At 39.0% G+C, this 136,349-nt stretch overlaps 5 protein-coding genes across 17 annotated transcripts; 2 read left to right on the top strand and 3 right to left on the bottom strand.

Moving 5' to 3' along the window:
* Window positions 1-42,624: 42,624 nt before the first annotated feature.
* Window positions 42,625-43,560, bottom strand: LOC116598784 (olfactory receptor 149). The gene has a single exon (XM_032358107.1). The coding sequence runs from the start codon at window positions 43,558-43,560 to the stop codon at window positions 42,625-42,627; it is 936 nt and encodes a 311-aa protein (XP_032213998.1).
* Window positions 43,561-58,980: 15,420 nt separating this feature from the next.
* Window positions 58,981-87,984, bottom strand: VWA5A (von Willebrand factor A domain containing 5A). 13 transcript variants are annotated; one of them, XM_032357016.1, is made up of 20 exons: window positions 87,914-87,984; window positions 86,921-86,960; window positions 85,146-85,203; window positions 84,824-85,026; window positions 84,366-84,588; window positions 84,069-84,244; window positions 83,690-83,804; window positions 79,421-79,590; window positions 79,069-79,157; window positions 78,719-78,863; window positions 78,210-78,289; window positions 70,320-70,434; window positions 69,472-69,636; window positions 69,089-69,189; window positions 68,529-68,782; window positions 66,997-67,059; window positions 66,726-66,854; window positions 64,693-64,823; window positions 60,525-60,651; window positions 58,981-59,984 (listed from the first exon to the last, which is right to left on the bottom strand). In XM_032357016.1, the coding sequence occupies exons 3-20, from the start codon at window positions 85,186-85,188 to the stop codon at window positions 59,905-59,907; spliced, it is 2,409 nt and encodes an 802-aa protein (XP_032212907.1). In that variant the 5' UTR covers window positions 85,189-85,203; window positions 86,921-86,960; window positions 87,914-87,984; the 3' UTR covers window positions 58,981-59,904. The 13 variants fall into 13 exon arrangements, with proteins under 13 accessions (XP_032212907.1, XP_032212914.1, XP_032212909.1 ...); XM_032357023.1 differs by having other exon boundaries at window positions 85,146-85,200; XM_032357018.1 differs by having other exon boundaries at window positions 86,901-86,960; window positions 87,914-87,977.
* An 8,200-nt stretch (window positions 87,985-96,184) lies between these two features.
* Window positions 96,185-97,117, top strand: LOC116600348 (olfactory receptor 148-like). The gene has a single exon (XM_032360518.1). It carries the CDS (start codon window positions 96,185-96,187, stop codon window positions 97,115-97,117), a length of 933 nt encoding a protein of 310 aa, XP_032216409.1.
* Window positions 97,118-104,900: 7,783 nt separating this feature from the next.
* Window positions 104,901-105,872, top strand: LOC116598783 (putative olfactory receptor 10D4). Its single transcript, XM_032358106.1, has one exon. The coding sequence runs from the start codon at window positions 104,901-104,903 to the stop codon at window positions 105,870-105,872; it is 972 nt and encodes a 323-aa protein (XP_032213997.1).
* A 25,476-nt stretch (window positions 105,873-131,348) lies between these two features.
* LOC116598782 (putative olfactory receptor 10D4) lies at window positions 131,349-132,286 on the bottom strand. Its single transcript, XM_032358105.1, is given in 2 exon segments — window positions 131,349-132,055; window positions 132,058-132,286. Coding segments are annotated over 2 exon segments (936 nt in total).
* Window positions 132,287-136,349: the final 4,063 nt, after the last annotated feature.

The following is a 136,349-nucleotide window of genomic DNA, read 5'->3' as shown; positions in this document are numbered from 1 at the left end:
TTAAAGATTTCTCAAACTTAAATGACTCAAAGGACCACCTTAATTTAAAAAAAATAAGAGCTTATGATGCAATTTGAAGAGCGTATATCTGGTCAAAAAACATTCTGTTTTACTTTTTAAATAGCAGCACCATCCATTAAAAAAAAACACAGCTATCATCATACTTAATTATGAAAGGTTGATTATTATCCCCTAAGATGAGGAACATGACAAAGATGGCCTACCACTTCTACTCAGCCTTATACTGGAGATTCTATTGACAGCATCCAAGGAAAACAATGGAATAAAAGGCATCCACATTGGAAAGGAAAGGTAAAACTATCTCTATTCACAAATTACATGATGTAACATAGAGAAAATATTAAGGAATTTATTTTTTTTAAACTTAGATATAATTAACCTGTTCAGCAATGTTGAAAAATACATCAATACATAATGCTCAGTTGTAGTTCTACACACTTGCAATAAAGAATCCAGAAAACTCACTTCTCTTGGGGGAAATTGGCGGGGGAGATGAACCATGAGAGACTGTGGACTCTGAGGAACTAACTGAGGGTTTTGGAGGGGAGAGGTGTGGGACGTTGGGTTATCCTGGTGGAGGGTATTAAGGAGGGCACATATTGCATGGAGCACTGGGTATGGTGCATAAACAATGAATTCTGGAACACTGAGAAGAAAGTTAAATAAATAAATAAGAAAGAACCCAGAAAAAAATTCCATTTATAACAGCACCAAAAATAATAAAATACTTGGTAACAAAATAAAAAAAGAAACACAAGACATGTACACTGAAAATTACAAAACATTTTTGAAAGAAATTAAGACCTACATAAATGAAAAGACATCCCATATTAATGAATCAAAAACTTTAGTATTTTTAAGATGGAAATACTCCCCAAATTGATCTACAGATTCAATACAATCTCTATCAACATCTCATCTGTTTTACATATATTAACCACTCTTCCTAGAATTCATGTGGAAATATAAAGGATTCCATAACCAAAATAAACTGGTAAGAGAAGAACAAAGTTTAAGGACTCAGACTTTCTAATCTGAAAGCTTGCTACAAAGCTACATAATTAAGATGACATGTTACTGACATAAAAATGGACATAATGGACATATAGATTGATGGAATTGAAATTAGAATTTAGAAAAGAACACATACATCTATGGTGAATTGATTTTGACAAGGATTCCAAGACAATGCAATAAGGAAAGAACAATATTTTCAACAAATGGTTCTGGAATAACTGGATAGCCACCTGCAGAAGAATGTAGTCAGATTTCTTCCTCACACCATACAAAAAATAATAATAATAATTCAAAATAGGTCTTAGACCTAAACTTAAGAGTTAAACTATAACATTCTTTTTTTTTTTTTAAGTAGGCTCCATATTCAGTGCAGAGTCCAACTCAGGGCTTCAATTCTCTACCCAGTTATTTCTTTTTAATACATACCCTAATTTTACCTTACTTGATAACAAAGGATCTGAGTTGTGGTATCCTTCCATATTTCTGAATCTTTACAATGGCCAACTAACTGTTTCTCCTATACTCCTGGCCCTTCACAAAGTGACCCACTAAGTACTCCAGCTCATCACAGAAGTTCCTTTATATCTTGTCCAATCTTTGTAATTTTCATTGGGGGTGTTGGGCTCTTACTTATTATGTGTGACCAGCTTCCTCTGAAGTCTGACTATGACATATGGTCACAGTTCTCATTGTTTCCTGGTCTGTCCAGGTGACACAATCTGTCTGTTTGAATGCCCATGACTGCTATACCCAGAGAATTCCCAACATTGAATCAGTGGTCTTTTCTTATATTAGTCTAATCTATCTTAGTCATGAGTGCTGCCTGAGAAAAATACCAAATCAGTTTAAGAAAGAAAAAAATGTTGTGGTCTTATAAAAGTAAGATTATAAGTTATAACCAGAATAAAATCATAAGGTAACCCAGATTTTTTCCTTTAGTTTTACTAGGTTAGTAGACTAAAAGAATGTTCTAGTCCTAGATTATCTTGATTTTTAAAAAAACATTTGCTAAATTTCTTGTGATAGTCTATGGACATGATAAAGTTATGTGTGGTAGTTAAAAATATAGAACAAACATCATAGTTCTATGAATTCAACAAATATCTAAAGATTAATCATAAAGTGAGAAAATTTGTTATTATTCCATAGGACTGTATACTTAATCTTGTCTTGAGAACATTTTATCAGTAACTTGGATGATGCTATAGAAGAGATCATGAAACTCAGAGATAATGTTAGCATAGAAAAGAGTAATAAAAACTTGTATGATGATGGGGCGCCTGGGTGGCTCAGTGGGTTAAGCCGCTGCCTTTGGCTCAGGTCATGATCTCAGGGTCCTGGGATCGAGTCCCGCATCGGGCTCTCTGCTCAGCAGGGAGCCTGCTTCCCTCTCTCTCTCTCTCTGCCTGCCTCTCCATCTACTTGTGATTTCTCTCTGTCAAATAAATAAATAAAATCTTTAAAAAAAAAAAACTTGTATGATGATACTCATACAAGGAGAGAATGTTAGACTGTGAATCTAGACAGATATTAAAAGGAAGAAATTAGAAATCTTGCCATTTTTCAATGACATGGATGGAGCTAGAAAGTATTAGGCTAAGTGAAATAAGTCAGTCAAAGAAAGACAAATACCATATGATTTCACTCATCTCTGGTGTGTGTTCACTCATATATGGTGTGGTCTATGTGTGGGGGGGAGAGAGAGAGGCAAACCAAAAAACAGAGTCTTTACTACAGAGAACAAACTGATGGTTAGCCCCAGGGAGGTGAGTGGGGGGATGAGTGAAACAGGTGATGGGGAGTAAGGAGTAAACTTGTGATGAGCTCCTTGTGTCATATAGAAGTGTTGAATGGCTATATTGTACAGCTGAAACTAAGATTGCACTGTTAATTGACTAGAATTTATAAATATAAAATTTGTTGTGAGCACTCAGGATAGAGAGATGAATGAGATAAAATTCCTGCTCATCAAAGTGTAAAGAGGTCCTCCAAATAAACACACACAAAACAGATAATCACGCCAAAAAATGGGCAGAAGATATGAACAGACACTTCTCCAAAGAAGACATACAAATGGCTAACAGACACATGAAAAAATGTTCATCATCATTAGCAATCAGGGAGATTCAAATCAAAAGCAAATAGAGATACCACCTTACACCAGTTAGAATGGCCAAAATTAACAGGACAGTAAACAACATGTGTTGGAAAGGATGTGGAGAAAGGGGAACCCTCTTACACTGTTGGTGGGAATGCAAGTTGGTGCAGCCACTTTGGAAAACAGTATGGAGATTCCTTAAGAAATTAAAAATAGAGGTTCCCTATGATCCTGCAATTGCACAACTGGGTATTTACCCCAAAGATATTGATGTGGTGAAAAGAAAGGTCATCTGTACCCCAATGTTCATAGCAGCAATGGTCACGGTTGCCAAACTGTGAAAAGAACCAAGATGCTCTTCAATTAATGGATAAAAAAAAGATATGGTCCATATATACAATGGAGCATTATGCTTCCATCAGAAAGGATGAATACCCAACTTCTGTATCAATGTGGACAGGACTGGAGGAGATAATGCTGAGTGAAATAAGTCAAGCAGAGAGAGTCAATTATCATACGGTTTCACTTATTTGTGGAGCATAAGGAATAACATGGAGAACATTGGGAGATGGAGAGGAGAAGTGAGTTGGGGAAATTGGAGGGGGAGATGAACCATGAGCAATTGTGGACTCTGAAAAACAAACTGAGGGTTTGGGGGAGGTGGGGGTTGGGGGAGCCTGGTGGTGGGTATTAAGGAGGGCACATATTACATGGAGCACTGGGTGTGGTGCATAAACAATGAATGCTGGACTACTGACAAGAAATAAAATAAAATAAAATAAAATAAAATAAAATAAAATAAAATAAAATGTTACAGTCTAGAAGTGGGGAGGCGGACGAGGTATGAGATAACTACATGATTGCACAAGTTTTAGAGAAACATGGTGAATGTGGTGCTAACCCAGAAGAGGGTCCAGGAAGGCTTCCAAAAGAAACCTGATCTAAAAGGATAAGCAGAAATAAGCCAGATCTGCAAATATTCAAAATTGGGAAGCAGTGGCCTCACAGCTCTCATGTTCAAAAGATCTGGATCAAGAGAAGAAAAAAAAAACACGTAAAGATGCTATTAATTTCATTAAAAGGAACACAGTATCCAAAATGAGCAAACAGTCACACAAGATAAACAGCATCTGGTGAATTGTGTTTAGTTCTGGGGGTAGTATTTTATGGTTGCAATTTACAAACTATAATTATCTACAAAAACTGAAGGTTTGGATCCAAATAATTTATGCCAAGTGTCTGCATGACTAGTAACAGGAACTGGAATTAGATTAATTGTATCTTACCTCAAAGGGGAGAGCTATGGCCGCAGAGCTACCTGTTTCAACATCAAATATCTCTTTAACCATTAAATGTGCCTGAAACCCTGTAATGCATGGAGATTAAAATTTCTAGAATAGGTAGAGTTCAGATACTCACCCTGTACTTGGAAACCTTATTCTGGGTTATATGTGCTATTTAGACCAAGTATCCTCTAAGGGAAATAGCTCCTGAGAAGGAGAGTAGAGGCTGTTCAAAATAGAAATTTCTGGTTACTAGGGGAACCAAGGCAGGTCTCAATTACTGAGAAGTTCACATAGACATTATGTATCAAACACCATGGTTCCCTATTGTAGCCTCTTCCTAATGTTACCATAGCCACTTGCCAAAGTGATTTGTTTTTATCTGGGGTAATATATAAGTTATAGTCTTGAAGATCTATACATGGAAGCTCCCTTGAGACTTCTGTTCACCAGGGATGAGCTATTGGGGCACAGGAGCAATTCAAATTTGCTTTTTTAAAAAAATCCTTTGTTGGTGTTCTCATTAGCTACCATACGTATAATTTGCTCTCTCATTGTAGTGATAATAGATAGTAATTAGTTTAAGAGCTAGAAATTAAAGCTTTGCAGACATTGATCTAGAAAATCTTTATGACAACAGCTTCCTATCTGAATATAATTTCTGAAATATTTGAATCATGATTTTAATTTTTTTCTGTTAATTTAAAATTTGGAGAAATAGTTAAACATGTATGACTAGTAATGGTGGCTACTCTTTATAGTTTTCCAAACACCATATTTTTGTATGCATAAATCATTGTTAATAATGATAATAGCCAGAACTTATTGAACACTTATGTGCCACATATAATTCTAATCTTGTTACATTTACTTATTTATTCAACTGTCACAATAGCACAGTGTGAAACATAATTATTAGGCTGAATCAGGCAGGTAACAATTTCATATGATTCAAACTAACAATATATTTAATAATTTAAAAATAAAGAATCTGAGGCAAGAAAGATCAAGTCATTTGCCCAAGTTTACCAAGATAGTAAATTTGCTCATAATATGGTTACATCTGGTATATTACATATTTCAGAGTATTCAGTCATTTAGTCCTTCAATAGACATGCAATACACCATAGTATGGGTTAGGACTATTGGCACAAAATGAGCAAACCTTTCAGAATTTCTTTAAAAAAAGAGAGAGAGAGGTTTATCTGAGCCCAAGTGAGGACAGCTTCCCAGGATACACAATCTTCACAAAGAAGAGAGTGCTCAGGGCAAAGAATGTTAATATAGGCTTATGTATGTTTTTGTTACATCAAGAGTTACAAATAATTATAAGGAAGGACATTCCAGAAAATTACAAACATTTAGTATGTGCAAGGTTTCAGGGTCCAGAAGTATAGGAATGGAACTTAGGGAGAGTTTTACTCTTATCTTTAGTTTGAAATGTTTCTTTGCGGTTACTTGCTAAGACATAGATGTAAAATGTGTGCTCAGGGCAGAAATAGAGCCCACACTTTGAAGTTTGGTTAAGTCATTCTGACCTTGGTAAAAGTTAAAATGTAGCTTCCCTGGGAGCCCAGGAGGAGGGCGCACAAACATTAAAAGTTGAAAATTTCTTCTATTAGGAAAAAAAACCTTGGAAATGCAAGCTATATATTTTTAAATATATTTATAATTGAACTTACTGCATATATAGTAAACAGTTCAATAGCGTGTATATTGTGTCAAATAGTTTAAGCACTCTCCTGATTCATATTTATGTATTTTTATATATTAGAATTATTGTCATTTCAAGGATGATGAAACTGAAGCCCAGAAGGATTCATAAAGACTTTATAAATAATTGTGCAACAACAACCAACATAAACAAAGATCATGCCTGGTAAACTAAGACATGTGGTTACCCTATACTTAGAAAAAACTGAATTTCTGCTAAGGTCCTGTTGGGTCTGTAATCAAAGGAATGAGACTGATATAAAGCAAAGGTCAAACAAAGCTTTATTTCGTGCCAAGCATTGAGAATCAAAATGACCGGTCAGGGCCATCTCTTACAAAGAGGCGACCCTTCCCCGCCTCACAGACTAACTTCTATCCAGCAAAGGCCATGTGGTTCAGCCTAGCTACACACAAGTGGTCAATGAGATTATAATTTACCCTTAGCATTTATTTAAACTAGCCTATCACCTTGGTCTGAATTGGCGCCCAAAAGGCGGGGCCCACTCTCCCTGGTAGCTAGGGAGACAGTATGCGTGCTCCACTGATTGGATGTCTCCACCTGGCCTGACCTGCCCTTGTATCTGGGCTTTGCAAGTAAGTTCCTCTGGGAGGGGCAGGGTCAGTCTAAGTTTACTGCATAGGGTCAATCTAAGTTTACTGCATAAACAACAAAATGGCTCCCTCTGGCTAAGTAGGCCCTTACAGTCTAAGACTAGCAAAATCATTCATTCATTCATTTGTTTGTTCAAAAATACTTTTCTTGGGCGCCTGGGTGGCTCAGTGGGTTAAGCCGCTGCCTTCGGCTCAGGTCATGATCTCAGGGTCCTGGGATCGAGGCCCGCATCGGACTCTCTGCTCAGCAGGGAGCCTGCTTCCCTCTCTCTCTCTGCCTGCCTCTCTATCTACTTGTGATCTCTCTCTGTCAAATAAATAAATAAATAATCTTTAAAAAAAAAAAAAAAATACTTTTCTTCCTGTTTTGCATAAAGCTTTTTGCTAGATCCTGGGGTTATAATGGTGAGCGAATTAAATATAGTAGGATTGCTGTGTGATGCTTTGCTGTGCTCCCCAGTATGATAATCACTATCCCGGTGCGGTCATTCAGTTTCTCTGGCACATTAGCACATTTTGGGTACTCACTAGCCACATGTCATTAACAGTTACTGGATTTGAAACGGCAGACGTAGAACATTACCATCATTTCCCCAAATTTTATTGGATAGTGCTGCGGGGAGAACCGATGAAATAATCAAATGTAAAATTGTAAAAGTGAAAATTGCTAAGGAAAATAGGTCCATGGTGCTATGATACTCTGCCATTTGTAATCTCAAGCTTCTAAGCATTTGTATACTTAGAGGTGACCACTCATGGTTTTGAACCCTGAAGGTCAGTGCTAGAGTTATGTTGTTATCTATCTTGACAGTGATGTTGAGGAGGCACGCGGGAACTACTGGCACCCACACCTCTCAGTTAAAAAAGTCTCCTTCCACCAAATCTTTCCCGTGTATCATTTCATGGACTATTTCTCAAGCCTTCAACATTCTGGCCCTTTTGGTGGGGCCTGACCTGATCTGTCAATTTCCCTTTAAAAAGAAAGAATTGCCTAGAAATTGTTGCAACATAACATAGGTAGCCTGATGAACAATTCACATTTTACCTCTAAGTTGATGCCTTCAGGCTTTTCCTGACCTTAAGGCCTTCGGTCACAAATATGAATCATTGAGTTTTCTCTAGAATACTTTTCTATCTCGTGGGGGTACCTACAGTACTGATTAAGAACATGAACTTTGGAGAAACATGAATTGTGTTTCAAGCCCTTCCTCTACTTCTTACCATCTGTGTGATGCAGGAAAGGAACTGAATTTAAAAGCAAAAGTCAGTTTCCTAATAGTTAAAGTGCTGCTTATTCACATGGTACTTTTATCATGAATTTATAGCTAGAATTGAATAACACAGTATTGCAAAGACCAAATAACAATGTACTATGACAAATATGCAGAAAAATGTAGTTATTATTCTATTCACACACTTTGGCTAACACAGACTCAAAGGAATTTCCAGGAAAATTATTTTAAACATATCTTTATTTGCTGCAGCTACATTAAGCATTCTAAAATTCACCAACCCTTTCTCGTTTTCAAAGTTTCTACTAAGTCCACTTGCTACAATTTTTCATCTGTTAAATTAGGATTATTTACTCCAGCCACAGCTGTTTTGGTTTGGTTTGGTTTCCATCTGTTCAGTAGAGGTCGGAAGCAGATGATTTCTTGAGGTCTTTTAATGCTAGGAGCTGTGACTGTGAATACATAGAAAACTATGGCTTCTCTGAAGCCCATATTATATATCTGGAATTCTTCTAATTGGCTTTCATTGACATGAGCTATAGAAATAATGCTCAGTGAAGGTGAGTCAAGATAATACTTATAAACATCAAAGGACAACTTGGTAGACTCTAGACATTCTGTTGCTAAAAAGATACAAGTTGACATCTAGAGAGTGAAGCTGATCCATGATTTTCTGTTAATTTCTAGGTGGGCTTACAGTATTATTTGCCTTCCTGTATCGATCTGTGTCCCCTGCTAGAATGAGCTTCCAGAGGACAGAGCCTGCACAGCTGCAGGGAGCCCACAGCAGGATAGGCCCTCAGCCAGCACCAGGGATGGCACAGGTTACCCTACACGGGGCAGGACCGAGCACTTTCCAGAAGGACTTCAGAGGCCCCGTGGCTGTTATCAGCTTGTTGCCATAAAGAAGCACGTGGGATAACGTCTGTGGGAGGGGAAAAAAAGAAATAATGAATAATGTTTTTCTGAAAATAAATAAATTGAAAAAATTAAAAAAAAAAGAATCTCACACGTGTAGTATGAAAAGCTCGATTGTTCAAAAATAATAGATCAATAAGACAAGGTAAATGTTTGCAATGGGAAGTGGTTGGTCTACTGAAAGGCTTGCAAAGCCCGGGATCTAGCCTGGGCAAGTGTAGAGCAAAGCCACTCCCCCTATTGCTCATAAATTTACATAATGACCCTGAGAATAATGAAAAAAAAAAAAAGTCTCAGTCTGGGTTCAGTGTTCTTTATTATATTCTTTATTGCATATTTCTATCAACAAAGAAAAATGAACTAACTATATTAGCTCCAAGTTTCTTTCCATTGTTTTCAAGCTTTAGGAAAAATTGGAACTTACAGAAAAAGGGTTTAAATTATACACTTAAAGACTATCACATAGTGAGCTAGATGACTAACAGAGAATATACATGTCTTCCTTGAAAAGCTTAAAAAGATCGTAGTTAATGATTTAGTTTCAGTAATGGATTGGTTGATGGCTTCTTGATTTTGCGTCTCTAAGCATTTTTCTCACATTTTCGAGTCGGGGTCTTTCCATCTCCCCTGCTCTGTTTTTGCCACATCTGGTCTCAGGTGTGTTATTTTCTTGGATGGAAAATGGACTCTACCCAAAACCCAGAATTCATCCACGAGGCCTGTATTTCAAGCACAGCAGAGCTTTGCTTTGTGCTCTCAGGAGATGAAGAACTATGAGATTAATTAAAGATTGTCCTGTCTCTCTTGAATTCTCAGAGGGTGCTAAAACAGTTAACCATTGAGGGAGATTAATCTGGAGTTTTGTTAGTCATAAACCCTACAGACTTTATTTAATTCTCTCAGGATATGAGTTCAATTCAGGAAAGTGTTATTTAACGTGAACTAAATAATTCTCTATCATTACATAGCAAGATATCTTTATTTTGACTCCTTTTCTGTTCTTGAGACCTAATTTGGTTATTTATTTTTAAAGATTTATTTATTTATTTATTTTAGAGAGATAAAGAGAGAAGAGGGTCGGGGGTAGGGCAGAGGGAGAGGAAGAGAGAGTCTTACGCAGACTCCATGCTGAGTGTAGAGCGTCACATAGGGCTCAATCTCAGGACGCCAAGATCACAGCTTGAGTGGAAACCAAGAGAGGTCATTTAAAGTCAGTTCCATTTGCGGCCATCTAATTTCTGCATTTAGAACAAACATCAGCATATCCATCCATAGCGATAGCAAATTCCCTCTTTCTCGCTGCTGGAGGCACACATTTCCTTGTTGTGCATGGAGAGGGAGACATTTTCATGTTCTGTTACTCTCTGTTTTAGTTGGGTGATTGCCCAGCTGAAGAAACCCGGAGCTGCATTTCCTGTCAGCTTCAGGCCACAGGCTGGCCTCCACCACCCTATACACGTTGACTTAATGTTTTCAGAAATGGGCCTGTCTGTGAAACGAAGGGAGAAAAGTTACTACTGACACCATATGTACTTTCAGGTTCCGAGAAAGTTCTACCTCTCCCAAAAGGCCATACATGTGTGACGGGCTATTTAGCTACTTATTTTCTCTCATTTGTGCAGAATTTGCCATTTGCAAAAACACATTCTCATGCATTACCTAAAACTAGTGAATCCCTGTAAAGGCTTGGAATGAATGGTAAGTTCTGTTCTGTGGATGAAGACAATAAATCTCAGTGAATATTATTCGTAGTCAGGCTTGGAATTACCTTTTGTGGATTTTTTTGGCAAATTTTTTTGAAGATTTTATTTATTTACTTGACATAGACAGAGCACAAGCAGGAGGAGCAGCAGAGGAAGAGGAAGAAGGAGCCACATGTGGGAGTCAGTCCCAGGACCTTGATCATGACATGAGCTGAAGACAGACACTTAAGGGCCAGAGCCACCCAGGCATCCCCTGATTTCTTAATAGATATTCAGATTGACTATCTCTTCATGAGAGAATTTATTTTTAATTTTTAAATTTTTATTTTTTATTTTTTTTATTCTTTTTTTTAAGGTTTTATTTATTTATTTATTTATTATTTTTTATAAACATATATTTTTATCCCCAGGGGTGCAGGTCTGTGAATTGCCAGGTTTACACACTTCACAGCACTCACCAAAGCACAGACCCTCCCCAATGTCCATAAGCCCACCCCCTTCTCCCAACCCCCCTCCCCCGAGCAACCCTCAGTTTGTTTTGTGAGATTAAGAGTCACTTATGGTTTGTCTCCCTCCCAATCCCATCTTGTTTCATTGATTCTTCTCCTACCTACTTAAGCCCCCATGTTGCATCACCACTTCCTCATATCAGGGATATCATATGACAGTTGTCTTTCTCTGCTTGACTTATTTCACTAAGCATGATACGCTCTAGTTCCATCCATGTTGTCACAAATGGCAAGATATCATTTCTTTTGATGGCTGCATAGTATTCCATTGTGTATATATACCACCTCTTCTTGATCCATTCATCTGTTGATGGACATCTAGGTTCTATCCATAGTTTGGCTATTGTGGACATTGCTGCTATAAACATTCGGGTGCACGTTCCCCTTCGGATCACTACGTTTGTATCTTTAGGGTAAATACCCAGTAGTGCAATTGCTGGGTCATAGGGCAGTTCTATTTTCAACATTTTGAGGAACCTCCATGCTGTTTTCCAGAGTGGCTGCACCAGCTTGCATTCCCACCAACAGTGTAGGAGGGTTCCCCTTTCTCCACATCCTTGCCAGCATCTGTCATTTCCTGACTTGTTGATTTTAGCCATTCTGACTGGTGTGAGGTGATATCTCATTGTGGTTTTGATTTGTATTTCCCTGATGCCGAGTGATATGGAGCATCTTCTTGAGCGAATTTTGATAATTTGTAAAATTGGTCTTTTTCCATACAGGTTATTATATTTTTAAGCTTCCTTTTGTAGGTTATGGTACTAATGTCAGTTCAATTCTAGAAGCATCTGTGTTGTTATTTAGATCTGTCCTGCATGTGGGCCACTTCATGCAAGTCTGGGACTTGGAGAGTGTACCTCATACTTCAGTTATCCAGACATTTGTTATGCCTTTTATGGTCATATTCATGCATGGACATCAAAGGGATGAACCCAAAGGATTCATATACACATTTTATTTAATTACCATGTTTTAGTTTTCTACATGCTTAGAGAGCCACCCTTTTAGCTCCAGTTACTCATTTTCCAGCTAGAAAACTGGAACTTTAGTTTTCTGTGATGGCATCTGCCTTTAGGGAAAGTGAAAGGAAGAAAGAAAATGTAACATACACTATTCCCACATCCTTGAAGTTATAGTTTCCCTTCCTCAGAGTTCTGCATCCTTACTGGGCTGCTACTGCCCTGACTGTCACTGCCACCAATTCTGCTGCCTCAGTATCTCATGGGAGCAGAGAGTAGGAAAGAATAGAGAACACACACACCCACACACTCCAGAAATATCCAGGGACTTCCTATTCTCTCTCTGACCCTTGGAATTTCCCTTCCCACTCTTCAGATCAGAAAGTGCTTCTCCAGCAGCTCTTTCTTTCTATAAAAGGGTGTGATTTGGGGTTTCAATCTGCCTTTGAATCCAGGCTAGATGACACTGGGAGTGAGGGGGACATGAAATTCATTGCTATATTGAGTCCCAGTTTCTCTATCCTAGCTTCCTGCTACCATTTACTTTTCACAGTCTCCAGAGAGCAACTCCATGCCTTCATTTTGAGAGATTAGGATTGTGCTTTCTTAATCTTAATCAGAATCCACAAGTGATTTTTAAAAAATCTTTCAAGTGATTCTGATAAGCAGGGATGTTTACCTTTTTTTGTTGTTGTTGAAAGGAGGAGAGAGATAGAAGGAGAGAAAGAGAGAGAATCTTAAGCAGGCTCCACCACTGGCATGGAGTCCACCAGAGGGCTCAATCTCATAACCCTGAGATCATGACCTGAGCCAAAACCAGAGTTGGATGCTTAACCAACTGAGCTACCCAGCAGCCCCTAGAATGTTTAACTTTCTAATTGTCATTTGATTTTTCTAATAAATTTAACAATTTAGACAAAATCTACACATTTCCCAAAAGCCTAACTTTCTAAAACTGACATAGGATAAAATAGAAACTCACATTAGTTCTCTGACCATTAAATGCATTGAATTTGTAATACCAAAAAAAAAAAAAAAAAGCTGCTATAAAGGATCTAAAGGAGGCTCAAGGCTCAGCTAGTTTACTAAAACCTTTAAAAAGTAACGTAAGTCTTAAACACAGTTTTACAAAAGAGAGCCAGAGAAAAAACATATCAATGTATTTTATGAGGCAAGTATAACTCTGACTCCAAAGCCTGAAAAAGACATTACAAAAAATAAAAATTAGGAGGCTTAAGTTTTTAACAATATAGTAACAAGGAAATACCAAAATACACAAGAAAGTAGGATTTTTCCTATCAATATTAGTTTGTCTTAACATGTGAAAATCAATGAAAATGATTCAGTACATTAAGACCATAAAGAGAAAAACTAAATGATCATCTCAATAGATAAAGGATTATAACATAATATTTAATGGTGAAATATTGAATGTTGTTACCCTAAGACTGGGAACAAGCCCAGACTGTTTTCCTTGGCTAATTTTATTCAAGATTGCACCAGAAGTCCTAGCCAGTACAATAAGGCAATGAAAGGGATAGAGGGGTATACAGTTGGAGAGAAGATATAGATAATTCTTTATTTGCAGATGATATGATTTTCTGTATAGCAAACCCTAAAGTATTTGTAAAGCAATTATGATACCTAATACATAAATTTAGAAAAGTTACAGGATATAATCTTGTTATACAAATATCAAGTACATTTCTATATATAATCCTAAAACAATTAAATTATTTCCAATTAAAAAAAATCTTATAAATAATGTGGTAGTGAATATCTTTCTACATAAATATCTATGCAGAGATTGTCATCTCCAAATCACCAAGTAACATATAAAACACATTTCCTCTTCCATCCCTGCCCCTCCAACAGCAAACTCCAGGATGAGTGTTCATCAGGGAGAACCTTTAACTCAGTGCTGATAGGGAAATGTGTCTACATCCAGCTGATGTGTCTACATCCAAAACACAGTTCATTGGTGACAGAACACAGTTTGCAAAATACAAATGTTTATGTAGGGTCCACACTGGAGTAATTTTCTGTCTAGAGTTATCGACTTATGAGACAGCATCACAGACTCAAAATGCTGCCAGAATCCCTGTTATCTGTAAAGCTAACACATGTTGAAAAGGAGAAAGTGACCATATATGCCATCCTCATGCAGGGAATAATCTGGGGGAACAGATCAAAAGATCCAGGGATGACAAAGACTAGAAGAGACTGTATGCTTGATTCTTTTTTTATCATAAGCCCAAAATGCAGAAGAGGAAAAAACTGAGTTACCCATTCTTCCACCTTTCAGAGTTTCAAATAGAGACTGCACCCAGTGACTTGCTTTCGTTTTGATAAAGTAGATTACAAGCAGGGGATCACTGTGACCTTGGGTCTACAACTTGTTGCATTTTGCATTCCATTGACCTTATAAAAACAGACTAAATACAGCCTAGAGGCACACAGCCTAATGCAGCCAACCCTTTGCTCACATTACAGTAACTGGAGACTCAAAGGAAGAAGGGGATTAAATCCTATGACTGACCTATTGGTCAAGGGGAAGTTCCAAGTTCTCCAGTTCCTGAAGCTGCTAAAAATCAAAACCTAAGAAAGCATTCTTACGACCAGGGCTTACAAATTAGCACAAATCTGTCTCACATTCATTATAAATTTAAAATGTACTGTTCACATACCCCATATGTTTATCACTTCTCTTCTACTCAAATACAGAATCGTAGGTAGAACTTTAGGAAAACGTGCGAAGTTGATCATTCCCTAAAATGAGATGTTCAGTGTAGCCAAACTGAATGAAAACACATTTTATTGGTGACAATTGGCTCTATAATTGTCATGACCACTATGTGTCAGTTACCAAAAAAGTCTTTAATTGTTTGGCATCCTAAATATAACTGCCTATGAGAGTTTATGAGTGTACTTCAAACCCTTCTTATAATTTGCTACGACTGAATTTCAACTATTCTACAATAAAGCCTATGAAACTTAAGGTTGTCATTTTTACTTTATAGAATATTGACATAATTTAGCTCCCTTGCTAAAAATGTCTTTAGCGTGTTTCCATTTTCTATTGACTTCAAGGTTGATGTTGAGTTTGACATTCAAAACCTTTTGGGATCTGCTCCTAAACTACATCACCAGTTTTGTTCTTATTTCCCTTTCATACTTGATTTTTCCAGAATCCAAGCTGAACTACTTCATAACTCCCCCAACACAATGTAACAACTTTCTTCAATACAACCCTGATTTAAAATACCCTATTGCTATTGTAGGCTAATTGGTGGACCAGAAGTCCTCCTACTGGAGTAATAGAGCAGGCTTCCTTCTGTTGGAATGCAAGGTCTGTTTCTTCCTGTGGGCTTCTGTAACTGATGAGTGGTAGGAGGTGAGAGTTCCCCCTTCTGGCCTCCTGACTCCACACTAAATGAGTTCCTTCATTCAATTTTATAGCAGTACTGAAAAATTAACTGAAAATGCAAAACTGAAAGCATGATTGAGTAATGTGAATAACTGTTAATTCTTTAAAGAAATATGCACTAGATAATAGTGGTTTAAGAGTTTAAAAATACTGAAATCTGTTGAATGCAGAACAAAGTTGATCACTGCTAATCTGATTTAATTACTTAAGCAGAAAAAAAAAAAAAAACAGAATAAAATCCTAACTGGTCAGACCCTTCTCTAAATCTTGAATTATATCCAAAAGAGAACTTACTTCCATGAATGAAGTATGTGTAAAGATCTCCTCCTCTGAGAATCTCTCTCTGTGTATATAGAGACATATGTGTCATATATTTGTGATAGTCATCATATATTTAAAGATACATGTATGTATATGCTTGAAAACTACACATATATGTTACTCTTTAAGAAAGGTATTTCTTTAATATAAATAAATAATAGATATATTATTTTATTCAATTATCCAGACAATATTGGCTTTCAGAAGCTTTTAGATATTTCATCTCTCAAAAGGATGGCACATGGGAGGGAAAAATGAAACGAGAATAAACCAGAGAGGGAGACAAACTATACGAGACTCTTAACCTCAGGAAACAAACTGGGGTTGCTGGAGGGGAGCAGGGAGGGAAGGATGGGATGGCCGGGGGACGGACACTGGGGAGGGTACATGCTATGGTGAGTGCTGTGAATTGTGTAAGACTGATGATTCACAGACCTGTACCCCTGAAACAAAGAATATATTATATGTTAATAAAAAAAGGATTGGTAAATAATGTGACATCCACCCTATCTTAGAGCTATGTATTTCAATAACCTATGATATGATGAATGTACATCTTAGGATGGGTGTGAGGTCAGCAGCAGCAGTACGTCTTTGGGAAGGGAAATGTAATTCCTCCTTCCAATTTTCTGGTGTTATAAGCATGTCATAAAATCATGGATTTTGATTTTTCACCCTAGTGCTTTCAAGAGTTGAGTATTTGCTATGCTCTTTGAATGCCATTCCAGTGTTTCTTTAACAGGAAAATCATTCTCAGGGTCATTTTTACAGTATATACTGAGCCCAATGCCTAGGGTCACAGTTCATGCATTTATAAGTTCACTTAGAACTGACACTGACGTTTGCAACAAAATCAGAGAGGCTAGTGGAGAATTTGTGATTTAAAGAAGGAACTTTCTATGTATCTGTCTGTCTCCAGGAGGTACCAGTCTATCCAACATTGTGATTTCCTGGGCCTTCATTTATGCTCTCTGTTCTTGGTGCTACACTGACATTAATTTCTGTCACTACAGTTATTGGGGGGCCTAAATACAATGGAAATTTATTTGACTTATATCTTATTTGGAGTCATTTTCCCCATCCTGAATTTAATGAATAAAAGAAATTGGAGACTTAAAAACATTCCAGCTTTTCCACAGGTTTAAGTTACCTTAATTTTGTTCTCCAAAAACAGGAACAAAGTAATATAATTTTGCTACAATGTTATATAATTATAAACTGTACCTGCTCCATAAGTGGGACAAAGCTCTAAACCAGGAAAGCTCTCAGAATGGGATGAGTTAGGGAATGTAGCTGCTTTCCACTGTATTCATTAGTGGCACAAGTAAAAAGGAAAAGGATAGAAATTAAAATTTGTTGATAGAGTTCTTGGACTTCATTCTGAATATTTTTGTTAAAAGAACTTTGGACCTGAGCCTGAAGTATTCAAAACTTCCCACTGAACAAAATTACTCTATTTTTCCCAAATAAAGGCAAGGTACATGGAATTTTGTATTACGTACTTAAATCATTGTAAGCTGTGTTAATCCTATATAGGTGGTACAAATAGATTTGATTAACAGCCTTAGCTTAACCTTCTATATCCTTGATTCCCCTTTGCTGGTAACCTAACATGTTCACAGGGTCCGGGGATTAGGACATGGACATCTTTGGGGAGTATTACTCTGCCTGCCACACAGCTGACAGGTTTCTCCCAATGAAATGTGTAGGGTTTTTATGTATGGGAAATGATGATAGCTTAGGTGACTTTGCCAGCACATGGTAACTGGTTACGTTTTACAGTGGGTTTTTTGGGAAAGTGTACTTTTCTTCTTTAGCAAATGCATGAAGATGTACAGAATTTTTTTCATTAGACTATTGGATTTTGTTTCCTTTGTTTTCTTTTTACTGTTTAATGCTTCATTCATCTGATATTCATTTTGGTACATATTGTGAGTTTAGATGTTTTCCTCAAAAAAATCCATTTTCCACATTTAGAATATGCCTTTTTTCATTGTTTTAAGACAAGCATTTCTTTAAACTTTAGGTTCTAACAAAAAAAATTTGTTTAATTGCTATCATCCTTTTTAAATGATTGGCATGCTTATTTTCAGTCAGTGTATAACTACCCCTGGTTTTAACAAATGATACTTAGGATCGTTTGGACCATGTGGAGGGTGTGATAACTTTTTGTTAAAATTTTTTCTTCATAGAGGGTTGCTGGGGGGAGGGGGGTTGGGAGAGGGGGGTGGGGTTATGGTCAGTGGGGAGGGTATGTGCTATGGTGAGTGCTGTGAAGTGTGTAAACCTGGTGATTCACAGACCTGTACCCCTGGGGGAAAAATATATTATATGTTTATAAAAAATTTTAAAAAAATTAAAAATTAAAAAAAAAATTTTTTTCTTCATAATCTCTGAGATCCAGAACCTCTGAGCACTGAAAGTACACTAGGCTTGTGAGCCTGAGGGACATCTGCTCAAGACCAATTTATTGCCTTATAACTTTGGAGGTTAGAGATCCAAAATAGCTAAAATCAAGGTGCTGACAGGGCTGGGCTCCTTCTCAGCTGCCATTTCTCTATTTCCTTTTCTGCCTCCCTCTTTCACTTGTAAGAAAATTTGTATTTACATTGGGTCTACTACTATCATCTAGGAGAAGCTCCTCATCTAAAAGTCAGCTGATTAACAACCTTAACTTAACCTTCTATATCCTTGATTCCCCTTTGCTGGTAACCTAACATGTTCACAGGGTCCGGGGATTAGGACATGGACATCTTTGCGGAGTATTACTCTGCCTGCCACACAGCTGACATGTTTCTCCCCTGCTGAACATTCAGATTCCAGAATTAGTCCATTCCTCCTGGACAGGAATATTAAAACACTTCTGAGAATCATCAGCAACAGTCTACCCAAACAGGGTTTCTGGATTTCGTAAGTAAACCCCCCTCTCTTTTTATGGCCATCAAGACTGGGTTACCAAAAAATATCATATTGAATAATCATTCACAAATTGAGGGATCTGAAAGGCAATATGTTTCTTCAGCTGCTCAAATATATTAGGTGAGTCTTTCAGGTTACTCCATTTTGTTCCAAAAATTGATGGTCGGGTTGTTGTCAGAGGTAAAGTAGAGGCATGAGAGCATAGAATCTGAGAGTATAAGTCTGACTCTCTTGCTTGTTTTGAATCAGACAAGCATTTCTGTTTTACAAGTAATTGAAATTGTTGCCTGAGCATGTTGCCATGACAATTTGTACATGTTGCTATAACGACAGACACCTTTCAGAAAATGGATTGTGTAAAAACAAAGACACAATACAAAACTGTTCACTCAACTAATCAAAATCAAGAAATTATCTTGACGACCCAGTGACTGGCCCTGCCCCAAGCTATGGGGATAGACTAATTTCAGAAAGACAGCTAAGCTGTTGCTGTTCACATGCAGCTTTGAGCCTGGCAGAAAACCTGATGTACGTCTGCATTAACCATTTTGTTCAAGAGAACAAAAAGCAATAATCTCCAGTAAGACAAGTATGAGTCAAGTCCATGGAGTGAGTTAAAAGTCAGACAGAAGGAAACCTGGGTGGCTCAGTTGTTAAGCGTCTGCCTTCAGCTCAGGTCGTGGTCCCAGGGTCCTTGGATCAAGCCCCTCATCGGGCTTCCTGCTCAGCGGGAAGCCTGCTCTCCCTCTTCCGCTCCTCCTGCTTGTGTTCCCCTCTCTCACTGTGTATGTATCAAATAAATAAATAAAATCTTTAAATAAAATGAAAGTCAGACTGAACTAATAAAACATTAATTGTAAGGGAATTTAAGTACTGATAAACAGAAAAAGGATCAAAAGGCTGGAGCCAGGCAATGACAGAAATGGAATTGGGACCACTGGCAAGTAGAAATGGATTGTTTGCCATGAATAGCATTAAATGTCTGCTGTTTGTCTTAAATAGTTGTTGAATACCCAGTTTCCAAAAGGAGGGAAGGATGTCCTCAGACATCCGAGTGATTCTCTGACATCAGCTGGGTGTTCTACAGTCCAGCTCAGGTCTGGCACTATCCACCTGGAGGTAGCATCAGATCCCATAAGTTAAGATCCCCCACAAATACACACTTTGGATGCTAATTGCAAGTCTGGGTTGTCACATGGGCTTCTGACCAACTGGCTATAAATTGAAGGTTCCCATGACCCATGACCTTGAGTTCACTTAATTTATTAGAGCAGCTCACAGAACTCAGGGAAATATTTTTACTTACTAGATGACCAGTTCATTATAAAAGGATATAACTCAAGAACATCAGATAGAAGAGATAAATAAGGCAAAGTGTAGGGACAGGGCATAGCGTTTCTATGCTATCTCCAGGCATGCCCCTCTCCTCCAGTCTGCATGCATGGAACAACTTGAAACTCTAAACCCTGTCCTTCTGAGTTTTTATGGAGGTTTCATTACATAGTCACAACTGATTATATCACTGGCCAGTGCTGACTGATTCTACCTCCAAGGCCTTTTCCCTCTGTAGAAATCAGAGGGTGGGACTAAAACTTGTAATCTTTCATCCATTGTCAGTTCCCCTGGCAACCAGCCCCCATTCTTGGGTGTTCCCAGAAGTCATCTTATTAACATAAACCCAGGGGTAGTAGAAAGGGACTCGTTATGAGTAACAAGACACCCATTTCACTTTTATGCTCTGAAATGATCTCAGGAACTGTAGACAAGAGACCAAATATTGTAACAAAAAAATGGTCCCATTGCTCTCATCTCTCAGGAAATTACAGGGGTTTGGGACCACTGAGCCAGGAACTGGGGATGTGAATAACCAAATACACATTTCTTATAAATCACAGTAACACAACATGCAAGTCACTTACAGAGTAAATGAGCATATATTTGGATACATTTATTCAATGGAAATCTGCATAAACATCAAAAAAGCAAAAATATTATTAAATAAGAAATTTGAAAACTGTCGAGACGTAGAAAGTACATATAGTGTTATAAGGGTAAAAAATAATTTCAGAGCTCACTAATTATGAAAAAATTCCCATTAAAAGGATATGTGAAGAAATTGGAGTCCTCATGCCCTCTCAGTGGGGTTGTAAAATGGTGCAGGTGCTGTGGAAAATGGTACGGAGGTGTCTCGAAAGATCAAAACGAGAGCTACCATATGACCCAGCAATTCCACTTCTGGGAACGGACCCCAAAGAACTGAAAACAGGGTCTCAAAGAGGTATTTGTACACCGATGTTTGTAACAGCATTATTCACAATATTTAAAATGTGGAAGCAATGCGTGTCTGTAGAACAATGAATGGAAAAGCAAAAAGTGGTACATGCATACAATTGGAGGGACTACAGAATTAAAAAGGAGTAAATTCTGCTGCATTAACATCTACATGGGTAGAAGGTCATATTACTGAATGAAATAAGTCACAAAAAGACAAAGACAGCATGATTCCACTTAAATGAGATACTTAGAATAGTCAAAGTCATAAAGACAGAAAATATAATGGTACTTGCCAGGGTCAGGGGTAGGGGAGGAAAAAAGAGGGATTTTTGTTTACTAGACATGGAGTTTCAGTTTTACATGATAAAAGAGTTGTGGGGGAGGAGGTGATGGCTGCCCAGTGTGAATATATACAATACCACTAAACTGTACACTTAAAGGATACATGAGAATGTTTTCATGGTGATGGAGGAAAAAAGGGGAGTTTTTTCTTCTCTTTGTCTATTTCTCCAGTAATAGAATTATAATGGTTTCTCTTTTTTCCAAAATTGATTTTGTGTTTAAAGAAAATTTTATTGTCTTTTTATGGTTATGAAACTAATGCATGAAATGGGAAATATAAACAAATGTAAAGAAAAAAGTATTTTTTCTGGTATCACATAAGCCATAATTAGTTTCAACATTGTACTTAATGTTCTTTATTTTGAAAATGTGTGTGTACATAATTATTTAATGATTTATTTATTTATTTGAGAGAGAGCACATGTGTGAGCAGGGGGAGGGGCAGAGAGAGAAGAGAGAATCTCAAACTGACTTCTCAATGAGCACAGAACCCAGTGGGGCTCAGTCTCATGATCCTGAGATCGTGACCTGACCTGAAGTCAAGAGTCTGCCCTCAACCGACAGAGCCACCCGGGCACCCCTGTTATATAATTTTTTTTTTTTAACATTCAGAACTAATTCCAGGACATAGGCCAGAGAAGCTTGCTCAGGACCAGTGGGTGAGAAAGAGGTAGATCAGGGGTATTAAGCTACAGGGCTAAATCTTCAAGACTAAGGGCCCTGATGACTAGGTGAAGATAAGGGAATAGGTAGAGGATGCAGAAAAAGCAAATTTCTTTTAAAATGACCACACTAAGAGGAAACAAGATAAGGTAGAGCCCTTCTTTTCCAACTGTGTTATGTGGACAAGGATTAATCCAAGGTGGGCTTGGGGTTCTTGATGCAACAGAATTAATAGGATTTGTCTTTATGGAGTCTGAATGACTTGAAATTTTGAGGATAAAAAAATAGAAATGAAGTTATTTTGGAATAGAATATAAAATATTCATTAATCAGATTTTTAAAGGACATTTAACATAAAATGGAAGCTTAGAAAATTTATTTCAAATTTAACTGTCATTCCCCATCATCCCCTGTTCCCTCCCAACTTCATCCCATTCTGCAGAATTTTTGCTTCCCACCCCTTTAGAGTTGCTTCAGTTCAACATTTTAGGAAACACCAACTAATAGCATAAGAGTAGGACCAAGAATCAGAAGACCTAAATTTAGAAACCAGATGGACCCAAATTATCCCACTACCACGCCTTGGTTTCAGTGTCTTGAGTTTTGTTTTTTTTTTTTTTTTTTTCTCTGTCAGTACAAAAAGGTTAAGAGTGTGGAACTCAGCAATAGGAAAAAGCCAAGCAGCTGTTCCAAGAGTCAACAAAGACTGGTATTTATGACGTCAGAGAATTTCTCACAGTCTAATCATCTGACCTTCAGTTTTGTAGCCTTGAAAACGTAATTTTCTCTACACTTGGAGAAGGAATTTATTTCTCAAGGGGATATTTCACAGTAACCAAGCACATAAAGCTGAGGCATAAAATCAGAATCCTAATTATTAAATCTAGAATACTTAAAATTATTAAGATAAATACTCTGTGAGAGACGCCTGGGTGGCTTAGTTGGTTAGGTGACTGCCTTCGGCTCAGGTCATGATCCTGGAGTCCTGGGATCAAGTTCCCAATCGGGATCCCTGCTCAGCAGTGGTCCGCTTCTCCCTCTGACCCTCCCCCTTCTCATGCTTTCTCTCTCTCTCAAATAAATAAATAAAATCTTAAAAAAAAGAAAAGAAAAGAATACTCTGTTATACATGGGAAGTCTGAATGCCCCAAGTTCAACTTAAAATGTAGATCCTAAATGTCACACTAACTAGCAAAATCTGAAGCCTGCAGTCTCTCTTCAGTAAGATCTTACTAAGAAGCCAAATTAGAAGGAAAAAGGGTGAATTGAATCAAATTGTTGAACAGAATTGGCTTTTCTCAGATTTTAAATTATATTTGTCAGCAAATTAAAAAAGAAAAATATTCAATTAGGGTTACAAAGTAAAGACAAGTAAAGACGTTAAAAATATAACACTAGAACTGCCTTTTTTTTTTTTAAAGAAAAGGAGAGATATATAATTTCAGAAGGAAAAACGCATTCTTCCCAAGGAAAGGAAATGCCAACCTTAAAATTACATTTTTGCCATTGACTGGTGGAAATTTTACTGTACTTTCATGCTATTCCCTAGATCAGAGATAGTAAATCACCAAATTAGATATTTTAAATAGCTGTTGCATTCATCTCTCTGTATAAGTAATTTCCAATGGTCTGGTAACACCTAGAATCTACTGGCTACAACTTCTTTTATCCCTTTCTATCATTCTCAATGGAGAAAAACTGAAAGCTTTTCCGCTAAGGTCAGGAACACGGCAGGGATGTCCATTATCACCACTGCTATTCAACATAGTACTAGAGGTCCTAGCCTCAGCAATCAGACAACAAAAGGAAATTAAAGGCATCCAAATCGGCAAAGAAGAAGTCAAATTATCACTCTTTGCAGATGATATGATACTATATGTGGAAAACCCAAAAGACTCTACTCCAAAACTGCTAGAACTTATACAGGAATTCAGTAAAGTGTCAGGATATAAAATCAATGCACAGAAATCAGTTGCATTTCTCTACACCAACAGCAAGACAGAAGAAAGAGAAATTAAGGAGTCAATCCCATTTACAATTGCACCCAAAACCATAAGATACCTAGGAATAAACCTAACCAAAGAGGCACAGAATCTATACTCAGAAAACTATAAAGTACTCATGAAAGAAATTGAGGAAGACACAAAGAAATGGAAAAATGTTCCATGCTCCTGGATTGGAAGAATAAATATTGTGAAAATGTCTATGCTACCTAAAGCAATCTACACATTTAATGCAATTCCTATCAAAGTACCATCCATCTTTTTCAAAGAAATGGAACAAATAATGCTAAAATTTATATGGAACCAGAAAAGACCTCGAATAGCCAAAGGGATATTGAAAATGAAAGCCAAAGTTGGTGGCATCACAATTCCGGACTTCAAGCTCTATTACAAAGCTGTCATCATCAAGACAGCATGGTACTGGCACAAAAACAGACACATAGATCAATGGAACAGAATAGAGAGCCCCTCAACTCTATGGTCAACTCATCTTCGACAAAGCAGGAAAGAATGTCCAATGGAAAAAAGACAGCCTCTTCAATAAATGGTGCTGGGAAAATTGGACAGCCACATGCAGAAAAATGAAATTGGACCATTTCCTTACACCACACACAAAAATAGACTCAAAATGGATGAAGGACCTCAATGTGAGAAAGGAATCCATCAAAATCCTTGAGGAGAACACGGGCAGCAACCTCTTCGACCTCAGCCGCAGCAACATCTTCCTAGGAACAACGCCAAAGGCAAGGGAAGCAAGGGCAAAAATGAACTACTGGGATTTCATCAACATCAAAAGCTTTTGCACAGCAAAGGAAACCGTTAACAAAATCAAAAGACAACTGACAGAATGGGAGAAGATATTTGCAAACGACATATCAGATAAAGGACTAGTGTCCAGAATCTATAAAGAACTTAGCAAACTCAACACCCACAGAACAAATAATCCAATCAAGAAATGGGCAGAGGACATGAACAGACATTTCTGCAAAGAAGACATCCAGATGGCCAACAGACACATGAAAAAGTGCTCCATATCACTCGGCATCAGGGAAATACAAATCAAAACCACAATGAGATATCACCTCACACCAGTCAGAATGGCTAAAATCAACAAGTCAGAAAATGACAGATGCTGGTGAGGATGCGGAGAAAGGGGAACCCTCCTACACTGTTGGTGGGAATGCAAGCTGGTGTAGCCACTCTGGCAAACAGCATGGAGGTTCCTCAAAATGTTGAAAATAGAACTGCCCTATGACCCAGCAATTACACTATTGGGTATTTACCCTAAAGATACAAACGTAGTGATCCAAAGGGGCACGTGCACCCGAATGTTTATAGCAGCAATGTCCACAATAGCCAAACTATGGAAAGAACCTAGATGTCCATCAACAGATGAATGGATCAAGAAGATGTGGTATATATACACAATGGAATACTATGCAGCCATCAAAAGAAATGAAATCTTGCCATTTGCGACAACATGGATGGAACTAGAGCGTATCATGCTTAGCGAAATAAGTCAAGCAGAGAAAGACAACTATCATATGATCTCCCTGATATGATGAAGTGGTGATGCAATATGGGGGCTTAAGTGGGTAGGAGAAGAATAAATGAAACAAGATGGGATTGGGAGGGAGACAAACCATAAGTGACTCTTAATCTCACAAAACAAACTGAGGGTTGCTCGGGGGAGGGGGTTTGGGAGAAGGGGATGGGATTATGGACATTGGGGAGGGTAAGTGCTTTGGTGAGTGCTGTGAAGTGTGTAAACCTGGTGATTCACAGACCTGTACCCCTGGGGATAAAAATATATGTTTATAAAAAATAAAAAATTATAAAAAAAAAGTCTCCATATACACACACATATACACAAATAGCCACCACAAGTGAAGAATGAAGAAAATGTTATATATATGTGCAATAGACTATTATTCTGCCTTTAAAAAGAAAGAAATTCTGTAACGTTTGAAAACATGGTTGGACCTTGAGGACATCAGGTCATTCACAGGACAAACACTGCATGATTCCTTGTACATCAAGTATCTAAAATAGTCAAATATAAAGAACCAAAGCATGGAATGGTGGTTGCCAAGTAGAAATGGTTTCCAAGATAGAATTGGGGATTTACTCATCAATAGGCATCAAGGTTTGTTTAAGCAAGATGAGTTAAGTTCTGGAGATTTCCTGTACAGCATTTTAACTATAGTCAATACTCTGTATTATACACCTGGAAATCTGTTAAAGAGATAGATCTCATGATAAATCTAGTGTTTTTACCACAATACAATAAATTTAGGAGAAGAAAGTATTTCTAAAAATGAAAGCAAAAGGACCACACAGCGGTACCTGGATAGTTCAGTTAGTTAAGTGTCTGCTTTTGGCTCAGGTCATAATCTTGAAGTCCTGTGACTGAGCCCCACGTTGGGCTCCCTGCTCAGCGAGGAACCTGCTTCCCCCTCTCCCTCTCCTCCTACCAGCTACTCATGGTCTCTCTATCACCCTCTCAAATAAATAAATAAATAATCTTTTTTAAAAAGTATCATACAAAGGGAAAAATTAATGCAAATAATTAAATAAATATGTATAATAATTACAACATTAAAGATATATGTCTATTATAGTTCTAATATGATTAATACTTCCTGTTGGGGTTTTGAGGGAAGTCTTCACAAAGAGTATCCAGGGTATATACTGTAAGAGGCATTATATGAAGAAATAAAATCTTGGATTTTAATCGGTCATGCAAAATCATGAGCTTCATGTTTGAGATAAATGACTTTGATAGCAATGTATAGGGTTTTACAGGGGGAATAGTTCAGAGCTAGAGAGACAAGAATCTGAAGTAACCACCCAGGCAAGGGAGGAAGAAATGATAAATTCACATACACTTACAAAGTGAATTATTGTCTTAGTAAATAACAGAAAGACTAAGGATGCCTGGGTGGCTCAGTGGGTTAAACGTCTGCCTTTGGCTCAGGTCATAATCCCAGGGTCCTGGGATAGATCCCTGCATCTGGCTCCCTGCTCACCAGGAAGTCTGCTTCTCCCTCCCTGTCCCCCTCACACCCTACCCCCACCTCATGTATGCTGTCTCTCAAAAACAAATAAATACAATCTTTAAAGCAAAAATGAAAGACTAGGTGGATGGTAGGCTATTACACCAGATATGGAAGTAAGTGAATCATACAATGAAAATCGGATACTGTCTACAAAGCAGTTGGGTGCATGACTCTGATACTAACAAGAAGCTCAGGGCCAGACATATAACTGAAAAATGGAACATTATTCCTTGAATGTATGAAGTAGAAGAGCACTGAAGATAGAACACAAGATGGAACACAAGAAAAGGGCTGGGAGCATCTGAGAAGTGTGGGAAGTTCTGAGGCCATTTTTCACTCCTTCCCCTCACACTCCCCAGATTATTCTATGGCTTAGTTACACTATTAAAATCAGTGTATTTAAACAAACAAATGAAAATAACACTCATTTAGCACTCACTCAGCTAGAAAGACCCTTTTTAATCTCATGATGATAACGACATGTCTACATTTAAGGAATTGTACTGCAGTTTAGGATTAGCCATTGGAACCTTAAATTTTGGCCTCCTGGATTGTTAAATATCTCTTGGCACAATTGTTCTCATGGATTTGGGTACTTGCTGAAGAGCGCAATTTGAAGTCACTTTCTTAACATACTTACTGTGTACTTGTTTCTGGAGAGTCATTCACAGGACTAGCATTGCTTCATGTGTCATTTTGTGGAATTCATTTCAATGGTATCATACATGAAGTTAACACTCATCTTATAGCCTTTTCTGTGTCCAGTGAAGTGTTTGACTCACCTTGTAAAGCTTAAGCAACACAACTATATAAGGCTTTTTTTTTTTCCCCTCTCCAACATAGAATCTGGCCTGAGCTCTAAAAAACTCAGACATAATCATATCCTAAAATAGACCAAACATAATCATGTGACTCACACTTAGCCCAACACCCCATAAGATCTCTATTTAGAAATTACTGCCTGGGACACCTGGGTGGCTCAGTTGGTTAAGCAGCTGCCTTTGGCTCGGGTCATGATCCCGGCGTCATGGGATCGAGTCCCACGTCCGGCTCCTTGCTCGGCGGGGAGCCTGCTTCTCCCTCTGTCTCTGCTTGCCATTCTGTCTGCCTGTGCTGGCTCTCTCTCCCTCTCTCTCTCTCTGACAAATAACTAAAATCTTAAATTAAAAAAAAAGAAAGAAAAGAAAAGAAATTACTGCCTGGTAATCTTAAAGTAATTTGGCAAATTACTGAATCTTCTATGACTCTGCTTACTTTTCTATAAATCAGAATAATAATAGTATCCACTACAGGTGGTTATTAAGAGGATTAAGTACATTAATGTATACAAAGAGCTTAGAACAATGCCTTTCTTCACTCTGGAAGGAAGCAAAAAGATGATCTCAGTTTGTTCCTCAAGTATTAATTACATGAAGAGGTAAAAATCAAGAAGAATGAGGGGCACCTGGGTGGCTCAGTGGGTTAAAGCCTCTGCCTTCGGCTCAGGTCATGATCCCAGGGTCCTGGGATTGAGCCCCGCATCGGGCTCTCTGCTCAGTGGAGAGCCTGCTTCCTCCTCCCTCTCTCTGCCTGCCTCTCTACCTACTTGTGATCTGTCTGTCAAATAAATAAATAAATAATTTAAAAAAATCAAGAAGAATGTCTATAGATTCAGGATCAGAATTTAGATCCAAAGGTGTGATTCTGAATCAGTCATATCTAATCCCTTGACATCATTTCCAGCATTATCATGAAGAGGGAGATAAACACACACACATTTATCTGGGGAAATGTCCAATAGTATTCTTGTGTTCTTAAAAGAGTTCACAACCATCAAAATGGTAAAGAAACACTATTCAACCTAGAAAGATAATAACATGACATCGTGATTGAACAGGTTAATGTGAAGGTGAAATAGATACATTTTTGTTTACTTATTTTCCCTAAGGAAATAGTGAAAACATTGCAACTAGTTCACTAAGAGTAAAGAAGAAATGTAACAGAAAGGTCAGAGAGAAGAGAGAGCAATGGGAGAAGATAAAATGAGAGAGATCAAAATATGTAATAGAAAAATAGGCTTGGGGAACGTGGGTGGCTCAGTTGGTCAAGCGTCTGATTTTTGGTTTCAGCTCAGGTTCATGAGAATGAGCCCTGTGTTGGTCGCCATGCTCAGCCAGGAGTCTCCTTGGGTTTCTTTCCTCTTTCCTCTCCCTCCCTCTCTGTTCCTCCTCCTGTTCGTGCACTCTTTCTCTAAATAAAAACTAAAAAAAGAAAGAAACATAGGCTTACACCCCAAATGTAAACAGTGTTCTGGTCCAATTTAAATGCAGGCTTATTCTCTTCTGTTTTTCTGGAATCACTTATAAATGCTTTTCTGGGTTGCCTTCGTAAGAAAGGATCCCAGAGGGTGCCTGGGTGGCTTAGTGAAGCTGAAGCCTTTGCCTTCAGCTCAGGTCATGATCTCAGGGTTCCGGGATCAAGCCCCATATTGGGCTCTCTGCTCAGCAGGGAGCCTGCTTCCCCCTCTCTCTCTGCCCGCTGCTCTGCCTACTTGTGATCTCTCTCTCTCTGTCAAATAAATAAATAAAAACTTAAAAAAGAAAGAAAGAAAGAAAGAAAGAGAAAAAGGATTCTAGAGACTGGCTTGGTCCTGGGGTCTTGAGACTTATTTTATGTTTCCATGTTTCTACCCTTGAACTAGTCAATGTCTCTGAAAATAAACTCCCAGTCAGAGGTTTAAACATATTCCCTGGGAGTCTGTGTTGAGTCCCTGAGACTAAGAGGTAACATCATTTTCTCACTAATTAGGTTTGGAGAAACTAATATTTACTATTTTTATATTTTTATTTTAGAATGGAACATAACCAATTAATCCTTGTGCATAGATGATTAAACGTCTTCCAAAGACTACTCTAGAAGGGCTATCAGATAGCTGGAGAACATTGCACTTATTATCTCTGAAAGGCAAAGTGATAGTGCTACTTAAAAAAGTGTTTATTCCTAACTGGTATGGCCAAAATTAGCAAGACAGGAAACAACATGTGTTGGAGAGGATGTGGAGAAAGGGGAACCCTCTTACACTGTTGGTGGGAATGCAAGTTGGTGCAGCCACTTTGGAGAACAGTGTGGAGATTCCTCAAGAAATTAAAAATAGAGCTTCCCTATGACCCTGCAATTGCACTCCTGGGTATTTACCCCAAAGATAAAGATGTAGTGAAAAGAAGGGCCATCTGTCCCCCAATGTTTATAGCAGCAATTGCTATGGTCGCCAAACTGTGGAAAGAACCAAGATGCCCTTCAACGGATGAATGGATAAGGAAGATGTGGTCCATATACACTATGGAGTATTATGCCTCCATCAGAAAGGATGAATACCCAACTTTTGTAGCAACATGGATGGGACTAGAAGAGATTATGCTGAGTGAAATAAGTCAAGCAGATAGAGTCAATTATCACATGGTTTCACTTATTTGTGGAGTATAACAAATAGCATGGAGGACAAGGGGAGTTAGAGAGGAGAAGGGAGTTGAGGGAAATTGGAAGGGGAGGTGAACCATGAGAGACTATGGACTCTGAAAAACAATCTGAGGGGTTTGAAGGGGTGGGGGCTTGAAGGTTGGGGGTACCAGGTGGTGGGTATTAGAGAGGGCACAGATTGCATGGAGCACTGGTTTGGTACAAAAACAATGAATACTGTTACGCTGAAAAGAAATCCATAAAAAAAAAAGTGTTTATTCCTAACGCTTTAATAGAATTATCAATGATTGTTTCTTCCCCAAACCAACTATGGGTTCATGATTGCTCTGTGAAAACCATAATATTTTGAATTTAAGTTCTGAGTTCAAATCCCAGCCAAGCAATGACTGATACATGTGAATGAACAAGTTACTTAAACCATCTGATGTTCACCAAATTTCTTTATCTGTAAAAATGAGATGATAATACCTCTCACATTATATATATGTATATATTTACAATTCTTTTAAAGACTTATTTATTTATTTATTTATTTATTTATTTATTGGAGAAAGAGAGAGAAAGAGCAAGCACATGGGAGTTGGGTGGGGAGAGGCAGAGGGAGAGAATCTTCAAGCAGACTCCCTACTGAGCACAGAGCCCGAAAGGGAGCTAGAGCTCATGACCCATGAGATCATGACCTGAGCTGAAACCAAGAGTAGGACACCCAACTGACTGAGCTACATTGGCATCCTGCCATTATATTTTGGCATCCTCACATTACATTTTTATCAATTTCAAATGAGATACTGTGTGTGCAAAGCAGTTTTTCAAATGTAAATCTCAGTAAATATGAAGAACTAACACTACTTCCATTATTTTTCATTTAATAAGTACTATTAGAAATGGCTGGTGTAATGTCTTGAAGATATCTAGACTACTGGCATTTTTAATAACAGGTATACTAAGATATAATTAGTATACCATAAAATTCATCCTTTTAAAGTACACAATTTGACGATTTTAATAAATTTAGAGAATTTTGCAACCAATATCACAATCCAACTGTAGAACAATTCCGGGTCTTCAGAAAGTTCCCTCATGTCCATTTGTAGCCAGTGCTCATGTTCTCATCCCTAGCTTCATGAATCTACTGATGTATTCTTTTAATCTTTTGGACTTATCTTTTCTGGACAGTTCATGTAAACAAAATCATACATTATGTCATCCTTTGTGTCTGACTTCTTTCCTCTAGTGTAATGTTTTCAAGGTTCACCCACCTAACGTACTTTGTTCCTCTTTATGACCAAATAATAGTCCACTGTATGGATATACCACATTTTGTTGACCCATTCATGGGTACATGGGTTGTTTCCACTTTCAATTATTATAGTAATGCTGCTATGAAAATTTATGCACAAGTTTCTGGGTGGACATATGTTTTCAGATCTTTTGAGGCTATACTCAGTGCTAGATCTAGATGACTGGTATTTCAACTTGAATTACATACAGAAGGGAAAATGTTCATGTTGACTTATACATTTCTTCTGAGTTACATTATCCCAACTATAAAATGATATGAACTCTTGCTTAGAACCTTTCTGCAGCAATAAAACCAATATGAACTAAATGTTAAAAAAAAAAAAAGGGGGGGGTTGGCTCAGTGGGTTAAGCCTCTGCCTTCAGCTCAGGTCATGGTGTCAGGGTCCTGGGATCAAGCCCTGCATCTGGCTCTCTGCTCAGCGGGGAGCCTGTTTCCCCCTTTCTCTGCCTGCCTCTGCCTACTTGTGATCTCTCTCTCTCTCTCTCTCTCTCTGTGAAATAAATAAATAAAATCTTAAAGAAAAAAAAAGCCCATAGAACTGATACAGTTCTAATGGCAATCATTTGTTCCAATGGGTTATGGGGTTTTTTCCTTCTTGAAACTTGATAATTGATACCAAATTTAATTAAAGAAAAATATTAGATTTGTGTATCTTAAATGCTTTATTTGTCAGCTTGATTGTATTACTCAAGGTATATTCAAACATCATTTGAATTATTCTTCTTACCCTTTGTTGTAATTTTACTTCTTTTTAACATGACCTTTTAAAAATTATCAGTGTGTTATGTTTACTGGTTAGTTAGTTAAATTTTAAAGTAACTATGGCATTTAAATTTCAAAGAAAAGTCATCAATCCAAAGCAGTGTCTGTATTGGATGTCAGTGTGGAGGCTGGTGGGGAACAAGATGGGCAAGCTCCAAACTGCCCCACCAACGTGATGGGCCGCTGTGGCTCTGCGCTCTGGCATCTCACCCCTACCCACAGAGGCACTGGCATTGTCTCAGCTCCTGCACCCAGAAAGCCAAATGATGGCCTTTATTAATGACTGCTGCACTCTCCCCTAAGGGCAGCTCGGCCTAGGCCACTTCTGATGTCATTTTCCAGACCTACAGCTATCTTACCCCGACCTCTGAAGACTGTGTCCACCCAGATTCCCTATCAGGAATTCACGGACGATCTTGTAAAGACCTACACCGGAGTCTGGTGCAGAGGACCAGGCTCCAGCAACGGTCACCACATAGCTTTATACGAACATACAGACATTAAATAAGTAAATGAAGTGAATTAAAGCCTGTTAAAAATCCATAACAGGAATGGGTCAATCCCACTACAGAGCATTGTGCATATCAGAAGAGGCCAAGAGAAGGTGTATCAAAGTGGAAGAGTGGACCTTCCTACCCACCAGTGCTATAGTGTTAAGTAAGTCTCAGAGTTTAGAATCCGTTCCAGGGAAATAAGGGTGAGGGGCAGAAGGTTTAAAATAGACTGGGTTTCTTAAATTCCATACATGCGTGGAATCATATGGTATTTGTCTTTCTCTGACTATTTTGCTCAGTGTAAAACCCTCTAGCTCTATCCACGTCATTGCAAATGGGAAACAAAACAGATGAACATAGGGGAAGGGAAGGAAAAATAAAATAAGATGAAAATAGAGAGGGAGACAAACCGTAAGAAACTCTTAACTACAGGGAACAAACTGAGGGTTCCTGGAAGGGAGGTACCTGGGCATAACTGAGTGATGGGTGTTAGGACACCGACGGAATGAGCACTGGGTGTTCTATGCAACTGATGAATCACTAAACTCTATCCTGAAATTAAGAATACACTATATGTTAACTAAACTGAATTTAAATAAAAATTTAAGGAAAGAAAGAAAAAAAGAAGGAAGGAAGGAAGGTTTGTAGCATATGAACTGCAGTTTACCCTCCATATGTCCCCTCAGTTGTTCGAAATCATCCTCTCAGTATGTTTGAAATCATCAGTGTGTTTGAAACTGTGGCTCCCCAGGAGACACACAGTGACATCAGATATATATAGAGAGAGAGTCAATCAAAGGCCTAAGAGTACAATGGCTAAGAGGAGATTTACAAGAAAGATAATAGGCCTAATTACGTTTAATGGACTTTGGAAATTGTCTGACCAGCCTGTTATTTTACTTGCAATATTTTCACTGACCTTAAAGCTTACACCTCATTTCAGAGGATTTAGCAAACCGGCTTTGGTTGGTTGCTGACTCACAGTGTCCTTGCTATAAGGTCTCCATGGAAACCGAAGGCGGGAAGGAGCGCAGAGAGAGGTAGTCTAATTAGTTTTAAGCCTGCTGTTTCTTTTTCCTTAGATTCTGACAATAGAGCCAATGCTTTTGGCATGATGAACATAAATGAACATAATGAACATAAATATATTGTATTTTAATGAACATAAATATATTATATATTATATAACACTATGCCATAAATATTTTAATACTATAAAAATACTATATTTAGCATGAAATAAAATAATGTATCACATTATATGCATACACATATATTGTATCTACATAAATCTCATATATAATAATAATTCACATTATTTTGTAATAATAAGATAATGTATTATAAATATATATTATTATATGCTAATGATTTTCTTAGCTAAAGAAAAAAAGTGACATCTTTCTTATTTCCTTGACATTTGTTTATCTTAGCCTCTCCTAAATTTTCCTCCAATGGTTACCCTATGCCCCAATTTTTAAATACTGTCAGCCAATAAGACCCAGTTTATATGCTGTTCTTCCTTTAGGCTTCCCCTGTTATTTCCAGATCAAATTAACCTCTCATTTGAACCTACTTAGTATTTTAACTATAGTTCTCTTGGCAGGTAATATATAACTTGTTTTATAGTTAATTATATGAAGATCTCTGTCTCATTCTCTCTCTTGTTCTCCATAGCATGAAGCTGAGTGACTTAATAGATCCTCAAACAATGTTTGCTGAATTAATACTTCATTTAATTAAAATAGGAGAAAACATATTTAGGCTTCAGATGCCTGGATGGAGGACAGAACTCCCAATGTAGTACATTCATTTCCATTCCATCATTTAGCTATATAGGCCTCTTTCCTCATTTTGGGGAGAGGTATTTCTATAAGGGATCTTTGAGGTCCCTTCCAGCACAAAGGTTCTATTTAATAATCACGACATAAAAAGGAAAACATAATGAAACTGGCAGAGGACTGAGGTTCACACTACACGAGGATATCATTTACAGGACAATATCCAATTGCGTATCAGAAATCCTGGGAGTCTTTCAACTGTACTCAGGCCTGTACTGAACCACAGCAGGGGGAAGAAAATGATAGGAGGTACAAGATCTATGGGGCATACAGGACGTATTCTCAGAGAACCAGCAATTTATGAGGTGGATGAGACAAATACAAAGAACACTGTAAAAACTTATTCTAAGAGAGGTAAAATCAGCCAAAGATTCAAATCCTAGATTATATTCCATTCCTGTAAGTAAAATAACTCTGAATAGCAGAGCATCTCGTTTTGTTCTCTCTTGTTCTGGGTTATTTTATGTACATTGTTGGGTTTCCCTGGTCCTGTTGTTTCTTCATATATAAAATGAGATAATTCCTTCAGGTGATATTTAAGGTCTCATCCATCTCTATCCTCTTAAAGGGACATAAGAATTCATATCTTTATTTTGATAGTGACAGTTTGTTTAGTGGAGGTTTTGATGGTATTTAGTTAAAAACAAGAGATTTCAGTATCAGTATTTTATCAAGATTATTATTATTCCCATTGATTATGTTATATGTATGTGCAGGTGTGTGTTTCTTTGTGTGTATGTTCAGGTAATTAAATATTCCTTAGTGGCTCAATTAGTTAAGTGTCTGCCTTTGGCTCAGGTCATGATCTCAGGGTCCTGGGATTGATCCCATGTCGGGCTCCCTGCTCAGTAGGGAGTCTACTTCTCCCTCTCTCTGCCCCTCCACCTACTTGTGTGCTCTCTCTCTCTCTCAAGTAAATAAAATCTTTTTTTTTTTAATTCCTCAGTGCCCTAAAAATAACTAAGAATGTAAAGCACCCCTAAATCTTGGATTTCAGAATTGGCAGGGTGGTGACATAAGGCATGAAAAACTTTCACAGCATGCCTGATGGAAACAATCATCAAGTATTCCGTTCATTTAAGCCATGAGAACTGTCATGGTTGTTAAATTGAGCCTCTTACATTTCCGCTTGAAATTCACCCTGAGTCTCAAATTGCTTACTCTGGCCCTGATGTTCAGTCTAACCGCCTTGTTTTAATTCATGCTTTTTGCCATGTGCTGGGCAAAGTCTGAGCCCTGAAGTGTGATTGACAGTTTCCCCTGAGGCTTCTTGGAGAAAAAAGATTCTACACTTAGAATATGCAGCCATTTAAAACCTTCACGTTAAAAATTCCCTGTTTTCACTATTCCGTGAACACTATCTAACTGCATCCTAAGTAGCAAATGGCATTTTTATCACTAAGTCTCACAAGGAAGAGAATGTCATACTCTCTCAATGCAGTGATTTAAGAAGAGTCAGCCTCATGTTGGAAATGCTAGAAAAACCGATGTGAATGAACTGTGCACGAGCCTGTGCCTAGCAAGAAGGCTGTAAGTTATATATGTGTTACATGCATGTTACATGTGTGGCTCTCAGGCTTGGTTTTTTCTTGGAATAATAACTGTGGAGAGAACTGCAGACTGTAAACATTTTAACAAGGCTTTTGCACTTCCTGAGCCAATTTCCGGTCTCATTAACTCACTTTGCCCTATTACACTGCTCACAAGTGGGGAACAAAAATAAAGGGCAAAAAAAAAAAAAAAAAAAAAAAAGCCAAAGTCATAATGAGCATGAGAAGCATCTCATAGGACTGGGTCCCTTTGAGATTAATTAGGTAAAAAGTTCTCTTCTCAGTGACTCCCTTGGAGAAATCTTGTAGCTTGAGTGTCAGAAAAAGTTTTGTAAATGTGTTTCTTTCCTGGAACTTTCCATTACCTACTTTGAGAAACAAGGACCATTTTTCTGAGTTTCAAATAATGATGTTAATAGGCAAGAACACAAAAACTGTTAAAATCAGTCACACAGATAATAAACTGTGCAGGAGGGGCATGAGAGCAGAGTTGGGCTTGGAAGTGTATTAGTTGCCCCAGCGCTATTGGTCACAAAATACCACAGACTGGGTGGCTTAAACAACAGACATTTATTTTCTCAGAGTTTCGGAGGCTAGAAACCTAAGATCAAGGTGTTGGAAAGGTTGGCTTCCACTGAGGGGACTGAGAGGGATCTGCTTCAGCCTGTGTCCTTGGCTTCTAGATTGCCATCCTCCTGCTCTCTGTTCCTATAGTCATTCCTCTGCACGTGCGTCTTTGGAGTCTCTGTGTCTCCAGCTTTTTTGTTTGTTTGTTTGTTTATTTATTTTCAGCATAACAGTATCATTATTTTTTCACCACACCCAGTGCTCCATGCAATCCATGCCCTCTATAATACCCACCACCTGGTACCCCGACCTCCCACCACCACCACCCCCCCCCCGCCACTTCAAACCCCTCAGATTGTTTTTCAGAGTCTCCAGCTTTTCTTATCTCATAAGGACACTGGTCACCTTGGATTAGGGCCCACCTCCAACAGCCTCATTAAATTGAATCGCCTCTACAAAAGTCCTATCTCCCAACATATGATACTGGGGAGAAGACAATGCAGCCCATAACAGAGAGGAGACACACTTAGATCTGAATGCTAGCTGGAGAACACACACACTACACGTGCAATTTTGACCAGGTTGCTCAAGCTTTCAATCTCATATTTTTGAACTATGAAATCAGGAAAATAAGAAGCACTTCCTTTTTAGGTTACTATAATATGTTAGCTATCGCTAAAGCCCAAAGAGATGATAGGTTGAGTTAAACTGTGTAATTTCAATATTAATTCCATTATTTCAGTGACTTCAAGTGAACAAAAAGTAATTGTGAGCACTGTAATAGGAAACAGAGCCTCATCAATTTTGCCTCATCCATAATATTACATAACTATAAATTAACATATAAAATGAATGTATTAAATTAAAATGTCATATTATACAAAGTGTTGGCTATTACCATGTACTTATTCTATGCTAAGCCCTCACTAAGCCCCTTTGCATGGATAACACCATTTGACCTTCACAGTGACCCTATGAATTGGGTACTTACCACATCCTTCTCCAAATACATGTGAAGAGAGCTTGCCTAATGCCACACAAATGACAAGTGGCCAGGAGGAGACTTAAACTCCAATCTGTCTGGCTACAAAGCCCAGGACACTCCCAAACACTGTTCTTAAACGCCACTCCCTGCCACTAAGAGTCTTGAAAAATCGTTTCCAGAGAAAAATCCTGTGAACTGAACACTGTTCAGTTCTTTGTCTATTTTTTACTTAAAGAAATGCATTTTTTAAAGAAACAAAGAGGGGAAGGTAACATATTTAACATGTTCAAGATACAGTGTTAGGTGATTTAAGAAAACATCCAAGTCAGTGCTTACAATTCAATGAGGTCGGCTTAAATTTTGACATTTACCAATTAAAGTATAGCACTTTAAGTTATTTAAGTAACTTGTTAAAAGTCAGAAAGTGCATACATGTTAAGGTAAAATTTAAACCACATTTGTTTGATTTTGTTACTTCTGTCAGCATAAACTAGTACTATTTTTCTCAAAGGGGAGCATGAGTCTGTTCCTAGTAGATGCTTAATAACATCTAACAATGTATATAGACTGAGGTCCCAGCCAAAAACAAAATATCATCTAGAGGGGCTCCTGGGTGGCTTAGTCTGGTTAGGCGGCCAGCTCTGGATTTCAGCTCAGGTCATGATCCCAGGGTTGTCAGATGGAGCCCCACATCAGGCTACACAGTCAGCACGGAGTCTGCTTGAGATTCTTTCTCCCCCTCTCCCTCTGCCCCTCCACCCAGTCACGTGAGTGTGCACATGCTCGCTTGCTCTCCAGTAAAATAAACAATCTTTTAAAAGACTTATTTATTTACTCAACAGAGAGAGACAGAGATAGTGGGAGAGTATATGATTGGGGAGGAGAGGGAGGAGCCTGTCAGCGCGGAGTCTGCTTGAGATTCTCTCTCTCCCTCTGCCCCTCCCCCCAGTTACTGTTCACTTTCTCTCTCCTCAATAAAATAAATAAATGTTTTTAAAAAGATCTTATTTATTTACTTGAGGGAGAGACACAGAAATAGTGAGAGAGCACATGATCAGGGAGGAGAGGGAGAAACAGGCTCCCTGCTGATCAGGAAGGCCCTTGCAGGGCTCAATCCCAGGACCCAGGATCGTGACCTGAGGAAAAGGCAGATGCTTAACCAACTGAGCCACCCAGGAACCCCCACAAAATAAAGATCTTTAAAAATGTCATCTAGAAGTCACGCTTTGATTTATTAATGCAACAAATGAGGGCTTGTGTAGTTCTGAACTATAAGTACCCTTCTGTCTCCCTTGCTTAAACTCCCTGCTCCTAGTTAGCTGTTACCCTTTAGGGTCACTTTGTCAAAATTTTTCTCACGTGATGAATTGTTACTTTGTCATAATACAAAATTGAAACAGAGAAATAAGAACTTGTGTCTGAGATAAAGAGATTTCACAAAAAAATAATTGTTCAGCTTGGGTTTTAAAGGATGAGTAGAAGTTTTTCTAATAGAGGAATCAAGGAAGAGAATCCCAAGAGGAGAAAATATATTTATAAAGGCACAAAATTATGAACGAGTATACTTGAAATGTTTTTTGGAACCATCTTCAACATCTTTATAGGATTAATCATTTCTGCTTTCATTTTACTAGTCTATTTTATATTTTTCATTCAATATTTATTATATTTTACTTATTTTTTATATTTTTATTTAAATTCTAGTTAGTTTACATACAATGCAGTATTGGTTTCAGGAGTAGAATTCAGTGTTGATTACTTACATACAATACCCTGTGCTCATCATAGTGAATGTTCTCCTTAACCTTCAACCCTCAATTTGTTCTCTATCATTAAGAGGCTCTTATAGTTTTTTCCCTCTCTCTTTTTATTATGTTTTACTTTAATCATGTGTATATCCATATCCCATATTTAGCTATAATCTTCTTGAAAAAAAACAGAATATTACTTAGAGATTTTTATGACTTCAGTGTTTAGCATAGCAATTACTCAATACATATGTGTTTGTTAAAACAACAAGACAACAAATAAATAATGTAAAGAGGTATCTTTAAGGAATAGCAAGGGCAGTTTAGCTAGGAAGGAGAGTGTGTGTGAGAGAGACATATGTGTCGCTGGGTGAAAGTTTGGCATTGACGAGACTAAAGAACATTGGATCTGATTGTAAATTTTACAGATCCTTTACTAGTTACTAAGTTATTATAATTCAACCTATAAGCATCAAATGATTGTTGAAAATCCTAAAGAAGCTGAGTAGTATTGTGTGATTTGCATTTTGAAAGATACTAGTTTAGAATTAAAAGAATTATGACCATAACATTTCTTAGGACCTCAGTCCCTTACCCCACTCCAGAAGTCACCTTCAGACAGTGTCCTTAGGTCCCATGGACTCTCCACGTCTTCTACCTGGGAGTGGTCTTTGGCCAAGGAATTTTTTTTGAGTCTACATGTATGGAGCAGTCCAGATACTTGTGATAATTAATGCTCCCAAGAACATCCACCAACCAACAGGGGGCAGGAATTGGTATAAAAATACACCCAGATTCTTTTTCAACCCAGTAGGACAACTTTGAGGTTGTTATACACCATTTTTCAGAAGATCCTTGGTACAGTTGAGCCCCAGTTCCTCACAGTGGTAACCCATTCATTGACACTTGCTTAACTGACTGTTCTTTCCCTGTGTCACTTTCCTTCTTTTTTATCAGGTTTTCTGAGATAATCTTCCCCCCAAAATTGTTTATCCTCAAACCTTTCTCTCAGAGGCTGCTTTTGGGAAAACCCAAATTAAATAAAATTTTCATTTTCTCTTTTTTTTAGAAGGGAGTCTTAAAGAGAGACTGATGATTGTATCCTTGTGTCATATCTATATATATCGAAAAGTAGAAAGAACCCACCAAACATTCTGGCTGTTTAAAATGAAAGGATTCTTATATTGTGGAAATTTTATTTATAAGTAAACAACAGAAAGTTAACATTGATAAATCTGTACAATGGAATTTTCACTTTGGCAGTAATGAACTAATTTCAGACACATGCAAAGACATAAATGTCAAAAGAGTAACATTTAAGTAAAAATAGCAAATTTCAATAGAATTAAATTAATATAAAGTTCAAAAACTTGCAATATGGCATTGAGAAACACAAACATACAGGGTAAAACTTAAAGAAAAATGAGAATAATAAGCACAAAATTCAAGAGAGTAATGAATTCTGGAGGGAAGGAGAGTATGGAATCAGGCTGGGGTCTACTGAGAACATCCAAAGCACTGAGGTCCCTTACCCCAGTGGCAGAAAGCACAGACCCAGAGGCACTAGTCTGGTCTGGCAGGTTCCCTGGCTGCTCCCTCATTCTAAGAAGTACAGAAGAGAAGCCCTTCTTCTTCCATTGCCATCCTCCCTGTGGCCTCTTTCTATATCACTGTGAAAAGAAACATCATAGCAACTGTATTCCCCAACTGGAACATTCTCCTCATTGCATTCAGTCTTAAAAACAATAGTTCGCTGTACTGAAATAGTGCATGTTTTCATTCTTACCATATTTCAGCCAGTAAGTGAAGAAATTAAGTGACGGGGACCAAACTTCAACCCCTTTGTTAAACAGAGACACCAAAGATACAAAACAATGATAGCATGGACCCAACATCACTCCCTTGTGGCAGTGAGCAGTACAAAGCCAAGTCCAAAGAGTATCACAGCACAGTCGCCCCTCCGTGGTTTCCCCCATCTGTCCCTTCCACATTCTCATCCGCACCTGCTTTTAGGTCTGAGCCCAGCTGATAGGGTCTGTAGCTGACCGTACATCAGTCAGAAGCTCTGCTTCACTCAGAGACCCACCTCAGCCCTCAGCTGGAAGACTTCTCTTCGCACAACTTCTTTACGTTTTTGTAGGGTGTCACTTGAAACCTCAGCTATGCACCCCTCCCATTTTCTTTCAACAACTCCTAGACCAGTAAAAGGAGGGCTTCACCAATGCAAGCATTTGAGGAGACAATCACTACAGCCAGGTCAAAGAAATGCCAGGGTGAGGGAGAAAGAAGAGGTGGAGGGGCTATAGTAGGAGGCAGAAAATAAATACTGGGAAGCAGAAGGTCCAGCTTGTTCTGCTTCCTAGGTAGAGCTCCTTCCTTCTTTCATCAGCAGCATGAGATCCTCAAGAGAGAAGAAGTCCCAGAGCCAGAACACCCACCCTAGAGTCTTCATTCTACCATTCCCTCCTCATGTGTCCTCCAGCAAGTCACATTAAGCTCCTAGACTTGTAGTCCCCACATTCTTTTTTTTTTTTTAAGATTTTATTTATTTATTTGACAGAGAGAGATCAAAGTAGGCAGAGAGGCAGACAGAGAGAGGGGGAAGTGGTTCCCCACTGAAGAGAGAGCCCATTGTGGGGCTCGATCCCAGGACCCTGAGACCATGACCTGAGCTGAAGGCAGAGGCTTTAACCCACTGAGCCACGCAGGTGCCCACCCCACTTTCTAAAATGGAGATAACCATAATAATACCTGTGCTTTCCGATTCAAAAGTATTTGTGAGAACCCTATAAAACTGTTAACAGAAGCTACAAAGTGTGGTTGAGCCTTTCCTAGCGTTCTATCCCTACAACGGCTCAGGAAGGAAGCCCAAGTGATGTAGCACCTTCCTCAGAGATGATTTGACCTCCTTGTTCCTGAGGCTGTAGATCAAGGGATTCAGCATGGGGGTGACCAGGTTATTCAGGATCTGGACAGTTGCATCCAGCCAGGGGCTTGGGGTTGGCCTTAGGTAGATGAGGACCACTGGCATGTAGAAAAGCAAGATGGCAGTGAGGTGGGCACTGCAGGTGGAGAAGGCGCGGCGCCGGCCCTCTGCCGAGCGGATCTGCAGGATGGAGCAGACAATGCGACTGTAGGAGGTAAGGATGAGAAGGAAGCAACTGAGGGGCATGAGGCCCACACTGATGAACCCCACCATCTCCAGGGCTGAGGTATCAGCACAAGCCAGCTTCAACATCACCGGGATATCACAGAAGAAATAGTCCACCTCATTGGCGCCACAGTAGGGCAACTGGAAGGTGAGAGTGGTTAGAAAGGTGGCCTGAATGCAGCCAAAAAAGGAGGTCCCCACGGCCAGGCTGGCGCACGCTCTGTGGCTCATGATCACCGTGTAGCGCAGAGGGTAGCAGATGGCGACAAAGCGGTCATAGGCCATCACCGTGTACAGGAAGCACTCAGTACAGCCCAGGAAGTGGTAGAAGAAGAGCTGGGATGCACAGCCTGCATAGGAGATGACCCGGCTGTTCCCTGAGAGATAGAAGAGCATCTTGGGGGAGCTCACAGAAGGGAAAAATATGTCACACACAGAGAGTTGACACAAGAAGAAGTACATGGGGGTGTGGAGCCGAGTGGAGGAGACAATCGCGAGGAGGATGAGCAGGTTCCCCAGAAGAGTGAAGATGTAGAAGCCCAAAAACAAGACAAAGAGCATGCTCTCCAGGTCCTCCGTGTGGGGGATGCCCAGCAGGATAAATTCAGTCACTACTGAGAGATTCCTCATAGCTGTGAGAAAGTCAGACCTCGAGAAGGAAATCAAGACAGCAACGTCCGAACACCAACATCAAATTCTCAAGCGTTTCGCTGATGAGTGCTTTGGCTCTATTTTTAACAATCAAGGCCAACCTTCTTGTTAATGGCAAGATGTATATAAAAACATCAGGTAATAAGAAATGCCAATCTCCATCCCACTCCTGGGAGGAATGTTTTTTAGAGGCTGATGGTTGTCCTCTGTGACTAGATCAGAAGTTTAGAGACAGATTCAAAGTATTCTCATGTTGAGAAATCTTTTTACTGCTGTTCATTCACTCTTTAGTATTTACTGTCTGTAGGCATATTTGTATTTTGAACTCTCATGGTGTCTTTGAGTAACATGCTTCCACGATTCATGTTACTCTAGAAAAATCAGGGGGAAAATTGTGTTGGAAATCAGAGCACTTCATTTGAATCCTGGCTTTGCCGCGTATTGGCTAAACTATTTAAAACCACTTATACATCTTTGATAGATGTGGCTTCATTGTCTACAAAATGAAAATCATAATTATTATAACAACAATATCAACTTTAAAAATATTCTGGTATCTTAGGAAAGTTTATCACATATCTGTGAGAGTGTCTGGCAAAAACATAAATCCCAATTAAAAGTGTTCCTTTATTTTATATAACTTAAACTTACTCCTTTAAGTGCTTCCCTTTAACATTGTCATTTGGCAATTATTTGTCAATAAATTTCTGTTAAACAAATTATTGAATAGGGGTGCCTGGGTGGCTCAGTGGGTTAAAGCCTCTGCCTTCAGCTCAGATCATGATTTCAGGGTTCTGGGATCGAGCCCCACATCAGGATCTTTGCTCAGCAGGGAGCCTGCTTCCCCCCTCTCTCTCTGCCTGCCTCTCTGCCTACTTGTAATCTTTATCAAATAAATAAATAAAATCTTAAGAAAAAAACAAATTATTGAATAGACTTCAATCATATCGTCTTCAGATTACATCCCTCCAGACTTACCCGGTCTAATACCCCATCTCTATCTATCAGGAGATGTTGCCCTGGCTTTTCTGGTGCTTTTAACCTTTTCTAAGTAGACTACAGCAACCCTGAAATATTAAGCAAAAGAAGTAGTAGCAACAGAAAAGCATTAGTTTCATGTTATTATGAGGAAGAAATAGAGTGACCCTGACAGCAAGAAGTCAAACAACCGTTCAAACAATGCGAGAGCAAGGTACGGTGCCTGGAGGACACAGAGGCTTCTTCCTCCCATTTCTCCTTTTATAATACTACTACATAGACACATGCATACATAGGCATACATACATTTAACCAGTATCTCTGTGTTCCAAGGACTGGGCTTAGCACTTTCCAAATGTGATTTTTTTTTTTTTTTAGGTAAACGAAGTAAACGTATAAGAAGCTAGTACTATTATTTCCATCTACAAATCAGGAAACTGAAGCTTGGAAAAATTAAGCAAGTTGCCCAAGGTTACAAAGCTAATAGGTGACAGAACTGAGACCCTGTTTCACTGCATTCAGACTGCTCTGTACTCCTAATCATTAGGAAAACTGTCCTCGGCCTCTGCTTTCTAACCCAGCCTGTTCTGCCACTGGGCAATGACATGCTTCTAGATGGGTTCACATCATTATTTTAAATTAAGGTGGGAAAAGGCTTCTCGTCTTACTTCTTCCTGGTTATTTCCAGTCTTGACTTTACAGCACATGTAGTTAATATCTAAAGTAAGTTTTAAAGATCAGACAACAGGCTTTTTCTATCCCTTTGACACGAGACCTTAATATCAAACCCCGACATAGGAGCTCTCGGTGACAGAGTCACATTCAACATGGGGATTGCAATCATAAACGGTGGCAAGTAACACTGAAAAACATATCAAAGAGAATGACTAAGTCAAAAAAGTCCCTTGTAAACCTCCCTACAATTGGGCAAAGTGGAAGACAGCAAAGAGAAGCAGGGGCGTTCTGGGGGAGATGCTGCAGACAACCTGCTTCTTGTTACTAATTCTAGTCACACCTGCATTGTGTCTCCAAGCAATGCAGATGTTTGTGAGCTCTGATCGCCTGTCCTTGGTCAAAAAAGGTTCTGAGAGGTCTGTGGTCCTTGCCTACAATCAGATATTATATCACTTTGTAACCCTGTTTGATGTAAAAGTCTATTTCTGGGAAAAAGCAGTTCCCAGGAACCAGAAAAGCCCCTGTGTGTGGACCTGCCAGTGTGTGTGAGGCAGAGGTTTACAGTGAGACACAGACAGCAGCCTGGACACACTCACACAGTCCACCTGAGAACACAATCACGTTTTCCAAAGTGTTGTAACAAGACCTCACCTTCACTGTCTCTGTGTGGAGCACAGAGTGCTCCAGCCAAAGGACCTTCGATCCTCCTACTTATAAAGAACTGAGTCTCATAGGGTTTATACAATTAAGACTTGTACACACTCACTCTTCCTGGATTGCTTCCTTGGAAGTTTTCTCAGATTCCCTTAAGCCCTACTTAGGATCCATAGATCCCTCTAAGGAAACAATTAGTTTTCCAACTTTATTTATTATCCAACTATGAAATAATAGCAAAAAGATCATCAGAAAGGGACTTTGTAAAACAGGACATATCTGCTCCTTCAGGATCACTTACATGGTAGCAAGAGTTCTAATTCTATCCCCCCCCTTTTTTTGGTGGATATATACACCCTCAAGTCTTTGCTTATATTATCTGTCAGTTGCTTTTGAAGTTATCTGTACATTCATGTGACTATATAGTTATCTAATAAACATCACTATTCAAGACAGAAATCTAAGCAGTTAGTAATTATTTATTATGCCTCTCCTATTATTATGTGTCCTTCAGGTCTGTACTCCTGAAGAGAAATATTTTTATACCAGACACATCCATAGGAGATGACCAGGAGAGATAAAGGGGCTGGCAATAAACTTTCTCAAAATTACTGACAAAAATTATTGCCTAGCTAACATTCAGTTAATCCATAGTAAGCATTTTACCATGAGCTAATTGCTATGCTAAATTTTAAATTCATTATTACATTTAATCTCAATAGAAACCTTATAAAGTAGGTGGTATTATTTGACAAAGAAACGGAAAAGTAGGGGAGCCTGGATGGCTCAGTCTGTTAAGCATCAGACTCTTGATTTGGACTCAGGTCAGCCAAGTTGTGCTCGGCTCTCAGTGAGGAGTCTGCTTGGGATTCTTTCCCTCTGCCCCTCCCCCAGCTCATGCTCATCTCTCTCTCTCTCTCTCTCTCTCTTTCTCTCAAATAAATAAATAAATGAACAAATAAATAAATTTTTAAAAAAGAAACTGAGAAGTAGATGAAATACCTCAAAAGAGTGAACCGAGACTCTTAATTGCCAAGCCAATGCTTTTAAGCATTACGCTATGATGAATTCCAGAGATAGGAGTTTTGTCCCCAAATAGAAACAGAGATATAATATAATGTGGTCCTCAGGTGCTTGCAGGGCTGGTAGTATTGATATGCACCACTTCATGTGATGACTCAGAAATCATGGACAGATGTGGTATAAAGACAGATTTACTGGGGCGCCTGGGTGGCTCTGCCTTCGGCTCACGTCATGATCCCAGGTTCCTGGGTTGAGTCCTGCATTGGGCTCTCTGCTCAGCGGGAGCCTGCTTCCCCCTCTCTCTGCCTAACTCTCTGCCACCTTGTGTTCTCTCTCTCTTTCTCAAATAAATAAATAAAATCCTTTTAAAAAGGACAGATTTTTTTCAGAGTAGAAAGAGTTTAATTATTAGCAAATGCAAGTAGATGAAACACACAGGGTTAAGAGATTATTAGCCCCTTGTCATTGGAAATATCCAGGGTGTGAAGAGAATCATCTTGTGGGTATGCCATTAAGAATATTCTCAATTTGGGGGCTCCTGGGTGTCTCAATCAGTTAGGCGTCTGCCTTGGACTCGGGTCATGATCTCAGGGTGCTGAGATAAAACCTTGCTTCTCCCTCTCCCTCTGCCACTCCACTGGCTTGTGCTTTCTCTCTCTTTCTGTGTCAAATAAATAAATAACATCTTTTTAAAAAAGAATATTCCCAATTTGAGTGAATAACTTGAATTGATGCTCTTACTAAATCTGAAATTATTTGATTTTATTTATACTGCAAAACTTTTCAATGATACTGACCTGACACAGTAAAAGTAGAACCTTTTATTTAATGATGATAACTCTACTAATCCCTATGCAAGAGAAATTACAGTATGGCCAGTGTCAAAGAGGTGACTGACTATATTCTCCTCTATGATTTTTTTTTTTAATCAGAGAGAAAGAGAGAGAGAGAGAGAGAGAGAGCAAGCACAGGCAGACAGAGTGGCAGGCAGAGGCAGAGGGAGAAGCAGGCTCCCTGCCTATCAAGGAGCCCAATGTGGGACTCGATCCCAGGACGCCGGGATCATGATCTGAGCCAAGCCGCTTAACCAACTGAGCCACCCAGGCATCCCTCCTCTATGATTTTGATAGATTCCTGCCTCATATTGAAGTCTTTTATCCATTTCGAGTTTATCTTTGTGTATGGCGTAAGAGAATGGTCAAGTCATTCTTCTACGTATAGCTGTCCAATTTTCTCAGCACTATTTATTGAAGAGACTGTCTTCTTTCCACTGTATATTTTTTCCTGCTTTGTTGAAGATTATTTGACCATAGAATTGAGGGTCCATATCTGGGCTCTCTACTCTGTTCCACTGGTCTATGTGTCTCTTTTTGTGCCAGTACCATGCTATCTTGGTGATCACAGCTTTGCAGTCAAGCTTGAAATCAGGCAACGTGATGCCCCCAGTTTTGTTTTTCTTTTTCAACATTTTTTTTTAGCAATTCAAAGTCTTTTCTGGTTCCATATAAATTTTAGGATTGTTTGTTCCAGCACTTTGAAAAATGCCAGTGGAATTTCGATGGGGATGGCATTGAAAATATAGATTGCTGTAGACTATATAGACATTTTTTTAAAAAGATTTTATTTATTTATTTGACAGGCAGAGATTACAAGTAGGCAGAAAGGCAGGCAGAAAGAGAGAGGGGGATGCAGGCTCCCTACTGAGGAGAGAGCCCAATGTGGGGCTCAATCCCAGGACCCTGGGATCATGACCTGAGCCGAAGGCAGAGGCTTTAATGCACTGAGCCACCCAGGCACCCCAGGATAGCAAATTTTTTATTTGTTTGTTCGGGTTTTTTTTTTTTTATTTCTTTTCAGCATAACAGAATTCATTGCTTTTGCACCACACCCAGTGCTCCATGAAATGCATACCCCCCTTACTACCCACCACCTGACTCCTCCAACGTCCCACCTCCCTCCCCCCCGCCCCTTCAAAACCCTCAGGTTGTTTTTCAGAGTCCATAGTCTCTCATGGTTCACCTCCCCTTCCAATTTCCCTCAACTCCCATCTCCTCTCCATCTCCCTATGTGCTCCATGTTATTTGTTATGCTCCACACATAAGTGAAACCAAAAGATAGTTGACTCTCTCTGCTTGATTTATTTCACTCAGCATAATCTCTTGCAGTCCCGTCCATGTTGATACAAAAGTTGGGTATTCATCCTTTCTGATGGAGGCATGATACTCCATAGTGTATATGGACCACAACTTCATAATCCATTCATCCGTTGAAGGGCATCTTGATTGTTTCGACAGTTTGGCGACCGTGGCCATTGCTGCTATGAACATTGGGGTACAGATGGTCCTTCTTTTCACTATATCTGTATCTTTGGGGTAAATATCCAGTGGTGCAATTGCAGGGTCATAGGGAAGCTCTATTTTTAATTTCTTAAGGAATCTCTACACTGTTCTCCAAAGTGGCTGCACCAACTTGCATTCCCACCAACAGTGTAAGAGGGGTTCCCCTTTCTCCACATCCTCTCCAACATACATTGTTTCCTATCTTGCTAATTTTGGCCATTCTAACTGGTGTAAGGTGGTATCTCAAGGTGGTTTTAATTTGAATCTCCCCGAGGGCTAGTGATGATGAACATTTCTTCATGTGTCTGATAGCTATTTGTATGTCTTCATTGGAGAAGTATCTGTTCATATCTTCTGCCCATTTTTTTATATGATTGTCTGTTTTGTATGTGTTGAGTTCAGGAGTTCTTTATAGATCCTGGATATTAACCTTTTGTCTCTACTGTCATTTGCAAATATCTTCTCCCATTCTGTGGTTGCCTCTTTGTTTTGTTGACTGTTTCCTTTGCTGTGCAGAAACTTTTGATTTTGGTGAAGTCCCAAAAGTTCATTTTCGCTTTTGTTTCCTTTGCCTTTGGAGACATATCTTGAAAGAAGTTGCTGTGGCTGATATCGAAGAGGTTACTGCCTATGTTCTCCTCCAGGATTCTGATGGATTCCTGTATCACGATGAGGTCTTTTATCCATTTTGACTTTATCTTTGTGTACAGTGTAAGAGAATGCTCGAGTTTCATTCTTCTACATATAGCTGTCCAGTTTTCACACCACCATTTATTGAAGAGACTGTCTTTTTTCCACTGTATATTTTTTCCTGTTTTGTCGAAGATTATTTGACCATAAAGTTGAGGGTCCATATATAGCCTCTCTACTCTGTTCCACAGGTCCATGTGTCTGTTTTTATGCCAGTACCATGCTGTCTTGGTGATCACAGCTTTGTAGTAAAGCTTGAAATCAAGTAACGTGATGACCCTGGTTTTGTTTTTGTTTTTCAACATTTCCTTAGCGATTCGAGGTCCATTATGATTCCATACAAATTTTAAGATTATTTGCTCCAGTTCTTTGAAAAATACTGGTGGGATTTTTATCAGAACGGCATTAAAGGTATAGATTGCTCTAGGCAGTAGAGACATTTTAACAATGTTTATTCTTCCGATCCAAGAGCATGGAATGGTCTTCCATCTTTTTGTATCTTCTTCAATTTCTTTCATGAGTGTTCTGTAGTTCCTCGAGTACAGATCCTTTACCTCTTTGGTTAGGTTTATTCCTAGGTATCTTATGGTTCTTGGTTGTATAATAAATGGAATCGATTCTCTAATTTCCCTTTCTGTATTTTCATTGTTAGTGTATAAGAAAGCCACTGATTTCTGTACCTTGACTTTGTATCCTGCCACATTACTGAATTGCTGTATGAGTTCTAGTTTGGGGGTGGAGTCTTTTAGGTTTTCCATATAAAGAATCATGTCATCTGCAAAGAGAGAGAGTTTGACATCTTCATTACCAATTTGGATACATTTTATTTCTCTCTGTTGTCTGATTGCTGTTGCTAGAAATTCTAATACTATGTTGAACAAGAGTGGTGAGAGTGGGCATCCTTGTCGTGTTCCTGATCTCAGTGGAAAGCCTGTGAGCTTTTTCCCATTGAGGATGATATTTGCTGTGGGTCTTTCATAGATAGATTTGATGAAGTTCAGAAATGTTCCCTCTATCCCTATACTTTGAAGCGTTTTAATCAGACACGGATGCTGGATTTTGTCAAATGCTTTTTCTGCATCAATTGAGAGGACCATGTGGTTTTTCTCTCTTCTCTTATTGATTTGTTCTATCACATTGATTGATTTGCGAATGTTAAATCACCATTGTAACCCAGGGATGAACCCCACCTGGTCATGGTGGATAATCTTTTTAATGTGCTGTTGGATCCTGTTTGCTAGGATCTTGTTGAGAATCTAAGCATCCATATTCATCAGTGATATTTGTCTGAAATTCTCCTTTTTGGTGGGTTCTTTGCCTGGTTTGGGGATCAGGGTAATGCTGGCTTCATAAAAAGAATCTGGAAGTTTTCCTTCTTCTTCAATTTTTTGAAACAGCTTCAGTAGAATAGGTGTTATTTCTTCTTTGAAAGTTTGGTAGAATTCCCCAGGGAATCTGTCAGGTCCTGGGCTCTTGTTTTTTGGGAGGTTTTTGATCACTGCTTTCAATCTCGTTACTAGATATCGGTCTATTCAGGTTGTCAGTTTTTTCCTGGTTCAATTTTGGGATTTTACAGTTTTCAAGGAATGCATCCATTTCATGTAGGTTGCTTAACTTATTGGCATATAACTCCTGATGATTGTTTCTACTTCTTGGTGTTCGTTGTGATCTCTCCCTTTTCATTCATAATTTTATGAATTTGAGCTTTCTCTCTTTTCTTTTGGATTAGTGTGGCCAATGGTTTGTCGATCTTATTGATTCTTTCTAAAAAACAGCTTCTAGTTTCATTGATACGTTCTACTGTATCTCTGGTTTCTACCTCATTCATCTCAGCTCTAATCTTATTTCCCTTCTTATGTGTGGAGTTGGTTTGATTTGTTGTTGATTCTCCAGTTCTTTAAAGTGTAGAGAAAGGTGCTGTGTTCTGGATTTTTCAATTTTTTTGAGGGAGGCTTGGATGGCTATGTATTTCCCCCTTAGGACCGCCTTTGCTGTATCCCATAGGTTTGGGACCGAAGTGTCTTCATTCTCATTGGTTTCCATGAATTGTTTCAGTTCTTCTTTGATCTCCTGGTTGATCCAAGCATTCTTAAGCAAGGTGGCCATTAGATTCCAGGTGTTTGAGTTCCTTCTGAAATTTTCCTTGTGATTGAGCTCCAGTTTCAAAGCATTGTGACCTGAGAATATGCAGGGAATAATCTCAGTCTTTTGGTATTGGTTGAGTCCCAATTTGTGACCCAGTATGTGGTCTATTCTTGAGAAGGTTCCATGTGCACTTGAGAAGAATGAGTATTCTGTTGTTTTAGCGTGGAATGTTCTGTATATATCTATGAGGCCCATCTGGTCCAATGTGTCATTCAATGCTCTTGTTTCTTTATTGATTTTCTGCTTGGATGATCTGTCTATTTCTGAGAGAGGCGTGTTAAGATCTCTTACCATTATTGTATTCATATCAATATGACTCTTTATCTTGATTGCAATATAGACATTTTAACAATGTTTATTCTTCCTATCCAAGAGCATGGAATGCTTTTCCAACTTTTTGTGTCTTCTTCAGTCTCTTTCATGAGTGTGGTGTAGGTCCTCGAGTACAGACCTTTACTTCTTTGGTTAGGTTTATTCCCAGGTATCTTATTGTTCTTGGTGCTATAGTAAATGGAATAGATTCTCTAATTTCACTTTCTGTTTTTTCATTGTAGTGTATAAGAAAGCAACTGATTTCTGTGCATTGGTTTTGTATCCTGCCACATTTTTGTATTGCTGTATGAGTTCTGGTAGTTTAGGGGTGGAGTGTTTTGGGTTTTCCATGTAAAGTATCATGTCATCTGCGAAGAGAGAGAGTTTGACTTCTTCTTTGCCAATTTGAATACCTTTTATTTCTTTTTGTTGTCTGGTTGCTGTTGCTAGAACTTCTAATACTATGTTGAACAAGAGTGGTGTGAGTGGGCATCCTTATGTTCCTGATCTTAAATGGAGGGCTGTCACTTTTTCCCAATTGAGAATGATATTTGCTGTGGGTTTTTCATAGATAGATTTTATGAAGTTGAGGAATATTCCTTCTATCCCTGTATTTTGAAGATTTTAATCAGGAATAGATGCTCTATCTTGTCAAATGATTTTTCTGTAAATGGTCCTCATTTGAGAGGACCATGTGGTTCTTCTCTCTTCTCTTATTGATTTGTCTTATCATATTGATTGACTTGAGAATGTTGAACCACCCTTGCATCCCAGGAATAAATCCCACTTGGTCATGGCGGACCCCATTGTTCATAGCAGCAATGGTCATAGTCGTCAAACTGTGGAAAGAGCCAAGATGCCTTTCAACAGATGAATGGATGAAGAAGATTTGGTCCATATATACAATGGAATATTATGCCTCCATCAGAAAGGATTAATACCCAACTTTTATATCAACATGGACAGGACTGGAGGAGATTATTCTGAGTGAAATAAGTCAAGCAGAGAGAGTCAATTATCATATGGTTTCACTTACTTGTGGAACATAAGGAATAACATAGAGGACATTAGGAGAAGGAAGGGAAAAGTGAATAGGGGGAAATCAGAGAGGGAGAGGAACCATGAGAGACTATGGACTCTAAGAAACAAACTGAGGGTTTTGGATGGGAGGGAGTCGGGGGACAGGTGAGCCTGATGGTGGGTATTAAGGAGGGCACATATTGCATGGAGCACTGGGTGTGGTACATAAACAATGAATCTTGGAACACTGAAAAAATAAAATAAAATTTAAAAAAAGAAAGAAAGAACTATATGACCACGGTGGTTACAGAAGTAACTATTGTAATACCAAGACTGTTGGGAAAACATTTTTAAGAAATGAGAAACATAGGTCATGGAGGGAGTCCAGATGCTGCACAGACAGGGTCTCACAGACAGATGAGAGTGGCCTGTTGAGATGTCTTAGTAAATAGAACAATTTGATTTTATTTTTAGACCACAATTTTAATAAAAGCTAGCATTTCTTGTGCATTTGTTACATGCCAGAACTGTGTTGCATGCCCTACAAGTATTATCTCTTTTAGTTCTCACTAGAAATCCGTTAGGCAGGTAGTATTATTTCCCCCATTTCTAGTAGGAAATTCAACTGCAAAGGAGATAAGCAGTTTAATCGAAGTAATAAAGTTGGTTAATGGTAGAGTTGTATCACAAACCCAGGATAATATAACTCTTCCTTTTGAATTATAAAAATATGTTCATAACTAATTCTGACTTCCAAATACTCATTCATAACTAACATCACCTCACTTTTGTGATTGTTTACCAGGTCACTTTTATGTTGTTTTAATTAATTCTCTCAAGAACACGTTATAAGGTCACCCTGATAAGACACATTTTACAAATCAGGACATTGGAACTCAGAGCAACCATAACTGTCCTAAAGTTACATGGTAGGAGAGCCCAGGCATTCCCAGACTTAGCCCTCTTTCCACTGTATCACTCCTGCTTCCAAAAATGACTCCCTACAAACAGCAGCTGAACTTGCATCAGAGGAGAATTATTAGTAGACTTATTCTAGAGATTTATTTATTTTTTTAAATCTTTTTTAAAATTTTCATTTATTTATTTGACAGAGAGAGATCACAAGTAGACAGAGCAGCAGGCAGGGGTGGGGGGAAAGCAGGCTCCCAGCTGAACAGAGAGCCTGATGCGGGGCTTGACCCCAGGAGCCTGAGATCATGACCCAAGCCAAAGGCAGAGGCTAAACCCACTGAGCAACCCAGGCATCCCTCATTCTAGAGATTTAGAGGAGGCTTATGTATAGCCTTAAAGTCATTACTGTTTTAATCTTGTACAAGATTATGGCCTTACACTATGAGAGGGAGGGAGAGAGCTAGAGAGAGAAGCTCGTTCAGCTCATGTTCTGTTTCATAGGGAATGAGTCCCAGAAGGTTCAGTAGAGATTTCACAAGACAGCTGTCACACTATGGTGTATTTGTAAGGAAATTTGCCTTATATTGAAATCATCCTTGTTTTAATCAGAGAAAACCACCTGCCTTGTTTAACTCCTTTCCCCTCTACTCCAGGAATATAAGTCCAGAAGGTTGTTTTTATTATAAATAATCATAGGGCCAAGTCTAGGCATTCTTGGTCCAGTGACAGGTGCTTCATTGTTTGCTGGTAGAACTGGTGTCTGAGGGGGAATGGTCAAATGAAATTTCCCCTCTTACTGTAAAAACTCTGGGGAAGAATTAGACTATGAATCAAAATGGAAAAGAGCAGGATGATGGCTAGTTAAGGGGTGAAAAATTTCTTAGGCTGCTCATTCATTCTTTCTTTCTTTTTCCCTTCTTTCTTTCCTTTTTTCTTTTTTTCTCTCAGTGGGAAAGTGCTCAATTTCTTTGCTTGATTCTTGACAGTTTAATGGTGTCTATGAAAGAAATGTGATAGGCCTAAATGAGGAGTTAAAGTAATTAATACCAGAACTAACTCATATTTTCTGCATTTTTGGTGGCAGAGAGATGGGAATGATAGAAATACCAGGGACTTGAACCCCTGGAATTTTCTTGAATGATTTGGTGTCCTCAGTCATCAGCCATTCCTGAGTCATTGCTCATACTCCTATCTGGTCCCACTCCCATTAGCAAGGCCTGTAAACTGCCAGGATATGGTTCAGGGATCCCCAGCAGGCTAGGATACTGGAACAGCTCCTGGATCAGAGAGAGCAGACAGGTATTGCAGAGAAATCACTAATCTAGCAGCATCTGAGATATAGCCCCATCTGCCAAGGAAACTACAGTATCCAGTTTCCATGGCTTAAGCTGACAAGTAGGTCAAGATTCAGAAAGAATAAAAGTTTAGCAAGCAACAGATATCCTAGAAGATGCAGTAGAGCATCCTTCCAAAAGGGAAAAAGAAATCCTATAGAGAAAGAAAACCCAAAGATGAAGAGAAAACCTTGAAAAAAAACAGAGTGGGGGAAAACACCTTATCCATTAAAAAAGAAGAGAAAAAGAAAGAGGAGGAAGAAGAAGAAAAAGAAAAAGAGAAGAGGAGGCAGAGGGGAAGGAGGAGCAAGAGGAAGAAAAAAAGAGAAGTATAGCAGATTTCTTGTCAAAAACTATACAAGCAAGAAAAGAGTGGAGTGAAATTATTTAAAGTGTTGAAATGCTTCAAATACAAGATAGAAAATTCTTCCCAAAAAATCTCCCCTCAAAAGTAAAGAATTATAAACTTTCCCAAACAAAAATTGAAGGAACCCATTTCCACCATACCTGTCCTGCAAGAAATGTTCAAAGGGATCCTTCAGGAAGAAGGAAAATGATATAGGTCAGAAATTCATATCAACATAAAAAAGAAAGAGTGTCGGGAAGTAAATAAAGTGAAATAATCCTTTCTCATTCTTAATTGATTTAAAATTGATTTAAAAGATAAATTTTAAAGCAATAATAATAACAAAGCATTGGTAATCATAATGCATGGGTAAGAGAAATGAATGTCAACAATGCCACAGAGGGTGGGAGGGGGGATTAGGAAACCTCTGATATAGTGTGTGCACTACACATAAAGTGGTAATAGTTACTGATGATGGACTTCAAGTTGGTTTCAAATGGCCATTGCAAATTCTAAGGTGGCAATTAAATAAACTAAGAAATATAATCGATAGGTCAAGAGTGGAGATAAAAGGAAATCACACAAAATGCTTAATTCAAACCATAAAAGGCAAAATAAGATGGGGGGAAAAATTAAGAACAAAGGTGACAAATAGAAAATAGTTAAACATGGTAGATATAAATCCAATTACATTAATAATTGCTTTAAATATGAATAAATACATCAATTAAAAGATAGAGATTATCAGAGCAGATAAAAAGAAAAGAGAGACCCATGTATACACTGTCTACAGGAAACCTACTTTGAATATAAAGAGGGACATAGGTTAAACATAAAGGGTTAGAGAAACACATACCGTGCTGATGTTAACCAAAAGAAAGCTGGAGTGGCTATACTCATTTCAGACAAAGCAGATTTCAGAACAAGGAAAACCATCAAAAACACAGGGATTACACAGTGATGAAAGGGTGAATTCTCCAAGAAGATCTAGTAATTTTAAATGTCCACCTAACAAGAGAACATCACAATACATGAGCAGAAAACCAATGAAGCCGAAAGGAGAATCAACGCATGGAGCTAGCTCATTGCATGAGGTTTTTCTTGTTTTTTTTTTTTTTTTTTCTTCCAATCAGTACCTGGGTCAATCAGATACTAGAAACACATGGCCAGTTTTTAAGGAAGCAACGGCTGATCTGGGAGTGGAACAGCACATGCTAATGATCCTCAGTGTGACTGTGCTGGAACTAGGGAAGATCGGCACCAGGCTTCATTAATAAGTGTATGTTCAGGGGCGCCTGGGTGGTTCAATCATTAAGCATCTGCCTTCAGCTCAAGTCATGATCTCAGGATCCTAGGATCGAGTGCCACATACGGCTCCTTGCTCAGCAGGGAAGCCTGCTTCTCCCTTTCTCATTCCCCCGGCTTATGCTCCCTTTCTCACTGTGTCTCTCTGTCAAATAAATAAATTTAAAAAAAAAAGTGTATGTGGAGCAGGGTAGAGGTACTGGGCTCAGTGTGAGTGGGAGAACCTCAAGGCAGTGCTATCTGCCATCCTCCTCGTGGCCAAGTCTCTGCAGCCAGGAAAGAGCTGTGGGGTATGGATGACCAATGGGAGCTGAGCTCAGCTTTTCTCCTGGGCTTCTTGCCCGGAACATCGGTTCCTGAAAGTACAGATGGTGCTTCTTATTTTCCAAAAACATGAGGCACCAGTCTTGACAGTGGGCTTCAATAAATGTGCCAAAACATACTTGTTGATGATGAAGACCGACGCTTGTTTGAATGTGAGGAGTTTACAGTTGGCACAACATTCTATCATGTGAGCCCGAATAGAAATATATAATCATGCTACTTTAAAATGATCCTTGGTTCTGCATTTTAAAGAAGACAAATGGAAAGCTGCTTTTGTTGTTATGGTGTTTTGTTCTAGAAGCCCCAGGACCTAGGCTAGTCTGCAAGCTGAAGGGTACAAAAAAGGGAAGGAACAATAAATGTAATAAAAAATGATCCGTATAGGGCACCTGGGTGACTCAGATGGTTGGGTATCTGCTTTCCATTCAGGTCATGATCCGAGGCCCCTAGGATCAGGACCTGAGTCGGGTTCCCTGATCAGTGGGGAGCCTGCTTCTCCCTCTCCCTCTGCCATCCCCTCCCCTTGTGCTCTCTGGCTCTATTTCTCTGTCAAATAAATAGATAAAGTCTTTAAAAAAAAAATCTGTATGATCAATGTAAAGGGCCTTTGTGAGTCCAAGATAGCTCTAAAAGTTGCACGGTCTTTAGGAAGCTGTTTTTTGTCATAGCACGTATAGGACCTATCCAGAGGGCAGCTGTGGATACAAGCCTAAAGACTAAGCCCTCAAACTTTAATGTGTGCATAAATTACCCAGAGACCTTGTTAAAAGGCAGACTTTGCTACAGAAGTTCTTGGGGTTGCCTAAGACTCTGCATTTCTAGGAAGCTTCCAGGTGATGCCACAGCCCTATTCCCCCAGTCACTCTCAGCCATAAATAGACTCAGAAGAAAGTCCTGGGAAGTCATTTTCCACTATGCAAGTCAGGCCAACCTCCCTAATGTTCACTGAGCAGCTCAAAAGAACTCAAGTCTAGGCCATTCTCCACCTGAGTGAAGAGATATTCAGGTTCTACTCAGAATTCTTGAGTATTCTAGATGAAAGTGATAATGGGAGTTCTAGTGAAGTCCCGCTTTTACAGATAAGGACACTAAGCTCCCAGGGGGTTAAATCATGTATCCATTATTACATAACTATTTAAGTGTGTTGTCAGGATTCTAACAGTGGTTTTCTGGCCAGTGTCCTTTACTTGCCTCATGTAGGACAAAAAATCAGCCTCCAACAGAAGATGCAGGAACAGGACATGGTATGAATGGTGTAGGGGTCAGCAAAATTGGGAGGGAAAATGAGGGATAATAAAACCAATGCAGATTCTAAATGTACAAAAGATCAGATACGAGAAAATGAAGTGTAGATATAATCATTTTAATATTGATACAATAGTATTTTGGGTGACAGCGCATTTCCACTAGGATAGAGTATATGCACAAAGGTCAGAAACAATCATGGGGAGTTCCTTTCCTCCTCATGAGCTCAATGAATCAGGCTCAGGTCTCGGGCAAAACTGCCTTTAAATCCACTTTTCCCTTCATTACAGATCAAAGCCTAACATAGAGGCCTCATGGGTTCAGGCCAGGACTAAAGATCTCATTGTCATCTCCTTACAATTCAGGAGAAACATCTGTCTCCCAACAGGTGTGATTCAATCCAGTCCCTTAGGCAGTGAGAGGGAAGGCACTGTATTGGCTAGCAAAATCCAAGCAGAATCAACCAAGAAGGCCATCACCAGTGCCATCTCTCACAGTGGATCTCCAAAGTCTCTCTTGCTCTGTGATCTCGATCTCGAGGCTATATTGATCCCGATGTTGGCTTTTAACCTCCCCCAGTAGAAAATTGGATAGCTCTCCTGTCTGGTCCTGATAAGTATGTAAGATCAAAAGGCACAGATGATTGTAACGCACAGCATTCCCTTATTCTGCAGCCCTAATATCAGGGCTGTACCCTTCAGTGTGGCATCCACCCCACCTGTTTTCATGTGGTCACTCTGGGAAACCCGGGAGGAATGTTACTGCCGATGAATCCTTTAAATCCCTCCAAGAAAGGAAACAGGTTCTAGGACCACTGACACTAGGCTGACAGTACATGCCAGGGAAAGAAGATCACCCTACCCAAAGGGAACCTGGAGAGGAAAGGTGGGGTGGACATCCCTCGCTTTTATGGCCAGAAACTGATAGGATAGGGGTAAAATACAAAAATACACCACTGCAGGAGAGCATGAAGGAAAGGGCAGCAGCATGAGAGAGGCACTTGTATTTCTGGACAGTCTCCTCAGATGCCAAAGATGGCGGGGTCCACGGATGACTTGATCAAAGCGATAGCAGCTTTCACAAGCTCTTGCATGATGGAAGCTGTTAGGAGGAGAAAACAAGAAGTAGGGCTGAGGAACCACAGCGAGAGTAAACACTCTTCTCCCAGTCTCCCCTATGCCTTTCTGTTTATCTCCCTGACTCCTGCTCCTGTCTTTCTTCCACGCCCCTGACTTCGCTCCTCCTACTGCCCAGATTCCCTTTCATCTTCTCAGGTCCCAGAAATACTCAACAGCAGTGATATAATAAACCCCCAAGGACTGAGAGCTCCTGTCCAGTCCTCTACTCAGTATAGTAGTGAGACAGTGAGGAGAACAAACGCCACCTCGTGCATGTCCTTCTCCCAATCCACACTCCCCATCCACGTCCCTTTCCACACTCACCTCCCCGCCCCCACAATGTAAGATGGCACCCCCATTCTGCCAAGGAGAGGACTATCCGGGAGACCAGAAAAGGTCAGGGGAGGGGACTATGAGAACTCCTCCCCAGTCACCTTCTAGCAGGCCCGGAGGCTCTGTGCAAGGGAAGGAGACTAGCTCCCTAAGGAAGGAAGGAGAGGTGGTTTTAGGACTGCACTCCTACCTGCATGGATGTGAATCCAGTCTCTGGCCTTCTTTTCCAGAAGTTCCCACTCACCCTTCATTTGCATAGCATTGGAATGCAGCCAGACCACTGCCAGGACTGTGGCCCAACTTAAGGAACTGGCATCCTGTACAACAGACAAAGACAAAGTCTTAAATTTTAAATCCAGTGTAACCATCAGGACGGTGCTTAAAACTCCTACGACATCCCCAACAAGGACTACCAAGTTATAAGGAAAGAACCACGTGCCCAACTGCTTTATATTTTATGATGTATTTTTATTCGAATCTTTGCTAAACAAAAAAAAAAAAGAGGAATTATCAATAATGACATTCTTTTTTTTTTAATTTTTTAATTTTTTATAAACATATATTTTTATCCCCAGGGATACAGGTCTGTGAATCGCCAGGTTTACACACTTCACAGCACTCACCCACCCCCCTTCTCCCAACCCCCCTCCCCCCAGCAACCCTCAGTTTGTTTTGTGAGATTAAGAGTCACTTATGGTTTGTCTCCCTCCCAATCCCATCTTGTTTCATTTATTCTTCTCCTACCCACTTAAGCCCCCATGTAGCATCACCACTTCCTCATATCAGGGAGATCATATGATAGTTGTCTTTCTCTGCTTGACTTATTTCACTAAGCATGATACGCTCTAGTTCCATCCATGTTGTCGCAAATGGCAAGATTTCATTTCTTTTGATGGAATACTATGCAGCCATCAAAAGAAATGACATTCTTAAGAGAGAAAACTGGTTCACACAAAAGTGAAATGATTTGCCGAAAGTTAGCTTTCTTGCAAATGACACAGCTGGAACTTGAGGCCCAATATGCTGATTCAAGTCATTCTGCTCATGTCACTCAAGAGAGAGTCTCGGCCACAGAATGGGAAACAGTCTCCTGTGAGTTTTCACCCATGGTCCCAGTTTCAGATTTTAGAGTCAACAGATCAAGAGAAATTGTTCTTTTATATCATGACCCTTAAACCTTGGAAACAGCTATCAAGTCCTCTCTGAGGAGTCCTGTTTCTTTTCTTTCTTTTTTTTTTAAGATTTTATTTATTTATTTGACAGACAGAGATCACAAGTAGGCAGAGAGGAAGGCAGAGAGAGGAGGAAGCAGGCTCCCCGCTGAGCAGAGAGCCTGATGCGGGGCTCGATCCCAGGACCCTAAGATCATAACCCGAGCCGAAGGCAGTGACTTTAACACACTGAGCCACCCAGGCGCCCCGAGGAGTCCTGTTTCAATCAAAATTCTCAATTCCTGGGGCACCTGGATGGCTCAGTCAATTAAGCATCTGCCTCTGGCTCTGGTGAAGATCCCAGGGTCCTGGGATCGAGTCTCTCATCAGGCTCCCGGCTCAGCAGGAAGTCTGCATTTCCCTCTCCCTCTGCCCCACCCCCCCAGCTCAAGCTAGGGTGCGCAAGCACGCACATTCCCTCTGTCTTTAATAAATAAGTAAATAAATAAATATATTTTTTTAATTCTCAATTCCTTTAATTTTTTCTTAAGAGGACTGCTCATGTCAAAGCAGTAAGAATCCTCATGCTTGCTCTAGTCTAGAAACAAGCATGACAGTGGTTTTTAACATATATCTCCTTAAACAGTCATATCTGGAGGTGAGTGTACTCATGAATTTCTATGACTACAGCCCAAAATATGCAACAAGCACAGCTCTTCTGACAAGCCTGCTGTCTTCCACTGATCCTGTAATCACACGGCCTGGTCCTCTGAAGTTTGTAGTCACCTCAAATCCCCATGTGCAACGGTTCTTAAGCCATTTTGCTTCTAATCTCTACTTATATAGAGAGGATTTAGAACCAAAAGCAGTATTTTGATTCCCAGTAAGTTGTGTTGTTTGGGTTTTATTTTTTTCCCCCACAAAATATTGTAAGTCTTTCATTGTTCAAGGCCTTTTGGGATCTCGATTTTCTCAATACTTGATTTCCCAGTTTTGGCAAATCTACAAATGGGAAAGAATGGGATCTGAATATTCACTGAAAATATAAACCTCCAGAGAATTCATAGTCCAGTGGCTCTAAAAATCTGTGTGAGGTTTGAATAAATTCACTACTCAGCGCAATGAATTTTCAACGAGTTTGTTCTCAGTCCATACACTCATCATTTAAGAAAATTCAACTCCTTACTGAAATTCAGGTACACTGGTGTTCCTGACTCTATAGATTTACTGGCCCAGTTGCCATTAACAAAGAAGGAAATGTTAAAAAATAAATTAATTGAAAAAAAAAGAGAAAGAAATATTAGTTTGACCTGTCATTGGTTTCCCAATGAAACCAATTAGAATGTCATGATTCTTGTATCTTCTTCAACTTGATAAATTATCCTTCTAATTATTTGTTCTAGAAAAGTATTTTTCAACAGATATATAATGCTAGACACACATATAATCTAAAATATCCTAGTAGCCACATGTAGAAAAGTAAAAATAACCAGGTACCATTATTTTACTAACATGTTGTTCCTAACCTAATATATTCAAAATATCATTTTAACATGTAATCAATATAAAAATAATGATTGAGAATATTTACATTTACATTCTTTTTTTTTACATTAAGTTTTCACATAAGTGAAATTAGCATGTGTTTCACAATTCATAGCACATTTTAATTCAATTAAGAATTTGGCTCCTCGAAAAGGGAACCCTCCTACACTGTTGGTGGGTGAGCTGTTGCAACACTCTGGAAAACAGCATGGAGGTTCTTCAAAAAGTTGAAAATAGAACTGCCCTATGACCCAGCAATTGCACTACTGGGTATTTACCCTAAAGATACAAACGTAGTGATCCGAAGGGGCACGTGTACCCGAATGTTTATAGCAGCAATGTCCACAATAGCCGAAATATGAAAGAACCTAGATGTCCATCAACAGATGAATGGATAAAGAAGATGTGGTATTATATACAATGGAATACTATGCAGCCATCAAAAGAAATGAAATCTTGCCATTTGCGACAGTGTGGATGAACTAGAGGGTATTATGCTTAGCGAAGTAAGTCCATCAGAGAAAGATAACTATCATATGATCCCCCTGATAAGAGGAAGTGGAGATGCAACGTGGGGAATTTGGGGGGTAGGAAAAGAATAAATGAAACAAGATGGGATCGAGAGGGAGACAAACCATAAAAGACTCTTAATCTCACAAAACAAACTGAGGGGGCCAGGGGGAGGGGTGTTGGGAGAGGGTGGTGGGGTTATGGACATTGAGAAGGGTATGTGCTATGATGAGTGCTGTGAAGTGTGCAAACCTGAATTCACAGACCTGTACCCCTGGGGCTAATAATATATTATATGTTTATTAAAAAATTTAAAAAATTAAAAAAAATTAATTTGGCTCCTCATTTGCATTAGCCATATTTCAAGTGTTCAAGAGTCACAGGACTAGTGGATATTATAGTGGATGAGGCAGTTAAAGGATTTCTGAGGTTTATTTAACCACCTTTCATATTTAAAAAAATTCAGAATGACACCCGTATTTCAGGCTTTTGGCATTCTGTCCATATTTAACAATTTCTCAATTAGAAGATTTGGTCAGTTACCTTGAGACTGTGGAATGTAATCTGTCCTCATCAGCATACTCAAATACATTTGAAATAAACTAGATCATCCCTATTAATCCTCACCTATCCTAACTTCAGTGAAATTTTGCTAATTTGCGGACCAAACCCTTTATTTTGAAGAGAAGCGACATGGGTCTTGAAGACAGTTCTAGTATTGAATCCAGCTCTGCCACTGACTGGCTGGCTAAACCCAGAACCATTGTTATAGTTCTCTATAAACAGCAATGTGAGTAGGATTTGCCTTATTTAATTATGGTAATGAAAAAGTAAGTGGATGTTAAGTGCTTACCACAGTTCTGGCACAGAGTAATGGCTCAAAAAATACTAGACGATTGGCAGGGAATATCAAGTGAAGAGGATGCTTGCCTTCCCTTTGTATCCATCAACTCCCACCAACCAGGTTATTAGTTCCTTGTTCTTTCTGGTCTAACATACCAAGAAAAACCTCCAACCTCTGCTTATTAGAAATCAACTTAGTTTATGTCCTCCTCTATCCTCCTTTCTCAGATGAGCCATGATCCACCCCAAATCTTACTGACCCCAACCCCTCAAAAACATGCGCCCTCCTTTTTCTTCTCTGAATCTTACCTTGACAGGGACTGCAGCCTGTAAGTCTTCCAAACTTTTACCTAGGATCCCAGCCAGATTTTCATCCAGGCACCAGGAACCATCTGCATTCTGGAGGGAGATCAGCTGCACAAGATGATTTTCTCCAAAGACTTTGGGGAAGAAAAGAGAGGATGAGAAATTATGGAGGTACTGAGCCCTTAGCATACCTGAGAAAGACGGATCTGACTTCAGAGACAGGCTATAGCAGTGTGAACCAGATCCTCCTACCTGTTATAGTCCTTCCCCTGTGTTTTCTCTGTGACATCGTCAGCCACCTGAGTGACAGACTAACTCTAAGGGAATGGCACTTAAAAATTTAGCAACAAGGAAATGATAATGCTGCTTAGTTTTATCCAGTCCTATTTAATGGGCCTGAAAACTTGACACATATTTTAAAAATTCCAGACCAATACAGCTGGAATTTTAATTTTAAAAAATTTCAAAAGAAAGCAGATCTAAAGAAGGCAATCAGCAATGTACCTCGAAGAGTAGTCTAGTGTCTAATCCTGTCGATTTGACAATTACTTAGAGACCACATAGAAGGTGTTACACATCTGTGTCTCTATCACATATGATGATGTACTTAGAGCAAGTGAGAAATTAGCAGGCAAGAAAAAACATAACTAGAGAAACAATTCTATTCTAATGGGGGGAAAAAAATCTAAGGGTCTGAATTTCAACAGTCTTCATCTGAATCTCAGTTTGGCTAATGCTCAAAATCCAACAGTATGTAACCAATGGGAATCTCAGCCTTCTCTGGAAATTGGAGCCAATAATGCTCCATGCATAAGGAAGAACTCGAAGTACCTTGAAGGCTCTTTGTCGACTCCCTACAAGAAGCAGTTGCTGTAAGTTCACAAAAACCAGAAGCTTAACACTCCTGGATAATTTTTATCTCTACTTTGGTAACAGGATTCCTAGGAGACGACGGTCAAAGCTGGAATATTCTAAGTGAGGAAGGTCTAGGGAACAATCACAAAGAGAGAAGCTACTCTGTGACTAACATTAAGAATTTTCTCATGACAGCCCTGTGAGGTGAGAAGTTGTGTAGCTGAGGGAGCTAAGGCTCTGGAGAGCGACTTAGTTTACCTAAAACACCACAGTAATTGAGAAGACAGAGATCTGACTCCATGTGAGACCTTGAAGCCCTCTCTCTTTTTTTTTTTTTTTAAGATTTTATTTATTTGAGAGCAAGAAAGAGAGAGTAAGGGACTGCACGAGCAAGAGGGAGGAGCAGAGGGAGAATCAGGCTCCCCGCTCAGCAGAGAGCCCAACGTGGGACCCGATCCCAGGAGACTGGGATCATGACCTGAGCCGAAGGCAGACAGTCAACCAACCAAACCACCCAGGCACCCCGAAGCCCTCTCTTTGACTAGCAACCTAAAGAGAATGAATAAGTAGAGGGTAAGTGGCAAGTAAGATGCTTAAGTGATTAAACAACTATATACCACAAACTCTGGCTACAAAAACTAAAGACTAGAAAGAAGTTGCCTTTAAGCCAATTTTAGTAGAAAGGGTACTTCTTGGTGATAAAATGTCCTTTGACTCAATCTGTCCTGTACACGAGAAGCCCAGCTGTTCAGAACACAAGGTAATGACCAAGGAACACCCTTTGGTGACAGAACCAAAGTCATTAGCCAGCATCAGGAAGATCTCTTTTCAAACCCAACTTGTAAAAGGCTGACCCATGTGGCAGGTGACCCCGACAGGGCAGCAGCAGAGGTCTGCAGGGGAAGGGCCCCGGCCTGCAGGCCAACTGGATGAGCTGAGATGACAACACAGGTGTGTTTAACCAGAGCTTACCCCAGACTCCACTGGCTAGGATGTGGGGTCCTATACTGTAGCCTAACCCAAGGCCGACTCTGGCCAACACAGACAGGACAAATCTCACCCTCTGCCTGACACTTTTCAAACAGATTACCTCCTACCTAAAGAAAGCCAAAGGAAGTAGAACGTGGAAGATAAGCTCTTCAGTACCGCAGCTCCAAGAAGAGAACTGAGGCCCACCTCACCTGTACAGTGAGTTTCCAAGTTGGTACTCTGGATGGGACAACAAGCCCCTTCCATCTGAAGAGAGGGCTCTTCGAGAAACATGCACATCTTCTTTAGTCTATGACCAAAAGCGTGGGCTTTGTCTAGTCCTACACAGGTGACAGACAAACATGGGTGAGAAAAAGTCCCTGGAAAGATGCTTACCTAGAGCACACAGGTCCTTGTTAATCATGGGCCCACAAGGTTTGCAGCCATCCTGCTGATTTGACATACCCTGCTGATTTGACATACCCTTGTAATGATTAGTCCGTGTGGCCAGAGATACACCTCGAAGGCACACAGACCTTGGAGGAGCTGAAAAACACCAATACAGACATAAAGACTGAGACCCTACTGCTCTCTGCTATGGGCAAAGGGCCCTGAAAATGTAGGACACTTGCCCTCCTATCCATGTCTGCCTCAGCCACCATCTTTTCTGGGCATTTTTTTTCTCTTCCTCAAACACCTATCTCAATTAACTACCCCTTTCTCCTCCCCCAAAATGTCAGCCCTCTCTGCTGACACTCTCCTACCGGTGTTACAACATCTTCAAATCTGATTCTGAAATTTTAAAGAGATACATTAAATACCAAAAATCCACTCCAACTCTACAGCTTCTATACTTACCACTTTCTATTCCCCTTTTCAGCTCAATGTTTACCAAAAGTGTCTATACATCCATTTCCCACCTCTCTTTCTCTTGAACATTCTGTAATATGGATTCTTCCCTGATCTAAGCCAATGAAATTGCTCTTGTTCACATTAGCAAGAACTTCTTGAATAGCACACCCAGCATCCCCTTTCAAGTTTTTACTTTGACTTCTCTGCAGTAGCTGATACTCTGATAACTTCCTTTGTTATATCATCGTTTCCTTTATTTTGAATATGCACTCATTTCTTCGCTTCCTACTTCATTCCTTTTTATTATGGTTTGGGGAACCCTCTGCTACCCGCCCCTAGAGGCTGGGTTTTCTTCAGTGTTTCAGTCTCATCCCCCTTCCATCTCGCTCTGTACCTGCCCCATGAATAATCTCATCTATTCTCCTGATTTTATGACTCAGATGTTAAATGTTGCCAGATGTGTATCTTTATCCCTGAGCTCTCCTCTGAACACCAAACCCATCTATTGGTTTTTCTACTGGACATCTTCATGTGCATATTCCATAGGGATCTCAAGTTCAAAATGCTCAAAAATAATTCAACATGCTACCTTCTAAACTTGCTCCTGTACTTTTGTTACTCTAGTTTAAATAAATGATACAATTATACACACAGTTTTCTCAACGAAACTCTGGGGTCACCTTGAAGCCTGCCTCTACAACTCACATCACCCTTTTCCCTCCAGCCACAGAATCCTGCCCAGTGCATTTCTCCACCTGACGCTAACCTTCAAGTCCCTCCCATCTATTCTCAAGCATGCTTGGCTTTGACCTGGGACACCCATTCCCTAACACTCCTAGATCACTACCATCAGCCATCTGTATAATCACTAACCATCAAATTATCAATAAGATCAGCTTCAGATTTAGACAGTTTGAGTACTCAATGTTTATGTGCACTTTCTGTTTCAATTGTCCTTGTTTTTTTTCCCTGCTCTGGGATAATTTAAAATATCCTTGCCTATGGCATATTTTCTAGTTTCCTAGAAAGGCACCGCACCAGCAAGAAATCCTAGATTGGAGGGACAGGCGAAAAATTCAACATCCCAGGCTTTCACTTCAAATGATGTGCTTAGATACCCAGGGCCCCTTAATTGACATGTGTTCCAAGGAGGTAAAACTCACCACCTGAACAGCGTCTTGGCATCACTGAAGCTGCACCCAAAAGAACTGGCCTTGGAATGTCCCTACAAGCCAGAGGCCCCTGAACTGGCTTGTTGGAATTCTTACTGACGGCAACGAAGGCTGTCTGGGAGCTAATGACTCCACAATCAATGCTGATTTTCAGCACATCTTTTTTATCATTAGCTGGGGTATCCCTGAAGCCCATGTCCTTGGCGTGGAGAAAGGACTTGGCAGCAAGGCGATGAATGGTGAAGCTGAAAGAGAAACACTCCCGTGATTTAGGGAAGCGCACTCATGTGCCAGTTACTCAGGGCCCTCGGAAGTTAGCAGAGAGGAAAAAGGCAGATAAAGGGAGAAATAAGACTTGAATGGGTTAGAAAGGTGAAGTGATTATGATTGTAGGGACACAACTGAGCCCCCCAAATTAAAAGAAAGAAAACAACCTTCTCAATGATGGCAGAGATAAAAAAAAAAAAAAGAAAGAAAGAAGAAAGGAGGGAGGGGGAGGAAAGAAGAGAGGGAGAGAGAAAGAAAGTAGCAAAGCAAAACTGAATTCTCACTTGTCATCAGGCTTGGGCTGTAGAGAAAATGTCACCCTATTGTCGAAACTCTTGCCCTGGAATGTATACTTGAGGTAGACTTCTCCTGTTGCCTCTGCTGGCTACAAAGTAGAGACAAGTAGACATGATGGAAGGGAGAGGACATCAAGAGAAGATCACAACTGAGGCCACTCCCCAACGCAATGCATTAAAACATCTGACTAGGAACCAGGCAGCTCAGAGAATCAGAAACCTGAAATTATGAAGCAGGGGGGTAGGCTGGCTCCACCTGGCAAGTACTGTGATCTCTTGATGAGATTCACCAGTTTTAAGAAAATTGTCCAGAGCAGAGTTTAGGGAAGTAGCTACTCTGATGAGAAGAACACACAAGAATAGGAACTCACAGGCATGGTCCCGCTCAAAAGGGCATAGACGATTAACCTCTGGCCCTTATAGAGGACAGTTTGTTCTGGCGAAAGCATTTTAGCAGACAATTTAGCAGGCAATTCCCAGGTCACAGAAACATCCTCTACTGCAGGCTGTAGAGCATATTTCAGGGCCCTGAGAGCCTAGTGGAGGAAAGAGAACAGAATAAGCACAAAAGAACATTAGCAATAATAACAACTGTTAGCTGAATATTTATTATGTACCAGATTCTAGGCAACACAGTATATGCTATGTCTATTCCTTAATACTCTACTAGGACGTGGTAATGAAGGATAAGGCAAAGGATACCACCACCCGAGAAAGAGGAACTTACAAATATAAGCAGAGCTAGAAGATGCCCTCCTTTGTGTATACGAATCGAATGGAGTATCAGTGTACCACCTCTACCCATCTACCAGACATACAACAATTGCTCCTTCTCGTTTTCTTTGTCTCATGTGCATGGAGGATAGGATATGGCCAACCAAAAGGGTTCCTCAAGCACACATCTAGAATCTCAATCACAACGGTCAAAATTCTGTTTCTCTATTTCCGGTCTTAAACACAAAGCTCTAACCTCTTCCAGCATCTTGTCTCTGAGCTTCCAACCAGTCAGCCCAGATGCCATTCCTCCAGAAACTACAGTGGGCCCTTTTTACACAAAGCCCAAATTAGCCCCACTATGTATTATAGCCCAAGGCACTATGGATATAAAAATATGATTCCTGGTGACAAACTGTTGCTTCTGCCCTTATGACAATGTCTCCTGGCCTCTGCTCCACACTCCCTCTGAATCACCTGCTATGACGCAAGGCCTGTCCCTCACCTTGGACTGCATCCTGTCCTTGCCTGTGATAAATTCTGAAGTGCCACCTGCCACTCGGGCAATGCCTTTTATTAGGCTGGTAGAGGCTCCTTCTCCAATTCCAAAAGAGAAACATCTGCAATTATACAAGGGTAAGAGCTTAGAGACAGGCACTAAGGAGTAAAATTATAAAATTAATACACAGAGTCAGTTATCCTTAGTTATCTTTATCTTTTAGTTTCTCTTTAGTTATCTACCTAAAGAGATAGTCTACTTCTTTGACCAAAAGCATAAGGGCTACAAAATGTTGAGCATATTCTATATTTCAGGAGACCAAAGAGTTCTAACTGGAGAGTTCTCTCCCGGCCATAATCCATGTGCACCAAGCTTTTTAATCACAATTTGGCTTCCCAAATAAATACAACTGTCTATAAACAGAATGTGTTGGTAATAGCAATAGAAGCATTTTTAGAAGGCATAACAAGATTTCTCATTGTAAATTAATACACTGGAATTTTTGGGTTATGTAACAGTCTCTTTTGAATTAGGTTAGTATGAGTCATCATCCCCAACTCTAATGACATAAGCATCAGGATTAATATTCTAAATTTGTAGGGCTACGAACTGAACTTCTAATTATGGTAACCTACCTTTGAACGTGCTCCCTAGAGACCACAGCTTGCCAGCATCTTGATATTATCACCTTCAAATTTCCCACCCAATCTTACAACTGAAGTGTATATTCCTTATGGCTTACAAAGGGCATTTATGTGTATGTTAAGTGTCTTATGTATAAAACTAAAGCCAACAATATTTATTGATGGCTAACAATATGCTTAGAACTTACGTGCTTCTTGTGGGTGATAAGAAGAAGAAATATAATAATGGCAAAAATTTACATTATCACATATTTTGTGTCAAGCACAGTTCCCAATGCTTTACTTAGGCATACCTTTGAACCCTCAGAGTAAGTAAACTCATCAGGTAAGTACTGCTATTATGCCCATTTTCAAATGAGGAAACTAAGACTTAGGGAGTTTAGCTGATTTATCCAAACAGCCAGCAAGCAGCACAAGGGAACTTAAATATATGATTTTTGACTTGAAGTAGAATGCCATAGGACATTCTGCTCACAGCAATGCCAAAGCTGTTTCAGCCAGTAGAGAACTGGAAAAGCTGTATAAAATATTCTTAATAATCTTTTTGAACATCAAATGGTTACCAAGACAACAGGAATCTATGGGCCATGACATGGAATAGGAGGGAGGTAAGAGAGATGAGCCTGGCATCTGGTATCCCGTTATCCCTTAAAGCTAGTGCCAAGTACAAAATGGATGGCTCAAGGCCTGAAAAGCCAAGCGGTTTCAGACTTGGACTTTCCAGAGAGAAGGTGCCCTCATAGACACCCCAGGTGTTTTAATAATAAACCCTGTAGAACTAAGCCCAGAGGCAGAGATGAATCTGAAATGAACCAGCCATCAAATGACTGAAGCTTCCTTGACTCTAACTGGACCCAGATTATCTGCTCCTAGTCTAGCAACCCATCAGAAGCAAAGAATACATCCTTGCAGAGGGAAGATAACATCACCTGGAGGCTCAAAGAACTTCTACAACTTTTCACATAAAATATCTGACAACTAATGAAGAATAGAAAAATCCCCAAATATTGGGAAATTATACATGGTACCGCTGAACAACATAGGCTTTAGAAAATCAAAATGGTTAATTAGAAAAATCTTCTTAAATGGATGTCAATGGAAAGTGACAGATCCAGGTTGAAGATTCAGATGTAGATATCCTTAAATCTAGGGATCTAAATTCATATATTAGAAAAGAAAAAGCAGGGCTCTCTGCTCAGCGGGGAGCCTGCTTCCCCCCTCTCTCTGTCAGCCTCTCTGCCTATTTGTGATCTCTGTCAAATAAATAAAATCTTTAAAAAAGAAAAGAAAAGAACAGAAAAAGCAGTCTCGAAATCAACTACCTAAGCATCCATCTCCAGGTGTTAGAAAGAGAACAGCCAATAATCCCAAAGAATTGAAAGGGAAATGAATATATATGAGTGCAAATTTAAAGGGAAATAATAAATATGGGGGCAAGCATTATGATATAAAAAGTTACCATATAATAGATAGGATTTAAAAACCTAAAAGTGCTGATGCTCTGGAAGGATTATTAAAATTGACAAGGATTTAGGACAAGGAAAAAAAACAGGACACAAATAAACAACATTAGGAATGAAAAGGTAATATATCACAGATTCTACAAAATGTAACAACAGCATGAGGCAATACAGCATAAGAGAATTTTATGCAAAGAAATTTGAAAATCTGAAATTTTAGATAAAATTTGAAAATTTAGATAAAATATACAAAGGCCCAAAAAAGACATAAAGAAGTCTGAATAGTTCATTTCTATGAAAGAGATTTAAAAACTTTCCCACAAAAAAACCTCCCATCAACTTCTTTACTAAAAGGTAAACTAGAACATTTAATAAAGAAAATCTTTAAGATAACAGAAAAATACACAACTCTTTTCAACTCATTTTATTATGCTTTTATATATAACACTTATTTCAAAACCTGACAAGAATGTTATAAGAAAAGAAAGGTTCCAGTCGATATTTCTCACAGAAATAGATTTAAAAATCCTAAGCAGGTATTTGCCAACTGAATCCAAAAATACATAGAAAAGGTTAACAGATCACAACAAATTTGGGTCTATTTCAGAAAGGCAAGGTTAGTTAGTCTAATACTTGTCATTATAATTCACCCATTAAAAGAAAAAAAGGATAAAATCGTGCACTTATCTCAATAGATACATAAAATGCATTTGATGTAATTCAAGAGTCACTTATTTTTGTTAAAAAAAAAAAAAAAGGAGCAAAGAACTCTCAAAACAGAAGTGAAATTTCCTTAACCTGACAACTCTGAAAACAGAAGTAAGATTTCCTTAATCTGATAAAAAATATCTATAAAAAACAAAAACAAAAACCTGATAGCCCACAATCACACCTATTTTTTTTTAAAGATTTTATTTATTTTGAGAGAGAGAGAAAAAGTGAGAAAGAGAGCACAAGCAGGGGGAGCAGCAGGCAGAGGGAGGGGGGACTCAGGCTCCTCACTGAGCAGGCAGCCTGATTCAGGGCTTGATCCCAGGACCCTGGGATCATGACCCGAGCCTAAGGCAGCCACTTAGCCAACCGAATGAGCCACCCAGGTGCCCAAAAATCAGTTACTTATGCAGTGTCGAACATGTCCCCTCTGAAGGCCTAAATAAGATAAGAATGCCAGCTATGACCACATCTATTCAGGTTGGTGCTAAACCTCTTTTCTGGGGCAACTGAGAAGGGAAGAAAAATAAAGGTTTAAGGACTGGAAAGGAAAAAAATAAGGCTGATGTTATTTGCAAACATGATTATCCATAGAAAATCTACAAGTATCTACAAATATACTATTAGAATTAATATTTAAATAAGACAAAGTCACTGAATAAAAAAGTCAATGTAAATTTTAAAAACAATTAGAATCAATTTCTACATAGAAATAAATGCCCAGAAAATAAAATGTTTCAAAAATACTATTTAAAATAGAAGAAAAATCACACAGAGGAAAAATCTAATTTAAAAAAGGCATGAAAACATCTACACAGAGAATTAGAAAACATAGAGAGATTTGGTGTGTATTGTTGGATTAAGGAAATGAATATATTTACTAATTTTATGGGAAACCAGATTTTTCATCATGAAGGAAAGAAAACACAAATACGGAATAGAAAAAGAAAGAAATTTTATGTCATTACCTTGGAAGTAGGGGCATCAGTTAAAAAAAAAATTAACATTTGCTGCTTTAGTCTGCCAAAAATGCCTATAATCAGTAAGAGCTCAGTAATGAAGAGTTACACCTAATACTCAAACATTGACTTCTGTTTTTCATTTTCACTAAAATAAGCTTCTTGTATAAATAGCCGGCTACAGAAATGGGAAAGTACAGGTGAATTTGAAATTCTTTTTTAAGAATGAAAGGAAATCTTCAAAAACCAAAGATACACATGAAAAAAGACATAGAAGAAAGTGAAATGCAGCTTCCACAAGCCAAATCTGGAATTTTGAGAATCTAAATGAAAAATGAAAGTAACAAATCTTAAAAAATTGAAAAATAGTGGAAGAATCCAAAAGTATATATTGATACAACAAAGGGAAGGGAGAGAGGGAGGGGAAAGAGAAACTTCTTTATGACAGGATGCCAACTAATCTGGAAAAGTTGACAGAATTTAAAAATCACTGTTTGTAAACACTGACAGAACATCTGGACAATAATCATCAATGAATGCTGAATCTACTAATATTTGTTAAGAACAGAATGTTGACAAAATAGCAAAGTTACCTGTCAGATACCACATCTAACAACGTGGTCAAACTTATCACCAGACCAGATGTCCATAAACAGATGAATGGATCAAGAAGAGGTGGTATATATACACAATGGAATACTATGCAGCCATCCAAAGAAATGAAATCTTGCCATTTGCGACAACATGGATGGAACTAGAGCGTATCATGCTTAGCGAAATAAGTCAAGCAGAGAAAGACAACTATCATATGATCTCCCTGATATGAGGAAGTGGTGATGCAACATGGGGGCTTAAGTGGGTAGAAGAAGAATCAATGAAACAAGATGGAATTGGGAGGGAGACAAACCATAAGTGACTCTTAATCTCACAAAACAAACTGAGGGTTGCTGGGGGGAGGGGGCTTGGGAGAAGGGGGTGGGATTATGGACATTGGGGAGGGTATGTGCTTTGGTGAGTGCTGTGAAGTGTGTAAACCTGGTGATTCACAGACCTGTACCCCTGGGGATAAAAATATATGTTTATAAAAAAATAAAAAATTAAAAAAAAAAACTTATCACCAGACCCAACATTACTTTTGGAATAGTTCTTTAAGAAATATTTAATATTACCCTAAACATGAATTTAAATAGTCAAACAAACATAAACTGAGATTCTACAAAAATAAGTAACTAATACTCTTTTAAAATACCAGTGTCATGAAAGATAATGAAAAGTTGAGGATCTCTCCTAGAGTAAAGAAGATTTAAAAAAATAACAATGAAAATACTTGGTCTTAGATTTCCTCTTGGAACAAAAGCAAAGACAAAAATCTATAAAGGACATTATTAGAAAATTTCTTGGGGCACCTAGGTGGCTCAGTCCATTAAACATCCAGCTCTTGATTTTTGGCTCAGGTCATGATCTCAGGGTCTTGAGACTGAACCCAGGTCAGACTCTGTGCTCAACAGGGAGTCTGGTTTTCTCCTTCTCCCTTGCCTTCTGCCCCTCCCCCCACTCATACACTCTCTCGCTCCCTCTCTCTCTAAAGTAAAGAAGTAAATCTTTTTGAAAAATTTCTTACAAAAAAGAAAACTTGGCAAATATGGCCTATATTTAGATAACAGTATCATCTCAACATTAAATACCCTCCATTTAGTAGTTTTATTGTGGTTATTTATCAGGATGCCCTTATTCTTTGAAGGTGAGTGCATTATTATTTGCATATGAAGAATTACAGTATCAGTGGCTTGCTCTCAAGTATTTCAGAGAAATAAAAAGGTGAAGCAAATGGGGGAAAATGTTGACATCTGGTGGAAGAGTATATTGTTCTATTCTTGCAACTTCTCTACAGTTTAAATTTTTTTTTTAATTTATTTATTTGACAGATCACAAGTGGGCAGAGAGGCAGGCACAGACAGGGGGAAGCAGGGTCCCCGCTGAGCAGAGAGCCTGATGTGGGGCTTGATCCCAGAACCCTGGGATCATGACCTGAGCTGAAGGCAGAGGCTTTAACCCACTGAGCCACCCAGGCGCCCCCATAGTTTAAATTTCTTAAATAAAATATGGGAAGCACATATATAGAAGAATCAAGATAGACCTAAATAAATAGATGGACATACCATGTATATAGATTAGAATACTCAATTTGGTAAATACTAAATTCTCCCAAAACTGACCTATAAAATCAATGCAATTCTCTTTTTTGAAATAATATCTATGCTCAACTTGGGGCTCAAACTCACAACCTCAAGATCCAGAGCCAAATGTTCTACTGACTGAGACAGCCATGCACCCCTAAGGTCAATACAGTTCTAATTAACATCTCAACAGTCTACTTTTTAGGTAAAAATTGACAAGCTAATTCTAAAATACAAATATCAAGTCATGAATAGCTGAGACAATCTTGAGGAAAAAAAACAAAGTTGAGTACTTACTCTACTGGGAATCAAAATTTCTCAAAAAGCTACAAAAATTTATCTGTTATTGTTCTAGCACGCGTCTAGATAAAGAGACTCACAGAATGGAACAAAGGATCCAGAAATAATCAATACATGTGTAGATGCTTATTTGTGATGAAATGACACTGTACATTGAGGAGGAAAGGACAAACTTACCAATAAATGGTACAAGGTCAATTTGATATCCACATAAAGAGATAATGAAAACTGGCCCCTACCTTCCACAATGCATAAAAATAAAATCCAGGCAAATTACAGGTCTAACTATAAGAGAAAAAAATAATAAAACTTCTGGAAAATAATGAACAAAAGTAGCTTCATTACCTTGGGTAGGGAAAGACTTTCTAACAGGACACAGAGAACATTAACTGTAAAGGTAAAGACTAAAAAATTAAATTATACTAAAGTGAACAACAACTATTAATCAATAAATATCATCCTGAGAGTGAAAAGGATAGCTACAGAATAGGAAAAAATATAGTTCCAGAACGTACTAATAAAGTTCTTATGTCTTGACCACAGACAGAACTAGAGATCAGTAAAAGAAGAAAGTCTAACAGAAAAAAAATAGAAGAGACTTGAAGGTACATCACAAAACAGGACATCCAACAGGTTAATAAATGTGAAAAGACACTCAACTTCATTAGTTACCAGGAAAATGCAAATTAAAACCATAATGAGATACCACTTTACACCTATAAAATTAGGTAAGATTTACAAAGACAAACAATGCCAAATTTTGGATAGGAAGCTGGGCAACTAGAACCCTCATACAATGCTGGTATGAATTAAATTAGTACAATAACTTGGAAAACTATTTGGCATTCCCAATAAATTCTACAACTATGTCAACTCAAAAAAATTTTGTATGTATATGTAAATACATACACATATATATAAAATCAGTATGTATACATGCATATGTGTGTATGTGCAAAAAAATACATATATAAGAATGCTAGGATAGTGATAGAAGAATTATTTTTAGCAGCTAAACCAAAGTCTGTCAGCAGTAGAATCAATAAATAAATTGTGGCAAAATCACCTTATGGAATACTATACACCAATAAATATTAACCACAGCTTCATGCAAATTATGTATGAATATCAACATACTGCTGAGGGGAAGAAGATACACAGAAACAAAAACATATTGTATAACCCATTTATTTGTATTTAAAAACAAGCAAATTAATTTAAAAAAAAAACAAGCAAAAATAATCCATGGTGTTATAAGTTAGAAAAGCGATTTCCTTTGGAGAGAATGAAGTTAGTAGTGATCACAGTGATACAGTGATCAGCTGTATACTTATGATTTGTGTACCTTTGTGTATGTTTTAGTTTGACAAAAATATAGTTTAAATAAACTGTCTTGCTATTCAATTTTTGTTTCCATTGTGGTTTAGAAAGACTAAAGAACAATGACTTTGTGGTGTTACTGATGTTATTTAGAAAATTACTTTTACCTTTAAGTAGAGAGGGGGAAATGATATAGAAAAAACTTGTCAGCTGGTAAAACTAAAATTCTTGAATTAGTCTATCTTCTAAAAGCAATATCAACACTGGTATCACGTAGTTTAGACTAAGCTGGGTCAGTCACCCAGAAACCACATTCTCTTCCTACCTGTGCCTCAGCCTGTTCCTCTTGACTTCATTAATTATATTAAACGTGTCAGCAACTTCTCCATCTGTGAAGACAAAAAGCTGTCGAAAGAAAGAAGACATTCATGAAATCTCTGTGAAGATCATTTTTAAGATACCAGAATTCGCCCTTGGAAAAAATTGACCACTGTGTTGCAGAGACTGATGCCTCCTCAGACTGGCACAAGGTCCCTAATTTTCCACGGTCCCTTGCACCACATCCTCACAAGGTTTGCTGGGCACCTGGGATTTTCCTCACCTCCCCCTTCTCGTCTCATCTAAGGCTTCTACAAAAGGACTTCCATCACCCACAGCCCACAGCATGGAGCCAAGGAAGAGGAATTCTATTACATGCCTCTTGTCTTCTTCTCTTTACCGTATGACAGAAGACTCTGAATTATATATCGTATTTTACCAATGCTACAATGAAGTTCAGGGGTATGGATTTTTGAACAGAGATTTTTCATTCCCTTTGTCTCTTTCAGTTCCTACCTGAAGGGGGTGGCCCTCAACGGGAGGTTGCCTGTAAATGATTTGGAGTGGTGTCAAGATTTCCGTGCCCCCCAGGTTAGCCTGCATAAGTTTAACTCTCCTCAGTGCCTCCTCCATGGTCTGCTGAGTGTATTTCACACTATTCCTGAGAAAAAAACAAACATGCCCAGTGACATCATGCTCTTCAGTATCATGCAGCACCGAGTCCCGGAACTGAGATGTCCCCACCATAAACACCCTCACCTGAAATAGCCAAAGCCAAAGCCATCTGTGCAGCAACCCCCTTCAACAATCTAGTCCTTCCTCTAAAGTATATTTTTGGACCCTCAATGGGCTTTCTAGAAACTTACGGAAAGAATGCCTCATAGGAACTTCCGAATCCATAGATATTGAAGTAACAGCCCATAGGCAAACTCTTCAGAAGCAAAATCAGCGTTTCCTGAAGGAAGAGAGTACAGGGAGACAGCTCGAGAGAATCTTCTCAGACACATGGATGCTGCCAGTCGAACTCTTGATGGGGTAGACCTTCACCCGCTTCATGAGTCCAGGCCCCTATATTCCAAGGCTAGCCTCAGAGTGGTCATGTTAGAAAGAGCCCAGATGGGGAACACACCCAAAGTTCCAGATGGACCCTAAATTTAACCCGAGTTAAATAATCCCTATTTGTGCATATTACCAGAAAGAGAAAGGAACTAGTTTTACCTTGGCTGCCTCTATGCGTAGCTGAGAGTTAATCTGTTTACTTATGGGGGACTGCATACTTCCTGAGCGGTCCATGAGGAAGATGAATTCTCCAGAGACAACTGGTGACTGAGTTTCTGGGATATTTGGGTAGAAACACACCATCGCAGACGGATCTTTCATGAAACCATCTACAAAGACATTGTAGCATAAAAAGGAATTCAAGAATAGTAAAGACCTCAAGAATCGATTGTAGTGTGTTATTTATATAGGGAGCTGAGAAAACCCAAACCTAAAACACCGTTTGATCTTCATTCTGTGTCTCCTGGCAAAGGGTCTGAGGTGAGTTATAAACACAAAAGATACAGAAGCAGAAAAGACATGAAAGAGAAAAAAGAAGGTAGAAGTTACCAAGCATAAGCAATAAATATAGATTTGGATGCTAGTTTCCTAGTAGCTAGGTAGATAAGTGAAATCATGAAGTTAAAATGTTCCAGCATTTGCCAGAAGAACCGAGCCGATTTATTTGCAGAGACACCTTCCTTTCAAATCAAATCAATGGAAAATTTATCACGTGGGTCCTTGTTTAAGTCTTTAATTACACTTTTGAAAACATGATGCTCATAAGCAGTTCTTATATTGACAGTTTGCAAGAGCTGAGAGTATAGCGTCATACACACCAAGGAAGGTCTGTCTGCTTTGGGTATGAAACATCTCCAGAACTAATAGCATCACCCAAACAATGCTATGGAGGAAACCTATGGGAGTCTGGCCTTTGTTACCAAGTTGTCAAAGCTCTGATTTTATTTTGAGGAACAAGTGAAAACTGATGCAGGAACTGAAATGTTAGTACTGAGATAGAAATGAAAAATGAGAAGGGCTGAGTTATATCCACTTGTTTTACAGTTCAGAAATATATAAGTTGACAAAGAATGGAATTCCAATATCCTATCATTATAAAGTGATTCCGGGATGATGCATTTAAATTCTCAGTAGCCTTGGGATTCAGTACACCTACAGGACGTGGCTCAGTTTCATCTCTTAACCCTGGGATACCCCAATGACAAAGTAGCTTCCAAATAAAATGGGAGCAGCTCAACAAACACGTGCTTAAACGCTGGTTCAAGGATAGCTTCTAAAAAATCCGGATCTCTAGATGCATAGTGGAAGAGAAGCTTTTTTTTTTAATAGGTAAGGTAAATGTCTTTCCATTTTAAGAGACTGCTGAATTGTAGTGGGATTGGCGCTAGACTGGTAAATCAGAAAGGTTGCCAGGACAATGAAATATATACCTCATGTGTTTAAAACAGTACCAGATACACAGTATGGACCATCTAGGTATTTCTACTATAATTCCTTTTGGCACAGCTCAAGTTATTTCCACCTACATGAGTTTCCACTTCCTCATTTTTAAATAAGATATTTCCAGCCCTATCTCCTCAACTTGCTAGCCTCAGTTTCTCCATCTGAAGAATCCAAGCACTAACACCTGATTCAAGATTATTTTAAGGGTTAAGTGGTATCATACATTTAAGGAATTCAACCTAGGGTTTAACTCTGGTTAAACTCTTAATAATAATTTTAGAAAGTTTATTTTTTAATTTTCAGCATAACAGTATTGTTTTTGCACCACACCCAGTGCTCCATGCAATCCGTGCCCTCTATAATACCCACCACCTGGTACCCCGACCTCCCACCTCCCGCCGCTTCAAACCCCTCAGATTGTTTTTCAGAGTCCATAGTCTCTCATGGTTCACTCCCCTTCCAATTTCCCCCAACTCCCTCTCCTCTCTAACTCCCCTTGTCCTCCATGCTATTTGTTATGCTCCACAAATAAGTGAAACCATATGATAATTGACTCTCTCTGCTTGACTTATTTCACTCAGAATCATCTCTTCCAGTCCTGTCCATGTTGCTACAAAAGTTGGGTATTCGTCCTTTCTGATGGAGGCATAATACTCCATAGTGTATATGGACCACATCTTCCTTATCCATTCGTCCGTTGAGGGGCATCTTGGTTCTTTCCACAGTGTGGTGACCATGGCCATTGCTGCTATAAACATTGGGGTACAGATGGCCCTTCTTTTCACGACATCTGTATCTTCGGGGTAAATACCCAGTAGTGCAATTGCAGGGTCATAGAGAAGCTCTATTTTTAATTTCTTAAGGAATCTCCACACTGTTCTCCAAAGTGGCTGCACCAACTTGCATTCCCACCAACAGTGGAAGAGGGTTCCCCTTTCTCCACATCCTCTCCAACACATGTTGTTTCCTGTCTTGCTAATTTTGGCCATTCTAACTGGTGCAAGGTGATATCACATTTTTTATTAAATTATACATATAGTTTTTTAAAAAATCATGTTAATATGATTAAGTACATTTTAAGTTTAAAAAATACAAATTTTGTATTTTCTTTTTTTTTTAAGGTTTTATTTATTTATTTGTCAGAGACAGAGAGAGAGTGAGCGAGCGCACAGGCAGACAGAGTGGAAGAGGGAGAAGCAGGCTCCCTGCGGAGCAAGGAGCCCGATGTGGGACTCGATCCCAGGATGCTGGGATAATGACCTGAGCTGAAGGCAGCTGCTTAACCAAATGAGCCACCCAGGCATCCCCAAATTTTGTATTTTCATCATGTAGTGGTATGCTTCATTTGGCAGACTCTCAATGGTTTTAGTGAGCCAAGCTGCCAGTTGTCATTTGTTTCTTTATATGGATGGAAACAGCAAGTTATCTTGACCAGATAGATGATCTAGAAGGCCAGACTTGAATGGCCCTGCTAGGAGGGATTCACAAGATCATAAAAGCTGCTCCTAATGTCCCCCTCTGGCCTGCAAAGCCCACCATAGGAAAAGATGGGGAATTCCACATCGGGGCCAAGGGAACTGCTTGGAAGGAAAGGAACTAAGATCTCAATTCGTATCTTTTAAGATTCAGCAATATTCAACTTTCTGTGGTATAATAAAATAATCCTGACTGAAGACCAGACTCCCAGTACTGTGGGACTATTTCCTGGACACCCAAGGGGAACCCACCAAAGGGAAAGGACAGAACCAGTACAAAAGGACTCAACTAACATACAGAGTGTGGAGCCTCATGGAAGAGCAGAACTGGTTGAAGCTGGGAGCCCCTCTAAGGGCTTTAGCATGGATAGTTTGCCTGGAGGAAAAGTGGTTGAACCAGTGAGGACAAACTAAGGAGCTCTTCCTGTAGTACAGGAAACTGTCTTCACAGTGGTTGTAGTTAACAGAAGAAAGAACCTAACCCAAGCTATAGCACTTTGACTATGACTGTTCCCAAACATCCTTCCATTCAACCAAGGTGGAAAATGCTTCAGAAGTGGCAGTATCTCTCTAATCAGGCTTCATGGTCCCTGCAATCCAGGGGCATGGCTTCCCAGGAAGGCCCCAAGAGAGCAATAGACTGACATGGGTGGTACCAGTTATAATCGTAAGGAAAGTACACATATAGACAGGAGAATTTAGAAAACACAAGAAATTAGGAAACTAAATTTGTTAACAGACTAAAACTTAGTCTTAGTAATTAAGATACCAGGGCAAGATGAAAACTCTCTGGAAACGGATGATGGGGTATTTGGAAATCTTCGATAGTTTGAAAAGGGAAAATGTCACAATCATTATTTTTATTTTGTTTTTTTCCCTACAAATGAATACTTACTTTTTTACTGAAGTATAATTAACATAGTGTCATGTTAATTTCTGGTATACAACATAATGATTTAACAACTCTATACATTACTCAGCACTTACTGCAGTAAGTATAGTCCCCATCCACCACCGAACAACATTATTACAATCTTACTGATTCTATTCCCTGTGCTCTCCTCTTCATCTCTGTGACTTACTTATTTTGCAACTGGAAGTATATACCTCTTTGTAAAATAGGTAATAGATAATGGGATAGGATAGAATAGAAATCGATAAAAGGGATTAAGAGATACAAACTTCCAGTTGTTTTTATTTTATTTTAATTTGCACTTGTAGAGACTGATTATTGTCACTTATGTTCGTAAACTAGTTGTGTTTCCTCTTGTGAATTATGTGTCCATACCCTTGATCTAGTTATCTACTGATCATCTTAATCTGCCTAGGAGACACAACCGCGTAGATGGGCACTCTTTGTATCTGACCATTTTTGCACACTATAATGTAAGCTCTTTGAATGTTTTACCCACTACTGGATAGGAGGAAAGAAAAGTGAGGGTAATTTGAGGCTAATTCTAAGACAGGAGTTCCCCCTTTAGGTCGCCATACAAAGGAAGGAAGAGAATACCTGAGTTGTCTCTAGGTTGCCCCATCTCCACAGCTACAGTGGGGGTATGCACCTCACTGTAGTAAATCAGGAGCTCCACATCTCGATCGAATTTGTGTCCATCAGCCAAGGAAACCTGAGTTGAGAACAAGGAAAAGATCCATGTTAGAACTATCACTGCTTGCTGTGTGCGGCTGAGGTCAGGGCTGAGAGCTACTTCCTCCACGAGGGAGTGTGGGGAGACAAGAATGGGGAGAAGGCACTGGAGAAGAAATGGGGATTAAAAAGGAAGAAAGTAGGATTCCCTCTAGTTAATAAGGAAAGTAAGGACCATTCTGGAACAAGATCAGAACCCAAAGAATAGGGGTGCTGGCAATAACAGTGCTTTCTTATGAATTACCTGGGCAGAAGTCTTATCTTCTCCAAGGTACTTGGTAGGACTGAAGGCGCAGTTGGACTGGACCCTCTCAATGCCATGCTGGGAACTGATGGTGGCAACCATGCTGAGGGTATATGGCAAGTCCTCCAAAGGAACTACGGGAGTCTTCATATCAAGACAACTGTCCTCAAATGATCCTACAAAAAGTGACTTTAGTTCTGTTTCCCCTTCCTACACTTCTTAGCACCCCTACAACCTTGAGGGGACTTCCCAAATTATACCACCCACTGCCAGGATTTGAAAAGAAAGGAGACTCACCAGAGCCACGATATCGAGGATTCAAGACAGCTGGGAGCACGTAGCGCAGGGCTCCATCTGCTTCCAGGGGGAGCTCCTGCACATACTTCAGGGTGAGCGCTACATTCGACCCTGGGTTCAGGTTCCCCACACTGCAACAGAAGACGTCCTTGGAGTACTTGTCCTCCTCCAGTAGGAAAGCTTGGCGGCGGTTGCTGATGGCACTCTCATAGATGCTGTGGGCCTAAGAACAGAGAAATAGAGGCGATGGAGAAGGCCTGTGAAGCTCACAGGTGTACTTTATATGCCTCTGATTGATTCCCACCCCCCACCCAGGTGATTTTAGGAAAACAGAAGCCAGGGGGGAGTAGAAGAAAGCATTCCATATCAGCACTTTTTTGAAGGTGCATTCGTAGAGATTCTAAGAGTATGCACTAAGGAAATAAGAAGGGAGGGGATAATCTACTTATCCCTAGTACCTTTGCCTTCTCCTTTAATTCTGCTTTAATTTTCTCCCCATCCATCTCAGCCTCAAAGCTGTAGACAGCTGAGTCATCATCCATGGGGAACACAAAGAAGGTCTCCAAAGGAACTTCCTCCTCATTCTTATAGTTCAAGGTAGCAGACACACCAGCCACAAACTCACGAATGGACAAGGTCACAGAGATGCTCTTCAGGGGTACTGGAGATAGACCAGAGTTCAAGAGGTGAACAAACTTTAGTAGAAGGCCTCCTGTCTGCCAGGCATGGAGCCAGATGCCAAAGATATAGTGGCAAGTAAGGGTCATGAATCAGGCTTACCTGGTTCCTCTCTGCGGGTTAGTAGGCCACCCTGGAGCACCATGGTGATACCGGACTACTGTGAAAAAGATACATCATGAATACAGTAATATGTTGGGGGATATCTATTCAAATGCCAGACTTTATATGCTACTCTCTGGCATAAGAATACATTCAGAGGACTAATGATGGAGCTGGAAGGAGAAAGAAGCTATAAAGACAGGGACAAAGAAGCCAATGGGAGGGCTCCTTCTAAATGCCAGACCCAGATGGGGAAGCAGTAAGATTTACAAAGTCCCTACTACACAGGAAGTCTCTGAAACACCCCGAAGCTGGGTCAAATACCAGTTCCACTTTTTCACAAGTATATGTAATATACCATTCCTTAGGTATATGGGTATAATGAACTTAACCCCTGTGAAACTCAGTGTTCTCCTTCTAAAATGAAAACCATTTCTCATATACGCATATGTAAATTTATATATGGGAAATCCCTTGAAGAGTGCCTGGTCTATGGGAAGCATTTAATCAATGGTAATAGACTAGTGTTGCTCCTGTTATAATTATTACAGTTGTTAAACAGACCTTGGCTGTTAACTTTGCATCATGCTACCCAGAGACCTGCTTCATAAGGAACTGCTTGATCTAAAATGGGCCCCTGCAACTTAGATCACTTACCCTTGTGGCTTTTCTTTTGGGGCTCACAACTGAAACCACTGTTTGTTTCCTCTGTCCACGGTATTCTGATATACATATATACATATCATGTATGGAACACATCCTCTGTTTTAAATCATGCTGTCCTAACCGTATCTTCCGAATTTTATTATAATCTTAGACCACCACTTCACGTAATATGGTAACAAGGAGATAAATTTACATACCTAAATTATGATTTACATTATGATTCTTTAACCCGGAGAATAAGCAGGTAGGTCTTGTACTAATCATTGGCCCTAGTAGCCCTAGAAGCTGCCCTCCAACCACTCTGAACAGAATCACTTGTGATGTTGCCTCTCCCTGCTCTGTCAAGGGTGACACAATCTGCAATTTCCAGTACCAGTTAGGGGACTTTTCACTGAAAATACAACTTAAGGAACTAAAATAGAATTGCCTGGTGCCCAGGGAATGCTGAAGGAAAGTGAAATTAATGTGTTTATCCAGAGTCCCAGGGCAGATGAGTCCAGGGGAAGCCCAAACTTCACTCAGGAATCCACAGTCCACAGTCCAGAAAAACATGTAGGTTCTTGAGAAGGGCAACTTTCCTTCCCAGAACAACACCCCCCTCACGGATCCTGAAGCTTTTGGCAGAAATGCTTCTAGACCCTTTATGCTCATCCCAATCACTGTTTAAAACCTCACACCCTACCCCCAACCAGAGCAACTCCCTGTGACTCATCTGTCTCATAGCGATGGTGCTTCTTGTAGACTGTGTCCCACCTCCACAAATCGGCACCAAATAAATCAGGCTTTTGGTTTGGTGTTTGTTATCTTAAAGAACTGGATAAAAACTGAGTGTAGCTAAAATGGTCCGTGTTTGATAGAAACACAGAGGGCAGAGCCAGTTGTAGCGAGGAGAGAATCCTCAGGAAAAGGGTTCTCATTCAGACACTTGACTGGCGTAAGCTCTCTGGGGGAACAGGCTGTCGCTGGGGGAGGGAAGAATTTCTAATAACATCCGGAGGAAGCTTAAAACAGGAGAAGGACCCAGGACACAGGGGAGCAACAGGTGAAGAAACGTCAGGCAAGCAAACTCCAAGGGTTGGCGATACTCACCAAGGGTTGGCGATACTCACCAAGGGTGGCTTCCAGGCGGAGAGAGCAGAGAGCGATCTCCTACAAAACAAAACCAATCAAAAACAAAACATAAACCAGCCTTATGTCCCCAGAACAAATCCCTCACTGAGGAAAATTTGCGTTTCTGCAGCTTCTCTCCCACCGTTCCCAGTACAAACTGAAGTGGGTCACAATTAGTCCTGGGCCCCTCGGGATGGCATTTCAGAAATGCACCTAGCAACAGGTGGCAAAGACTGACCACAGCAGCTGACCAAGGTCAAAGCGCTGAATCCGAGGCAACTTGAAGAAGCCCCCTAAGCCAGGGGCTGCGTGTGAAGGTGGACCCCTCAGGAATCCAGGAGTCTGGGCTCCTTGCAGTTCCGCCCCCCGCCAGGGAGAAAGAGGAGCCCGCGAGCCAGTGGCGCAGCGAGCCACACCCCTGCAGCTTGCTGCGGGGAACCAGCTGAAAACTCGTGATCCAGCGCAAGAGGCGATTTGAATACGCAGTGGGGCTTAGACAGAAAGAGGAAGCGATTTAATCTTTAAACTTTCAGTTCTAGGTTTGCAGCGTCCAAGCATTAGCGGAAGGGATCACAGTCCGCCCCTCCAATACCTCTATACGAAAGGGATTAGGGGCTGCAATCCAGCTGGGTTTTAAACTTCCTTTCCACAGCATGAAATTAGATAAAAATGAGAAAACATTAATTTTCTACAAAAAAGAAAGAGACAAAGGTAAAATAAAAGAGAAGAAAAGTTATAAAATAAAAATTTAAAAAGACCTTGAGAGGATCAGGGATGCCTAAATCCCCTATCCAGCCCTCATAAAACTCCCCTAAACTGCCAAACCTGCAGAAAACCTCCAGAGACCTAACACCAGAACTCAATTTCCCACCCCCTGGGCTTGCAGTCAAAACAAGCCCCCGCAGATTTGGCGATGGGAAAAGAACGGGTCTCAACCACTAGAGTGGAGGGCTGGGATTCAGCCCCAGCGAGCGCAGCCGCAGGTCACCTACCTTTTCAGGAGGTCTGAGGGCTCTGAGTCACAGGTAGCAGAAAACAGCTGCTGACATAATTTCTGGGAAGACCTGCCCCTTCTAGGGACCGGTTATAAAGTAGCGACTGCCTGATTAAGGGATCAAGGGAAAATTCTTCAACCCTATGATGTTTGCTTGTTTTCCTTTGCCTAGTCTCAGTGAGGGAACCATCGGAGGATAGGCAAAGGGAAGAGATTTTCTTTAACCAGTGAAATGCTTGAAGAGCAACAATCACATCAGATCACATCATCTTTCTGTAACAGATTTAATTATCAAGGGCTTACTGTGCACTGGGCCCTACTAATAATACTGTGTGATAGGCCCTGACCTTTATGGGCATTATATCATTGACTTCCTAACATCCTTCCTAACATCATGGGGGGAAGGGGTGGCCAGAGGGGATGAGGAGGAGACAGGGCAATGCTTACAGGGACCAAGTCTGCCAATCATGGGTGGTTTATGGGTTTTCATTGGGACCATAAAATTAAGGTGTTTGGTTTGGGTTTGGGGTTTTTTTGTTTGTTTGTTTTTGTTTTTTGGGTTTTTTGATGGTGGGGGTAACAAATTAAGTGAGAACATCTATGCTTATTTTCCGGCTAAAGGATACTAGAAGCAATCAAGTTTCTTATGTCTTCTCTATTTCAAAATGATGCTAAATCTGACACTTAAAAGAATCATATTACCATTGAGACTATGTATAGGTTCAAGAGAATATATGTATGAAAACTCAGGTTAATTTTGGTCTCTGCAATGTCATTCCCATCTACTTTCTCTGAGTTTATCTTATTTGCAAAATGAAAATAATGGCATACCTACTTCTCTGGGTTGTTACTAAAGACCAAAGGGATCTTAATGGATGTGATATCTGTGTGTCTGTATGTCTGTGTGTGTGTGCGCGCGTGCGTGCACACACACACACACACATATAGTGAAGCACAATATAAGCACAGATTCTATTTTATCATAATTAAGCTTTGGGACTATGTTCCTTACATGTACCAAATTAATTGTGAAAGGGAATGACCCTTTGCTTTTGGTAGAAATCACATCTGGTATTGTTTCTCCTGACTGTAACTTCTGTTGGCTGCAGTGTCTGATCAACAACAGGGAGATGCTGGAAAAACAGACAGTTTATCATCTGACCCAGCTGAACTAGAGAAATTAAAACTAGACATCTGCCACAGACTCTGCATGGCATCTGGGTTGGAAGGAACCGAATCAGGAAACATACCCATGATGCTGGTTATCAGAAGGACACTTATATGAAAGACCTCTGTACTTGGCACAATAGACATAATTAAACAGACCTTTATAGCCATTAAAAATATGAATACATTTTATTTATCTGCTTATTCATACTTTCCATAAACACAGTGAATAATTTCATTCTTTGTATATAGACTATTAAATGAATCCAATGATCAGAGAGTAAAAGAGAAAATGTTACTCATTCTTTTAGTCAACATAAAATTATTGGACTTCTACTGTAGGCAAGGCACTGTTCTAAAAACTGTCATTGTAGCAATAACAAGACACAAAGACCCTTTCCTAGGTGAAGTTTACATTACAGGGGGAAGAAATATTCAATAAACAAATAAGCAAGTAAATAAAAAAGAAAATATCTGATAGTATAAATGCTTAAGGAAAACAAAATTTGTAATATAATAGAGAATAAACAAAACCTACTTTAGATTAGGTGTCTTCACCCAAAAATCTGTCCTTGTGACTGCATGTTGCTAAGCATCCTCCAATATCAACTCTCAAGTTTACCCCAAGTTGAGCCAAGTCTATGTCCATTCAGAATTAAGGACATTTCCCAGCCTCCCTTAAAACTAAATGTGTGACCTTAGGACTAAGTTCTGGCCAATGGGAAATAAAAAATGACATGGGCAACATCACACCACACCCTTTCGAAGAAAAGATTATGACCTCCTCACTTTCCCCTCTTCCTATTCACTGATGGGAATGCAGATACATTCTGAGCCACTTTGGACTATGGAGACTAGGGTGAGAACCCCTAAGAATGAGAGTCCACAAGACAGAAGGGTCCCAAGTCCCCGAGGCTTTCATGGAGTAGAACCACTGTATTAACACAGATTTTACAGGAGAAAGTAATGAATTTCTCTATGATTCATAACACTTATCTGGGCTCTGTGCCACACGCTCCTTCACCTCCCTATATCTGATTATGATCAATAAGAAGAGTAAACTTTTAAAGCCAACAACTTCTTTTGAATATGAAAAGCATATTGATAGAAAATGAGAGAGAGGTCTGTAATTATGAGAACAGTGTCTGATCCATTTCCGCACCTACCAAGACAACACATAGACTCTGTTTATGCCCGTGTGTGTTGATCATAGAATGCTGCTTATTTCCATCCAGTTCTTTCCACAGTTTTTCCCTTCCTGAAAGAAGAGCTGTTTGTGTTACTGCATAGAAATAACTTAACACAGGGCACTTGGGTGTCTTAGTTGGTTAACTGTCTGGCTTAGGCTCAGTTCATGATCTCGGGGCCCTGGGATGGAACACCATGTGGGGAGTGCTGAGTGGGGAGTCTGCTTGTCCCTCTCCCTCTGACCCTCCCCCTGTTCATGTGGTCTCTCTCTCTCAAATAAATAAATAAGTAAATAAATAAATAAATAAAATCTTTAAAAAAGAGAGAGATACTTAGTAAGGTCTGAACAAGTTGTTCTGGCCATCCCCTTATTTCCTACTTCCTATCTATCTCTCTTATCATCATGGAGTTTCATAGAAGTCTCCTGTTGTTCTTTTCTCTCCTCTAATGTTTCCTTGGTGATTCATCTAAGACTTCCTCTTGTTCTTATCATATTTGAGCCCTTTATGTGTTCTTAAAACTTTTAATCCTTTAAGTAAAGAAGTGCCTAAAATGCATAAAATTATTTGATTAATGAATAAATACATATAAATGCTGATGGTTGTATACCCTTAGGTCTTGTGATTGCTATCTATCACAGCTATTGTAAAATAGATTTCAAACAGACCAAATGGATAAATGCTCAGAAATGTACACAAGTCTTATAAGCATTTACTACCTGACCTATCAGTGATAACAATTGCCATTAATAGCCAACATTTTTTGCGCGGTATGAATAATGTATTCTTAATAAATTCAACATTATAAAAAAAAAAAAAATAGCCAACATTTTTATCTAAATTGCAAATTTTATGCTTGAAGAGATCACATGAAAACCGAGCCCTAAAGGAACTTATCATAAATGGGTAGATAAGCAATAAGGTGGATTGGAAAAAAAAATACAGATCTAGCTACTCTATATTAAATTCTTACTAGAAACCAGTGTTAAGGGGCACCTGGGTGGTTCAGTGGGTTAAAGCCTCTGCCTTCAGCTCAGGTCATGATCCCAGGGTCCTGGGATCGAGCCTCGCATTGATTGGGCTCTCTGCTCAGCAGTGAGCCTGCTTCCTCCTCTCTCTCTGTCTGCCTCTCTGCCTACTTGTGATCTCTGTCTGTCAAATAAAGAAATAAAATCTAAAAAAAAAAAAAAAGAAAGAAAGAGAAGAAAAGAAACCAGTGTTAAGTAATTTACACAGTAGGATGAACAGCTTTAATTTCACACAGGGTTAATGACTGCCACCACAAAGCCACTTAGTTGCTCGTCAGAAACTCCTTAGAAGAGGCTGACTATTGTTTAACAGTAGTAATTGTCATTGACGACAAGCAAATATACTTTGGACAAACAAGCACAAATAAGTACAAAAGGAGATAGGCAGGTTGAAGCTCTTGGGTCTAAATCCCTGAGGATGAAAAGAAGGCATACCTTCCTCATCCAGAGGCTCAAAAATTTTGAGGAAAACTAGGAATCAGGTTCTGATGTTTTAATACCAACTTGGTTTTGCCATTGAAATCAGTCTGTGAGTCTAGGCTCGATGCCTACCTCTACTACTGAACAGTTGTGGAATCTTGAGAAAGCCACTTAACTTCTCTGGTGGGATCCATGACATCATTTGTGAAGCAAACTAATAATACTTACCCTATACGTATGTTGGGAGAATTAAATAAAATAGGATTCTTTAAGTCATTTGTCACAAGTAGGCACTCTTCAAATGTTAGTTCCACTTTCCCTTTCTTGGGGCATTTTCCCCTTTCTTGGTTGGCCTGGTTAAATGCTGAGAGTCTGGAAGTCTTCTATCATTTAGGTTCTTTAGAGAACAGGCTATTATTATGAGAAGGATTCCTAAATTTCTTACATTTTTATTAACTCTAGAAATATTAGCTTGTTTTGTTTTTGTTACTCACCATGTCTCTCACTATAATTACTAGTAGTTAAAATAAGCAAAACTAAAAAAAGGGGCAAAACAAACAAACAAAAAATTAAGCCAACAGACAAAGAAAACAAAACTTCATCCTAAGATTGGGTAGGGCAGGAGTAAGGGGGGAAAAAAGCAAAGTTTCTAATAATGAAGAGAAGTCCGCATTCCATCTATTTTCAATAAAAATCAGAGGAGCAAATAGTTTATATCAGGAACTGTGTAAGCATTATTTCATTTACAATCACCTTGTGAAATACTATAACTCCATTTTATAAATGGCTATATTAAGGTTCAGAAAGAACTACTGACTTTCTCAAGGACTTACAGCTAATGAGAAACAGGCTTCTTCTCCATACCAGAACCTTCTGGCTCCAAAGTGGATATGTTTTCACCATGCTAGAATTTCATCTACAACTGAAAGAGGTAAGGGAATAGGTAGAAATTGGAAGGGGGGTAAAGAAATGACAAAGAAGCAGCCAAATCTCTGAGGTTTGTAAAGGACAAAAGGATTCCATGGGAAGTCTACTCAGAACAGAAAAATGGGGTGGTTGGTGGCTCCACAAGTTCTTTGACTCCTAATTCCTTTTTATCTTGATTACCATGTACTATTTTTTCACTCTTAAACTCTCTCAACACCCAGCATTTAATTGCTCCCTGTGCTCAGAGGGCTCTTGTTCCCTGGGTCTTGGACTACATCACAGATGGGGCTCCAGAGGGATTATGAAGTAATTGAAAATCCTACACAGATAGGAGATTATTTTGCTTCTGCTAACTCTGAGGAAATCACACTAGGTGATAGGACAGTTGTTGAATATATAGCATCCTCCCTCTGAGTGAGTCTGAATGCAAAAGACCAGTTGAGGTCTACAGCTAGAGCGCCCGAGTCCAATTCCATGGCACCTAGGGAAGACAACATTTGAAATGGAGAGCCCCACACCTCTATAGAAGAAACTGAAGATAAAAGGAGGGAGATACTTGAGCCAGTCATGACAATTCGATCATGTAAGTCTCAGAGCAACTCCCCATCTTTCTCAACTTTTCACTTTACTCTCAACTCTGGAGTCCTGGGTAGCAAGAATTGTTGGAAGAAATCACAGTTGAGGGCTTCCTTCTCATTTTACGCAATGACTAGAATCCTTTCCTCCATCACTCTATCAAATAGCATTCAGGAATGCATTCATTTATTCTTTTATGTTCCCCATGCCTTAAGTCATATCTTCCATGTTCCAAGCACCACACAGTTGCTTCGAATTTAAAAATTAGATATATTTCCTGATATGGAGAAGGTATATTTCTTCTTTTAAGGATTTATTTATTTATTTGAGTGGGGGGAAGTTCAGGTGGGGGGGGGGGAGAAGGAAACTCCCTACTGAGCACAGACCTGGACATGGGGCTTGATCTCATAACCCTGAGATCATGACTTGAGCCAAAATCAAAAGTCTTAGGCTTAACCCATTGAGCCACCCAGGCACCCCAAGAAATTATATTTCTATGGCACAGAGAAAATAATCTTTATGATACAAAGATATATAAAACACATTCTCCTGGTTCTCTTTCAAATTCTTCAAAGATTTAATATATTTCTTCATACAGATTCCCTTTCCTTCTCCTTTTCCAAAAATGTATTTCTCAGGTATTGGTCACCATACCTATTTTGGCCTCCTGTACCGTATTTCCTATAGGGGCCTCATTAAGACTTAAGACACTGACTATCATCTTCATGCAGGTAACAACTTCCCAAATTCTTTAGCATGAGACCCTCTATAATAAATATTATAATAATGAACCATTATATAGCACTTTATTATGTATCAAGATCTTTCATAAACATCATCATATTTAGTCTTTACAATAATTCTGAGAAATAAATATTAGCTCAGTTAATCAAAAACATTTAGTGAGTAGCTACTATATACCAGGCATAGTTACAAGACTACCACATATTTTGGGGCCCCTGGGTGGCTCAGTTGGTTAAGCATATGACTCTTGATCTCAGCTCAGTTCTTGATCTCAGGGTTGTGAGTTCAAGCCCCACATTGTGCTCTACACTGGGTATGGAGCCTATTTAAAAAAGAAAAATAACCCACATTTCAAGGAACACAATTACAGTGGTGCATATCAAAATACAGATTTGTGGACACAAATGAGGGGCATAATGTTGAGATTACTCAGTGAAGTGGCAGAAAGTTTCCTATGTTACCACTACCGTACTGCCTTAATTATTAGTAATGCCTTCTTTCATTCTCAAAAATGGCCTAGTTGGAGTGATAAATTCAGGTTGAGACTACTGGTACAGGGAATGCTTTCTGCTTCTTTATAGATGAGAATATGAGGTTCAGAAATGTTAAGTTGCTGATCCATGGTCACACCACCAAAAATCAGAACTTGAACTTGGGTCTTTAGATCTCTAATCCAAGTTCTTTTAATATGTCATATTGTTAGGAGTTTGTTGGACACTTAGGTAGTCAGGGACAGGGTCCCCAACAGGAAAACAGGGAGCTGGGACAGCTAAAATGAAACCACACTAGTTTCCTGTTTTACAACTTAGGCAAGACCACAGTAGTATCCTGTCTAGTAACCTCTGTAGAAGAGACTTCTGCAAAACATCCTGAAACAAAGCAATTAACCATAAAACTTTGGTCACTATCACAAGTCGAGGCAGTTAATCTCCAGATGTTAGCCCAAAAGACCATTAACACATGAATAGAACCTGACAGGTGCATGATCAAAATCCCCATTGGCACACCTTAGCAGTCAATCCACAGGGGGCCCACATTCAGGATACTCAAGATAGTTCCCAAAAATAGCTTATGAAAACCCCTAGATTTGAATGCCAAAATGGCAACTCTCTTGGGTCCCTACCCTCTTTTGAACTTTGTACTATTACACAACAAACTTTGCACCAATCATGACTTATTCCTTTTCCTTCTCCTCAGGAAGGTTGGTTCTTCTTCCTTAGCTCTCTACTTCCACCTATCACATACATGACTTTTTTCCACCAGCAAGAAAAAACAATGAGTTGCCATCAGTTGTGAAGATGTTCAAAGTTCATCTTATCTTTTCTAGTTTGGGAATTCGATACTGCACATTTCATTGTGTACCTAAATTCCTTTCATTAGGCATGGACTCTCAAGCCAAAAGGAGGCTCACTACAGCCATTGACTCCCAAGGTTAATAAAGAAGACTTAAAGTAGTCTGAGGACAAATGTAATAATTTCAGAGCATTCTAAAATTTAGGGTATTTGACAATGGCTTTTGAATAACACTAGGTGCTTTCTGAAAAGGAATCAGGAGGGTAAGGTTTCCAGGCTAGTCAAGTTTAGGGCATTTATTGCCACATAATTGGTTGTGGATGTTAATCTGTTCAGTATTGGGGTTTTCATTCCCTTAGCCATGGTGGTGTTTCATATTGCTTTGTATCCGTACTCTTGAAAGAAGATGATATCTTGAGACATAAAAGCATACATGTGCTTTACCACCCCCTAAATATCTTTGGTAGAATCCCTAATTCTTAATTTCAGCATCACATTTATATTTAAACAAAGACTGGGGCACCTAGATGGCTCAGTTGGCAAGTATGTGACTCTTGATCTCGGGGTTGTAACTGAAAGCACCATGTTGGGTGTAGAGATTACTTAAAAATAAAATCTTCTTTAAAAATGTAAAAAAAAGGGCGCCTGGGTGGCTCAGTGGGTTAAGCCACTGCCTTCGGCTCAGGTCATGATCTCAGGGTCCTGGGATCGAGTCCCGCATCGGGCTCTATGCTCAGCAGGGAGCCTGCTTCCTCCTCTCTCTCTCTGCCTCTCTGCCTACTTGTGATCTCTCTCTGTCAAATAAATAAAATAAAATCTTTAAAAAAAATGTAAAAAAATATTGGTGGTGATGAATGTGTTGGTATTGTGTCTGCCACGAGTCAGCTTCTGCAGCCATGCTTTCACCATCTTGTGTGCTCCAGGAACATGAGGAATCACACAGAGCTCCATGAGTTTATTCTCCTGGGAATACCTCAGACAAAGGGACTGGAGACTGTGCTGTTTGTCATCTTCTCATTTATTTACCTCTTCACCCTGCTTGGAAATTCACTCATCCTTATAGCAGTTGTCTCTTCCTCTACCCTTCACACCCCCATGTATTTCTTCCTGGGACTTCTATCTATTTTTGACATGCTGTTCCCATCTGTAACCTGTCCCAAGATGCTATTCTACCTCTCCGGCCAAAGCCACACCATTTCTTATGAGGGCTGTGCTGCTCAGCTCTTCTTCTACCATTTCCTTGGGTCTGCTGAAGGATGCCTCTATTCTGTGATGGCGTATGACCGCTTCGTGGCCATCTGTTATCCACTGAGGTACATGCTTATCATGAGACCTGGGGTCTGTGTGGGTTTGGTTGTGGCAGCCTGGTTGGTGGGTTGTCTCCATGCCACCATCCTGACCTCCTTCACCTTTCAGTTAACATACTGTGACTTCAGCCGGGTGGACTACTTCTTCTGTGACATTCCTGCTGTCTTACCCCTGGCCTGTGCTGACAGTTCCCTGGCCCGGAGAGTGGGCTCCACTAATGTTGCCTTTCTGGCTTCAGTGCTTTGGTTCAGTGTCTGTGTCTCCTACACTTACATTGGGATTGCCATTCTGAGAATCCGATCGACAGAGGGCAGGTGGAAAGCTTTCTCCACCTGCAGTGCCCACCTCACGGCAATCCTCTGTGCCTACGGTCCTGTAATCATCATCTATCTGCACCCCACACCCAACCCCTTGCTTGATGCCGTGATGCAGATATTAAATAATATTGTCTCACCCATGCTGAACTCATTAATATATTCCTTAAGAAACAGAGAAGTGAAAAGTTCCCTGAAAAGAGTGTTCCACAATGTAGTATTTATTTCTCTGGAATAAATTATGGGTTTTTTAAAATGGATTTTGGAAATTTATTTCTCAACATTATCCATATATTTCCTCCTTTTAAATAATAGAAAATGCTTCCTTGAAAGTGTTCTATTTTGTTTTCCTAATAAGATTTTCTATGCTTGTTATCTCTGTAACCCCTGGGGCCCTAGAAATAACTCTACAACTAATGTTATCCTCCTGCCTTGTTTCTGGATAAGGAACCCATGGGGCATAGCATGCATCTGGAGACAGATTTCTTCTTCCTCTAATGGACAATTTTGTCTCGTTGAACATAGTGAGGAGGGGTGGCCCAGAAGCACCCCTCACTATTCCCTCTCTGTGCCAGATCACTCTCCTTTCATTTATCTCGCTGAACTTGGAATAGTCTTTTCTGCCTATAAACATTTCTGTTCCTCCGTGTTGCCAAGAACAGTATTAATCAATATTATTTTTTTCAAAGACTTCCATTTATTTATTTGACAGACAGAGATCACAAGTAGGCAGAGAGGCAGGCAGAGAGAGAGAAGGAGGGGAAGCAGGCTTCCTGCTGGGCAGAAAGTCCTACGTGGGGCTCGACCCCAGAACCCTGGGACCTGAGCCGAAGGCAGAGGCTTTAACTCACTGAGCCACTCAGGCACCCCTATTAATTAATATTTATAGAGCATGACCTGTTCTCCGGGCACTATGATGAACGTTTCACAGATACTATCTAATCTTCATGTCACCTTCATATAGTAGAGTTTTTGTTTTGTAAAACAAAGAAATAGGCAAACAAAAAAACAGTTTGAGGGTAATGCTATGGTATCTGGTAAAGCCTAGATGGTGTTTTCAGGCAGATTTCATCATACTTATATTGATACTTGTTCAGCAGATTTCTTGTCTGTCTTATTCACTGTCATGTTCTCAGGACATCACCCAGTGACATAGTAAGAATCCAGTGTAAATTCATTGAATGAAAGAATGAATGAATGAATATCACTCAACCATTGAAATTATGATATATTGCATATTTAGTCACACACAAAAAAATGAGTGAAATAATTAGAATGCATGACAACAATAGACACTAATTTAAATATAGGTCCACATTTAAGTAAAATTAAAGGTGGATAAAAGCTGAAATGTGAATGGACTCTGACCACTTTTTTGACCATTTCTAAATCAGTGTTGCAATGACTGTTTGGCATTGGAGGGAAAGAAAACCTTTAAAACAGTTTAAATCTTTCTTATATGAAAACTTTAGCAAGCAATCAACATAACATTGTATTTAAAACATAGGCACACACACATACGTGTGCAAACCACTTCTAAAAATCTTACTTCATCAACAACAAAAAAGAACATATAATTTGATTGGAAATGGGCAGCTCCATTTTGAAATAGATACTTCCCCAAAGAAACACACAAATGGCCAACAAGCATATGAAAAGATGCTCAATATTGCTAATCATTAGGGAAATGTAAGCCAAACTCACAGTGAGTCATCACCTCTAACCCTTTAGATGGCTATTACTTAAAAAAGAAAATAATAATTTTTGGCAAAGATGTGCAGAAATTGGAAACTTTGTGCACTCTAGGTGGGAATGTCAAATAGTGCGTCTACTCTGGAAAATAGTGTGGTACTTCCTCAAATGATTTAAAATTACCGTAGGATTAAGCAATTTCATTTCTGAGCATATATCAAAAAGAACTGAAAACTAGTTTTGGAAAAGATATTCATATTCATAGCATGTTCATAGCAGCATTATTCAGAATAGCCAGGAGGTGGAAGCAATCCAGGTATCCACTGATAGCAAATGGGTAAACAAAATGTGGTCTATACATACATGGAATATTACTCAGCCTTAAAAAGGAAGGGAATTCTGACACATACTACAACATAGATAAACTTTGAGGATATGCTGTTAAGTGAAATGCACCTGTCACAAAAAGGCAAGTGATAGAACGGTGGTTGCCAAGGACTGGCGGAAGGGAAAATGGGTAGTTGTTTAATGAATATAGAGTTTCAGTTTTGCAACAAGTTTTGCAAAAAGTTCTGGAAATTGGTTGTATAACAGTACAAAGATACTTAACACTACTGAGCTGTAACACTTAAAAATGGTAAAGATAGGACCACCTACATGGGTCCCTCAGTTAAGCACTGACTCTCGGTTTCAGCTCAGGTCATGAGCTCAGGGTCATTAAATCAAGCCCCCCGTCAAGCTCCACGCTCAACACAGAATCTGCTTAAGATTCTCTCTCCCTCCCCTTCTGCTCCTTCCCCTGCTCACACATGCTCTTTCTCTCTCAAATAAATAAATCTTTTAAAAATGGTAAAGACAGTAAATTTTATGCTATATGTAATTTACCACAACTTAAAAATAAACCTGATTATCCACTTTTCACATATCCTTTGTTTTTTTTAGTTTGCTAGTTCTCTCCCTGGTCTTGTAACTACATATACCGCTGAACCCTCTCAGATTGCAGTTTAATTGTTAAATACCTTAGTCTGATGTGGGCAGAGAAGAAATGTAGCCTGAGGTAGCCTTCAAGGGATCTGCCTAGAGTTACCATTCACTGAGTGCTCGCCCCTTACCCAGCGCCGTGAAACTGATTTATGTATATTATCTAATCTACCTATGTAAGAATGCTGAGATCATTTTGTAGAATGTGAAACAAGGTTTGGGGGTGTCATCTAAATTTCCTTAAGTCGCACAGCTTGCTTGTGGTTCAAACTAGGATTCTAGCTTCCATCCTCATTGCTATACATAATCTAGCAATTTTGCTGTAACTTTGAAATCAAATGTTTGACCTTCTACACACACTGCCCCAAAAATCTTATTCCAGCTTTTTTCCTTTTACTACCTCTGATGTATGAGAGCTATCCCACATTATTTCTAATTTCCGTCTTCAAGCCCTTCAAAAATCCATTTTCTTAACCAAATGTAACTCTTCCTTTTATTTTCCATAAGTTACTCTGGCCTTTTCTATTATTCATGAATCTTTCCTTTGCCTTACCCAATACACTGACTCCATAAAACAAAGGTCCAGGGAACAGGACGGTCAAAGACAAAATTCCTATAGCAGGCGAAGCAACAAAAAGATTGTGAACACTTATGCCTAATTTTTATCTTCATATAAATGCATCTGTGTATAAACGGATGGTTGAAGAGAGTATTCACCCAAATATTAAAAATGGGTCATCCAATCTGGGGTGATTTTTACTTTCTTCTATATGGTTCTTCTCTACTCTTAACAATTTTACAATGAGATTATAACATCTGATTTTTAAAAGAACTATTTTCTTTCTTTTTTTACATTCAATTAGCCAACATATAGCACATCATTAGTTTTTGATGTAGTGTTCATTGATTCATTATTTGCACACAACACCCAGTGCTCATCACATGATGTGCCTTCCTTAATGCCCATCACCCAGTTACCCCATCTCCTCACCCACTTGTCCTTCCACAACCCTCAGCTTGTTTCCCAGAGTCAAGAGTCTCTCATGGTTTGTCTCCCTCCCTCTCTTCACATTCAGTTTTCCCTCCCTTCCTCCAGGATACTCTGTGCTATTTCTTACATTCCACATACAAGTGAAACCATATGATAATTGTCTTTCTCTGATTGCCTTCTTTCACTTAGTATAAGACCCTCGAGTTCTATCCACATCAATGTAAATACTAGGTATTCATACTTTCTGATGTCTGAATAATATTCCATTATATATTATGGAATTCTTCTGTTGAAGGACATCTTGGCTCTTTCCACAGTTTGGGTATTGTGGACGTTGCTGCTATGAACATCGGGGTGCATGTGCCCCTTCTTTTCATTACATCTGTATCTTCGAGGTAAATACCCAGTAGTGCAATTGCTGGGTCATAGTGTTAAAAGAGCTATTTTCAAGAGAAAAAAGAAAATAGACATCTCATTATGGGATCAAGAGAGGCTAATTATGCAAACTGGAAAGTTAAAAAAAATTACTTTGAAGGAAAAACTGGACAATCATTTCTAAAACCAATAGTGTAACACATATTATGTTGTTTATAAATTATGTCTAACTGATTTGTAATAAAATGTCTTAATCCCATGGAGTGTGGTTCTGTGTTTCTCATCCTCATTAGTTTCTATCCTCAGTTGGCTCTAATTTTCTGAGTGTTCCCAGAAGATACCTCTGTGGGGGGCTTTCCCTGAGTCCCAGAATCAAAGTCTGGTTCTCAGGATATGTTCAGGTATGGAAATTCAAATAGTAAAATATTAAGTTCAGTCCTGGTGTCATCAGATCAGGCCAAAGCAGGACAATAATCCACATACATTCTCAGTAGCATCTCTCTGACCCAGTGACTGTCTTTTCTCCTTTTTCCTGACCAAGTATCTCAAATTCCGTAGCCCAAAGATCCTCCTTATTTGTTGCCCTCAGTGTATTCTAACTCACTCCAACATCTAGGACTATCTCTTCATATTCCCTCACTCTCATGACACACTAATGCAATGCTGCTGAAAACCTTCTTCGCATTTCTTCCAGCTCCTCGGAGAGAGACCATCCATCACCTTTACAGTGACCAGCCGGGCCCTGAATAATCATTTCCCATTCAGCCTCTCAAGCCTGATCTCACAATTCTTTTCTTTGAGTCCTTTAAGTGGGCTGTGCTCCCTTTCAAAGCATTTGCACATGCTTTGCCCCCACCTAGAACATGCTGTGCTTTCCCCCTCCTGCACCCTTACTCACTCATCAGGTCTCAGACCAGATGGCATTTTCCCAGGGAAGTCCTCCCTGACCTTCAGGGAACACCAGGTAGCTACAAATTATTATGTGCACCTATGTTCTGACAGGCAGGAGGAACATGAGCAAACACAAATACTCTCCCATTACAACTTTTCAATTCATTCAACTTTTCTTCCTAGAATTTGCCACATTAAATAATTATAAATTATATATACGATGATTTGATTAATGTCTTTCTTCTTTTACTTGGCTGTCAGCTCTTTGCAGGCAGAGACCAAGGACAATTCCTGTTCACCAGAACATAGCAGTGTTATTTTTTTATTTATGAGAGACAGAGAGAGAGGGAGGAAGGGAGGGAGGGCAAGAGGGTGCACAAGTGGGAGGAGGGGCAGTAGGACAGTAGACTCCCTGATGAGCAGAGAGCCCAACATGGAACTCGATCCTAGGACCCTGATCACATGACCTGAGCCTAAGGCAGAAGCTTAATTGCAGAGCCACAGAGGAGCCCCAGAGATTTTATTTATTTATTTATTTATTTATTTATTTATTTATAGAGTATGCATATGAGCAGTGGGGAGGGGTGAGAAGAGGGGTAGAGGGAGAGAGAGAGGGAATCCCAAGCAGATTCCACGCTGAACATGGAGCCTTGGTGCTCTATCCCAAGACAGTTAGCCAATATCAAGAGTTAGATGCTCAACCAACTGAACCACCCAAGTGCCCCCTAAACACTCCTTAAGCACTGAACTCTGAAAATCAGAAACCATATGGCCAAAAGTCCTAAGGACTAAGTCCAAGTCCTAGTTCCTTTAAGAGTGACCTCCATGATTTGTTCTTTTATCCTAACTTTCCTCGTCTATAAAAGATTTCATCAGAGTTTTATGAGGTTAAATTAAGACTATAAAAACTCTTTGCCTCACAGACTTAAAAAACTTACTTTTGAGCAGAAGGACTATGTATGACCACAATTTCCCAGATTGTTCTGGTTCTCCTTGCAAATAATCAATGCCTTCCCTGTCATAACCGGTATTTGTTGGAACAAATGAATCCTGTATGCACAAATAAGCAAATGAATGAATGTATTTAATGAGAAATTTGGTAAGTCATTCCTTGCCAAAAAAAAAAAATAATACTTCTAGAGTATATGAAGAATTTCACTTGGAAGCTTGAACAGATGTCAAGCAATATAAAACAGATGCTTCAAGTGATAGCTAAGTATTTTCTTGGCCTCTTAACATGCTTCTTCTCTTTTTTTCCTGGCAATAAGCCTTTCCACTCTCTTTTGGAGAACTGCCCATCTCCATTCCACTGTACCCTGTATGCTGGCCACAGAGGTAAGCATATGACCCAGCCAAGGAATTCAGATTTTAATCTGGAGCTGAGGCACATGGAAGCAAAAGGCAGCTGAGCCTGACTCATCTGGTGGTGGCGCTCAGGGAGGCCATTCCATAAATTCCTACTGCTGAGGGCCCTAGAGCTGCCCTAGTTCCCACCCGTCCATGTGACTGGTTTTCCACTCATTTATTTAATTCTCTGGGTTACCCCCGGTTACTGTTGTTTGCAATAAATCAATCCTATCATACAGTGAAGTAAAATAACATAATTTGTTTGTTACGATAACATACACATAACATGGACATATATAGTAAGTACATATATGTGCATATTAAGTGTGTGATATATGCACCACCAAATGAATATTTCAAAATTATTATTCCACTGAAGTATATTTTACAATGGAAGTCAAAAGATTTAGTCTTTAATCATTTTCCTCCCCTGCACTCTTTCCCTCTCTCTCTCTCTCTCATTTCTAAGGTCCAATTAGTCTAAGTATCTAATTGCTCTTTTGCTCAATTAGGGTCCCTGACTTGGGGGATTAATACCCAAAGGAAGAGAAAGTTATTTAAAATCATTTGGCAATGATTGCAGCTCCTAGAGTCAGGAGTCTGCGAAGGAATCAAAGTGCATTTAGATTTGTGACATTCTATCTGAAAGGGACTGAAAAGAGAAGAGTTCAGGATATCCACCTGCAGATTATAAGCTGATGGGGCTTTAGCAGAGGAGGTCTCCTTCCTTCACTGGGGAAGGAAAGGAAAGCAGCATTCAGTAGCTCCAGCCAGTTACGTCCCCTGATTGCCATGTAAGTCCCGAAACCTTGCCCTTCACTTCTCTTACCTTGGCTCTCACTCCCCTCATAATCATCACACACAAAAAAAAAATTAAAAGTATAGATAGATAGGTAGATAAAGGGCTTAAGCAATAGCCTTCATGAGTTGATCTATAACTTAAGGATCTTAGTGTATTGTAAAAGTTAAAAGATATCAGCATTTTTCAAAATATGGAACTTGGACAGGAGCCTCCTCTACTACCACTGGGCCTTCTGCTGCCTTAAGATTAGGCTAGTACTTAGCTTAGGTCTGGTTAAACAATTATAGACTCTGGAGACTGAAAGGGACACTACCAGTTACTCATTGTGCTAAATTCAGGAAAATGGAGGCTACCGGGTACTCACATGCACTAAAATACAGAGCATATGAACCCTGTTAATGCAATCTCGTGTTCATAAAGAGCTTTCTGAGACCCTTCTTTGGAGAGTTTTCCATTGTTGACCTCATACCTAGGGAGACAATGTGGGAAAGATTCTGTGTCTTTTGTACCTATGGCTTATAGGATCAAAAATGGTTTTTGGAGAGTTCATGTGGGCAAATGGTCTTAAACAAATCTAAGAAACTTGGAAGGGTCCTTGTTTGTAACACAAACATTGAGTCTTCATAGTTATCCTTTTAGAATCACAAAGCAGCACTAGGAATCAATGTAATTTAGTAGTGAACATGAAGATGGAAGATAGGAGACTGGTCATGTAGGGCTTCTTTGTGAGACCATAGTAAGGGGCATCTTTAAATAGGAACTGCACCTCCAGAGAGATACCCAGTATGGAGAGAAGCAAGCAGATGAAGACAAGTCTACTCTGTAGACATCTGCATCATCTGGATCCTTTTCCATTTCACTGGCTTAAGCACGGTTTATTTACATACATATTAAATTTAACCATAGATTTCTTTCCACAGACACCTAAGAGTTGGTTCTTCCATGGAAATGAGAAATCACACAATGGTGACTGAATTCATCCTGCTGGGAATCCCTGGGACAGAGGGCCTAGAGACTGTCCTCTTCTTCCTGTTCTCCTCATTCTATTTGTGTACTCTCTTGGGAAATGTGCTCATCCTTACAGCTATCATCTCTTCCTCTGGGCTGCACACCCCTATGTACTTTTTCTTGGGAAACCTCTCCATGTTTGACCTGGGTTTCTCTTCAACAACTGTTCCCAAGATGCTGTTATACCTTTCAGGGCAGAGTCAAAGTATCTCTTTTCAGGGCTGCATGGCCCAGGTCTTCTTCTACCATTTCCTGGGCTGTACTGAGTGCTTCCTATACACAGTGATGGCCTATGACCGCTTTGTCGCCATCTGTTATCCCCTGAGATACATGGTCATCATGAATCACAGGGTCTGTGCCATCTTAGCCACCGGGACCTGGATGGGTGGCTGTGTTCACACCATCATTCTAACTTCCCTCACCTTCCAGCTGTCCTACTGTGCCTCTAACAAGGTAGACTACTACTTCTGTGACATACCTGCTGTCTTACCTCTAGCCTGTGGGGACACATCTCTAGCCCAAAAGGTAGGTTTTACAAATGTTGGTCTTTTGTCTCTCATTTGCTTTGCTCTCATCCTTGTTTCCTACACTCGCATTGGGATCTCCATATCAAAAATTCACTCAGCAGAGGGCAGACAGCGAGCCTTCTCTACCTGCAGTGCCCACATCACTGCAATTCTTTGTGCTTATGGGCCGGTAATCATCATCTTTCTCCAGCCAAATCCTAGTGCCTTGCTCAGTGCGACAATTCAGATATTGAATAATCTTGTCACCCCCATGCTGAACCCACTAATCTACAGCCTTCGGAATAAGGATGTAAAATCAGCCCTGCGAAGTGCATTTCATAAGAGAGGCTTTGCTATGGAGAAAAAGAGAAAACCTACAGCTTTGGTGGGCAAAGTTTGAGTTTCTGTTTCTTAGGACAAATTCTCATTTGCAGCTTCCGAGATATTGAGATAAGTTTAAAAATATATGTCTTTTTCCTGTTTCCCTCTGTTTTATCATGAAAGATGACTAATAGACTCACTTAGCAGACAGTGAACTGATTGTTATACTGCATAGAACTTTCTCCCAGATCCACCATCCTCCCTAAAGCATTTCTTGGTTGTTTAAATCTCTGAAAGGTAAGAGAACATATTTTTTTCTCATAATCTCAGTTAAAAACAAATGCACAAAATCTAGAGAGAAAGGAGGATAGAAAAAAATTCAAGAACTACAAGATTAATACAGAATACCAGAACTGAATATCCTTCCTTTTTGTAGAGCATAACCTCCAACTTTCTGCTGATCAACACCAAAACTCAAACCAAATTAAGTAACATGTAGTTTAAAGTTAGATCTTTCTCATGCATAGTCAAGTGTGGTTCAAAGATTTTTCTAGTGTGTGCATTCTTCCAGGATCTGAATATTCTTCTTGCATTATTAGCTGCCCAAAAGGCTATGAACTTGAATCATTTTCTTATTAGCTCCTAAAGGAATCCACTTTGGTTTTGTAAAAAATGGTAAAAAAAAAAACAAGCAAGCTAATCAAGTTTAAATATGTTACTACATGTTTTTCCAAAACAAGGAACACTGATTTATCTTTGTTAGAGAAAGCCCATGTTAGAATTTTCACTCAAATTCAGGTAGCAGTAATAAATTTCCTTCTCCAGGGCACCTAGGTGGCTCAGTCAGTTAAGCCACAGGCTCTTGATTTCAGCTCAGGTCATGATCTCAAGGTCCTGGGATCAACCAGTGTTGGGCTCTGCATTTGGCATGGATCCTGCTTAAGGTTATCTCTCTTTTTCCCTCTGTCCCGCCCCTGCTCATGCTCTCTCTCTGTCTCCCTCTCTTAAATAAATAGATTAAAAAAAATTTTTAAATAAATAAATGTCCCTTTCCCTTGAAAAGAGCATATTTTTCTCTTTTCTCATAAGATCAATGTAATTTAGTTTCAATGTATTTAATTTCTATGTTCCACAATGCTAAGGGAACAAAATAGATAAATTGTATGTATAGAAGCAACATTAAATTTTGTATTTAAATCTGAAATTAAAAATCTTCTTTTCTGGATTTTTTTTCCTTTGTATATTTCACCTACCTGTTGTGTATGGCTTCTCTTATAAGCCACTTTAAATCCTTAGAAGGAAGCAGAGAATAAATAATGCACTAAAACAAAAAGAAAGAAGAAAGAGAGAGGGGCAGGAAGGAGGGAGGGAAGGGACGAAAGAGGGAAGGAAAGAAGGAAGGGAGGGGGCAGGGAGGGAGGAAGAAAGGAGGAAGAAGGAAGGTTTTCCTTTGTCAAGAATAGTTCCTGATTCATGCTTTGTATTCCAAGACCTTAATGTTTTTGAAGATTTTAGGCCTGGTATTTTATAAGACATCCATCACTTTGAATTTTTCTGATGTTCCCTGCTAATTAGAGTTCAGGTTAGGCATTCTGGGAAGAACTAACTCAGAAATGATGTTTTGTTCTTCCCACTGTATCTTACCAGGAGGCTCTTGCTGTGGCTTGGGCTCTTCGTCCTATTACTAGTGGTTAATTTTGAATATTTGGTTAAAGTGGTATCTGCCAGATTACTCAAGTATGAAGTTGTTACTTTACCTTCCTCATTAATAGTGACCTTTTGTGGGGAGGAGGGGTACTTTGAGATGATGTAAAGATTCTGTTAAGTCCTTGAATTTTTACCTGCTAGTTTTAGTATCCATGTATGGTTCTTCCCTGAATCAACTACTATGATGGTTGCCAAATAGTTACTTTCCAATTTAATCATTCCTACTACACTTACTAATTGGCTTTCTACTGTAAGGGAGAGTTTTCTCATCTCCCTTATGTATTTATGGAAAAATGACTCTCTAACAAACTGGAGACAGCATATGATGCCTGTCTTGTTGAGAATATGACAAAGGCTGTCAGCTAGAATCATAGGATAAGATGATCATACTAGGACCCTATCTTATTGAGAAGAAACATCCCTTTTTAAAAGAGGAGATATAAAAGTTATCAAAATAAGTTTCTTCCACTGGACTAAATGACTTCCAAATTCCCTTCCATCTCTGAAACACTAATTCTTTGATTTCATATAGCTATCTTGTAACTGTGGACCAACTTCTCTGGTTGGGGAAATGGGAGTATGGATAGAGAAAGGAATGTAAATGGAAGACAAAAATGGGAAACAAAGAAATATTTATTTCTTGGAATGAAATCCTTGCTGAACTATTCAACCAATAAAAAAACAATTTCTCGGGGTGCCTGGGTGGCTCAGTGGGTTAAGCCGCTGCCTTCGGCTCAGGTCATGATCTCAGGGTCCTGGGATCGAGTCCCGCATCGGGCTCTCTGCTCAGCGGGGAGCCTGCTTCCCTCTCTCTCTCTCTCTCTGCCTGCCTCTCCGTCTACTTGTGATTTCTCTCTGTCAAATAAAAAAAAAGAAAAAGAAAAAACAATTTCTCCTTCATTTGCTTGGTGCCAGCTAGTTGAAATATTAGTATGAAACACAAGTCAAGGACACCAGTCAAACAAATAACCAGATTTATTTATGTAAAAGATGTAGAAGACAAGTGGCATAATCAGGATACATTCCAGAGACAACAGCAACATTTTTTGAGACAGAAAATGCAAGGTTCTTGAACCTAAATATCACCATTAAACACAGGGTTGTTCATGATAACATAGGCATAAATCCCTGATGTCAAATGGCCTGGGGCCAGAAGACTTCTAAAACATGGTGGGTTTGTCCATTACCAAATTAATAATAAATCTTCATATTTTGCTTGAAACAGTCATCTTTGAGCAATGATATGTAAGAACCTTTCTAAAACTCACTGACATGGGGCAGAAAATAATGAAATGGAAAATTCCTAACATTTTTATACAATTATAGAGAATGGGCATTGAGTATTATGTGATACAGTGTTCTGCAGCCAAACTTAGAGCAAACCACCTCTACAGAGGGAAGGCGATTTGAGCTGGGGAGAATACAAGGCCATTTTTGCTCAAGTTACAAATGTGGGGTACCCTGACCATAAGATGAGTTAGAATGACTATACTTCATTCCTACATGACAAAACCACAGGCCTCAAAAGAAATGGAAATTAGTAGGTTAAGCATGTGTTGGAGAATGTGTTATTAGTTAACAAATATTTATTGATTATTTATTGTGTACAATAGTTAGGATTTATACAATCATTAGGAAGTGAATAAAATGAATGTGGGCCCAATCCTTGGAAAACTTGCATCAAAGGAAGGGAGACTTAAGTGAAACCTGGAAACTAGGAGGCCACCATTGTACATTTTTTAATATTTCAAGAAACAGGAATATCTGGAAATCCTCTATTAAAGAAGTATCTCTAGGTGAATCATTCCCCGGGATATGGCAACCTAATACAGTAATAAACCTTCCAGGAAGATAGTTCTCACAAGTGCATATTGAGTCCAAATCCATGGTTCATGGGCTCCAGGCAATCTACACAGGCTGACGGGCATTCTGATAGCTAACATGAAGATTAATTCTTTTCTCTCACATTTCTCTGCCCACATTCCTCCCCCCTAGAATCACTAAGTCTCTTATGTAGTTTTCATTTAGAATAGCAGTTGGGTTATATCATGTACTGGGTCATGTGAATATTATTTTGTTTGGCATATTACTATATGGCTAGGAATTTGCTTTTGTTTTTAGTATTTTAGGTACTGTCCTGGTTTTGTGAAGATTAATTTCCACGTAGGAAAATAGAAATTAATTGAAAGCCTCCATGGTGGGGCAATTCAAATCAGGAAATCCAAAAGGAGGCTCACCCCATTCCATCAGGAAAGAGCCCAGATATGAGCCACAGAAGAAGGAACCATGACCCTAAATGAGGTCCCTCAACCTTAGAATAAGATGAATATGAAATTGAGAGAAGAATTTTATACCCTTAACTCTTTGCACTTTAATATACAACCAAAGGGTATTTCATATTTATATTTTACTTTCTTTCTGAAATTTTAATAAGAAGATTCATATTCAGAACAGATACCCATATGCAGTTTAATTTTGTTGGCATTATATGAGTTGGCATATTTTCACACTCTTAGGAGAGCTCATTTGACAGTGTCTTCTGTTAGGCTATATTGAAAAACGTGGCTAGACATAATGTGTGATGAGAAATAGATTAGAAAATGCGCTTGTAGCTGAGGGTGGAGTGTGTCCTTGATATTGAATCAATTTATGTTCTGTTGTGAAGAGATGGGCAGGATACTCCGCAGGTTGATCCAGGCAGATCTCTCCAGGTTGCCAGGCAACCAGCGGGCTGAAGTAGGTGTGCTGCCTTCCCCCAGCCGAAGGGGGAGGGCAGATCAAGATGCCGCTGGCCCCAAGGTTTTAGAGGGAGATAGAATATTCTCTTGCATGATCAATCCAGCTTTATTAGTATTAAAATCAACATTTTACTTTGACTGTCTAATGGATCCTTAGATTTATTCATCAATTTTAGCCCTCAGACATGAGGAAGTGAGCAGAAAGATGATTGATAGACTCCCTTGATATACGTTATTCTATCCTCGGGTGGTTGTGATACTTCACACAGCCCAACTTGCTTACAGATGAATTCATGAATTTGTGCAATGTGATTCAATATTTCAAAATTCTGACCTCAGCCTAATATGTATAAAGAATCATCACAAATGCTTTCCAAGCAGATGCCAAGTAAGCTTTATACTGAGCACAAGATAAAGAAATTCTTTCTGTTTTAATTATTTTTTTATTTTTTATTAACATATAATATATTATTAGCACCAGGGGTACAGGTATGTGAATTACCAGGTTTACCCACTTCACAGAACTCACCATACATAGCACATACCCTCCCAATGTCCACAACCAAGAAAAGTAATTATCAATCACCAGCACCTTTTTAAGTGATTAAAAATAATAGACAAGAGAAATTAGCAGCTCCCCTCTTCCCTTCCAATCTTTTGAGTGATGACATTACAACATGCCCAAATCCCCAAATCACAAGAAGCACAATCTACCTTCTCACACTCTCTCTCTGAATCACCCATGAAGTTCCACTACTCAATTTCTTAACTATGTTCTGCTAATTATCATCTGCTCTCTTTTCCTAATTGCCACCACCTCTTTTCACACCCCCATCACACGGCATGGCCTCCTAAATGGAATCCTGAGCTTGCCCTAACCTGGGTCCAGCTTCCTGTCCACGTTAATTCTTATTCCCCTTCTAGAACTCTGTCGGATCCCACCGCTCACCAACAGCATTCTAAAGTCCACGGTAAGAAGCACAGACCCTCTAGCACATTATATAAAACCCTTCACAGCCTGACTTCCGCAGAACTTCCTATTCACATGACCATGTATGAAACTAAGTTGTGTTTTCTCAAACACATGCTGTGGGTCCAAGAATGTTTGATGAATCACAACTAACCTCTTCGATCTAGACTTCTCTCAAATAGTATCTCTTCCCTGATGCCAACCTGGAGAAGTTTATTTTTCCCTAGCATCTAGCTAGGATGTCTAGCATGGATGCACTTTTACTGGTGGGCTTCCTTCAGCATCATGCTTTAGCATGATGAATTGAATTCTCACTCTCGCTGTGTGACATTGGATTTATTAAACTTTCCAGGCCTTAGTTTCCTCCCCTTCTGAATAATAACACCTCCCTCATGTGGACATTGGTAGGATTCAGTAATATTCTAAGCACCTTTCATGATCCATCATCATAGAGCTAACACCATAATTATTAATTTTTTTTTCGCTTTTCTTCTCCTTCCCACCTAAGTTGTAAAGCTTCCTTGATACAATTGTAAATCTTAAGCACCTCACATGATACTTTCACAAGGATGTTCAATAAGTGTTCAGAAACAAAATATGTCATTAACCTGCATCTATAAACCAGAGTCAATGAACATTTAAAATATTTATTAACTATGATATCAAAGGAATTAATTTGCGTGCTTTCAGAGATACAATGCAACTTAAAATTAGCCTCAGAGAAATAAGAAAGAATCATGTAAAATGGTTATGTGTGCCATGTTATGACACACAACTAAATTGTTTTGACAATAATAGTCATGATCTTTAATTAAAACTGGTTCTACAAGGAAATCTTTATTGGTTTTAATCCCAGAATTAAGTGTTTAATTAGATGTAGACCAAAGTCTACATCAAGAACTATTTAATCAATCTCTCCACAATAAGAACTATGACCATACACAGAAAATAATCTCAAAGGAAGATCAAGACCAAATTTATTTAAATTTTCATAGACTAGGAGAGATTTCTTTCTTATGAAGCAAAATAAACAGAAACTAGGATATCTATCAAAATCTGGATGAGATGTTTTGTGAGAAACTTTATATTGTATGGATCTTAAAAATGATGCTTTCTGGCCACTCCGTATTTTTTTGGAGACAGTGATCTTGTCTCCTGCATCATCATTGATACTCACATGTAATGAGATGTGTTCTGACGTAGAATAAAATAAGCATCTTGTCCTTATGTGAAGACATTTTAATTATTCTTAGTGAAGGGTCCATAGTTTTAATGAAATCAGATAAGCACAGAGATGAGAGCAATGCTGGAGTACAGGCAGGAGTTAATGGGCACAGACTCTGCTGGTCTGCAGTGGGGGCAGGAACTAATGGGCACAAACTGTACTGGTCTTGAGTACTGGCAGGAGGTAATGGGCACAGACTATATTGGTCCAGGGTGGGAAAAGGAGGGAGAAGAGGGAAGAATGTATATGTTGGTTCTATGAAGATTTAAAAGATAAAAACATATGGAAAAATGAATTCAAGACTACTCAGAGTCTCCACTTTAGAAAAGTGCTAGTAAGGATTTCCTGAAATTAGAGGCCCAAACTTAAAGATGGATACTGTAAAGAAGAATGGCCTATTAATCCAAACCATACACTAACAGTATTTCGTACGAATCTTCTCTCTCTTATACCTCAAAGTAGTTTCTTTAACAAGATCTTATATATTATATTATATTATATGTTAATATATTTATATTAAGCAAAACTTTTCTTTCATTGATATTATTCTGTTGACTCTTGTCTAAAATGCAAAGTCACAGAGTGAAGTCTGATTTTATCCTACTGGGAACCACTAAGAGCTGGCAACTGTATTTTATTATCCTGCTCTTATCTTTTAAATTATGTATCCTCTTGGCAAATGTTATATTCTGAGTTATTGTTTTTTTCCTTTGGGCTTCACCCCTTTTCTTAGCTTTGACAAATGTCTCTCATGTTTGACCTGAGTTTGTTTTCAGTGATTGGCCCACCTTGCAAGCAGAGACAAGTTATCCATTGGAGGGGTTCTGTGGCCCATGTTTTCTTTTCTCACGTACAGATTTTCCCATCCATGCAATGTACTCCCACCGGTTTGCTGCCATTGGTTACCCACCGCAATCTATGATCACCAGGAGGCACGAGCTCTATATGCTACTTGTCACAGGGACCTGGCCAGAAAGCTGGTTATGTGTAAATCTCTTCACTGTTCACCTTACAGTTACCCTAATCCAGTGCCAAAGAGATGGGCTAGCATTGGGGAACATTCCTGAAGCTAACCTGTGACCCATGCAAACAAGTGGAGAGAGTATGCTTTCCTAATGTTGGTCTTTTGTCCCTCTCTCTCCTGTTTCCATTATTCTTATATTTTCAAAGGAACAGTAATACCAAAAATTCTCTCAGGAGAGGGCACACATGGAGCATCGTCCACCAACATGCAATTCCTTATGGCCATGGGCAAAAGCCCAGATCTGGACCCTTCCTTTATTTTGAGATACAGCTACTGAATTTGTGTGACTGTCTCATTGAACTCCTGATCTCTAGCTTGAGAAACAAAACTGTGAAATGAGTTCCAAATAAAATAGTTGAAAGACAAACTTTATTCATAAAGTAAACCATGAGAGACTATGGACTCTGAAAAACAATCTGAGGGTTTTGAAGGGGCGGGGGGTGGGAGGTCGGGGTACCAGGTGGTGGGTATTAGAGAGGGCATGCATTGTATGGAGCACTGGGTGTGGTGCAAAAACAATGAATACTGTTATGCTGAAAATAAAAAAATATATATAAATTAAATTAAAATAATAAATTTAAAAAAATAAATTAAATAAAATTTGGAGGAATCTTTATTCTTCTAGAGGAATCTTTATTCTTTTCTTAGCCATTTCCAAGGAACTGTGCTTTAACTAGTACTGTCTTTAACTTCATTCCTAAGTCCAATTTTATACTATGGATATTTACTGGAACTCATGCTTTTAAAGTGAATATAGCTCATTATGAGAATGTCAGATATTCAATTGCTATTCACCATTTGATGTTCCCTCTCCAAAACTAAATAAATTTTTTATTCTTTTCTCATTTCTGTGGAGAAAGCACAGGAAGGGAGCCTATGTCACTGCAAAACATTCATTAAATTGCGTATCTCCCTTATCTTAGAACATCGGTTTTCAAATGTTTTCTAGAAACCATCACTAAAAACTAAATCTTTTCCAATTCCTATACATGTAACAAAAATAGATAATGTAATTTTATATATATATATACCCACTTATCAAGAGAAAAGCTCACCTCAGTTGGCACAATGGGGTAGTATCTCATTATATTCATGTGGGTGAGAATTACATTATCTTCTACCTAGCTCTTTTCTATTAAAAAGAGCAAAATTCAAGGACTCTTGATTATTTAAAGAAAATTATATTTTTCACACACACTGACTCTATTACTGAAATAATTTAGCCACTGATGCCTGAGGATTTAATCATGTACTTTCAAAGCAGCCAATATAAGACAATTGAAAATTGTATGACTCACTATTAAGGCTGTTGCTTATTTTTATAAAAATAATGAGGCAGAACTGAGAGGCAGAATGTAGGGGAAAAAATTGCTAGAATTCTGCCTAATAATGCAAAATACTAAATTCACTGTGAATGAGACAATCTTGCAAATTGTCACAGTTCAAAACATGTATTTCTTCCTTCTCATCAAAAGAGACTCCATTGAGCCCAAGAATTAATGTTTTCACATGGGAGGTTTGCCAGGCATGTGATTCAACAGTTAATTTACAGACATGAAAATAAACAAAGAGGAATATCTGAAAGGAAAGGGAGACAGGGCTCCTAGAGGCGGGGTGACGGAAGTGAGGTAGAAATTGGGCTTTTTAGATATTTGACAAGGAATTAAAAATTGAAAGAATTTTCAGAAGGATGGGGACCTGAAGTGAATGAAGACTGTGAACTGGGAACATCCAAAAGGAGAGGACTCCTCTGCAAACGGTTTACGTTCTTCAGTGAATTAACCCTATCCTATGAGAACACTAATATCGAGTGGAGATTTCTATCCTGGAAATCCTTTAAATATCTGGCATAGCTTCACAACTTTGTTGGAGAATATCATAAAGAATAAAGAAAAGAAAAAGGAAGAAGTGTGGCCTGCCCCACTGGAAGGAGGGGGCTTCTCAGCTGGACTTTCAAATTCCCCTCCAGCCCCAGAGATGAACAGGGATCATACTACTTACGAAAAGAATGAGCATCAGCTGATCGTAAGTGAGGCGTATTTCTAAGGTTGCCTGCTTCTTCGCAGCGTTTCTCAGAGCAACCAGAACCTGGTTATTGAGATTCTCTATTGTAAAATATAATTCATGTGATCCAGCTGCAGGAAAACTGAGAGCAAGGGTCCATACAATGAACAAGAGATGCCATCTTCCTTGGGTATCTTGCCTCACCTGTTACATACGTGCATGGCCAATGCAGTGGTGGGGCCTGGAAACTGTGCCTGGCTGGTGAATTCTCACTAGGAAGGCTGTGCTTCCTCTCCTGCATCAGTGTTTAAAGCCAGATGACCTTGATCCTGTGAGTTCATCAAATTGTAAAGTCCTTAAATCTCTATAGGTGGCAACTCGTTCACATTCTGTCCTCTGTGGACATCCAAGTAGAAAGTGAAATAGCTTCTCTAGGGACTCTGTCCAAGAGTTGCAGGTGTTGAAATGATCATAGGCCATCACAGAGCTTAGAAGCAACAGAGGATTCTTGGGGGACAACTTCCAATGGATAACTGAGATGAGGTACTAGCACAAGTCGGTCTTCCCTTGCTAGGTACCTAACCCTACAATACAGAGGGATGGCTGATACACAGGCCAGGCTGTGGCCCAAGGATCTCAGAACTACCATATAGTGAAAGAACTTCAAGATTACTCTTTGTATGCCTTTACCTGTCCCTTTTTTCTCTTCTTACTACCCAGTCAAAAAACTCAGGGAAGTTTCTCAGGGAAAACAAGGTTGCCTCTACTGAAGGTAGAGCGAAAAATCAGATGCTGTCAAGGACTTGTGAATGTGTCAACGGTACAAATCACCAATGAACTCTTTATCATCATAGCAAAAATCTATATAGGAATAAAATAAACAGGGAGATGGTCAGAAATGAGAATTTACCAAATCACAAGTGACATGAACAGCACAAAAAGTCCTCAGAGATAAATGATAATCTGATGGGAAGTACGATAATCTTGTCAAATAGTGAATGTTGATTGGACACGCAGATCAGTTTCCCCTTATCTCTTTGAGACACTCACCAGATTATTTTCACAGCAGTGTGATGGAGCATAGTTTGTGGTGTTTTCCAGTACATGCCCTGGAGCGCCCACACTGGCCTCCAACTCATTAGTACTGTCCTGTGCCCACTTCTTGTTACTGATATTGCTTGTTATACAACTCCTTTGAATTATTCAAAAGCCCTATAGAATCAACCTGCTGTCCACTTCTATTCCCAACCCCCACTTTTCACCTTTTCCCAGCTGGGTTTTAGTCTCTTTAGGCAAAGAATGTGAAAAGACACAAACTGCCCAGTGTATTGAAGCTCCAGTGAGCCAAACCCTCTACTTCCTTTTAATTCCAAAGGTTTTACCACAGATTGTTAGAGAGTGTGGGAAAAGCATAAGTATAAAAAGCTTACGAAGTTATAACATAAAAAAATTACTCCTTGGGCATCTGATTCTAGAACAAAGAGTAAGTACACACCAAAATTTTGATCTCTTTCTCAAAACACAGAGAAATTATAGAATAACATAGTAAATATATAACTGCAGATGAAAACAAATAAAAAGAATTCTCTAGGAGCAAGAAATTGAAAATACTCAGCCAGGACACCCAGAGCACCCATCTGAAAGCTGGGGACCAGAACTGCCCTGTCCAAGTTAGGCTCAGACCAGAGCTGTACAACCCAAGCCAGCTCCAGGCCAGGGCCACACCTACAAAATGTGGGGACTCACAACTGAGAACTGTTTTTTGAATTTCCATCAACTATTCAAGAAAACCAATATTCTAAAAAGACATACAAAAAATAAAAGGAAAAAAAATCGGGGCGCCTGGGTGGCTCAGTGAGCTAAAAAGTCTCTGCCTTTGGTTCAGGTCATGATCCCAGGGTCCTGGGATCGAGCCCTGCATCGGGCTCTCTGCTCATCAGGTAGCCTGCTTCCCCCCATCTCTCTGCCTGCCTCTCTGCCTACTTGTGATTTCTGTCTGTCAAATAAATAAATAAATAATCTTTAAAAAAAAAAAGAAAGAAAAAAGAAAAAATCAGAAGCTGTAGGAAATTTTTAAATGAAGCATCTAAAAGAATTTAAAATAGAAGTATAAAAGAGGCAACTAAAGCAAAAGTGTTATTAAACAAGAACAAGAAATCCTTCAATCAGGACAAGAAAGGTTATGAAGAAGTTATTTTTCATTATGTTCAGTAAGCCAACATATAGTACATTGTAAGTTTTGGTTGTAGTGTATGATTCATTAGTTGCACGTTAACACCCAGTGCTCATCCCAACACGTGCTCTAATAATAAATAGTATTATTAAATTTAAAAATACAATATGATATATGACTGAATAGTAGACAAAAGAGAATAAATTGCTAAACCAGAAGGTTTAACTCTGAAAATCACCTAGAATGTAGCACATACACAAAAAGATTTAAAACAGAAAATGTAAAATCAATAAGTCTTCTTTTGGTTTTATCACTTTTATTTTTGAAAGTGTGTTGAGAGCTCAATGAGCTTCCTTTCCTTTCATCTAGCTTTATGCAGTGGGCCCAGTAGATTCCATTCATGTTAGGGGAGAACAGTTACTGGAAGATTCATTCAAGAGGATTGTTGTTGTATTTTTTTTCTTTTAAGAACTACATAATTTTTTAATAATAAGAGGGTAATGATACCATAAACAAACAAACAAAAAACACAAGGAAAATAATTTTTTTTTAATCCACTAAAAATCTCACTACCCATTAAAAACCACTGATAATAAAGGTGTCTGGGTGGCTCAGTGGTTCAGCGTCAGACTCTTGGTTTTGGCTCAGGTTGTCATCTCATGGATCATAGCTCCTCAGCCTCCATGCTCAGCAAGAAGTCTGCTTAAAGATTCTCTCCCTCTGCCCTCCACCCCCCCACTCCCCCTACCACTCACATACGCGCATGCACACATGTGGGCTATCTCTCAAATAAATTGTTAAAAAAAAAAAAAAAGGACCACTAGTAATAACTTGGTGGACATCTTCTTCCCAAACACACGTATGCATGCCCACATATATACAAATTTAAACAAATGAAATAATATTGTATTATTATTTTATGCACTAATATTCCTACTTTCTAAACATTTTCCACATCAATAAATAAAGATAACCATTTCATATACAGTAGGTACCAAAAAACAATGTTATGGCGTCAGAATGTATATAATCCACTAATGGAAATATTGTTTCTTAACTGTTCACTATCATAAACCATCTTGTTTAATCCTCCCAACTGAGACACTTACTTTATAAGGCTATTTCATCCATCCATGTATAACCTAGATCCTTCTCTGGTTTCGGAAGGCAATGTAACATAGCTATAGTCGCACATCTTTTCCCAGAATATTTTTGCATTTCTTAAAAGGGAAATCTCTAATTTTATTACTTTCACAAAATTTTCTTTGGGTTATGAGATTTGGGAGTGAGCATTCTAAAACACAAAGAAAGGAAACTCAAATTTAAAAACCAAGCAGCCCAAATAGAGGACATTTAGAAGGACAGCCTGAAAGGAAGAAAATCAGATATCCTTTCCCACAGGGATATGCACCTGAGAAGACGTGGGAGGAAGGCAGAGTCTCGCCCCTCCTTCATTGCTTACACAGTTACTCATGGTCTTACAAGAACAAAAGGAAAAGGATATAGGACCCCAGCCACCTATTATGATTTGCTTTAACTTCTAAAAGACAAAAACTTCCAAAGACTTTGTTTAAATAAGAAACACATTGGGCTAATAGATTTATATTATACCTTTATGAATCCATGGAGGAAAGATGTTGGAGAGATCATCAAAAAGATGTGACTACAGGTTGAACTTGAGCTGAACCTGGCAATCTGAGGCTCCTTGCCCCTCCCCTGTTTTTGGAATGTGCATCCCACTTGCCTTCCCCACTGCCAGAAGTTGCCCCAAGGTACTCAGCCTTGAGACAGCGATGTGGTATGGGGCCCAGTTTCAGATTACACTGGAAAGATCCCGAGGTTTTGAACTAAGAAGAGGAAAATAATTCTGCTTGAAAATAAATTGTTCAAGTAGTGATACTTTCAGAAAAATACAAGTGTGTTTAAGTACTAAAGTTAATGCAGCAAATTATCCACCAAAGTAACCAAATAGGAAACCAGGCATCTTAGGCAGCAAAAGTTATATTTCAGAGGACATGAAACAACTTCCCCAGCACAAGCGGGTGTCCTAAAAGTTTCCATTATTAAAGTAACACTTACAGAGGCAGTTTTACAAAAATCAAAGACAGAAATATGGCACTATACATTTTCTCAAGACCTGGAGTTTTGTGTTTTCATTTTATTATTTAACTGAAAGGGACTTGACAATACCCAACGGTATAGACTGCTACAGTTACTATCAAGGAAAGATGATAATACCTGGTAGCTGAGAAATTCCCTCTGTTATTTCCTTATGTTGAAACTAAAATTATCATCATCACACAATTTCTGGGCTAAAATCAGTCCCTGGGGCTTCTTGATAAAGGAGATGAAGTCTCCGTCTATGATAAAGAAAATGCCCAATTCCCTTCCTCCTTTAGTAGCTAAGAGGGGGGATAATGAAGGTATGGGCTAGAATAGATATGTGTATTAGCATCAAAGTAGTGTTTTTGCATTCTGTAGATGCAATGTGGGGTCCTGTAACCTTTGCCAGCCATATTCCCATCAAGACTTTCTCTCTTCTGACCTAAATTACATCTATGGCACGCAGTACAATGCATACAGGGGCACCCGCCAGTAAAAATGACAGTAATTTGAAGCAGTTTCTCTAGGAAGAGATTTATCCGCGGTAATATCATCAGAAAACCATAAGCTTCCCGAACCCCTCTTGCATGGTTGTTATCATCATTTCAACCATTCTTTGTCCTTTCAATTCAGTCCCAGGATCTTTTTTGCGGCCTCTCAGCATGCAGAAATGACTCTAGCTTGTCCGTGTCTCAATGGTGCCATCTGCCGACCAATATGGGGCATTCACCTTGATTCAGAGGTCAATCTCCATGGCGGGGTTCAAAAATCAAGTGTCCTAATTCAATGCATAATCGACTCTGAATATAACTTAAATCAGTTTGTTAGGCGTAAAGGCAAATGAGTATCATATAGGAATCTACACTAGGTAGAATTAAATGGTACAAGAATTATTTTATGCCCTGAAATTCTTGATAGCATTTCTAAAAGATTTTCATTATTATAATGATCCATTTCTCCTTTCTTCTTATTCGAAACCATGAAGATATATCATCCTGTCACAATGAGGAAATATCTCAGCCTTCTAACCTCCTCTCTAGATTTATCACACGTAACTATGTTCAATAGGTTGTTCTTCTCTGTAGGAACTGTCGGGACAAATCTGTGATTTTAAGTAAGAGCCAGATAGTAGTCTCTGAGTTAGCCTTTACTGATCTCCCATGAAATATTTATGAAAAATCAGAAATAAAAAAATTCATAGGGAGACTGAAATATACTAATGACATCCACATTATTTCATTTAGAAGAATATCTCTTAAATGTAAAATTTATGGCCCTAAACTGTGAATCACAGCCCATGGCTGGCCAGGGCAATCTTCCAAAGATAGTAATCATGCCCCCCTAAGAATGGGGATCAGGATGTTACAAGGTCTACAGTTATTACCTGTTAGATGAAAGATAAGGTAAAAATATCACATGTTTTCTGCAACTAGGGCATCATTGTGTTTATTATACATCGGTTATTAAATCCCAGAAGTTTGCATTTTGCAATCTAATTTTGAAATGAAAATCTTTGCCTGGTCTTTAAGGACATAAATAATGTCCTTAACATTATATATTATTGGGGGAATTTTGTAAGCCGTGAGAGCCTTCTCTTTACCCATATGAATTTTGTCCACATGAAATTGAACTTGTCTAGGCTATACCTAGCCCTAAAACTTGACCTAGAAACACTGTACCAATGTACCATGGTGCAGCCACTCCCTGAAACTCCAAATGCTAACTATGACATAGAGCTGACTTTGTAATTGGGAACCAATGAGTGTAGTTCCGGAAACATAACCCCGGAATTGGGAGAATGTGGACAGATAGTTGGGTTATCCACAGTATTGCACATGAGATCTAAGACCTTGGTCTGTTAACTAAGAAAAATGAGTCAGTGTGTGTTGTGTAATTATGCTCGTTAAATTAATTTGTTACAAATAACATTAATACTGACTATTGGACCTGAAAAAAAAAATGGGAATGGGAAGACAAAAACTTGGAGCATTAGTTAAAGATACAATTAACTCCATTTATTTCAAAAAATACATTTAGCTCCTTCCATTTTTTTTAAGATTTTATTTATTTATTTGACAGACAGAGATCACAAATAGGCAGACAAGCAGGCAGAGAGAGAGGGCGAAGCAGGCTCCCACTGAGCAGAGGGCCCGATGTAGGGCTCTATCCCAGGACCCTGGGACCATGACCTGAGCCGAAGGCAGAGGCTTTAACCCACTGAGCCACCCAGGTGACCCACATTTAGCTCCTTCTATGTTCCTCTATACTATGGTCTGTGCCTGAGATTTAGTCTCTGTCCATGCACAGTGTATAGGCTAGTGTTTGTGTGAATGTGGGCTAGGAAGGGTTACATTAACAAATCTCAAATTACCACTTTAAGTTCAACAATAATAATGTATTAGACACAGCAATAGCACAGAGCAAGGAGACATCAGTGCGGCTAAGCCGGATTAGGGAGAGCTTCCCAGAATAGAAGATAATTGAGTTGTGCTGGTAAGAATGGGAAATAGAAAATTACATCTTTCTGAAAGCCTACCATGGTCCTGATATATGTAAGATGCTTTGTACACATTATCTCATTTAATTCTTACAACACAATCTTTCAGAAAGCCGTGAGGTTTGAGTTTTTACACTATTTTGCAGATGATGACACTGGCACCCAAAGTGATGAGTCTAGAATCTGAAGCCAAAATCTCTGGTCTTCAAATCTCATACAATTGTTCCATCATTTCTCTAATGCTGGAGCTTAGAAAGGGGAAGTGAAAGATGCTTATGGAATGATATAGAGACACAATTCTTTAAAGAGCTCTCTCAGAGTTTTAGTACGATAAAATGGCTGAAATGTGGGTGTGAGTAAAAAGAGTGATTGTGTATGAGAACAGACAAAAAGATAGGAGGCTGGTCTACTGAGAGGTTTGAACACTCAACCTTCAGTCCAAGTCTTCTTTGTGATATATTTAAGAAGTTAGGGGAGAGCATGCTATGAAAAGATTAGGCTAAGGGAACCAAGGATGATGGGAATAGGCACCAAGAAACCTATCTGAACACAATAAAAAGGAGACACATGGGAGCGATATGTTCAAAGAAGAATAGAGAAGAAGGTAAATGGAAGAGAAAACAGTAGGGGGAAATTATAGACAGGAGATTTCAGTGAGGCAGAAGTGAAAGTCTAGTGGGAGAATGGAGTGACAAATTTGAAAGAAAGGAGGTTATATTCAGAACAGGGTGCTCAAGTTTGAAAGTTCAGAAATGGGGTAGGTAAGGGTGATGGCAGGTTCCAAGGAATGGCCCCAGGTTGGGATTCTGGAGTACAGTGGAGGTGAGGGAAACTGTTAAGAACTTTGAGACTAAAGGCGATGAATGGTTCATCGTTGAAGACTTGAGACTGAATGTAGACTTCAGTTAGGAAAAGAAAGTTCTCTTGCTACCAAAGATTTCAGTGTTTAGGCATGACTATGAGAATAACTGATGATAAGGGATGAATCCGGAAGACCTTTCTGGACTTTTACAGGAGAAAAAGTTTTTGTAGGACAGGAGTAATGAACTGAAGAAGTTCAAACCTGACCTAGTGGGTAGGCTTTGGATAATAAATTTGAATGTTCTATTAAGTTGGTTGCAACATTTAAAAATTGTTAAGCTTTGCATAAATACCTGCATTTCTGGGTTATTTGAGAAATCAGAGGCACAATCAACGATTAACTTAATTACCAACATGGCGACTAACACAGCTGGCTTTTTGCAACATAAGGAATTTTCAGATAAAGCAAATACAAATTCTCTTTTTGTAGAAGAAGAAGACTCTTCTTTCAGCTAAGACAGAAAGTATAAGTAATATTCTAAAAAGATTTTTGCAGGATACAATAGGAAGGGTTAAGGAGGAGGTCAGTGGTGCTTGGAGAATCACTGTGGAGAAAGCAATGCAGTTTGAATAGGTGAGCAAGGCAGAAGGTACAGTTTATGCATGGAGCTCAGTGATTGGGAATAACTAGGATAAGAGTCACATAGGATTAAAGGGACCCAAGGCTTTATGCAGATGCAAAGAGGTGGTATTGGAGGCTTGGTACAATTAGAAGAAAATAGCCTGATTTGTGAAAGACTGAGGTTAATAGAAGCTAAAACCTCCAGAGCACCTGGGTGGCTCAGTCTTCAAGCAGCTCAGGCCCTAGGATTGGGTGGCGCTGGGCTTCAGCACAGTCTGCTCCTCCCTTGACCTTTACCCCGCATCCCTCCACCCCGCTCATGCTCACTCTATGTCACACACATACTCTCTCTCTCCAATAAATAAATAGATCTTTAAAAGGAAAAAAAAAAAAAAACCTAAAATCCCTGCAGTTTAAAAGTCCAGGTGATTCCCAAAGGTAGAATTTCATGCGTAAATACTATGAATTTTCAAATACTAATTGGTTTAAGAAAATACATTTGCTTTTATATTCAGTATCTGTTTTTGTTCATGATTACTTTAAAAAGGAAGGAAATAAAAAAATTTTTATATAATTGCTAAAGAGAAATGGTTGAGATTCCTATTTATCTCACAATAGAAGCTTACAAATTGAGAGAGGGAAGCTAACCTAGCTTACATCATCACATGGTTCCTCCAATGTCATTTCCATCAAAATGGATCAACCACTTATAGTGAGTTTAATTTCATTTATTGTGCTTAATTTACTGATTATGTAGAAATGCAACCTTAAACATAGAGCAAAACTATCATTTTATTAAGGAAAGAGATTAATGAATTTTTTTCCATTTTCTTTACATGAACTCTGTGTGTGTGTGTGTGTGATCTAGTAGTGTGCTCAGGAAGGCTACCCTCTAAATATTCATAGCAAGTTTTCTATATTCTGACATAGAAAATTGAAAAGTTCCCCACCAAAACCAATGTGGAGTAAGTCTAACATTGTTAAGACAGGAAGTATAAATAACAAGTATAAGTCCAAATCCAGTATAGAGTAAGTCCAGGAAGAGGAAGTACAATTTATAATTACATGTTTCTATTTGGAGAGGTTATAAATTGAGGTGGTGGCACGGTAGCCACATCTTATCTTCTAATTAAAATGCCCATAAGGATGTTCAAATCTTAATCATGCCAGAAACCAATGATATAAAATCATTTTGAAAAAGATGTCTTAGAATCTGGGGAAATTTTCCAATAATAGGAACACAGATAGGTATTATCTGAAACAAAGAAAAGAGTGAAAAAGAGAGAGATTGGAAATCACAACCTAACCATGAACCAACATCTCATAAATAAATAAATAAATAAATAAATAAATAAATAAATGTAGGTTAAAGAAGAATGAGGAAGAGTAAGTCTTTGGTCTGGTCCCAGTTCCATCATCGGCTTCTTTTTTTTTTTTTTAAAGATTTAATTTATTTATTTGAAAGAGATTACAAGTAGTCAGAGAGGTAGGCAGGGAGAGAGGAGGAGGCAGGCTCCCCACTGAGCAGGGAGCCTGATGCAGGGCTCGATCCCCATCCCAGGACCTCGAGACCATGACCTGAGCTGAAGGCAGAGGCTTAACCCACTGAGCCACCCAGGCTGCATCGTCTTCTGACTCTAAGCGAACTTCCTGTACACTTTCTTCTCCATCAACATTTCTTTCTACAGCCCTGTGCAGATAGCAATTTCTAATATGCAACATAGCTGGAGAGCTACAGTTAGAGGGAGAAAGGAGGGAGTTCTTTGGACATGCAGGCCAAATAAGGAGAAAAATCTATAACTGATGTACTCTGAGTGATAAAAGTGAGAAAGACAGGGTCTCTAGTAAGAGGAAAATGGGAGTCAGAGAGATACCAAGTTTAGATCAAGAGAAACTTAGTCAAGATAAAAAGAAAGTAAGAAAAATTCCCAGTTAGAAATCCAATGGTAAAATTTGAAGGCTTTTTCCCCCTCCTCAATTACAGTAGGAGTATTAATAATTTCTATGCCCCAGGTTGCATATTGTTATAATTTTGTATACTAAAGCCATTAAATAGTATAGTTTCAGGAAATATTAAAACAAGAAACAAGTGAAGTTTGAAAAAAAATCTGATAGTTAAATTGATGTTAAAAATTTTGGTACATAACAAGCCTATTTTTGATGCTGGTATATGTAGACAGAGGTACAACTTGATTACTTGTGAGAATATAAAAATATCTTTAATCAATTCCAAAATGGAAAACATATCATTCATATTTTCTAACAACTAATGTATAAAATAATAATTTTCAAAAAACAAAGTTTATAAAAACCCTACAGCTCTTTATAATTAATCTTGTGGGTAAAACATCATACACATATGTACAATTTTATACAAAGCAAGAGAAAAGACCCAACTTAAAAAAAAAGATATATTAATGATACTGGAATGGATGATTCACAAAGAGACAACCCAACATCCTTCACCTCAAAATCAAATGTCCAGACAACTAAATAAATGAATATAAAAGTTTTCATTCAGCACATAACTGAATAAAAGACAAACTTTTGGCAAATCTAATTATGTAGACAGCAAGAAAGTGCAAACAAAAATTATAGTGAGGATGAGATTATAATAACAGATACAAGGAAAAAAGTTAATGTAGTTATTCTGATAAAGTTGAAAGCCCAAATTAATCCCCTGAGTGTGCTTTTACAGATGGGGATTTCTGGTCCTCTCTTCAGACTTTATGAATCAGAATCTCTGGAGGATGGCACACAGGAACTGTATTTTTAAATTATAATCTCTAATCTCACAGACTCAGGGTGATTTAAAGTAGCTAGTCTGAAAGTCACTGAATTGATAAAATGAAATTTTCACTAGGAAAGTATTCATCACAAGAACAACTCAAGAGAAAAATAGAAAATCTGAATAGATTAATGGTTATGAAGAAAAAGAAAAACATTTTCTAAGAATTACTTATAAAAATCACATTACAGCCAGATGATGTTATAGACTATTTTAAGAAAAAGATAATCCTCCTGTGTTCTCTTTTCTATAGCACACAAAATTTAATCAGTACGTTTACCTGATTTATTTTATAAAGGTAACAGATGAGACTAAAAATTAATTTTAAAAACATGCCACCAAATCCATAGTTAAAATAGATGTGAATCTCTGAATAAAGTTCAAACAAATGAAACCTAAGCAAATACTGAAAAGCCAGTATCAATGACTATTTAGTTTATCCAAAGAGCTCACAGATAGATTAATATTGGGAATGCATCCAAATAATAAATAATACGACAACAGGTTAGCTCTCAGGAAGATAAACAGAAATTAAATTTTCAAATTTTAATCAAGCAAATTCCAAGCACATTAATGAATTTATTGTCTAAAAAGAACACCTAGAATTCATTATTAAACATTTATTTAAAAGGAGTACCAAAAACTTCTAGGTTTATGCAAATAAGGAAAAAGAATAAAAAACAAAGAAAAAATATTGAAAAATTTCATTACATATAAAACAGAGAATTCTGTACATAAAATACTGCAAATGAAAACAAAAGATAAATAACAAAATGAGGGGCACCTGGGTGGCTCAGTGGGTTAAGCCTCGGCCTTCGGCTCAGGTCATGATCTCAGGGTTCTGGGATGGAGTCCCACATCAGGCTCTCTGCTCATGGAGAGCCTGCTTCCTCCTCTCTCTCTCTCTCTCTCTCTGCCTGCCTCTCTGCCTACTTGTGATCTCTCTCTGTCAAATAAATAAATAAAATCTTTTAAAAAAATAAAAAATAACAAAATGAGTGAACATATGAAACGTTAATATTCTCAATTTCTGAAAAACACAAAATAGTAAGAGAATTCCCCAAACCTATATTAAAAAGTTTTTCAAATAAATATATAAAATTATACTGCCCCATTTGAAATAACAATGAACATTCCAACAATGAATTACTAACTTAACAAATTTTGTGACAGTATACTGAAAGGAATATATATTTTGGGGGATGGTTATAAGACATCTCCGTAAAGTATTTTGGCAGGGTGCATAAAACAAACAAAACAGCTTATATTCTTTGACCCAGTAATACCACAACTAAAAACACTATGAAATGTGGGAAAAACTGTAAGCACAAAAGTATTCACGTAGGGTATTGGCTAATGAGGAAAAATAAATCATATTTTAAGGTTGGTTATACATGAATTATTATGATTATATTGATAAAATGGAATATCATGCAGCCTTTAAAAATATGCTTATTAAGATTTTATTGTGAGGAGGGGTTTCTAGCAGGACAGTGGATCTCTGCCCAGCAAAACTGATAAAAATTATAATAAAATATACAAAGTCTCTGAAAGTAGTCCTAAGGGTATATGGCAAAAATAATGATAATAATTTAAGAAACTGTACTATAAGTTGGTAAAAACAGAGAATATCTGCAGTATTGGAACAGAGATCTGCTCTCCACCATCCTATCCAGTCCAGTGTGACAGAAAGTCTACTCCAGACTGGTGCAGCCAAGAACGGGTTCTTTCTCCCCAGCTCCCAGTAAAAGATTATCTTCCTGGGAGGGGCAGGATGTCAGCATTTCTCATCCTGTCACCAACTACGTGTTGCTGAGGCAAAGTTTCAGGTGAGTGTGGACAAATATGACAGCTCCCTTCTTCTGCCCCGCTCCCGCTGATGAAAACAGAGGCTCTATCTTGAGAATACTGGGGCCCTGACTGACTTTGCTGTGGGTGGTAAGACGATGGTTCCACACCAAGAGGTACAAGCTGAGATGATGTGAGGCTACTGCTCATCTCCCGTTTCCACTGAGTTCGAAGCTCTTGAAGTAGAGGCCTAAGAGAGAAGCACACCACTGTCTCCACTCCCAGCAATGGAGCTCTGGTTCAGACATTCTGTGTGGGGAGAGAATCAAACAGGGGAAAGACAAGCAAAAGACACCTGCCTGGGGTCAGGACAAATCTCAAACCCGCACCTCAAGGAGCTACACCTTCGAGGAACTGAAATAAGATTGGATTCATTTTTAAAGAAATTTAGGTGCCCAGACCTTGTTGAAATACAATAAAGCAATCAGTCAGAAATTAGTGGAGCTCTACAGCTGGGTGTGGCCAGGGAAAGACACCATGAGAATGAGCCCTGCCAACGCCAATGTAGTGTGAAGACAACTTTGGGCCCCTACAAGGCCATACCCTACCCTGAGGAACAACAGCAGAGGTTTCACACTGCAGGCAGAGGAATAGACTTCACCAAAATTACCCAGCCGCTCCCTGAATAAACAAATACCAATAACGTGCTCTGGACCCAGCATAGACAATAAAATACATTAGCTAAAATGTCCAGTTGTCAACAACAACAAAATTATGACAAAGAAACAGGAAAAGTGACCCATATACCAGAAAAAATAAAATTCTTCACAAATGCTTCCAAAAAATAGAAGAGGGAAGAACACTTCTTAACTCATTCCATGAAGCCTAGATGACCCTGATACCAAACCCAAAGATATCACAAAAAAACAAAACTACAAGTCAACATTTCTTATAAATGTGGATGTAAAAATTCCCAAGAAAATACTCACAAGCCAAATCCATCAATGTGTCAAAAGAATTATACACTGTGATCAAATGAGGATTTATCCCAGGTATGCAACTTTGCAGTCATATCTGAAAATCAATTTATATAATGCTCCATATTAAAAAGCAAGTGAGAATAGTGTGGAGGACCACAGGGGAAGGGATGGAAAACTGAATGGGAAGAAATTAGAGAGGGAGACAAATGGGGGAGACTCTGGATTCCAGAAACCAGACTGAGGGTTACAGAAGGGAGGGGAATGGGGGATGGGGTTATTGGGGGATGGGTATTAAGGAGGGCACATGTGGTGAGGAGCACTGGGTGTTATGTACAACTAATGAATCATTGAACACTGTATCAAAAACTAATGATGTATTCTATGCTGGCTAATAGAACATGATAAAAAAAATATATTAAGAAAGTAACAAAAGTTCCAAAGTAATGTATTCTTAGGTGAATGTCCTATAGTCTGCCAAAAGCTTCGTTCTTTTAAATCTGTTGTCATTTATCTTTCTAGTAAAATGTTATAAAATAAACAAGAAAGCAAAAAAAAAAAAAACAGAAATCACTAGATCATGTCAATAGCTGCAGAAAAATCATTTGACAATAGCAAAACACTTCCATAATAAAAAACACTCAACAAACTAAGAATAGAAAGAAACTTCCCCAATGGGATAACGAACATGCATGAAAAACCCACAGTCAACAGCATACTTTATGGTAAAAGACTAGATACCTTCCTTCCATGTGAAGAACAAGACAAGGATGCTTACTATTAGCCCTTCCATTCAACATTGTACTAGAATTGCTAGCCAGGGAAATTGGGCAAGAAAAAGTACTAAAACACATCTGTATGAGAAAGGAAAAAGTAAAAGTGTCTCTATTTGCCCATGACATGATTGTGTATATAGAAAATACAACAAAATCCACTAAAAATCTATTATAACTAATGAAAGAGTTCAGGGAGATTGCAAGATAGATCAATATAAAAAATCAACTGTATTTCCATATACTGGCAATGAAAATATCCCAAATGGATATTGAATAAACAACCCCACTTATAACAGCATCTAAAAGAATAAAATACCTCAGGATTGATTTAGCCAAAGAATTGAAAGACCTATACACTGAAAACTAATTGAAAAGAAGTTCCTGGAAGAAATACATATTTATGCTATAATCCTTACAATACAGAGGCAACATCAGCACCAGGTAAGGACCATTCCTTTCATATCTTAGCTCAACATCTTTCTAATTTTGTGACACTGGATGTATCTTACCTCTCAATACCTTAAAATCCTCTTCAGTAAATTGGGATCATTTATCATAATCAATTATCTACTCCATGTGATAATTATGGTAATTACATATGTTAGTATTTGTAAAGTGCAGAGAATAGTGCTTGGCACCTAGTAAGCCTTATAAAAGATTTTGTTGAATAAATAGCCAAGCTATGGAAAGAACCTAGATGTCCATCAACAGATGAATGGATAAAGAAGATGTGGTGTATATATATATACAATGGAATACTATGCAGCCATCAAAAGAAATGAAATCTTGCCATTTGCAATGACGTGGATGGAACTAGAGAGTATTATGCTTAGCAAAATAAGTCAATCAGAGAAAGACAATTATCATATGATCTCCCTGATATGAGGAAGTGGAAATGCAATGTGGGGAGTTTGGAGGGTAGGAAAATAATAAATGAAACAAGATGGGATCGGGAGGGAGACAAACCATAAGAGACTCTTAATCATACAAAACAAACTGAGGGTTGCCGGGGATAAAAGGGTAGGGAGAGGGTGGTTGGGTTATGGACACTGGGGAGGGTATGTGCTATGGTGATGCTGTGAAGTATGTAAGACTGATGATTCACAGACATGTACCCCTGGGGCTAATAATACATCATATATTTATTAAAAAAATAAAAAAATTTTAAAAAAGAGAGACCAAAAAAAGATTTTGTTGAGTAAACAATTATATAAACATATATATACACATAAATCATACCAGAATCTTTTCAACCTCACCTACTTATCCCAAACTTCACTTGGCAATCACTCCAACTCTAAGGGACAAGTTGCCCCGATAAATGTAAGACCAAGTTGTAGGGACAGAGCATGACCTGAAAGGTTATGCCCGACAAGTAGGTACTCCTTGGATTAGTGCTTTTCTCAGAGCCAACTTCACATCCTTGTTTCTCAAGGTATATATTAAAAGATTCAGGGAAGGGGTAACAATATTATTCAACACCTGAACCACAGAATCCAGCCAGGGGCTGAAGGCAGGCCGGAGATAAATGAGGACCACGGGTCCATAGAAGAGCAGGATGGAAGTCAGGTGGGCACTGCAGGTGGAGAAGGCTCTGCGCCGGCCTGCTGAGGAGCTGATTTTCAATATGGAGAGAACAATGTGAGTATAAGAAGCGAGGATAAGAAGAAAACACAAGAGTGCCACAATACCTACATTGGTGAAGCTCACTGTCTGAGCTAGAGAGGTGTCTGCACAGGCCAGGAGCAGCACCACTGGGATATCACAGAAGTAACTGTGCACCTCATTGGGGCCACAGTAGGGCAACTTAAAGATGAGGAACGTGAGGACAGATGCATGCAGACAGCTCCCCATCCAGGTGCTTAGTGTCATGACGGCACAGACTCGGGGGTTCATGATGACTGTGTATCTCAGGGGGTGGCAGATGGCTGCAAAATGGTTGTAGGCCATCACAGTGTACAGGAAACACTCAGTGCAGCCCAGGAAGTGGTAGAAGAAGAGTTGGCAGGCACAGCCCTGGTAAGAGATGGTCCAGCTTTGCCCCATGAGGGAGAGCATCATTTGGGGGAACTCACGGAAGGGAAAAAGATGTCAAACACAGACAGTTTTCCCAGGAAGAAATACATGGGGCTGTGCAGGGTGGAGGAAGTGAGGATGGCCAGAAGAATGAGCAGGTTCCCCAGAAGAGTGAGCCGGGAGAAGGCCAGAAAGAAGACAAAGAGCACATTTTCCAGCCCTTTTGTGTAAGGGATTCCCATCAGGAGGAACATGGTTACAGGAGTGTGATTCCTCATCTCCATGCCTGGTCAGTCCTGAAAGAGCAAAGAATGGCCTTGCTGAGATGAACTCTTCCCCCAAAACTAATATCTTCAGAGAACCCACTGGAAACTGAAAGACTTCTGTTGCTATAAAAGGGAGTCAATCCAAGTCTGTCACTAATCAATGTGTGACATGAGTTAAGTCTTTTGTTTATTTTTCCTGTTTCTTCGGAAGAAAAATAGAGATAACACTAGAGGCAGAATAGAATAGAGGTCTGTGAATATAGCTTACAGTGCCTATATCTGAGTTTAATCTACACCTTGCTCTGTGACTTTGGATAACTGAAAAGAAATCTCTGAATCTCTGTATCTGTATACATAGCATATATCTTACAATTCTTGTGAGGACTAATACTTTAATGTATATGAAGTCCCTAATCTGATCCTACCCATTCTTGTTAAAAAAATCATTCCAGATCCTAATAGTTTGGTTTAATGAGTCTTTATTTCCACACATTCTATCTGTTCGTTGGACTTGCAGAAGTTCTGACATGACCTATTGCTGCAAATGACTTGCAAAACTGCCTTCTCCATCATCAGCCAGACAACTGAAAACAGAATTGTGTAGTGAAAACACAGTAAAACTGGATGGGAAAGATAATGGTTAATGTAAGGAAATGCAATAGACGGTTACCAATATTCACAACAACCATCTTCTTTCAATACGAAATTTAATCTCAGAGTAGCAGTTATATCTGCAATATGACAGAACAGATGCAATCACCATTAAGGTTTTAAGGTTGAGCTTCATTAATCAGAGACTATCTTAAGAAAGTACCATGGAGTCAACTAAGGCAGTATTAGCCCAGTTCAAATAGAGCCAGTTCCCACATTCCCACCTTCCTCTGGTGTGTACAACCCAGCAGATTAGAAAAAGAAAGCACTCTAGACAGAAAGCATTTACAGATCAGACTGAAGGGAAATGGCCAACTTGGGTTGAAAGCCAGGCTCCACATCCACCCTCTGTTTCCGTTGCTTTTAGATGCTGTGGAACTCAAGAACCAGGTTCTGGGACCAAGAAAGCCAAACACTCCGCTTTCTCAGACTCATCCACTCAGGTCTGAAAAATCTAGACCCAGTAGTTCTCTGTTCCCTGAGTGAAGGAACAGTATTCATACCCTCTAGAGAGAGTAAATGTCTTCGATATTCCTTTGGGACCCTCTTCCCTGGGGAGTCCTGACTAGAAGATCTGTAGAGCAGAGGGAGCCATTAAAGTAGGGATTCCTTTCCTCCCTCCCTCCTTCTTTCTCCCCATTGCTTCTACCTCATTAAGTTCTTAGATAAAAATCCAATTAAGTAGCGGTATTTAGTTGTATTCTGTTTTTAAATCTCTGATTAGCAGTAACTCTTGGGCATGTTTTTCCTCTCTCAGAGAACCCTCCACTGGGGTCAGAGATTGTGTTGCCCAGTGACCCTGGGCTTAGAAGACATGGGTTTGAAGAAGAGGCTATGGGTTAGCAAAGGAACCACTCAAAGAAAAGAGGCACCAACCCACTTAGCGTTAAAACAAGCACACCTACAACTGTTGTTTCTATATTTAGTTTTATAATGCCTCATTATTACTCCCTCAAGATCTCTAAGATTTATATGCTTACCAGACTTGCTTAGTGTAGAACACTTTAGAACCTTAATTTCCATTAATTTTTCCTTTTATTTATTTTTTAAGATTTTCTTTGTTTGAGACAGACAGAAAGCATGAAAGGGGAACAGGGAAAGGGAGAAGCAGGTGTCCCACTGAGCAGGGAGCCTACACAGGGCTGGATCCCAGGATGCTGGGATCATGACCTGAGACAAAGGCAGACACAAATGACTGAGTCATCCAAGCGCCCTCCATTATTTTTTTTCTTTTTAAAATCTATTGCTATTGATTTTATTTGTTTTTATTATATATAACAAATATATAATATTTAAGTAACTCCAAGAATTAATTCTTTAAGGGGGTTATACATCTCATAATTATCATCGCTATAACTCTTTAAAACAAATACACATTAGGTTCCTTCTTTTTTAAAATTTTTATTTAATTCAGTTACTTAACATATAATGTATTATTTGTTTCAGGAGTACAGGTCTGTGATTCATCAGTCTTATATATACTCAGCGATCATTACAACACATACCCTCCCCAATGTCCATCACCCAGGTGTGCCATTCCTCCTTCCTCCTCCCCTCCAACAACCCTCGGTATGTTTCCTATAATTAAGAGTCTCTTATGGTTTGTTTCCCTCTCTGGTTTCATCTTGTTTCATTTTTTTCCTCTCTTCCCTTATGATCCTGTTTCGTTTCTTAAATTCTACATATCAGTGAGATCATATGATAATTGTCTTTCTTTGATTGACCTACTTCACTTAGCATAGTACCCTCTAGTCCAGCCACATCATTGCAAATGGCAAGATTTCATTTCCTCCTTTTTTTTTTTTTTTTAAATGTAGTAGGCTCTACACCCAGCATGGAGCCCAAAGCTAGGCATGAACTCATGAACCTGTGATCAAGACTGGAGCAGATATCACAAGTCAGACACAACTGACTCATCCACCCAGGTGCCCCTAAATATACACATGTTAAGAAAAGATAAAGCTATAATAAGCCTCTGTATATACCATCTCATTTTGATTTCCTAGAATTGTTTGTGACAAAATCTTAAGAGTCATTAAAGTAACAATTAATGAAATAGCCCAAGATTGTATCTTTGTATTAAATGTTTTTTCTATACTTCCTGTATCATTAATTCATTCAACAAGTATCTGTTGCAGATATTCATTTGTCACCCAGTCAGTCAATTTCAAAAGACCACCATACATATGGTTTTTACATGAGTTTATGAATATGTGATTTACATATTACATATGAATATCAGTATATAAATTTGTAAGGAGAAATAAAACACCATATTTACTGGTGTTAGTGGGTCAGTCTATTTGTTTCCAAAGTAATAATAATCTACATTCAAAGCAAAATGCTCTTTCAGGAAGGTTTTACTAAGTGTGGAGTTAAATCAGAGGGAACAGGATGATTATAACCAAATGTTCTGCTACAGTAATTTGATGCACTTTTTTTTTTACCATATCAGCATACCTGTCAAGCAGGTCAAAATGTCCCTGTCAGATGTTCTTTCCTCCCCCCAGACACAAGAGATATACTATCCACTTGTTCAACATCTACTTCTTATTTTCCAGTTTTATCAAGATACAGTTTACCTATTATAGAATTCAATAATTGTAAGTGTACAGTTTAAATATTTTTATTAAATTTATACAGTTGTACAGACATTGTCAAAATTAAGAATACTTCCATCACCCCCAAAATTTCTCTGGGCCAACATACAATTGATTCCCACTTCTATTCCCCTCCCCAGGAAACCAACCACTAATTTGCTTTTTGTCTCTACACATCTGCCTTTTTTAGAACTTTCATATAAATGAAATGAAATAATAGGTAGCCTTTTGAAGTTGGCCGTTTTCATTAGCCTAATGTTGTCAAGCTTCATCTAGGATGTAATATGTAAAAATAATTTGTCCTTTTTATTGCCAACTAATATTCCAGTATATGAAGATACCACATTTCATTTATCATTTCACTAGATGATGGGCATTTAGAGTTTTCTCAGATTTTTTTAAATTTAAATTCCAGTTAGTTAACATACAACATAATATCATTTGCAGGTGTACAATATGATTCAACACTTCCATATAACACCTGGTGTTTACAACAGGTGCACTCCTAAATCCCCATCACCTATTTAACCCAGCCCTGGCCCACCTCCCCTCTGGTAACCATCAGTTTGTTCTCTAAAGTTACGAGTCTGTTTCTTGTTTTGCCTCTCTCTTTTCTTCCCCTATGATTGTGTTGTTAAATTCCACATATGAGTAAAATCATATCATATTTATCTTTGACTGACTTATTTTGCTTAATAAAATACTCTCTAGCTCCATCCACGTCTTATATATAGACCACACCTTCTTCATCAATTTATCAGTCACTGGACATCTGGGCTCTTTCCATAACTTGGCTCTTGTTGATAAGGCTGCTCTGAACATCAGGGTAC

The sequence above is a fragment of the Mustela erminea genome, chromosome 9 (genome assembly GCF_009829155.1).
Source record: "Mustela erminea isolate mMusErm1 chromosome 9, mMusErm1.Pri, whole genome shotgun sequence".
NCBI lineage: Eukaryota > Metazoa > Chordata > Mammalia > Carnivora > Mustelidae > Mustela > Mustela erminea.
The sequence above is the reverse complement of the archived record's forward strand: the minus strand, read 5'-3'. Positions and strand labels throughout refer to the sequence as shown.

What these genes read in the sequence shown, in the direction of transcription:
- LOC116598784 (XM_032358107.1), bottom strand. Translation starts at nt 43,560, where the DNA reads ATGAGGAATCTCTCAGTAGTGACTGAATTTATCCTGCTGGGCATCCCC.
- LOC116600348 (XM_032360518.1), top strand. Translation starts at nt 96,185, where the DNA reads ATGAGGAATCACACAGAGCTCCATGAGTTTATTCTCCTGGGAATACCT.
- LOC116598783 (XM_032358106.1), top strand. Translation starts at nt 104,901, where the DNA reads ATGGAAATGAGAAATCACACAATGGTGACTGAATTCATCCTGCTGGGA.
- VWA5A (XM_032357012.1), bottom strand. Translation starts at nt 87,576, where the DNA reads ATGCTGTGGAAAGGAAGTTTAAAACCCAGCTGGATTGCAGCCCCTAAT. An exon ending in TCCTCGATATCGTGGCTCTG is followed by an intron (nt 84,245 to 84,365) that starts GTGAGTCTCCTT and finishes CACTTTTTGTAG; the next exon opens with GATCATTTGAGGACAGTTGT. An exon ending in GCCAAGACGCTGTTCAGGTG is followed by an intron (nt 67,060 to 68,528) that starts GTGAGTTTTACC and finishes GGTGTTTTTCAG; the next exon opens with CTCCTCCAAGGTCTGTGTGC.